This window comes from Falco rusticolus, chromosome 8, assembly GCF_015220075.1.
Source record: "Falco rusticolus isolate bFalRus1 chromosome 8, bFalRus1.pri, whole genome shotgun sequence".
NCBI classification, from domain to species: domain Eukaryota; kingdom Metazoa; phylum Chordata; class Aves; order Falconiformes; family Falconidae; genus Falco; species Falco rusticolus.
Genome location: NC_051194.1, coordinates 45,089,955 through 45,234,133, shown reverse-complemented (window position 1 = coordinate 45,234,133; position 144,179 = coordinate 45,089,955). Strand labels below are relative to the sequence as shown.

At 39.5% G+C, this 144,179-nt stretch overlaps 3 protein-coding genes and 1 long non-coding RNA gene across 14 annotated transcripts; 2 read left to right on the top strand and 2 right to left on the bottom strand.

The window, feature by feature from the left end:
- The first annotated feature begins 31,528 nt into the window (after nucleotides 1-31,528).
- Nucleotides 31,529-74,746, top strand: LOC119152137 (neurabin-1-like). Of its 7 annotated transcripts, none has more exons than XM_037396947.1 (19): nucleotides 31,529-31,610; nucleotides 32,520-34,375; nucleotides 46,251-46,383; nucleotides 46,867-46,987; nucleotides 47,479-47,583; nucleotides 47,762-47,882; nucleotides 48,364-48,507; nucleotides 50,355-50,408; nucleotides 52,216-52,445; nucleotides 53,961-54,057; nucleotides 54,139-54,328; nucleotides 55,081-55,232; nucleotides 56,043-56,370; nucleotides 59,038-59,125; nucleotides 60,223-60,294; nucleotides 60,832-61,027; nucleotides 66,513-66,629; nucleotides 71,694-71,882; nucleotides 73,225-73,840. In XM_037396947.1, exons 2-19 carry the CDS (start codon nucleotides 32,774-32,776, stop codon nucleotides 73,390-73,392), a joined length of 4,107 nt encoding a protein of 1,368 aa, XP_037252844.1. In that variant the 5' UTR covers nucleotides 31,529-31,610; nucleotides 32,520-32,773; the 3' UTR covers nucleotides 73,393-73,840. The 7 variants fall into 7 exon arrangements, with proteins under 7 accessions (XP_037252844.1, XP_037252843.1, XP_037252842.1 ...); XM_037396946.1 differs by lacking the exon at nucleotides 31,529-31,610 and adding an exon at nucleotides 31,690-31,793; XM_037396945.1 differs by lacking the exon at nucleotides 31,529-31,610 and adding an exon at nucleotides 31,909-32,012 and having other exon boundaries at nucleotides 73,225-74,746.
- Nucleotides 74,747-77,151: 2,405 nt separating this feature from the next.
- Nucleotides 77,152-90,322, bottom strand: PDK1 (pyruvate dehydrogenase kinase 1). Its single transcript, XM_037396953.1, has 11 exons — nucleotides 90,080-90,322; nucleotides 86,692-86,833; nucleotides 85,151-85,222; nucleotides 84,342-84,526; nucleotides 83,972-84,061; nucleotides 83,601-83,678; nucleotides 81,510-81,586; nucleotides 80,713-80,811; nucleotides 79,687-79,797; nucleotides 78,434-78,547; nucleotides 77,152-78,314 (listed from the first exon to the last, which is right to left on the bottom strand). Exons 1-11 carry the CDS (start codon nucleotides 90,195-90,197, stop codon nucleotides 78,174-78,176), a joined length of 1,227 nt encoding a protein of 408 aa, XP_037252850.1. The 5' UTR covers nucleotides 90,198-90,322; the 3' UTR covers nucleotides 77,152-78,173.
- A 5,701-nt stretch (nucleotides 90,323-96,023) lies between these two features.
- ITGA6 (integrin subunit alpha 6) lies at nucleotides 96,024-143,432 on the bottom strand. Of its 3 annotated transcripts, XM_037397081.1 has the most exons (26): nucleotides 141,478-141,710; nucleotides 121,422-121,549; nucleotides 120,949-121,028; nucleotides 118,881-119,136; nucleotides 117,226-117,357; nucleotides 114,674-114,884; nucleotides 114,019-114,212; nucleotides 113,793-113,881; nucleotides 112,940-113,067; nucleotides 111,102-111,197; nucleotides 110,525-110,586; nucleotides 109,078-109,235; nucleotides 107,867-108,022; nucleotides 107,028-107,143; nucleotides 105,925-106,114; nucleotides 105,757-105,840; nucleotides 105,480-105,559; nucleotides 105,253-105,330; nucleotides 105,045-105,147; nucleotides 103,765-103,938; nucleotides 102,447-102,545; nucleotides 101,984-102,094; nucleotides 101,802-101,900; nucleotides 101,339-101,464; nucleotides 99,743-99,872; nucleotides 96,024-98,102 (listed from the first exon to the last, which is right to left on the bottom strand). In XM_037397081.1, exons 1-25 carry the CDS (start codon nucleotides 141,636-141,638, stop codon nucleotides 99,765-99,767), a joined length of 3,219 nt encoding a protein of 1,072 aa, XP_037252978.1. In that variant the 5' UTR covers nucleotides 141,639-141,710; the 3' UTR covers nucleotides 96,024-98,102; nucleotides 99,743-99,764. The 3 variants fall into 3 exon arrangements, with proteins under 3 accessions (XP_037252978.1, XP_037252979.1, XP_037252977.1); XM_037397082.1 differs by lacking the exons at nucleotides 99,743-99,872; nucleotides 141,478-141,710 and adding an exon at nucleotides 143,415-143,432; XM_037397080.1 differs by lacking the exon at nucleotides 99,743-99,872.
- On the top strand, nucleotides 96,766-112,931 carry LOC119152185. Of its 3 annotated transcripts, XR_005105711.1 has the most exons (6): nucleotides 96,766-96,839; nucleotides 97,998-98,207; nucleotides 101,586-101,658; nucleotides 102,472-102,593; nucleotides 109,408-109,877; nucleotides 112,081-112,931. It is a non-coding gene; the product is annotated as an uncharacterized LOC119152185 (long non-coding RNA). The 3 variants fall into 3 exon arrangements; XR_005105712.1 differs by lacking the exons at nucleotides 101,586-101,658; nucleotides 102,472-102,593; nucleotides 112,081-112,931 and having other exon boundaries at nucleotides 109,408-110,090; XR_005105710.1 differs by lacking the exons at nucleotides 101,586-101,658; nucleotides 102,472-102,593; nucleotides 109,408-109,877; nucleotides 112,081-112,931 and adding an exon at nucleotides 104,419-105,030.
- Nucleotides 143,433-144,179: the final 747 nt, after the last annotated feature.

Genomic DNA, 144,179 nt, shown 5'->3' with positions numbered 1-144,179 from the left:
GGATCACCAGAAACACTGATAGCTGGAGCCTTTGATTACCAGTTCATTAATCACAGTAGCCATTGAAAATTTATCTGGTCTAGCTGCAATTTCCTATTTTATTATTTGAGCAGTAGGCTGAAGATCCTTGTCCTAAAATGTATGTATCTTCCATATTTTTTAATAGATTGTCAACAAGCACCTCATCTTTTAAGAGCTAAATAGAGTGAACTTCATTAAAGCTTCTGCTGCTATTTTTCAGCCCTTATATTATTCTTTTACTTCTTGTCTGTACCACTTCCAGTATAACAGCTTTCTAGGCCTTTTCATTCCCCTACTGCAAAGTGACTGGAGAAGGGGCATTTGAAATGCCCTGAGCATTTTCAACAGCCTGATATGACCAAGAGCTGGCATATTGCTGCTGCCAGTGCTCAGAGCAGGAGCGAGGAGAGACAAGAGGGAAAGCCTTACTATCCTTTAATCTTCCTTCCCCTTCCAGTACCCCTACATGCTGCTAACAATGACATGTTAAAAATCATCATTGGGACTGTTGTAGTCCATTTGATGTTTGTCTTGCTGGGTTTTGGGTTGTGGGGGTTTTTTTTTATTTATTTATTCTATTTTGCTAATCGAGATGCCACCAGTCAAAAATTCTTATATATTTTTTTGTTTATAATATTGATATTATGACAGAAGTTCATAGCCTTATCCAAAAACACGAAGGTAGTTTGATAAAACCTGACGGGGGGAGGATTGTTTGTTTGTTTAAATAGACATCTGTTTTCTGCAATGAAGCTCACATTGAGTGTTAATTTTCTTTGCACAGGTCACTCTTCACACCCAGTCTGTTCTACCTTTCCATTTGAATTCACTAACATAAAGAGTATGCATGGATGTAAATAAGGTGGCAATCATTCTGCGATACCAAGTCTCCATTTATGTGCTTAGCTTTTAAAAGGTGCTGTTTACCCCATCACAGCAGATGACAGTAGCTCTTCATATTATTACTTGCTGTTTCTCTGAACTACTGAACATTGGCTCAACAGTATCTTTCGCAGATTACAACATCAAAAAAAGGAAATGTCTAAAGTTTGATAACAATTCTGTGGTTCCAAATTTACAGGTTATCACACAGGACCACAGAATAAGGAAGCTGAGAGGAAACCCTAGACTGACACCTGCAGTGTTCTAGCCAAGCCCTCTAGATTACGGTTTTGCCAGAGACAGCAATCCCAGCTGAGTGCTTCAATGGATAGCAGAGCTTCAGGGTGAGGGAAACCTACTTGCCAAACTGAAGGTACTTTTGCATTTGTATGGCTTTCTGTAATATCAGGTGTTAACGTTTGAGTTAGACACATAATGATAGTAATTATTTTTCACTCTGAAGATATATATCAGCTAGAACTGGAATATTCTGTTAATTTTGAGAAACTCTGCTTAAGGAACTCTGTTGAACTTAACATATGCAAAAACATATTTTAAATTCTGTCAGAATTTATTTCATCACCTAGCCCTGTATAGCATACACAGAAACAAGAACTGGTTAAAGATTTCAGAAGAAACAAACAAGGAAAAGCAAAATACTTCATCCATACAGATTTTATATATAAAATTTATATATATAAAACACAAATTGAAAACTGCATTGACTGCAGTTCCTGTAGTATACAGCTTCCAGATAATGGGCTGAATATTTTCCCTCCTTGTTTATTTAATGAGAATACTTCTCTCTTTCTTTTTTTTTCTTTCCCCTTGGTGACGCAAGTGTTGGGTTAATATTTCAACTCCTGCAGCGGACACGAGAGTAGAATACTAATGGAATTACAGTGAGGTGGCTGGGCATCATTCACCTTCTGCTATATCACATTCTTCAATTTTTGCAATGCAGTGATAGAACACCCATCAAAGTTAGAGATATAGTTGCAGACAAAGGTCTAAGGTAGATCATTTACAATCCAGCACTGTATTTTTTCCTTCTAGTATGAGGGGAAAAAAAACCCTCATGGTTATCCTACCTTCTTTAATGAAAACCACTCAATGACATGGAACAACAACCAACAGACCTCAGCATATATGCAGAGCCTATGGCTATCTCATTCTTTCATTCTCTCAGTCCTATCAGATCTCTGTGTTTGTGTGGAAATTAAAGCTTTGTGACGTGATACAAAGCCAGCTGAAACTACTTATTCCTATTGATTTCAATTAGTTTGGAATCAGGACTTACCTCAGAATAATTCTAAATCGTTAGAATAACATTGGCTACTACTTGTTTTTATTATGTTGCATTAAAAAATGAGGTTGTATGTATTTAAAACAAGATGAAATGAGGGATAGGCCTTGTATTAAAGAGGAAAACCTAGGGAAGCATGCATCTTCTGTATAAAATATATTCCAGTGGCAATTAGAGCCCAAAGTGAGTGTAGTCTTAGCAATATTTAAGATAAGAGTTCATCAAGACAGAAAATACTAATAGACAATGACCAGACTGAAAAAAGATTTTTATTTATATAAAACATGCTATACAAGTGCATAAGGCAGAACACATACATTTCACAATTCATTTAAGCCCATCATTGTAATCTTTAAATATTCATACATAAATACAAACCATTCTAGGGCTACACTGGTGCATGCTCCAGGCCACTCTCCTGAGCAAGCCTCAATGACCCCTTCTAGTGTCATCTGGAGTCATAAACAAGCCTCACGCAGAGCAGAACAGATTGAAGACCTGCCATTCCACCTCAGGACCACATCTGAAGTGCTTACATTTGGTTTCATTCTGAGTGGGGCAAACTCAAAACCTTTCACACTTTGTCATTACAGGCAATCATTTCCACGCATTTGTTCAAACCAAAGCCAGAGGTTTATGATTCAGAAAGGGGCAGAGGGAGTGGAGGAATGATTCTATAATTCCGTAACTATTTTAGCATTTTACTAGTCTTTGAACTTTCACAAATAAGTTGGGCTACAGGAATAATTCTAGGAAACAGCAATGTATTATATGCTAAATACCTTCTCAGGTGTTTGTATATAGAGAGGGCATTTGAATAATACTATTTTTATTTTATTAACTCTAGTTAGTGTCTTCAGCTAAGTCTGCGCAGAATTAACTAGTTGAAAACAAATGCAAATAAGCAGAGTTAAAGCATGTCCAATGTGAGCAATGGGGTGTTTATGATGTCCTCACACATACTAAACAAGCAAGTCTACCCACTTTTTTATTTGCTGTTTACCCTTATACAGCATGTACTCTACAACTGTCTTAACATGTATTGGCACGTCTGACCCCTGTGTGAAAGACAAAGAGGATTCTTTGCTTCACTCCACGTGTACCAGGCATTAGACCCATGCAAAGGAAAGCAATAAATTATTTTTCTGATTTGGTCATGCTACCCCCAGCCCCCAACTTGATAGTGCTTCTGCTTCTTTTCTGCTTGTTTTACAAAGAAGAGATAACCAGAGAAGGCAACAACAAACAAGGATCTGTATGTACATAACTTCCCAGTTTTATTTAGCTTGAAACAAAAGACTTTTTTTTATCTTTAAGAATTAAGGTATGAAGCACAGAGCAAAGGACTACACAAATCAGAATGAAAGAACAGTACCCAGTTTTCACCTGGCCTGACTCTCTAGAGCTGACAGTACTTTTCTTCTGCAAATTCCTGGTCATGTTGAATGGAAATTTTAGTTACAGTTATTTTGTTTCATAGTGGCCAGTCAGAAACATCTGCCACCATCTGACAGAAACATTCAAAACTGGAATGCAATTAAATTTGTTCAAGGAGATACAGTGCTACAATGCTTCATCACTTGAAGGAACGGGAGCCAGATCAAAAAATCTTTACATAGTCACTCAAAAGTAGCACTTGAATAATTCAGCTTTACAACCCAGATATACTTTTATAATAACGGCTTCTAAAATGTTTTCTCTTTGAACTGATTTGTTTGACCTTTCTCCAAGGCTTGCTGACTTGGAACAGTGGGGTGACTCCAAGTGAGTACACCTGCATGGCCAATTAACCACACATGTCTGAGCCAGGCTGGCACATGGACGTGCACCTGGGATGGAAACAGGCAATTACAAGAATTCCGCCATTACTAAAAGGAGGTGAAAACAGAGGTAGAGCTGAAACAAGTTTTCAAAAAATTGTTTAAGTGGATGAAAGGGCAAACATTAAAAAAAGCAAGATTTTTGTAGACTTTCAGGTTGGAGAAAGCCACATGAAAGGGTTAAAACCTGAAATTGTAGTTGCTTAGTTTTACAAGTAAAACTGTATTAACCTGATTAAGTTGTGAAGAAGCTAAGTAAAGGTTATATACGTATGTAAAAAAGGTAAGTGGAAAATGTTTACCATTTGAGTCAGTCAGATTTTGCTATTGGACAGAGAAAGTTATGAACTTATACTATCTTCATAAAAGATGCTGTTCATTTATGAAACAAATTTCATTTGTTGTTCATTTACTAAAGATTTTATACAAACAAATACAAAATAACTGTCCTGGGTTTTGTAAACAAAACTACACTTCTACCACCTCTTTTGGTGGCAGAGAGGACTACGGAGACAGTGGTCCAGGCAAATCACTTGGCAGGACTGTGTGGGCAATGAGAATGGTCAAGCACTGATGTTGGTGATGTAGGAGATAGTACTGGGACAGAAGGGTACTATTTCTTTTACAAAATTTAAATTGAACCAAAATTAGATCATACTGCTGGTATCTGGAAAGGAATACCTGTTATAGTAATATTAGAAAGTAGAAGGAGTAAAACAACAACTTCAAAACCAAGGTTTTTCACACTGGCAGGAGATGCTCTTTCAGTCTTAACAAATCCCCGTGGATGGCATGGCAAGAGGTTTGACTGGTAGTTCCTTATCCCGAAGTAACTTGTCATAGCAAGAAATTTTGTATGTATCTAAGACTAGATTCTGACCCATAAGGAAAGATGCAATGTCACCTTAAACTAAGTTTTCATTATGTCTAATCCAGGCTCTTTTTGCACCATTTATTCACAGATTTAGTCCATATATGGTTGATGATTGTGTTTACAATCTTTTTTCATGCCTTGATCCACCCTAAGTAAATTAAATTAAGGGAAAAGTGTATGATTCTGCAATTATAGATTAAATTATGATCAAGGTAATATTAAAGTAGAAGACATTAATACTGCATAGGCAACTCTAATTCTGACTGTTTGTAGTTTTTAAGTGCTTGATTTTACAATCAGTTTTACTTCATTTTAACATGCACGTGAAGTATAGCATTTACATCAAACTTCCTGCATTTACAAAAAGAAAATCTGCTGGGTAAAAACAGATTTTAACCTTATGGAAGTATGGTTATGGTTTACATGCTTGCAAGGGGTCATCAGCAATACCAGACCTTTAGATCTACTTTCTTAAGCCTTTGCTAGTTGAGTTCAAAGAGCAACAGAAAGCTAGAGAAGGCCATTTTTTCCAGCTTGGACCACCTGCTTTGCCATCAGGTTTCACAGCTGTTTGCAGAGTATCTGTAGACCCCAGCACTCATCTGCTGGGTCCTGCAGTATAGTTTGGGGAGTGACGCTTCTTTAATGGCTACATTCTGCTGCTGGTTCCTGCAATATTATTCCTTTGTTTGTTCATTGTAAGGTGCCCCTGCCTATAGCCTGTCCCATCAAGCCCCTCCCACTCCCTCTGCCGCTGACTCTGCTTTGTTTCTCATTCCTTTGTGGTCAGGTCACATTGCCTTACGTTTCTCATTTACACTGCCTGGGCATCATGTAAGTTGGAAGACAAAGTACAGGTTAAGGTCCTCAGCTTCTTGCTCAGAGTCAGGGAATCTTCAGACAGCTGCTCTGCCAAGCTCCAGCTGAGCACCTGCAAAGAAGCAGATCCGTAGAAGAATAGCAGCAGTTATTCCTCTGAGTCTGTAATGACAGAGCCCCTTACCCTCTCTACTGAACCTTGCTTCAAAACTTAGAAGGCAGCATTTCAACATGACTGTAAAAATTTAGTAAGACAAGATGAAATATTTTCCACTAACTGGATCTTGGAAATTACTTACCTCTTATTGAGCATCTCTTCTCTCTGCAGCTTTCATGTCTACTGTGTGCAGAAGGAACTCTTTTATGAAGGGTATTTTCTTTTGTCACTGAGGTAGATTGATGAGCTGGAGCCTGTTGCACTTGATGTTTTTCATGACCCCATAGCACATTCTGCATCTGTCACCAGAAAGTTACCTTCAAGAGAATTAAGACCCACTCTGGGTTTGTTCCAGTTATTTTCCTTCCTATTATAGGAAAGACTCTAAAAAATGTGTATGACAAACTGCCTTGGTATGATCTTGTACCTTAGAAATAGCCAGCTCTTTTCTGTTAGGAAGTTTTCTTTCCCACTGTCTATGAAGTCAGCCTTTTGGCATTCTTGTAGCATTTTCTGTACTTGCTTCACCTAAAGTTAAGCCAGAGATCATTTTCTTCGCTCACAGAGCTTGTAAAATTTTGCCATTAAGGTTTTTTGTCTTTCATGCCACAAAATTCCTGAGCAGGTGATACTAATAAAGCTGTGTGAAGTGTATTTGACTATTTTATTCAATGTTATATACAAATAATTTCATTTAATCTCATAGAGCCCATATCAATTATTTGCCATTGGTACGGCCCCTTCCATTAACTCCTTGTAATTGACTCTGAAATGATGGACTTGAAATCCAAGTGCAAAAATGGGCCACTTGGGAATTGTCAGAACTTACTAAATCATGGCTACCCTGCAGTGACAATATAGTGATTCCAAATGTAATATTAATGTGCAGCTACTCACATATGTAAGCAGTGCTCCACTGATACAACAAGGTATACTTTTCTGTCTAGTTTAGAGTTGTATTAGCTTTGGGCCAAGAGCAGTTAGGAACTCCATGAAGTTTCATTGGCTCCTTTGTGTTCTTTTTGCTGCATTAATGGCAGTTTTATTCTTGAAAACATAATCTGACATGGCAGTATATATATCTTGCAAGAATGGGACATCTTAGGTGTTACAGAATATATTTAACTTTTCTAACTGCTTATATACACAGCTAACTCACACTCATTATTTTTGAGGAGAAGGTCCATTCTACAGAACCTTAGCCTATCCAGAAATGTTACCCACATGTTTGTGTATATCTGTGAGATCTTCATATATATGGTGTCTTTGCTTCCTTTTTTACCTTCTAACTAAAATTATTTTCTCAATTTCTTTTAGTATTGGACTGATTCATAGATTTGTGCTTTTCTGTAGAATCTTCAGTTTTGCTTCCAAAGTCAGGACTTATATTTGAGTTGCATTTACTTCAGACTCCCCTTCAATGAGTCTTTTGTTTCTTTCAGCTTAACACTAAAGTTCTCTTTCACCTCTCCAGAAGCCATACTAGTTCATATCAACAGATTGTGTTAGCCTGTTATCCTGTCACTAGCAGCAAATGCGTGTGGAAGAATAAAACAAGGCAGGACCTCAGTGATGTTTTCCCAGACTACCCTCTCATCAGGCAAGAGTATTTTAAACATAAAATAATTTCAAATTCACCTACAATTTACTTGATAATTTTGATACATGCAACTGGAAATATATGTTCTACTGAAGTTATTTTCAGGAGCAAAATTTTATTTAGTTCCTTTTCTTCTATTCTAGATGTCCTACTTGCATGAGGAAGGTGCCACAAAGAGACATAGCCACAATTAAATTCAAACCAAGATAGCATAAGGGTAAAAGTGTTTAAAGACTAATGATTTTATCTTGTCAAACTGTGCACTGAGATTAATCTTTAACATCTTACGATTCTATGATGCATGTTGAATTACGACTCAATAATGACATTTGAATTATCCATACAGTGCAAGCTTGAAGTCCACTGTAAAAGAAAAGTTAAATATAATGAAAGTAGAAACAAGCAACAACAACAAAAACCCTTAAGTGTGTCTAAGATGTTCCCTTTTCATATTGTAATGTGTAGTAATGACTCAAGAAAACTAATAAAGAGAATGACTTGGCAAGACCGGTGGGTATTTTGGTTAGTTCCTGGTACAACTAAGGAAACCACAAAACCACATCAATCCCTAGTTTGCTCAACCAGTTAGAACAGAAAACATTTCTGGTTTTGTTTCTAGAACTGCAAACCACAAGAATAAAGAAGGTTTAGCTTATTCTCAGGAATTAGCCTAGATTGCTTTCAGAACTTTATTGACATTTAAAACTAACATTTCATTGCAGTGCTTGGGTGTGACATGAAGCAAGTCATACAAGCACTGGTACCATGTATACCTCATGAACTGTAAAATCTTAATTTGGGCTATTTTCCACTTCTTCCAGATGGTATAAAATTACTTCCAATTTCTGCAAAAATTAGCATATCCTAGGGAAAAGAGGGTATCAGTGTATTTAAATGATCAGGTTTTATTCTCGTGTATCAACTACCTCAGAAAATAAACAGTGAGTAATAGAAGTTGAGGGAAAAAAAGATAGTTCTCTGTTCTGGGCAGTTCTTAAGTGATTCTGTATCGTGGGACTGATGACTACTGCTCTAGCAACATTGTTCTCTGCTTAAAAGGGTATGCCATGACCTTATGCCTGTGCTTTTTATCTAGCTGTACCTGTATGTTGCAGGTAATAATCAATCCTGCATCTGTCCCACTGGTTTGGAATGCTTCTGCTGAGATCAGTAGCCAGTATTTCAGCCAAGCACCTGAGAGATCTGAAATTTGGTGGTTTGTCCAGACGTGCTCCTGGATGACAGTGCTGACCCAGAAGGGTTCCTGAGAGATTTCTTAGCACTGTCCACAAAGCCTTCTGAAAGCAGCTATGCACGATGTTACAGGATAATTTAGTATCCCTAGAGCAGAATGGATATGCTTCGTATCTCAGAATCAGTGAAGTGTGGAGTAAAAGCAAGGCTGACCCATTTAGAAAGTTAGCCCTACACCAGCACTGATGGCACAGACAATCCCTCCACGTTCAGCTGTATTAGTGTCTGGGTATGTAACAGCAGAGCCATGTAAACAGCTGCGGCACAGCCAAGAATCCAGGATCATAGGTGGAAGTGTTCTCTGCTTCCGAAAAAGTCTGAACCTTGCAAGTATAATTAAACCTTTCTGTAAATGGAAAGCTGAAGAATGGTATTTTTATTTGACACAGATAATAGTCAAACAGCTCCAAGTTGTAAGTATAGCAGCACTTTTAAATCAATTTAAATCAATCAAACTTTAAGCTTGAAATAGCCTCAAAGCACCTCCATGTTTGACATCTGTAACAAAATGAATGCCTGATTAGCATTCTTCCTACTTCAGATCCCGTCAGCTCTTTTTTCCATCTGCCTATAAAATTAAAGGATATCTAGAAATAAGCTCATAGGTTATTGTATACAAACAGTAATCTATTGACCAAATACATGTCAGGAACAGGAATTTTTTTCTCCATTTATGAATCTTTTAATAACATAATAAGCAGTGTAAATATATATTGATGTTCCAGATAACTGTATGTGAGGACCAGTGGTTTTTTGTGTATTCATGATTCAGCAGAGAAACATAAGGGAAACCAACATTATTTAGGATAGCCAAATCCAGAAAGACACCAAAGAATACCAGAAAGATTTAATAATGGTAGGTGACTAGTACTGAAATATCTAGGTCCTTAACTTTTCCTAAGGATCAGTAAGCATATGATACAGCACAATAATTCAGTTATGAGATTTGTTTGTTTATTTGGCAAGGTATTGTTTGAAATTATGGAAATCTGCAGAATGTCTATGACCTGCTTCAAAATGTACTCAAAGACAGTCCTCCTTTTGCGTGTAACTCCTAGGAAAAAGATAGACCTCATATGGCAGTCCAGCTACCCTATCACACTTACCTTTTAAACTGTTTCTTCTTGATGACAGGTTGGCAAGAAATATTTTTTATTTAAGTCTTCTGTTAATCATCACTAGAATAGATAATATCTTAATATATTAATTGTTCAAGAAAGCAAACATTTAAATCATTATATCAGAGTTTTTCAGGGTACAAATGACCAAAATGTGTTAATCCTTCTTATTCCTTACAGAAGCATTCAAATAGTCTTCTAGTGACAAAAAAATACAACCAACAAACATCTTACAAAGAGGAAAGACTATTTTGGAAGACTAAAGAATAGCTTTCCTAGTCTAAGTGTCTAACTATAAATTATAATTAAGTACTATATAATAAATCAAAAAGGAAAAGAAAATTGCTCTTCTATTTTCTGGACAATTTTTAATAACGAAATAGTTCTTAGGGAGCTCTCTTTATAGGATGTTCTAATTGAGTATTAAAATCTGCCATATAGATCATAATCTGTGGTACCATATAGATCGTAATCTGTGGAATTGTTTTGGCTAAGTACCCTTAAACTACTAACATTAATGGTTGAGTCTGTTAACTGTTAAACTTTTAATATTGTTGTCGGTATGTTATTTGAAATTAGATCTAAAAAACATGAAGGAAAAACATTAATACTATTAGATGTCCCAAATATACTAAAAAACATAGTTCTTGAGATATTGACCTTCACAAAATCTATATTAGGCTTACTTCCAAGGACTTTATTTTTGAATTTTGAAGAGCTTATGCAGTATTTTTATGAACTAAAAATAAACCCATTTGATGTTATGAATGTAGTTATTTGAAGGGGTTTTGGTTTGCCTTTTGGTTTTTTAAATCAAGCAGAATTGATGATTTAGTAAGCATGTGAGCCTATTTCTGAGCTTCCTTGTTAGAAATAGTTCTGGAACCCTGTGACGAGGGATGCTATTCAAGAAACATGTGATAGGCATTTAGCTTTCTAAAATGTGCAGCATGTGAGATGAACCAAGGCACAGTAATTGCAATGCTTCCCAGGCCTTTTCATTTGAAGACTTCCAATGCCTGTTGTGACAAATCTCAGCTTGGCAGTTTTCCACTTCTACTGGAATAACTGCCTCATCTCTTTTCATTGGACATGCTTCCGTCCCTTTATTTCTACTTAAGCCTAGCCCTGAAGCTCCCCAGATTTACTTTCTTTACCCTGTTGCTTATGCTACTTATATGTCCATGCTATTTTCATTCATAGGTCACTGCTGTATATTTCTTAAAAGGGGAAAAATACACCTGTGGAAACAAAGACTTTTACTTTACATGTCTTTGCTTTAGACTGCATGATGCTAGACTTCTAGATGGCTTTCCTGTGATGGGAAGACATTCTTTACTGGTGCACCTGTCTCCGCGATGGTGAAGCACCTGCTGGCAGAGGCACCCTGTGCTGTTGCACCTGGGTCTCAGCGAGGCAGAACTCTGTGTGCTCCCCGTGGTCTCAGAGGACTCTAGTGTCTTATGCTTCCCACAGCTCTGACTGCTACTTCTTTGTAGGAGAACCGCAGAGCGTTGCTGACCTATGGCCACAGGATATACATGCTCTCCCTTCCTCAGGGTATCAGCAAGCATAGATTTCCCAGACTTCTGTCTCTTTACAGGCTCTTCTTTTCCCTCCTCAGGGACATGATAGCAGCAAAATTTGTGCAGATGCCAGAAAATGTAGGTGGTACAGCAAGTCTGCAGACCTCAGCAAAATAACTGAAAACATATTGTAAATTTCTGCATTCCCATTTTGTCGCCTCTCTTGAGCATCTTTTTTAGTTTGAGTTCCCCCTTCCTGCATCAGCCTTTTTTTCCTAATTAAGGTCTTTTTTGACATCTACAATTATTGCTGTTCTTCTGTCTTATATAAATTACATATGCCCCACCATTTACCTAAAATGGTGGTTGACACTTCTTTCCATAATCTCTAATTGTTTTTGAAAGCTGACTCTCATCATCTTTACCAGGTGATCCTTTGTCGTCTTAGTCTACTTGGTAGAATCACTTTCCCTGGCACAGCCATTTACTTAGCATATCCATTTTAGTGCTCAGATAAATCTATTTGCATGTTAACAAGCCTGACTCCTCCTACCACCCAACTTAGACATGCACAGTGTATTTTTCAGTGCCAATGCTTGTCTCAAAAGAAATTAACCCTTTGACTTAAGATAATACAAAATGGAATTACTAACTTAGTTACTTTTCACATTCTATAAAAAGAATGCAGAAATCTTTCTTTCATGCTCAGTATCTTTGCATCCCATCAGCATTATTCAGCATCCCAGAGTTGTTTGGAAAAGAGATTGTGCCTGTTGCCTCCTACTTAGATGTAAAGATATTTAATTGAATTAAATCTCCCTCATCAAATATCAGCTGTACTAAAGATTTTTGTATGGCTATGCATTGCGTAATGCTTAGCAAGCTTCTCGTACAGCTCAACAGAGTATCATGTGGCCATCATGGAATGAGTTGGAATTACATTTCTCATCTCCTGGGCCAATTTATTGCACTACGTGGGAGAGTTTCTAATCTCAGTAATACTAAACTCAGTTATAACAGTCTGGATATTTGCCAGCACAAGATCAGGTTCTGACTCATTCTTCAGTGGTTTGTGCTTTTTTCCTCCTCATTTTGTTTTCATTATGAAACTTTTTGACATAGTCAGAAATTGGTTATAAAATGATACATTTTTGCTCATGTGTTTTATAGTTGGAAACTTGTATTCAAAGCAAAGCTGGTTCTTATATAATTGGACATGCATACTTTTGGTTAATGTGCTTTGAATACCTACACTGTTGGCCACAAAAGCCTGCCTAAATCTATGTTAAACTGTAGACATCTTAAATTCCTTTTAATTATTAACACAAATAATTGATCCTAAAACCCACTGTGACATAAGCAGCATGCTATAACAAGTTGCTGTGGTTTGGGTTGTGTGGATTTTACCTTGGCTTTACTGTAGATTATGTATGACTTAACACAAATGATTGCTTTTCCAACAACTCCTAAAAACCATTTTTTTTAATATAAGCACATCTATCATGTAACACTGCTTGTTTAGTAACATACATTTTACTTTCTCCCAAAAAGTGGGATAACTTGACTCGGGTCGCTAAGGGTGTAAATCACTGTGAGAAATATTTTCAATGTTTTGGTCAAGGAATCCAGCTTCCAATCATTCTGATGCTCCTGGAAACCTTTCCTTTCCAAGGCATTCACCAGGCCTTTCCATCAATTAAGTCCACTCACCTCTTACTTTGAAATCTTGTTTGTCCTTTAATAAGTGAATAGACTTTTAAATAAGATTTCTGAACAGGGTTCATTTTCCCTTGTCAGTTAGCAATAAAAATAGAATTAGAATGGAATTAGCTCAGTTGTAAGATTTACACCTTGTTCTCTAACCTAGCCTTTCCACAGAGGAAGCTTTTAATGGCAGTCTGATTAATGGAATACATGGAATACTTCCCCTCCACCCCCCAGTTTCCAAGAATTGTTTGGGTTTTGTTTTCCAAAATAAAAAGTGGCTGCAGTAATTCACACTCTTGTTTGTTTCCACACATCGTGAAGCCCGAAAACAAGCTAAACCCAACCTTCCTAAATTGGACCAAATATTACTCTCATTTACACCCTAAAAATCAACATGAATGAAGCAGGAAGCAGAAAATCAGCTACCAACTGTAATCAAATCATGCTAAGTGACTAATCTGTTTGCTTTAGTCTACTATATCCACCCATTTTCCTTATTTTTCATTTGCTTCCCCTTTGTATCCAATTTATGAGATGAACACATACAAGTCTACATATTACATCCAGGCTTCACAGTGTTGGCTAAAGGCCTCAGTACTTTCCATGCAAAATGGCATAAATCAGCTGGAAGAGACTGTTACATTCAGCCTGCAATTCACTCTGAACCCGTGATGTGTCTGGCTAGGTCAGTGAGCAGTTGTAAAATTATATTTTTCCATAGGAGGGGGTACTTTTCAAAGATAGCAGGGGAGAGAGATGAGTAATATTCTTCAAGAGATAAGCATAGGTCTCCCAAACCTTCCAAGAATGATGTTATCCTAGATGAAATAATCTTACAGTGCTCTGTTTAGTGAAATACCTCTTTCTGGAGTCTCTTGTGGAACATATTATTTTACTGCTACAATACTTGGATTAGGGAGCAAAATCACAATTCTTCTTTCTCAGAAATGAAAAACTGAATAGCAGCCATTTCAATGAAACGCTGCAATGTTCAATCTACTCGAAAAGCCCCAGGGGCTCAGCGCCTTGGGGAGTGGTACAGCCGGCCTCCCAGGCACGAGTGGGAATCTGTGGTTCTTGTCTATGCCAGTTGACAAAGTGGAAAGAAGTAGCAATATATGTTGAAAATGGAAATAGTTTCCCTTGAAAAGCAGGTTCCTCGTTAGGCTGGTCAAATATTTGCTATCAAAGCTGTTCTTCAGTGGCAGACTACTCTCATAAGTATTTTTTTTCCCCTAAAATGTATCTCTTATCTTTGGAATACTGAGTTTTCATTATTTAAAAAAAAAATCTCTTACGAACATAGGAGGTTTCAAGTGAAAACTGAAAACTGTCCAAAATTTTCACTGTGAAAATAAAGGCCTTTTCTGTTCATGTCTAGTCCTCGCCTCTATTACCCCTCCACAGCCAGTCTTAGAATTATAAACAAATGGAAACCTTTGTTAGAAATCAGTTCTGGTTGAAAATATGTCACAAGAACCTTCCTACAGGCAGAGTCTATCTAATAAATATTTTCCTTCTCATTTTTTATTATTTTATTCTTTTATCAATGTGCAGTGAAGTTCTCATTTATTGAGCAAATAGTTGAAAAATTGAGCAAACATTGAATAAATAGCTTTTATTACTTGACAACAGATCATGAGCTTTACATCTTTATCTACATGAACATCAGTTCCCCACAAAAAATTAAATCACGCACTATCTTTTTTTATTATTCCACTGTTTTTATTTCTTGTATGTTCCATTACAGCGCCTCAAAGGCCCAGCGTGACAAGTAAACAGAGAATAAAGAGATAAACCCTGACTCGGGTTTTGTGATCTTCACAGGACATTGCAGGCTGAAGCAAGCAAGCTCCTCCACACTCTGCACCTTTGAGACCCAAGCCAGCTCCCAGCTGGAAGGGAGCAGCATCGTTAATTCAAGGCAGTAGATCCTGCTGACAGGCAGCATATGCTCCTGCAGCAACAACCCTGACCCAGCACACCTACCTGTAGCCTTCTCACTACGCCTTTCATGTGGACTCATAGCTCTGCATGAGAGACAATATAGGCATACCCTGAGTATAAGATATGAGCCAGTAGACAACTACATAAAGACAGTTAATAAACAAGGAAGGAAGAGAAAATGAGTCAGCCTTGACAGCCGAGCTACTATCCGGTTTCTGTAGGCACTGCACCTAACAGGTGAGTTCACAGAAGCCATTTCGGAAAACATGATGATGTTCTTGCGGGTGCCTACAGGAAGGTCTCACACAGCACGTGGAGAAGCATAAAGTGTAGAAATGTGCTTCCCTGAAATTTAATCAATTATGTGATGGAGACCAGAATCCAGTCAATCACAGTCTTCAATGAAAGACTATAATTTTAGGCCAGTCTAAGGCCCTAGGCATGAGAACAGATAGCATGTGTCTGAAATCATGCAGAACCAGAGAGGGGCCATGATGGAAGCAACAGATTGGGAGAATGACCCTTGCAGCATCTTTCTGTATGTACAGAGCAGGGAAAACTGTATTTGTTGAAGATGGAGAAAAGGATTTGGCAGTGATTGGAATGTGAGATAATGAGACTTGATTAGTGAGTTTTAGCAATGAGTTTAGGTATCTCAGACTTGTTTAGAAGAAAAAGGTGTGTACTACAGCAGCACTGGCTTTGGCTCACCTGCCTGGTTAAATCAGACTGGTTTGCATTACACGAATGCTACAAAACAGCCAAAGCAGACCTATTTTTCTCCAATACACTCCAGCTTGGTTGTATATATTACAGAAAGGAAATATTTATTTAACATTTGAGAAAAAAAGCAGAGCAGGACTTTGAAGAGAGATTAAGTACCCAGTTGTGGGGGGAGGTTGCATGTTTGGGTTGTTCCCCGTATCACACAAACCAAATATCTAAAGAGGTTATTTTGGGGGGTGGGGGGGTGGGAGAGAGTGTTGGATGTTGGGTTTTTTTTCCCTTAGGCAAATCTCCTGTGGATGTGGTTGAGATTTTTTGGGTACAAAGATGTCAAGATTTAGCCCATGTTACATTGTAATAAAGATGCAAATGGTTCTGTCACGCTATGCATAGCGATCAGTATGTTTCGAGTAGCATAATTTGGGAAAGAAGGAATACAAAAAAGTCATCTATACATATATTTGCAAATATGAAACAAATTTAATTTGTATAGAAATATTTATCTTCTTTATTTGATAGAAAGCAAGGGTATTTCTAGATACTGCATCTATATGAATTTAAGAAAAAATGCTCTAATAACTGCTGCCCTTAATAAATTTGCATTTAATGCTTTTAAATATTGCCATTGATACAGTTAACTTAAAATGAAATACATGTTTGTGTAAAGGTATGCATATATGCATACATGCAATATATAAATTGGTTGGAAACATTTGTTTCAGGGCTTAAAGTAAAATATTTTAAGGCACTACTGTATGAATTAGGACTTACTTTTAGATGTAGAAGTTTCAGTGTAACGTCATTAAACCAGTCCCTGTCGCAGTCTCCCCATCTCCTCTGTCCCTTCCAATTACGAAGCTACAGCAGAAATTTCCAAATCTAGTTTTTAGTTTTCCTAACTTCTTTGTCTTGCATCAGTGAAGAAGTGGAAGACAGGACCTGATCTGCAATGTGTGGTGGACATGACACTGACACCAATGAAAGGACTGGACATTGAAACCAGTCTTTTTACTACTAAGCCTTTTGAACAAGGGATCAGAAGACTTCAAGACAGAGGCAAGATTTTCTTTGCTACTAAAAAAACCTAGATGCATACATTCTGCCATTATTTAGCGAAGAAAACGGGGCCAAGACGTGGAAGGTGGTAAATGGCACAGAAATAAAGCAGAGCATAAGATTTGTTCTGCAGATATGTGAATAACACCTAGCAATTTTGGTATAATGTACTTTTAGAATGGTAGTACTACTAAAATGTCAATATAATGCCCATTACTACTTATAATGTAGCTGCAACTGTATGCCAAGTTTACAGGTAACAGTTTGCAGTATGAATTTAGTAGGAAACTATCAGGACTACTGAAAGGGTTCATAGAAATTAAGAATGGATAGACCCAGAAAAGTCATGTATTACATGCCCAGTCCCAAATAGGATCAGTTCTGCTTAAAACACTCTGGAGAGGCATCTATTACAAGTTCTTAAAAACCCTCCAACAGTAAAGATGTCACAATTTCCCTAGACAACCTATTCTGTGCTCCACAATCTGTATCTGTTGGGAAGCTTTCCACAGCATGTAATCTCAGTCTCCCTTGCTGTTTTAATCATATTACCAACATCCACTAAGAAAAGGGCAAGAAATGAAGTGTATTGCTTTCCTCAAACTAGCAAACTACCATATACTTGAAAATAGTTACTGTCTCCCTTCAGTCTATTTTCACCAGATTTCACAACCCATTTCAGTCTTTTCCTTTTGCTGGCAATCACTATATGCTTTTAATGTCAGGTATCAAAATGTATTCTGTCTTGGAAAACACTTATAGAGAATAAGGAATATTAGCAGTGAGAAATGAAGTACCAGACTAAAATATAACAGTAAAAAAATTCTTACTGTGTGTGAAATAAGGAGCTATGCTAATACATGCTAACATAAAATGAGTTTACCCAAACCTTCCTTTAAGCAGTTTGAAAATACTTACCACTATAGGGAAATATGTGTAATTTCCATATGCAAATTCTTTTATTAGAAAGGCTCGATTCTCCATTCTGTAATTGGCTTTGGCCGCCAAGCAACATGCTAACAATGAATTTCGTCTCCTTTTATAGCACATCTGCTGGTAGTGGATGACAGTCAATTGGCAGAACTGATATCCCAAGCATTGGCACAAAATCAGCTGTTTTCTCCCCCTTGATTTCATTCATTCCCTGCCAGCTGAAAATCACAGCCTCCCAAAAATGGTATCAGTTCATACTGGCCCTCAGAACAGAGTGGCATTACTGTAGTTTAAGAAGATGAAGGTGTTTTGAAGTGAACTAACAGGATTTGTTAGAAAAGGAATGAACAGATTACTAAGTACGATCTGGGAATTTTCTGCTTTTTAAATAAGGATATAGCTAGTGATGTACAACTCTACACAATTCAAATGCAAAACTTGCATAAAGAAAAAAATGTTTCAGGGACAGGGTGGAGACGTCAATGTGTATTCTCACCCTTGAGAAAACACATGAAAGGCACATGGAAAATAAGGAGGTGATTGGTGGCCGCCAGCATGGCTTCACTAAGGGCAAACCATGCCTAACAAATTTGGTGGCTTTCTATTACAGGGTTACGGCATTGGTGAATAAGGGAAGAGTGACTGACATCACCTACCTAGACTTGTGCAAAGCATTTGACACTGTCCCACACAACATCCTTGTCACTAAATTGGAGAGACATGGATTTGACAGGTGGATCACTTGGTGGAATAAGGAATTGGCTGGATGGTTGCATTCAGTTGCACTCAATGGCTTGATGTCCAAGTGGAGACCAGTGATGAGTGGTGTTCCTCAGGGGTCAGTATTGGAACCAGCGCTGTTTGGCATCTTCATTGGCAATATGGACAGTGGGATCGAGTGCACCTTCAGCAAGTCTGCCAGCAACACCAAACTGTGTGGTGCAGTCAACACGCTGGAAGGAAGCGATGCCATCCAGAGGGACCTTAACAGGCTTGAGAGGTGAGCCTCTGTGAGCCTCATGAAGTTCAACAAGGTCAAGTACAAGTTTCTGCACCTGAGTCAGGGCAATCTCAAGCACAAATACAGGCTGGACAGAGAATGGATTGAGAGCAGCTCTGAGAACAAGGGCTTGCAGGTGTTGGTAGATGAGAAGCTCAACATGACCCATCAACGTGCATTTGCAGCTCAGAAAGCCAACTGTATCCTGGGCTGCATCGAAAGAAGCATGGCCAGCAGGTTGAGGGAGGTGATTGTCCCGCTCTGTTCCACTGTGGTGAGACCCCACCTGGAGTACTGGACTCAGCTCTGGGGGCCCTAACATAAGAAGGGTGTGGACCTGTTGGAGCGAGTCCAGCGGAGGGCCACAAAGATGACCAGAGGGCCAGAACACCTCTGCTATGAAGACAGGCTGAGAGAGTTGGGTTTGTTCAGCCTGAAGAAGAGGGGGTCCAGGGAGACCTTACTGCTGCCTTCCAGTACCTCAAGGGGACCTACAAGAAGACTGGAGAAGGACTTTTTACAAGGGCTTGTAGTGATAGGACAAGGGGTAATGGCTTTAAAGTGAAAGAGGGTGGATTTAGATTAGATACATGGAAGAAATTCTTCATTAGGAGAGAGACAGTGGAACAGGCTGCCCAGAGAAGTTGCAGATGCCCCATCCCTGGAAGTGTTCAAGGCCAGGCCAGATGGGGCTTTGAGCAACCTGGTCTAGTGGAAGGTGTCCCTGCCCACAGCAGTCATTGAAACTAGATGACCTTTAAGGTCCCTTCCAAACCAAACCATTCTATGATTCTGTGAGAATAATCTGGTCCTGCAACATTTTGGCTGAAATGGCAACTTTCTCTTTATACCAGCTGTTTTAAGAGGCACAGTAATCATTTCCAAGTTGGATAGGATGGAGGGCAGGGTAAATAACAAAGATACTGAGCTGCCCAAATAATATGCCTACTTACACCCTTGTGGAGCAACATGGCTTTTCTTACTAAGGAGACCCAAGCTTCAGCCACTGTTAGTCTCCAGTCCCTGGGGCACTGAAGCAAACCATTTTTGTACTGCCCTGACACAGGTGTTTCAGGCACAGATGATGTGCCAAGTTGCCTGTACTGGCACTAGCACTTCATCCCTGCCAAGACAAGGAATTGCCAGGTAGCTCCATTATCATTAAGGCCATATTGCTGTGGTCATTTTTATCTCCTCCAACTCCTAAGAGAGTACTGTGTTTTGCAACAAGTGTGAAACAGTTGCTCAATTGAGCTTGTCCTCTAAAAAGCCACATGTGAATTGTACTAAGTACATTTGACACTCTCTGAGAATCTTTTTTTCTTTAACAGAAGTTGCCTGACAAGACGGAGTTCCACAACTGTCAACAAAATTGTAATATTTAAGAAAATACAGATTAAAAAAGACCTGAGGACCTAAATTACATCTGTACAAACATCTAGCAATATTTCAGTTTTCTTTCCAAAATGCATTTTCCTTTCTGCAGATAAACTTGGAGGCTGTTTATTCAACATTCAGGTAAAAACTTATGTAATTTTCTTTTTTTATTATTTACAAGAATATGGTTTATATGAGGGATGTCAAACTAAATACAGCTGTATAGCAAAAATATGGAAGTAATTAAAGCCTACGTTTTCATAAATACAAGCAGATCATACAACTAGAAGCAATGATTGCAAAATATTCACTTAAAAACCCCTAACTTCCTAAGAAATCAATACATACTGTATCTAGTGCTATTCATTATTTCTCCATGCAGTACTTATATATTTTTAAAAATTAGATTTTTTTTAATACAATGAACAATGAAGAAAAAACCAAGCTATTTCTTTTTGATTTAAAAATTTTCCAGCATTTCATTACTGATGTTCTTTTAGTAAGAGTAATATTCACAGATATCAATTATTCTGTTGTTCTTGAATTAGAGTATTCTACATTGACAGAACAGTTAAGAAATAATATTTTACTTCAAATGTTGTTTTTATTCCTCTGTAGAATAAGGTCTTAATCACCTTGTTGGACTCCAAGGAGTGATAAAGAAGCCCTCACTCTGTATATATGTAAACAATTGCTACTGGCATGGCAATGCGGTTCATTGGAAGGTAAGTCACAATAGAAGTCTGCTATCAATATTGTCTTGCTTCTGTTACTGTCAAACTAAACAAGTTTGCAAGTTTTGTCTTGGATGAATCTGTATTTCAATGTATCCATTGAAACCCCGGAGTCACAGACAGAGGGGCCACACCGGTATCTTCACAACACACCACTATGTGATGCCTTCCCATCGTCTGACTGAGATCATAGGCTGGTGCATGCAAGGTCTTACTCAACGTCAATCAGAATATCAAAATATAGCTTTTTCTTCTGACATCTGTCCTCACATTACAGGCTTTCTTTCCACATTTGTACCAGTACTATAAATTAAATAATTCCATGCCATTCAAATATGCTAATTTTTATGTGAATTCAGATATTCAGATCAAAATATTCCAATATGAGCTTGAAATGGCCTCTAATAAATACTTCTATAATAAACCTATGATGAAATACTAGCTGTATAACCTGTAATAGTAAATCCATTACCTGTACTATGCTTGGGAAGTATGACTTGGCCTGGCTTACCCTCATGTTTGAGGATGTTCTAACAACATTTGAGCTGAACTGAGTTGCAGACACACTAACCCAAGCAAGGTTAACAGATGGTGTGATGATGACCTCACATTGTGGTCTAGACAGGCTAATGAAATGATTGCATAACAGAAAGAAGCCTCCAGAATAGGATAAAATACAGATTTTGGTAAACAATAAAGCTATGGGGTATATAATAAATTTACACAATAAATTTAAGTATGTTCTCTGGAATGGTAGTTTTCACTGAGATGTAATGAGGCCACTTGGATGGCTGCATCTGCTGGAGGGCTGAGTAGGTTTTCAGACTTACTATCTACACAAACCATAAATCTTCTCCATAGTCCATAAACCCAGCAAAGACAAGCCAGATACACCTATTGACTTTAAATCTAGTCTGTGTCTAAGTGACTTCCTTTGCAGGGGTATTTTCTAAGACTGTTTTTCCCCTAAGTAGCAAAATCATGGATAGAAATAACTGCCATGGGAAGATGATAATTTTGGTTCTTTTGATGATTAAAGTTCTTCTTAACAGTTAATCATCAAAAAATTCAGCTCATTCTGAACTGAAATGTTCTTATTTTCTGTCTCTAATTCAATTAATTTTGAAGTAAGAAGAAAAATATTTTCTGATTGCTTTTGTCCTGTTGCCTAGCTCACGGCTTGAAGCATGAGAAGCATGAGAGAGGTGAGGTTAGTGGGCAGCTTACAAGGTGCAGAAAACATAGCAAAGGCTATGGTTGTGATTGATCACAAATTTTTTCCACATGAACATCATCATGAAGAATGGGTGACTAAGTATTTTTGCCCTGATTTGAAGGAGCTTTGAGTCACAGTATCCTATTTTAAAGAGGAGATGACACAAAGACTTCCTCTTTTTTTATATAGGCAGGCTGCATAAGTCTGCATTAAAGTACAAAAGAAACTTTGTGATGCAGCACAATACCAACTTTTTATGACTATAAGCTTTTATTACCTAGGAATAAGCTAAGGAGAACAATGAAGAAGCTATGTAGCTCTCACTGAGTGACATCTAATAAAGGCTTTATATCTCACTATGATAGCAATCAGGCAGGTTTAAAGAGAACACTTTACTCTCGCACTCACATCCTGTACTTTTTCTATACTTCCCTATACCACAGAAAGGAAGGGTCACATTTCTCCCTGATAGCTATGAGTGTGGTTCCAGTCTCTTGGCAGAGCCATGCTCATTCCCATCACCTGAGATGGGTGTGAAGGAAACTACCTACACCAAGGGCAACCAGCACAAAACTTCTGCCTCAGTTTGTGGAATGTGAGCTAAGCTTTTGTGGCAAATAGAAGAGTACTACTGCATGGTGAGGCCAAATCTGCGGAGCAATTCTAGTAGAGTTAACTTGCTCATATTATGAACATCTGCGAAATCTGAATGTTAAGCAAATCAACTTAGTTTATTAGTAGAGCATGGCATATTTCCATTTATTTCAATTCAACTTATTTTCCATATCACATGCCTTTTGTTTATTTCATACATGCTTGAAAGATACTATTTTTAAAATAGTTTTCAAGGGGCTTGCTATGTTTAAGGGACTGATCCCTCTCTTTTTCCTGAAAATGTGGCTAGTTAGACCTTCGTGTGCAAAACTTTCACAACAAAGAAAAAAGATCAAATCAATGAGAGTAAAACAATCCAGAAATTACCCTGCATGCATTTTATTAATTTAAAATTCTAACTTTAGCCTGTACTGGAGAGCTTTTTGGGTCAGAAAATAAATGCTGAAAAATAACAGTAAGAAAAAACTCCTGTTTCTCAAACAATTAAAGCAGAAGTAGACACATTACTGAGCTTTTATTACTGCAGAGCTGAACACTGCCTAGTCTGCATCTCAGAAGTAATTTCAGGAAGAAACTTAGGAGCTAGGAAGCAAGAAATATTTTCTGACTATTACTGATACTAAGAAATGGGCATCTGCTTAAAAACGCTCAGTGGTTTGGAATGTCAGCACGAGCACTGCAGAATGACTTGGTGGAAATGTTCACAGCCAAAATCATCCAGTGCACATCCATGCTTCCAAACCAGGCCTTCCAAAGGCATGCTAGGTTGTTGTGTGACCTGGAAATGAGACACATTAGCAGCATACTAGGACTTGGTTTTTGGTTGTAGGTCCAAGTGTGTAGACAGATACTTCCAAAATCTCATTAGGATACCAGTCTTTGGAAAGATGTAATTATAAACACGGCGTAGTTTACCTTGCTGGCACACTTTACTACGAGGCTGTGATCTCCAGCTCTCTGGTGTTTGGTATATGAATATACACCTAGAGCTATAGGTACAATAAATATATCAGAGATAGATTGTCCCTCAAGGCAAATATTCTGTTGATACTACTGACCTTCCTGCTACGCCTCGTGATGTTTTGCCATACCAATAAACTCACCCCATAAGACATCCATGTGAGCAGCTCTGTGGTTTTATTTTCATTTTTAAACCAAGTTGCCATAATCAGCTTTTCTGTAACTTAAACTGCAGTTGTTATGACCATATTAAAGTACAACTTTGCAGGCTAAATCTGTAACTCTGCTATGAGAGGTTTAAACCTCAGTATAGAGAAAGTTTATAATGAAAGTGTAGTTCTCTTTCACTTCCTATGATTCAGTATAGCTGTACTTCAGAATCACCTGATTTTGCTTCCCATGCTGTGACACTTGAGACCTGTCCTCTGAGCGCTGGTGGAAGGCTGCAGACTCTCCAGCTCAGCATTACAGATGATATCGCAGTGATGGTAATCCACGGCCTCAGTGCTGGCTTGGAGGCAAAGATACATCAAATGGGTGTGTGGGGCACTTTAATTTCAGAGGGAAGGTGGTTTTCCAATTATTTCAGTGTACTTTAGATTAATCCCCAAGACATTCTTCTTGTTTAAAATGTTAATTAAAATATTAAGGATCATGGTATAAGGAGGTACTAAATGCAGGAACAGAATCTTTTGAAGGCAGTAACTTGCTTTATGGCCACTAGTAGTACTACATTACTATTTAAATAAAGATACAGGAACAAATGTTTTATCCCTTATATGAGTACATCCCCACTGAATTTTGCTGTAAGAATAACACTAAGCATGATATAGGAGTGATCTTTTTAACAGTTTGTTTCTAAAGCACATTTAGTGGAGGTTCGCTCAGTTTAGTAGTTACCTCTCAAGGGTTTCCTACATTAAAAAGTCACTGTGAAGAGCCTCTCACCCTTCTGCTCCAAAAATAAGAAGTGCAAAACAAGCTGGCAGCTTTGCAGTCAGAAAGCTTAGGAAGCAAGTTGTGAAACAGCTCCAGTCATGATGCCTAGGAAATCAGCCAGTCTGGTTTCAACTCCTGTGAAATTAGAAACTTCATTCTACCAATAAAAGGAATGGACACTTTGTTTATCTTCCCAGAGAGTACTGATACTCATCTTAAATATGTCTAATTGAATCAGTATACTGTCAAAGTGAATCCCTTAGTAGTAGTTTTGCTGAAACAGTGACAATCCACCAGTTGCTAATGATGTTCTTGAAGTTATTCTAAAAGTAACACTTGAAGGCAAAGGTCTGATGGCAGTTTTCAAATTAGATCAGATTTAACAGGCAATTGGCAGGTCTTTCTCCTATGCAGACGGAGTTAATGCCTTCTGTTCACCAGGCACTATTTTTTCAGTCCTCTTAGAGTAGCATGAAACTTGGTGATTGTTTCTGATAGATCGCTTCTTTTCTTGTATTTGGGGAATTTAGGTTTCTTTTTTCCACCTGCTTTAGGGTTTATGGTAGGAAAGACTCCAGTCATAAGTTTGCTATTTCTTGGTACATCTGGACAACATATTATTGGATTCAAAAGCTAAATTAAAAATGAGGGGGGAAAAAGGTTCTGTTCAAGTGAAATGCAGTTTTTTCTATTTTTCTAAAAAAGAAAATAAAAATCAGTCTCTGTTAATGCAAAATATTTTCTTTAGCCTAAATGTTTCACTTTATAGTTACTTTGTCCTCTAAAGTATTTTTAAATGAGAACTTTATTTTCAAAGTACACACTGAATGTTTTGATTACAATTCAGATCAGGGATTGCACTTTTATTCTATCGAAACCCTTTGGGTTTTGTATAAAACTGCTTGGTCGTACAGAAGCTAGTACATCAGAATAAGAAATTGTGCTGTGAACTACATAGTTAAAGAAGCCAGTTACCCTCCCAATATGTGTTTCTTGGTTGACTGACTGTTTTTAAAAAGATGCGACTTCAAAATAAGGCTTTCCTTGTGACTAATACAGCCATCAGGTTTCAGTCTTGTGTGGCTTATACAGGATTCTCTAGTGGCTAATAGAGGGTGATCTCTTACTGTAACCTTTCCCTCGACTGATCTTGCAAGGTCTTTCTTTCTCCTCTCTCTCTCCGGCTGCCTGTTTTTACAAAATTGGTAGGAACATAATTATTGTTGAAAACTCTTATCCTGTGTCAAATCTGGTCAAACCAGTTGGCCAGTTTTCAAAAGTCCTTGCAGAGCAAGAGACAGAGCACACAGAGACAGTACAACAGCATAAGCCTTCTTGCATTGGAAATCAGTAAAATCAACAATAGCCACAAACTTTATTTCCTAAAATCCTGTAAATTTTATAAAGCTGTGTCAAGCATACTCCAGTTATCAGGCTGGAAAATGCAGTGACGGACGGACCTTTAGTACCGACAGCTTTCGGTGGGGTGCTCTTATTAAGACCTCCTGCCTCTTTGTCACGCCAACAATTGCTTATTGTGCAGGGTCTTGAACCAGTTTCACAGAATTCTACAATGTGGTCATTTCTTTCCTGCCCTGTTCTTTTTCTTCCATGAATTTGCCCATGTGCCAAATGACTGATGGTTTGGACACTTCAGGAGTGGGGCTTGTAAGGTGAGGAAAGTCTCAAGTGTCTTCTGTTCAGCCTTCCTGGCAATAAAGATTTATTTCTTTTAATGCAGCTCTGAAATTCAACTGCCAATATTTTACCTTGAGGTTCAGGAGATTCTGGAGACTCAAGACTCAAGAGAGTCTTCTAATTTTATCTCTACATATCTTAGACCTGTAATGTAAGGAACCCTCCTTAGTTCACAAGGACCATTGGTAATGTGCTGGCAGGCCAGCTGCGCTCAGTGCAGGTTTCGGTGATGTTCCACCAATCTTCATTTAATGTTTGTGGTTCTGTGGCCAGAATATGTGGTCATGGTATTAATTCACAGCATTTCTGGGGAACAGCATCCTGGGTGGGCTGTAGAAGTAAGTAATGGAACTAGTCGTTAATTAAATTCACCCTTCTACAGACAGCCCTATCCTTGAAGGACCTGACTCTTAGTGAACAAGCAGCAAAGAAAATACTGATTTATGAAAGTTAATTCAGCAAGATAGACACTGGTGTGTTATACACCAGAATGGCCCCTCCCTGGAGCTTTGCATGACAGACATGTTTAGGAACAAGAGAGGGCAACCCTCCTTTGCTGGAGCTGCTTCTGTTTCTAAAATTCTACTTAATAACCCATGTTTAATGTCTGCTGTGGTGTAAATATTACTGCAATGAGAGAGAACCAGGCAAGCTGAGGGTGTGAGTCCTGAGTATTGATGCCTTGTTAACAGCACTGCTTAGTATGATAGTTTCCTAACTAAAGTTTGCTTGCAACAGTGCAGGTTTTTTTACTTACTTGCGCTAAAATTAAATCTTGTTAAGGTTTGTACTAACAGTAAATTTTTTTCTTGATCAAAGTGCTAGTTATAGGATATGTATTTCATATTAGGCCTGTAAAATACGTCATCCTCCACAAAGCACCGCTCTATTCAATAGGCCTTTTCTTTATAACTTGGCTCAGCTGACCATGGAAGGGGAGAATGGGGGAGGCTGAGAGGTGGCAATAGCAGGATAAACCAAAAATAAAGCTGCAGGATTACAGCATTGCTATTAGCCATTGCAACTTGAACTACTGTATTTTACCAATGGCTTCTTGAATGTTCTGGGGACCAGTTTGAGGAAAGGCTAACAAAACCTGGCACAAGCACTAACTTACCCAAAAAACTGTGGCTCTAATTTTAGAAATTAAAATAAATATTGAACATATACATCCTCATATACAATGGCAAAGATAAACACAATGATGTCTCAGGCTTTCTCTGTGGCACTGCTGGCATGCAGTAGAGTAATTGCCACATTATTCGGCACAATTTGAATGGAACTGAGTCAAATTTAATTAGCTCCTGTCTTTAAAACATTTTTTCATTCACAGCGTTTGCAGTCTTTAGGGTCCTGCTGTGCAACTGTAGTGTTCTACACAAAACACAAGCTGTTAGGGGAATCCCATTCTGAAATCTGCCCTAGTTTACCATTACATACTGTAAATCCTGCTCTAGTGGTGGTCCTTTTCAGATACCTTTCTTCTAAGGTATCTGAACATCTTTATTTCACACAGTGCTGTATGGCAGCCTGGCTGGGCCTGCCCTTAAGCCTTGGAAAAGTCCTTCATAGATTTTACCATATTTAGACCCTGAGCGTTCTTCTTGCAGATTTTTGTTCCATATTTGTCCAGTTACTGCCACACTGCCTTGACCAAATGACTTGTACCTTCATCTGCTCTGAAACTTTTTGCTTTTCCTTCATTGATTAAGCGCTATTGACTATTAAATACCAATTTGGATTTTAGTTCTGCTTTATTTTTGTGAAGAAGTGCTAGAAAGTAATGAGTTTAAAATGCTACTTTATTATTTCAGTTTTGTATTGAACATAAGTACAGTCTTCTAAAATTACAGATTGCTTTCTTAATTCTAATGATAGACATTGCAAAATTGCCCACCAAGCTTATAGAAGGTGCTCTATTTCAAATTCAAAATTACTGTTCAAATTATACTGCATACGACTGAAATACTTCCAGAACATTTTAATTACTCCTAAATGATAGAAAAATATCTTCTTAAAATACAACTTTAAAAAATCTACAGAAATAATTGTGGAACTCTAATGCTTAATTATTCTGTCTATTCCTGGCTTTCTGCAAAAGTGTAAAAAAACCCACTGACTTGTTCTACTTAAAACTGCTGACATAACTCATGTTAAACAGATTAAACACAAATTTGGTGAGACTGCATTTCAAAATTCATGATAAAACTAAAATGTGGGTAAAGCAGATAACTTTTAAAGAGTAGAAGTCCAGAGAATTAAGTTTTGCAATGAATGGTAGAGATGTGGTTTTGTCTCACAGAGGTTTCCTCGGCTCAGCTGATCACCAGCTTTAACAACATTCAGCTGTTTCACAGGCTGTTGAGCTCTCCTCGCCTTGGGAGGCACTTACTCCTCCTCAGCTGCGTTCTGACCAGGTAGTTGTAGGGATCAGTAAAGCAGCAATGGAGAGAGAAGGAGCTTGACCATCCAGCCCCCAGCCAAAGCTTTGCTTGCTCAGGTGTTTTGCTTTCTAAAGACTTGACCAACATTTTCATGAGTTGATTAAAGTATGTTAATGGGGTGATGATACCAGTTTCAAAGTTGTTTGGCATAGAACATGTGCTTAATGGTTTCTTATGCTTATCTTCAATAAACAGCAGCAATTGAATCCACCAGTATCAATAAATAGTAACCCAGACCACTGAATACATGCCCCATTTTAGCTATATTAGTCATTCAACTGAAGTCTAAAAGAATGCCTGTCCTTAGAAGCTGAAAGAATATAAACCATTTAAGGAATGGGTTTATCTGAGCTTGTATATTTACGTATTTATTAGATCTTTCTTAGAGGGTAATCTCACACCAATAACAGAATATCACTCTCATCCAGACCTCCTGAGAGTCTCTTTCCTTGCTTAGTTCTGCTTTAGACACTCTTCTGATCTTCTCACAGGGAACGTCTGTTGTTCCTCTGTCAACATCTCCCCCCAAATCATAAGCACAGGCATGTGTGTGCAATAGGGGAGGGATTTTGAAACGGTTGAGACAAGTAGTCACAGGAATACTATTCCATTCAGAATATGCTTGATCGCTTTCTGATGACCATCAGAATGGATCCCTTTTGTGCATATACGCCTCATAATTCAGAGCACGTACTAAGATAAAAACACTGTACCTCAGTAGCTGATTGAACAACTGAGTTTGCAGAAGTGTCCTCAATTTTATTTTTTTTCTTCTTCTTCTACTTACTTTTCTCTTTGTCTGTCTTCACTAGATTCATGCGTTCATATACTGCTACACTTTTTTCCTTTTTCCCCAAAAAGGTTTTGAGTTGCTAAGGTCCCACATGAAGCTGCTGTTTTTGAAATAAGCTTAAAGGACAACATGCTTTGCTCAATGCAAACCATCTGCTTACTCACTGTTGTTTCACCACCTTTCAAGGAAAACACCACGGCCTGAATGCGTAAGAGACACTTCCCAGGTTTTATTGCAGTTATTTGCTATGAGAAATCATAAACTATGTCACCTTCCTAGACTTTTTGCTCAAGTTCCAGAGGTCCTTACCTTGAATTCTTCTGATCTTTTAAATCATTGTTTCTGTAAACAATTCTATTATTTCTTTCCTATCAGTTCACCTAGAATGCAATTCAGAGTCTTTCCTCACTGGAAACTAATCAACCCTGATAAATATTGTCCTTCCTAAGCAGCATGGCTAGCCAAAATAACCTATATGTTTTCCTAGCTAGGATAGGAAATTGTAAGGAAATGAGTACTTTGATGAAATTAAACCGTTTTCAGGATCTGTAATTACAATTCCTGCTTCCTCAAGCATGGGACAATTCAAAACACAAGAATATCTTCCTGCGCCATCTTCTTTTGGCCAGTAAAAAGGGCTCTGACTTTCCTGGATGTGTTTAGAGATGCTTTGGGCTTTGTTATTACGTTGTTCCTGAGCTCTGACTAGGTTTTTTTGGAACCCTCTTCTAGGCACTGCCAGGCTCCCTGAGCGGTATGCAGAACATTCTCTGCCCGCAGTGTCCAAACTGCTGAGCAACCTTGTATTTTGGTCTGTGAAAGAAACTTTTGCTTACTATTTCTTGCAGCCCTGTTCATTGAAAAGTGGTGGTAAAGTCCTGCAATTTCAACCCAAATTACAAACACTATACGAAGGACTATCTCAGGAGCACGTGGGAGAGAGATCACCACTGCTTGTTCCAGGTAAGTCCTATGTGTTATTAAAATAAGAAGCATTTGTTGCTCTTACAGTGAAACAATCTGTATTAAGATTTCATTCAAAATGGTGTTTCCAACTGTATCCAAGACTAGCGGCAGGTCTCAGTGAAATGCTGTTGTCCCTGAGATGTTTGAAAACCCACAAGAAAGTCCCAACAAGTTTGTCCCTGCTTTGTATTAGAAAAACAAAGCATTAGAAAAATGTATCTATAACAAGATTTTATTTTTATTGCAAAATCATAATTAAGACTAATTTGAAACTGTATCATAGATTTTGAATCAAGCTGTGAAATATTCCAGGTATTGCGATTCCCAGTTAAGCCAAAGTCAATTGGGATGTCTCAGAGAATGCGTAAATATCACCATTGATTTGAGTAATAAACCAGTGAAACAATTATTTTCAAAGAGTTAAGTATTTAGACTTCTGAATAATTGTTACACAACCTGGTAATAACAGTTGCCTAATAACTGGTAACTACCAGTGCTCTTTAGCGCTCTCCTAATTATTTTGTGTGGTTTTCACATACGCTCTGTGGGAATAGCTACACTGGAAGCCAGACGGTCACGCCAACCCTGCCTTGAACCGATCGATAGGCTGAAGCCAGCTCGTTATTTGGAGCGGCGAAGCAGACGCGCGCAGCCCTGCTTGTGGAGCCGCAGCTCCTGCTGCCCGAGGCTACCGACCGCGGGTGCGCGGTCAGCCGGCAGCGGCCCGGGCCGCGTGCCCGTGCTTGGGGTCGATGCCGGCCGGCGCCGGGGGCGTAGGAACGACGTGATTTTTCAAAGGAAGAGGAGGCGAAAGGCGCGCTCGGCGCTGCTGTGGCTCCCGCCTGTCAGAGCCTCGGCCGCGGCAGCCGCCGCTTTCCCTCCACGCGGGAGCCACGGCTGAGCCGGGGCTTTGAAAATGGCGCGCAGCTCCCCAACGCCGGCAGCTCGGTGCCCGCCGCCACCCCTCGGCGCCCAACATCCCCCGGCGGCGGGGCCGCTGAGCGGCGCCGCCCCGCCCCGCGCTGACGGCCGCCAGGGGGGCCCGGGCAGCCGCGGGCGGCCCCGCGCCCGCTCGCCTCCCCGACATGGTATCACCCGAAACCCGCATCCCGCCGCGGCGTGGTACGTCCCGGCGCGGGAGGCGCTTCCCCGGGGGCCGGGCGCGCCCGCCGCCCCCCCCCGGCCCCGCGCTTCCCTCACGCGGCGAGGGACAAGGGCGCGCCCGCCGCTCCCTCCCTTTGTGTGCGAGCGAGGGAGCGCGCGCGGGCGGGCCCGGCACACAGCGCGCGGAGGGCGCCGAGCAGTGTGAGAGCCCCGGGCGGGCGGCGGCGGGAGCGCCGGGGGCGGGGGGGGTGGAGGTGGAGTGAGGAGCGCGGGGCGGCGGCGGCGGGGCGGGAGTGGGAGGGAGAGGGAGGGAAGGAAGGAGGGCGGCTGGCGGCGGCGGGTAACGATGGCGTGGTGTGCGCGGCCGCTGGGCGGCCGGGAGCGCTGAGGGGAAGGAGCCGGCGGGACCCCCGCCCCCAGGTAGGCTGGCTCGGAAAGTTTGGGGCGAGGTGCCGGGGCGGCTCCGCTGCGCGCCCCTCGGGGCCCGCCGCGCAGGGGCGCCGCCGCGGGGAAGCCCCAACTTGCGGCCGAAACTTGCGGCTCCCCCCTTCCGGGCAGCGGGGCCGCGCCCGGGCGCCTCCGTCCCGCCGAGCCGCGGCGCGGTCCGGCCCGGGCCCAGCCTCCCGCGGGCGGCAGGAAGGGCCGGGCGCTGCCCCCTCCCCCGCCGCCCGGCCCGGCCCGGGACGGCCGTTGGCGGGAGGGAGGGAGGGAGGGAGGGAGGGAGCGGCGCGGGGGGGCTGTCCGCCGCCGCCGCCGCATCCCCGCTGCAGCCGCCAGGTCGGTGCCGGGCGGGAGCAGCCGGGTCCCGGCGGACACAATGGGCTGTATCCCGCGGGGCGGCGGCGGGCGGCGTCTCCCTCCCCGAGTTTCGGATTCGTGTCACAGCCGGCTAGGCCCCGAGTGAACGCGGGCTGTGTCTCTCCGCAGATGGCTTCCCGCACGCCGCGGGCCGCGCTGGGATAACGCCCGATGCGGCCGCTGTCGCGCCGTGATTCCCCCCGCTCCCCGCGCACTGCCCTGCGCTCCGTTCCGGCGCCAGCGCGGCGGCTGGCCGAGTGAGAGCCTGCGCCTGGGATCCTCGGCGGGATCTGCTCTGCCTGCTGCTGGAGGGTGGAGGCTTTGTGCCTCGCCGTCGTCCTTCCCATTCTTCTTCAGGAGTCGAGGGGGCTTTCTCTCCGACGATGATGAAAACCGAAGGCAAAGGGGAAAGGACTTTAAGAAGTGCTTCTCCACACCGAAATGCCTACAAATCCGATTTCCATGCCATCAAATGCTCTTTCGATGGCGTAAACAATCCTGAATACACTTCCAACAAAACGGGCTTGCATCAGAAGCTGAGCACCTCTTCCAATGGAGGGGGAAACGACCCCCACAGTCGAGGCAGAGCTGCCACTTATGGCAATAGAGTACACAAGATCAAAAATATGTTTCTGCAAATGGGAGGCTCTTCTTCCACAGCATCTTGTGAAAGCAGCCCACCTGCTGAGACCAAATTAATCAGCCGGACCACAGCAGCAGAGTACGGACCTTCTCCAGGTAGCCCATCTTTCCTCATTGTCCAGAAAAACAATCTTCTCAATACCAGCACCAGCCCCTGCAGCAGTCCTGCAGATTCATTGTCAGTGCCTTCTGCTGCCGACAAGGTCATCCGTAGCAGTGATGAGGCAGACTTGGACAAAGTTGCCCTGGCGGAAAAGTTTTCGGAGACCAGGAAGCTATTTGAGCGAAATATAAAACAACGCAGCTCAGTAGACAGATACTCCCCCAGCAAATGTGAAAGAAGTGACGATAAGAGGAGACGCAGTTCAGCTTCTGATTGCAGCAGTGTGGTGGACCACTGCAGTTTTAATACAGAAGCGAGTCTTCCAATTGCGCTGGAGAAGGTTGAAAATCAAGGTGAGGAGTTAAAGCAGCAACATCCCAACAGTGGTTCCAAATCCTCCTTCCTGAATGCAGGGCCCATTTCTAGAAGGCTGGAAAGCTTTCTGGGTGACAGTGATACTGAAGAATCCAAAGAAATGTCCAAAAATTATAGTCCTCTGAATCAGGACCCTTTGAGAGGCCACCACAGTTTGGGTTCATCTGCTGTTGCTGAAGGATGTCCAGAGAAGGCTGCATCCACCAAAGTGCCTATGATTCTCAGAGACGAGATGAGCAAGGTGCTTGGGAAAGACAGAAGCGAGCAACTGGTACTTGAGAGAAGCCTGTGGGGTATGGGCACAGCAGAGGCTCAGCAGAGATCAGACAGTGTTCTCTCCCAGGTTTCCCCCACAGAGAGGAGCTGTGCAGAGCTGGTTGCACAAGATGAAACCTCAGGGCATGAAAAAGGTTTGGAGAAAATTCGTGTTGGTCAAAAGGATCAGCCACTCAGATGTCAAGTACAGGAAGAGAAGAGGAGCGACTACTCTTTGGAAGTGGTAGAAGAGTTTACGGAAGGCGGTGAGACCAGTTGGGAGGAAGAAGGAGATGGGATGTCTGTGGAAGATGGTCCAGTTACACGAGCTTATGATGTAGAGCAAGAAGGGGATACTGAAGAGGAGCAAGTGGTGGAAAAGCGAAGCGGGAACTTCAGTGCTTTTGGAATAGAGAATGTAGCTTTTGATGATGGCAAGGATACAGAGCCAGAAAACCAAGGGCCTGAAGGCAAAGAAATTTTGGAGGGAGAGGAGGATGAGGATGATGAATATATGTATGACAGTGAATATGAGGAGTTTCCTGGACTTTCTGAAGAGGAAGATCCTGAGCCAGACCGAAAAGTTAAGTTCTCAACAGCCCCTATCAAGGTAAGTACATTTGAATTTTCTTTATTTTGTTGTTTTGCTGTGAAAAATACCCAGGAAATATATTCCTGTGGTGTTTTTTTTCAAAGCTTTAAAAACCATTAAAGTGTATGTTTATGGCTTATTTTCAAAACTGAGTAGAGATAAAATTTCTCTCTTGTTCAGAACATTTATAAATTACAAGTGATTTCTGAACCACAGCAGCTTCATAAGATAGCATAGTGAAACACGTGAGATTTTATTTTACTTACTGGACATTTTCAGGAGCAATAAGCTTTTAGTAATAGATATAAACGCATGACCTTTAATACTTGCCTTCATTTCTTTAAAATTGAGGCATTGCATTAGGAAGGATTTTTTCAGTTTTACTTTTTGTACAAAAGTTTTAAAAAAACCCAAATGAAACAAAACTGCCAATAACAAACCTTCAAATTCAACTCCAGATTTGTTTTCAGAATTGATTGAGAGAAAATACTAAATGACTGGTTGCTGTTGTTTGAGATTTTTTTTAATTCTGTCTAATGAATAACCATATACATGTTGTCAGGAGGGTTTTTATCTACTGGCTTGGTGAATGAGCTGTAGGAGCATTAACATGAGCGTTTTGGAGTTATGAAGTTGCAAAAGTAGAAGTTACAGGGCAGACTGGATAATGAGGAGTACTGTCAGTTACAGCACTAACAAACTAAAAAGGTTTAGGTGTCTGAATTTCCCTTGCCAAAGATACAAAGTCAGTCATTCCACAACTCGGACTGTGTTTCCTGTAGTCTCATTGCAGACTTAAGTGATTCTAGTCGCTCTTAAAGTTTGGGAGGAGAACTGGGAGATGCAGACCAGGACGGAATGGGAAACTGTCCAGGATTTCTCAAGCATACTTCTGTTCTTTTACTATTACATGAATGAAAAACATAATCTTCAATAAAGAGTTTTTATACTTTGATCATACAGAGTCAGGACTCACTTTTACAGATCAGAGGGATGTAAAAAAAATATGTTGACTCCTGTGCTTCCTGCAGCAGAGAGCTGCAAATTCCCAGTTTGCTAAATGCACACCAGTGCTGTACCCCAAAAATATTTTGGGTGTGGCAAAATACACGTTTTGTTGCATATGGGGGTTTTGTAGTCTCTCCTGACTTTATATGGCTTTCTTGTAGTTGATGCTGCTTTAGTGGTGTCCTGGAGCACTGAAAGCAAGAGTGCCACTGTTGGAAATTGCGTAATGAGCCTTGTGAGGCTGAGAGAGGGCCCGAGGGGCATCTGTCCATTTCCCCTTTCATTTGTGCACTGGGTATCTGAGGAAAGTGCCCTGTAGTGTCTCCTGTAAATGTGTGTTTGATTGAGTGATTGCTGGTTTCCTGCTGTAGGTAGGGTTTTACTGATCATTGCTGAAATCCTACTGAAGCAGTGGCCATAACAGACTTTTCCTGCCTTGTCTGTTACATCTATGCCAGACTTAGTTGAAATAATGAGTAGAAATCTGTGCCACCTGTGATGGAAGCTCTTGCTAGACGAAACTCACGTTTTGGTAACTAGCACTGTTTAGTTACAGCTGCTTCTCTGAAAGCCATGGAAACCAACCTGTACCAGATTATCAATTACACAATCAAGAGATGGACCATTAGTAGCAACTGTTAGTGGTTTTCCATTAGAAATAACATAGCTCTTGCCATAATGCTTCACTTGGATTGGCAGAATAAACTGTACTTCACAGTAGTATGGTCAGTGAACTTTCTTTTTAAGCCCCTAAAATTAAAGCTTGTGATACTTCCCTTTCTTTATCCCTTTTCAGTGAAACTTAGGACTTATCTTTCCTATAATGGGTATAGGATCTCTTTCTGTATGTCATTTTCAATAGCTTTTCCCCCTCTGTTCCTCGTGCATAAGCAATGATTTCTTTCTGCTTGTTTGCCTTTTTGTTTCATATTTTCTATGGTACTTAGTGGGAATTAGTCCTGGTAGATGGGTTTCAGCTTTTGTGCTCTGTACAATAAAGAATTCAAACATTTTTTGCACTTCCCCAATATCTTTTTTTAGTAATGTACCTTTAATATCTCATTAACTTTTTAGAAAGTCTCACTTTCACCTCACAGGAGGAAATACCCCTTTTGATTTCATGTGTAGATTTTAGTACATCTTAAATTGGAAAAGAAAAATCCTTAGTGGCAGCAAAAGAATATTCTTGGTCCTTACCGCATTTTAGAGCGGTGCCATAGTAGTGAGAAATGTATCCTAGTAGCTTGTTTTTTCAGCTTTATTTAGACTAGTAAGTTGGGCTGAAATGTGAGTGCCATTCCAGGCATCCACAGCCACTAGAGGAGATCTGTGTTTCTCCTCCTCTTAGATGCTCCAGAGAGAGGCCAGGCTGACCTTGGCATTCTTGCTGTTTTCCTGCTGCACCTCTCTAGGGATTATGAAGAAACCATCTCTGTCTTTTGCAGCTGCTGTTTAGCGGGTGTCTGGTAAGACTGGAAGAACTCAAAACATTTGGAAGGTGTTCTCAGGGTTCTGCAGTGATGGAACTCTGACCATTGTACTTGATATACCCAAAAGGGAAGTTGGATATATGAGTAGGTGATGGATATAACGTACACATGGGCACCCTAAAAAGTGTATTTGCGCTGTAGCTGCAAGGAGAACTTCAAAGTTTCTAGTCAGCTGTAAAATTGCCAAGGCTTTTGAGTAAAAGGAGGCTGTGGAGCTTCCAGGGATGTATAAGGTAGCTGACACTGTTAGTACCCCATCTGACCTGTGCTAGAGATCTGTAATTAATGGCTGACATCTGTAGCAGGGTTTAGGAACATAATTTCATCTGATAATCTCAAGAAAGATGGAACATAATTATGCAGATACTCCATTATTTTTTGTTGCCCTGTGCCTGTGAAAATAAGCTTTGATGAGACTTTTTAAAATAAATATTTCAATTCTGTAGAATCTGGTGATAAATGATGTGTGGGAAGATTTCTTACTTGCTGTGGGTGACCTGACTCTGTAAGTCCTGCTGCTGCTAGATCTCTGCAGACCTTAAGGAACATTGTGTTTCAGTTGCTTGTTTTCCCTACAGTAGTGAAGAGTGGTACTGTAGAGTTATTAGCAGAACTTCGTAGACTGGGTTTGTGTTATGTTACATGAGCTATTTTTAGTCTCTTGTTGCCATATATGAAGCCTGTAAGGAATGTAAAGCACACTCAGCTGTCCAAGGTATTTGCAAGGGAACTGAATTAGTCTGTCTTGAAGTTTTCTCAATAAACTGTGTAAACAATCAATATTACAGACAGTACAGATAACATCAGGTAACTGTGCTGTCATCCCTTTATATTTCACTTTGCTTTTGTAACCTAAAGATTGAACTCGCTTTCAATTATGTGATTACCTTGAAAGGCTTTAATTAACATAAATGTAATGACTGAGTACTGTTTGACATCTGTGATTTTGAAACTTTCCATTGGGAAAACAAATGCCTGTTTCCAAATTGACTTCTTGAGATGCTTTTACCTCAGACTGTGTCAAACTTTGTCTTCAAAACCTTTAATAGCATTGTGACTAACTTCTGCAATGATTTATGATCCTTAGAAATTCTGCAGCTCAGGTAAACTGAAAAGATAGTGCAGCTATTTGCTCCTCTAAGTCTGTTTAATTAGTAGTTACCAAGTTTATGTTGCGTGGGAGTGTCTGTTCCCAGCTTTTTGTGAATAATACTTCTTTTAAGATGATTAAGTCAAGAACACAGGTAAAAAAAAAAACAAAAAACAAAACAAACCCAAACCCAAACCTTCATAAAGGCTTTACTTTTATATTTGTCACAGTCAAGCAGAAGTTTTAACTTATTCTTAAATAAGGAAACTGAAAGCAGTTTCACGGCTTGTGTGTTGTCCTAACCAGCCAAGTATCAGCTGCTTCTGTCTTGCACAGCAGAATAGAGCTCTTTTATGTATAGCTGGGGCACTGTTCAGGCTGGCATACTCTTCAATCTTTTTAGTACAGAACTGCTTACTGTGGAAGTTAATGAAGCAGTAAATGAAGATATACTTGAATTGATCTCCTGTATAACAGCGTATCTGTAAATGCTGACCACTTCTAGGAGATGCACAATTTTTCTAGGTCAATGTGTAGTCTCCTGAACACTGTTTTAACAAAATGTTGCAGAGTAGTGCTTCAGCTTCATACATCTTCTCATTTTTGAACTGTAACTTGTAGACTTAGAATGTCAGACATGGAAAGAGATAGAAGATACACTAACTGATGGAAGATACCCAAACCCTGGAGTTTCTTCAGTAATTAAGGGAATTGATGACTGCATAAACGGACAATTGTTTTTCAGCCATTGGTCAAGCACTTCAGTAAAATACTGTTGTAGCATTAAGAAAGAAGTACGTGACACGGATGCAGGTTGATCTGGGAAAACAAGAGATCTATGTGAGAGTAGATTTAAGCAGAATTGACTTGTATGTGAGAAGTCATCTGCCTTTGTTTTTCTTGACCCAAATAATGTAAGTGTATTTCCATCCTGCTTTGTTTGGTATCTTTTGCGATGGCAATTTATTTGTTTATAACGCATAGATTTTAATTGTTTTGAAGCTCTGTTTATCACTTGCATCAACATTAAAACATTCTTATCTCAAATTTTCCACGGTACTTTTACTGAGTTTTCACAAAAAGTAACCCTGTTGTGTTCTGTCCGCATCTGAGAGTATGGCATTTCCAGCTGGTTAATTTCACAGTATGAGATGTTACATTAACTGAAGGAAGAAGGTACATATTTTCACACATGCTTTGTTATTTGTGGTTGGTTGGGGTTTTTTTGAGGAAATGCAATCTTTAAACTCTTACTAAAATTTCTTTCAGTATTCAGAATATTCAGAATATGAATATTTTCAGTAATTGATATTATTCAGACAATTCTCAAAACAATATTCAGACATGCCTTTCTGGTTTTTGTTATATTTTGATTCCGTGACCTTTGTTCCGTCCAGAAAGAAGCACTTTCAGCTCTAGATTTTTTGGCTTTTTTTTATCGTACATCTTCTGTTGTGATTCTTAGGAAATATTTGGTATGTGAGTTTTACAATGGTAGATTGTTTTGGTGCTTCAGGAGTCTTTGGATGAGAGTCCAGTGCCAGGATATGGGGCTTTAGAGCAGAAAGCTAAACCAGATCAGAAAAAGCAAATAATTTCTTTTTATATCCTGGCTCACTGCTGGAGCAGCTTGACTCTTTACATTAAGATATTAACGTATTTCTTACGGAATTATTCCCTGGATGCAGTTATGTAACACAGTGGTTGCCCTGTTTGATGTACTTGATGATGCTGTCAAACTATAGATAAATAAGAGAACACGGAGGTTATGGATGTCAGGTGAGGTGACAGTGAGGATGACAGGCTATCACCTATCCATCCTCACTCCTTTTTCAGCCCCTCCAATTTCTAACTTCCTATCAGTTTCACCCAGATTTGACAGGAAGGGAGATAGATACTTTTCTAAAGGTATTTTCAGAATACTATTGGGCTTGGAAAAAAAATAGCACTTCTATCAGAGTTGCAGATTCATGCCCTTGTTAGTGGCAGGGCTGCAGCTTTAACTTAAGTTACTTCTTCTTTTTGACTTAATGTTAGCTGGTCTCTATGCATGTCCAAACTGTGCTGTATTGCTCTGAGAATAGCTATGGGGAACAGGAGGGAGGAAAGGGGCTGAATAGGAGGCACTTGAGGGTTTCATGGGAGATGTAGTCAGAACGAACACTGAGGAAGTGGCAAGGGTCAGCAAAGATAAGCAAGTTTGTAGGAGAGTTCATTAACTCAACAGTTAAACTGCTGAAAGATTCAGCATCTTTGTGATGATGATTCCTGTTATGAGCACTTGGGAATACTTAACCTAGGTTGATAAAGAATGAACAGGCAGTAGCTGAAACTTGTTTGTAGTTTACTTTTTGAGAAATGGAATAAATAAATTTTCCCTTTTCATATAATTCTAACATAGAAGGTGAACACTCAGAAGGACATCAGTAAAAAGGAGTGTGCATCTGTTCTACTTAGTTTGCAGTCTTGAGATCATGAAGGTGCAGTGTAGCAGAGGTTTTTTACAGGGTTCTTAGATCTTTATTGAGTAGTAAAGTATTATTCCAAAAGGCAACATGCAAATCCTTTAGGTTTATTTCTCAATCCCTTTTGCTCCATCACCCTCTGATGTGTCTTGATATAGTGAGATGATCCTCCTTTTCAGACCTGGGGTATTGATCATTGCTAGTGGCAGTATTACTGCAGGTTAGTTAATTGAGTTAGTCTGGTATGGCAAGGTTATTTTCTTGTTTCTTCTTACGGCCTTTAGAAAACAGCCAGGTGGGCTATTTTTGTGTTCGTTGTTACTCTTTTGAAGTTACTCATACCAGTTTGCTTGCTATTTAGATATGGTCAGGTCAAGATTTTTGTTTTGGTGAATACTAAAGAACTACGCCTATCTAATTCTTCTGGGTTGCCAGGCTTAAATTGGTGGTACCAAGACACTGTGAAGCTTATGTATGTTCATAATTGAATTTCTTTATATACAGTGTCTTTCAGGAGCCAAGATTTTTGCAGGTCCCCCTCTTAAGTGGTTTTGTGAGTAGTTTTTGCCTCTTCTATTTGGGATCCCTTTGTCAGTCAGAGAGCAGTGCCACTTCAGCTGAGAATGGTGGTGGAGTACAACCAGGTCACAGTGGAGCTCCAGTTCCATGGAGTGGATCAGCTGTCAACTTCTGCTCTGAAAGTTTGATATTTAATAAGATCAGTGTACCGAATCTGAATAGGTGCTTTTCTCTGTCTTCAGTATTTCTTTCACTGGTATTTAAAAGTAAAATACCTGATAGTGAAAGAGTGTTTCGTCTTCTGGAGCAGGTAGCTTAACCTGACTGAATCAGGTACCATGTTGTCTTGGCTTTCTAGCTAGCTCCAGTGCCTTTGCTGCTGCAGTGAAATACAGAACCAGAGAAAAAAATTATTGGTTTTATTGAGAATGAAGTAGAGAGTAGTGAGACTGGTAAAAGACCTGGTTGATGTGTGATGGAATTACCTGTATAAAGTTTTCTGTACTGTAGATACGAAGCAAGGTTGCACTGCCTTTGTGAACTGACTTGGTTGGGCGTTTTGATAAGCCATGCAAAGCTACAGGATGAAGTCCGTAAGTGTGCACAGCCTGCCTGTCCACCTGTTTGCTAACCAAAACGGCTCTATTGAGTGTAATGGCTTGTAATATTAACCTGTTTAACAGTTACTAACATTCTGTTATGGAATGTTAGTTATAAAGGATACTTTTCGAAGAAGACTGAAAGTGTAAGTGTTTAAAAAAAAAAAAAAAACCACCAAAACAACAACAAACCCCCCCTAAAACAACAACAACCAATGACGACGACAACAAAAAACCACACCAAAAAGCAAGGTATTTCTGTTCGCTGATTAGAGGATTTTATAACATGAATTGACTTAAATCAGGTATAGTCACTTTTCACTTAAAATATAATAAGTAGTGGTAATAAAATAGTAACCATGTAGATCTCGGAAACAGAGGGAAGAGTGAGTAATGGTAACAAGATACCTACTTTAACTGGAGAGTACTATGAAGTGTACATTATACTTCAGTCCTACTGTGTGAAATGATTATTCATGTTTGCTTAGGCATTTCACAATTTGCCAGGCATTGCAAAGGCGATCAATTTGAAAAGCAGAAACTTTTCACTACTAGATAATTTCCCCTGAGCTGTAACCTGTGTTCTGAATATTTGGCGTGTTCAAAGTAAGAATTGTTTCAGAAGAAACATGAACCAGCTGGTATAGTCCTTGCTGGGTGTCAGTAACACTGCAGTCCCTCTCTCAAGCTGCAAGGTGTTACTTCAGCTGCCTGTGCGAAGGGTTGTGAGGCTTTCCAGCCAAAACTGTGGTATTACATGAGAATTTTAAAGGGATGTTGATATTGCTTCCGTTCCAATTAGTTGGGAGCCTTTCTGGGCAGTTATTGATTCCTTAATCTTACTGTTTAATGACTTCTGTAATGTTCTGCTCTCGATCAGAGACAAACAAATCTGTCTACTAGAAATGAGTATGGGAGTGGAGGTCTTTGTGTCTTATGACTGTAGCAGTTTTATGTAAACACGTGGTAAATTAGTTGTTACCCTCTAACAAAATTAACATTCTGCTAAAACTAGCATAGTTCTTAAGTAGACCTTTTTATGTACTGCTAAGAGTTTGGATTAAGCAAGGTCATTGGTTTTCTGTGATAATGCTGTTTTCTGTGATAGCACTAAGTTGATACAATGGAGATATTTAATTCTGTATGGTAACAGGAACTAAGCGGTGGGATCTTTTAGACAGTAGGCTTTGTTGGTTTTTTTGGAGTGCTGATTCTGATAATGTTGATATTAGCATCTTCATAGAAGGAGGCAAACTGACTTTTGCATTCAAAAAGTGATTAATTTTCATGGTGCAGAGAGTGCTGTGTTTTTCTGTCTCCAAATAAATACATTTGCTGTCCAAGGACTGAGAATATATTTGAAAATTAACAGTTTAATGAAAATAATCCTTAAAAATTCAGCACTCTCTTATAACTTTTTTTGGATTCAAGTTATTTTTATTCATTCTGAAGAAAAGAGATCTTGAGCATAAAAATAAATTAGTTTTTCATAGCTTGACAGGGTCCAGAAGTTATTAATGCTAGATTAACCACCTAGATACATAGCAAGCTGTGGTAAAAAGCTTGTAAAACTCACATGGTTTCCACAGCAGAATTAATCTTGTTTCTCCTATGTTGAGACAATTAATTTGTGTTTGCTAAAGCATATCTTTCAAAAATATCACTTGCACACTAATAATTTTATGACCTCTGGCTAGCAGTGGCCTCGAAATAGTAAGATTAGAATTTCTTTTGTCCCTAGTGTGATTCAATGACTAAACCCCAGCAGACACAGCACAGGGATGAACTGTTTAGCTTTCTCATCAATCTTCTAAACTGTGTAACTTGTAACTTACATTATTTATTATCCACATTTTAACTGTGTTTAATGTTACTTTTGCTACTTGGCAAGAACAACTTGCTGAGCAGTTCTGTGTTTTCTGTATTAGTAGCAACAATTTTACTGTTTCAGTCTCAAAAAATGAATAGCACGTTAGTATTCCTGTACACATTGTGTACATGTACACAATGAAAATTTCTGTCTTTTGCCCTTGACTCTTTGGCCGTATTTTTTTTAGTGTGCTCTTGCTTTTCTTTTTGTTATAGCAGTGTTTGGCTTCTGGTTATATATCAGTTTTGCTTTTCCTCTTTTCTTTGTAAATATGTGTTTTTCCTCAAAATTAGGGTTTTTTTGGGGGGGGGGGGGGCGGAGGAGTGGTCTTACTATTTCAAAGTGGATCTGTCTTGTCTTAATTGTGAGGTTATGGTTTTTAGAATATTATCTGAATGTTCTCACACACTTGCCATCTGTCACTTTAAGAGAAAAGTATGTATTTATTCCCTTAGTGGATTAGTCAGAATTGATTTCAGGTAGGTTTTTCTTAAAAAGTTAGTGTGCACAAATATTAGCAGTCTTCATTTGCATAGATATGTTTATGCTGTTGTTTTATGAATAACAATTATAAACATCACTGGAATCTAAGCCACCACTAGTTTTAAATTCTGTGATCCACTCCCAGCAGATGATCAATTCCTGTGATCAGTTTTGTGTCAAAATGGGCAAATTCCACGAGACTCTCAAGTACAATGCTATTACTTCCAAGCTGGAAAACTATTGAATAATTTTTAGACATTCCAGAAGTATTATATTGCTGGCAGCCTAAGATTTGAAGTATATGTAACGATGGTATGATGGTGCAACTTTGCTTCCCCAAAATTTCCAGCACTTTATAAACGGTTGTATAAGGAACTGGTCATCCCTTTGCTGATGTAATTCTTCAGTAGATAGTGACTATTTGCATAATCTTCTGCTTGGTGAGTTAGACCACTGAGTTAAGAATCAGGAAAATACAGTTGTTGGTGTCTCCAAAATGAACTGCTACCATCTTCCACATTTTGTTCATTCAGCTGTTAGATAGTTAGTGATCTTTAACATTTTAGTTGTATTATTAACACTAGATCATATGCACACTTATAAATAAGCAAACTTCTTTTTTTTCATGCCAGTATTTTATTTGTTCTCCAGAACTCAAATAGTCTCATTAACAAGTTATCATTTGTCCGTTCGTGAACTTCCTTTTTATTATTACTATTAAATTATACTTATTATAACTTGACTATATTTTTAGAGAGATTGATTTTTTTGTTGGGATGGAAAGGAACCGAACTAGACTGGTCTTGTTCCAAAGGGAGAATAGTGCTTCATTAAATGCTTCGGCTTCATATCCTATTTACTGTTTTGGCAGGGTAGGGACGGAGATTAATTTGAAGAACTTGGCCACCTTTTTTCTGATATTGATAAAGTAAGGGTACTTGAGACCATTTGGTTAGCTTTTTTTGTCTATATTTTTCTGTAAAGTTTATGGAAGGCAGATACTGTAAGTGCAGCCCTTGTTGTCTTTGTGTCCATTTGTTGCCTACTGGTATCTGCATGATAGTCCAAAGGAGTTTATTTACCTTTATGCAAGACATAGGAAGAGAAAATTTTCAGAAAGGTTCTTTTATTGGGAGAAATATAAGACTTCTGAGAGTGGGTTTCTTCCTTCCCTTTCAGCCCAGTGGATCTAATCTTCTTTACTTACTAGACTGCTGTATGGCCATGCCATGTTTCTGGAGTAGTTGTTTTGCAAGATTTGGCAAAGAGTTTGTGAAACTGTTCTTCAGCTATAGCCTGGAGGTGAAGCAGTAAGCTCCCCATGGGAAATACTGAGTTATATTAATTGCTTTTTGGTAATCTGTGTCAATAACCATTTTCCTGTGTCTGAGGCTACTGCCATGCAGAGCTAACACCATATACTAGTGGATGTAAATTCACTGGGAAATTTTTTATTACATCTGGTTACAGTTCTGTCTTACTTAAATGATTGCAGTTACCTGTCTAGGATGTCTTAGTGGGAAAATGCAAAAGTTGCAAAAATTTAGTAGGCCAGTGTAAGTTAACTTTGTGTTCTTGATAAGGGAGACGGCTGCTGCAGCTGCAGTCCATAACTGTTTTCTCTCTTACAGCGATGTTGAGTAAAACACTCAGTGCCTGCAAAAACTAAAGCAGATAAACCTTGTTTTTCAGATAAATGGGGATGTGTGTGTATATTATTCTTTCTTTTTTTTTCTAACTTATGAATTTAAGTACCATTAATGAACATGATGATAAGGGAAATTACTGTTATATGTAGCACATTTTTTCTTTCTAGATTTCTGTCTTAATTCATGTTGTTTGTTTATCTTTTTATTTTTAACAATTCAGAAAATCAGCTGGAGTGATTACTAAAAATAGTAATGTATGTAACAAGGCATTTCCTTTTCCTGGGAAACTGTCTGATTCCCTTGCAAAATCAGAAAACTACATCTGTTTGAAGCACTGGGATTGGCAGATGGTGTGGGGGGAGGGAAGAAGAGAGGAGGAAGGATTTGGGGGAATGTAGTCCTTAAAAAAAAAAAAAAAAAAAAAAAAAAAGTCACTATATCAAAGAGATGATGAGTGATTTCCTTGACTGATTTTTTTAACTATTTGGTGCATTTACAACACAAAAAATCTTGAAGGAATTGTTTTGAAGCTTTTATAACAGTACTTCTGTGCAAGTTGGAAACTGTCTTACAGCAGCAGTATTTATTAAATTGATGGTTGTTCATAAACAGGATCTCTAAAAATACCACTTCAATTTCCGTACTGATTTTCTTTCAATTATATCGTGTTTGGAAGGGGGTGGGAAAGCACTAAAAAAAGTCTTCTGTTACCTTTCTTAGGTCTTCAGTACTTACTCAAATGAAGACTATGATAGACGTAATGAAGAAGTTGACCCTGTGGCAGCCTCAGCTGAGTATGAACTTGAGAAAAGGGTGGAAAAAATGGAAGTGTTTCCTGTGGAAATTGAAAAAGGTGCAAATCAAACCTTGAACATTTGCAAGAGATACTATGCAGAGAAAAGATAAAACAATTTTAAACTGTGATTTCCCTGAACTTAGGTCTTAAATTTTTGAATGTGTGTTCAGGCTTCCATTTGTGGCTAGTTCTGTTGAATTCAGTGAACGTTAACTGGATAGGACTCTACCAAGTGCAAATTGTCATACTTAATTGAAGTTAGGAAGACTGCAATACTGAGTGACAGTCTCCACGAAAATATATGCAATGCATGCATCATACTGACTCCTCCAGATAGCATGAAGCTTTGAATCTAATGGGCAGTCATAACTACAGAACAAAAAGGCTTTAAGTAGTATCTAGAGAACATGTTGTCATCTTCTTTTTTTAAAGTGAATTTTCCCATCTTTTGTGTGGAAGGACTTGGAATGCTTTGAAACTGCTCACTAAAGTGTTACGTCTTGTGTTATACAGCTAATGTTAGATTTTTGAATCCCTTAGGTGACAGTGGTCTGGGCATCAGTATTATTGGAATGGGAGTTGGTGCTGATCAGGGACTGGAAAAACTAGGTATTTTTGTAAAAACAATAACAGATGGTGGAGCTGCTCAGAGAGATGGACGGTGAGTTTTTCATTGAATTGAATTTGCTTTTCACAAATTTCTAACTGAGCTAAATTGTTTTCATTGAATATGCTAAATAAAAAGTACAAAAGCTGAATGCAGTGAATAAATATTACATTACTGCTTTATGTTAATTTTTCATTAAACAGGATTTTATTTAATATAGGACATTTTTTCAAAATAAGCATACAGCATATATGAGAAAAGCTTAGAATGTGCCCATGTGTAAAAGTGCCACAAAATCATGTTGACACCCCAGGACGCGAATCACTGCAAATAGTATGCAAAATACTAAGGCAAATACTGTGTAAATTTTATTTGGTGATCTGTGTAGTAATAGAGCAAGAGATTGTTTCTAAGCAATTATTTCTTGGGACTCAGAATTTCTCTTTATAAATTGTAGTGAGTTTTAAGTGATACTTCCTGTGTCAAAAATCTGTCAAGCCAAAGTGTCTGTTGACCAGATAGTTAAGCATTTATTTGTTTTGCAGAATTCAAGTAAATGATCAGATTGTTGAGGTTGATGGCATAAGTCTAGTGGGAGTTACTCAGTTCTTTGCAGCCACTGTATTAAAAAACACCAAAGGAACAGTGAGGTATGTATGTCCTCTACAAAATAATACTTTATTTTTGTCTTTTTTCATTAATGGAGAATACAAAACCATAATATGGAAGTTTCACAAAGATGTTGTTAAAGGCAACAGGATGGTAAACTTAATTTCTTAAGAATATCTTGAGCTTTTTGCTGCAGGGTAATTTCTTTTTCTTCTGTAGGTTTCTAATTGGGAGAGAGAAGCCAGGGACTCAGAGTGAAGTAGCCCGCCTCATTAGTGAGACTTTAGAGCAAGAGAGATGTCTGTATGAGCAGCACTATGGTCATGATGATACAGAGCAGGTAAAACGTCATACATACTTAAATATTTTTAAAATAATGTGATTACCATTACATGTAATAACTTCTGCAAATGGAATAAATGTGTTTTGAATCAAATGGAAGCAAAAAAAGGGTAAAAAGGGCAGCTTGCTAAAAAGAGAAAATGAAAACTTCATACACTACTGTACTCTTATCAAGGCATATGATTATCACTACTACTATACTTCCAATTTATCAATAATCCAAAAGACGTTTTAAAGTATCGGCTGTGCATGATTGTTTTGTATATGGCTTACTTGGCTCTCTTTTGTGTAACTTTGATGACAGTGTTTGCAAGTCATCTTTGAAACTTAGTGTAGGTATGAGAAACTAAAAAGGAGTAGTAAGTGGTGGACAAGTTTTGCAACAGTTTGGATTCCTTGATTATGTGCTTTTGTTATTACTGCTACCATAATGCAAAGTATGTGTGTTACAGAAAGTCATTATTTTCCCATCTTGTCAGGATGATGACTATGATGATGATGATGATACATATGAGTCGCATTTACATGGAAAATCTGTAGAAGTTTTTGATCTTCCTGAAAATGAAGATATTGGTTTACCATTGGATATGGATTCAGCACAATCTCTTCTTAAATTTAAAGAGGTATGATAGCAGTTTCTTAAATATTTTTTGTGGTGCACTAGGGAGCATCTGAACCTTATAAGATTGAAATATAATCTCCTTCATGTCCCCCTCACTGTGGTTTTGGGTTTGTTTTCCCAGCATCGCCAATAAATATATCTGGTAAATGTCCCTTGAATTGTAGGTCGTCTTTAATTTTCTGATCCCAGCCTCCCTGTGCATATTTATAATATCTGGCCCTTTGATTTAAATTAAATTAAAAAAAAAGCCCTTGACATTAGAACCCAACACCACCTCCCTCCTTGTGATGTCTGAACATTGCGTTAAATAGATGTGATGCTTCTCTTCATTGTCTTTGGCCCATTGGACTTTGCATTTATTTGTTGCATAGTAGAATGGCTTTAGCTGGGAGGGGGAGCATGGGAGAACAGGTATGCCCATTCTGAATGGTCTTGAGTGTTGTGGTTAGATCTTCTTCAGGAAGACAAGAAAAACACATCTAATCTTCTACTCTGTTTCTTGCCCTGAGGTCTTCTGGAAAATGTCTGTGTATATAAAAGCACTTGATCTGTAGATAGGCAAGTTTTTGGCTTGGAGGTTTTTTTTCAGGTGGTCCCTTCTGGAGTTTGTTATGGTGTACTTCTTGGAAGTAATGAATTCGTAAACCCAATAGGCCGTTCCAGACTGTGAATCCCAAATTAATATAATTGGAAAATCTGGTTCCCTTTCCCCAAGGTTTTTTATGAAGTAATAGTTTGCGTTATACAGGTCTGTGGAATTTAGTCAGGGATTTAAGTGGTGCAGTCTTTGGCCTTTAGGGGTCTGGGCAGCTTTGGTAGATTTAAGTCCCTGTTAGTTTCACTCTGGAGGAGAGAAATACACTGCAAAGAAACTGTTTCATCAGATGCCATTTGTGCATACATCAGCTTATTTTTGTAAAGGATCAGTATTCTGTGGACCTCCTTAAGTTTGCTCTCTTGATAACACTGATGATGTCCTTGAGAAAGTTGAAATTTCAGGCTGTTGATCACTAGAGAACATTTATGGTTTCTCTAGGTTAGGAAGCATAGCAGCAGGCTACAGCATCTCATCAGTGCTGTGTTTACTTGGGATACAATTAAATTCTCAGCTAGAATCATTACTATACTGTTACTAACATAATCTAAACAAAGGATAGTAATGAATTCATTTGTTTTAATGTGTTTGGTGCACTATGCCTTGCCAAAAAAAAAAAAAAAATAATCCCCCTAGGGTTGCAGATGGAAAGTGAGATACAAGAAATAACTATAGTTGTCAAAAATTGTGCTTTTGCACTCATGTTCTGTTTTCTTAATATATGTTAACGATTATCTTTGCATTTGACTAGGATATAGCTTTTATGCATTTCTAATAATCTTCTGAAAATATACGGTGTAAACTACAAGGCTTAATTTTAAAACAAAGCCAGTACATTTATTTGTAAGTTCCAATAAGTAAAAATATTTAGCACTGTTAAATTTTTACTTGATTCTGTGTACCAGTTGTCATCGTAAGTGCATTGCTGTCTTTTCATGTTCGTGACATGTTGAAACATTTGTTTTAACCTACTCACTTTTCTGAATGCATAGACAACAATGGGGGATTTTTAACTATAGGTGGTTGTGTACTGATTTTTGTAACAAATAGAATACTGTGGAACTTCTGGGGGGTTTAATTTGAATTCAGCTTTTTTTTTAAAAAAAAGCTCATGATCAGTTCTTCTGTAATTGACAAATAAGTTGACTATGCTACTGTAAAAATGGTTTGAGGAAGAAGGGAATCGTGGAAAATAATTAAAACTACTGTTTCAAGTGACATTTTGTGTATGCTCATACAATTTTTTGTTGCAGCTGCAATTAAAGCATGCAGTAACAATAGCTGAAGTGAATCAACTGAAGGAGAAAGTAAGTTTTCAAAGAATCTTATAATTTGGTGGTGTGGGGTTTGTTTGGGGTTTTTCGTTATTTTTTTTATTTCTAACTATGAATTTTACCAAGAATAGGCAGAATGCAGAAGGCATCAATCTGATTTAGGCCTCAGGCTCTATGTACTCTGTGCTATGCTAGACAGGCATCTCTGAACTGAAGAGCTGTGCTCAAATTAAACAAACAAACAAAAAACCCCACCACAGAACAAATAAAGCCCCAACCCCAAAATCCCCCCTGTGCCATTATAAAATGAATGCTTCAATATTACTGCTTAGAGTAGAAGTGAATATAGCAGAGTATTGTATGAAACAAGCTCCTGAACAAATAAGAGAACATTTTCAGCAGATAGAACTTGTCTTACTTGAATGTAGATTTAGCCCTTACAGACAATGGTTAGTGGTTGACTTTCTGTTAGCAGAAAGTTATTTCTGTTACCTTGTTTCCCCTCTTTCTCTCCTCAAATTTCTGACCTGCTTTGGGGAGAGCATGATTTCCAGTTGGGGGTTTTGTTTTTTTGTCTTGGTTTTTTTTTGTTGGTTTTTTTTTTTAATTGTTCAACACTTCTATTTTCTCTGAGAAAGGATTTCTTGTTCTTTTTGCTGCTTTTTTCCACTGATGGAGATCTGTGCATGGCCTTTTTCTGGAAATATTTGTTGTAGGTGAGCAGCTTCTTCTATTCCATTGCCCTTCTGTGTTGCCTTGCTGAGAAATGCGTACCCTAGGCCATGTTGCAGCGGATTGCTGGAGGCAGGTAGCAAGTGGTGAGGAGATAGTGCTTCAGACTGCAATAATCTTGAATAACAGTATCTGTTGGGGTTTATTCTTGCACTCTGCAAATGTTCAGAGCCTCAGGTGTAGAGAGGCAAGGCAGCCAACATGATCTTATGATAGCTTTGCTTTTGGTCTCTGACAGTGCCCCTCCTCCTTGCAGTATTCTTGAAATTTGGCCCAACTGGATTGCTAAAAAAAATGATGTTCAAAATGTTGGTGTCCCATCTTGGTGCCCCATTTACAATTCAAGAAATTCTTGGTCCTTTCAACGTCTCTGTTCCATCAGCAGATGATGTTAACTGGCTTCAAAAGCAGTGATTTCCTCAGTGTAAATGGTGTCCCCAAAGAAGGAGACGTGGACAAACTAAGTGGTATTCTGCCTTCTTGCTCCTCCAAGGCCTGGAGAACTTCATATGTTAACATTCCCTTTTATAATGTGGCTGCTGTCAAACTGAAGGGGCCCCATCCCTTTCTTCTGTTGAGGGAATGTTTGGCATTTTTATACATTAGCCCCAGAAGAGCAAACCATAGGTACGTCATAATTTATTGGAAAGACCAGTGCCTTATAAAGTAGCAGGGGAAGATCAACTCATTAGCTTTATTCAAAAAGCTATTGGTAACATAGTGGTAGGACAGTGAGCTTGTCTTATACAGGTTAAGATTCTGTATCTCTGGTTGCTTTTGAAGGTAAACAAAATAGGTCCCTCCAGAGGTATTAAGATCTTGAACAAGTCAACATAAGCTAACAATAAAGGTCTTATTCATTTTATCTCTTTAAAAAGAAGTAGTACAAATGAGGAAGTAGTAAAAGACTCTTAGGTTTGAGTTCTAAACCTGCTTGGACTAGCAAGGGTTCAAAGAGTTGATAAGATTTCTTTAAAAGTTTGGTGTCTTGTTTTAATATTACTGATAAGTATTTAATTGTTATGAGCTATTCTTTACTTAAACATGTATAAACAGCTGGGGTTTATTTCATCTTTTATTTTAATTGCTTAAGTATTAATCTTTTCAGTTAAAAATCGTTGAAGCAGAAAAAAATGAATGGAAACTGAGTCGAGCCCAACTTCAGCAAAACTTAGATGAAAGCAAAGAGAAAATTAAAAAGTTAGAGATGTACTGGTTAGAGGCACAGAGTTTATGCAAAACAGTAAACGAGCGTCTTAAAGAAACTCAAGAACAATGTGATGCCCTTGAAAAGAAATACAACAAGGCCAAGAAATTGCTTAAAGATTACCAACAAAAGTAAGTACCCCAAAGTACCAGGTCTGTATTTCTTGCTTGTATGTTTTGTACATTATGGGGAAAACTGACAACGGTACCTAGGGTTAGGATTTGCTTAACACCCTTTTTTCGTTTGTCAGAGCTTAGGGAAGCAGTGGGCTATACATGCTGAATTCTTCCATACCATAAGTGACCAGCTTCTGGAAAGGTTCTTCAAAAATTTTGCTGCTGCTTTTGTTTCTAAGCTTAGGAAAAATATCTAATATTTCAATAACAAATTTTAAAAATAACTCAGTTAAGAAACTGTAATGCATCTATACTTTCAGAATGTCTGCTTGCAGTTTGGCAATGTTGCTGTTTGTGAAAAACCCACTTAACAGACTTAAATGTTCCAGATAGGGTAGGCATCAAAGGATATATAATGAGCCAGATACACTGAGTTAGGAGTTATATCTTTTAGGGGGAGTAAAAGGAATTCTGAGAAAAATTGGAGTTTGGGATATGTATCTAGCCCATCAAAATGTCAGCACAAAACCAGTATCTTCAATCTGTTAACAGGTTTGGGTTTTTGGTAGGGGTAATGCTGCTTATTAGATATACTTGTGTAAGCCTTGCACACTGGTGTCATGCGATTGTGTCTGTTTGTCCTGCCTTCTTTCTTCTTGGCTAAACAAGAGCTAATTGCTAAATACTTGTATAAGTGTCTTGATATTGCGAACCCAACGGTTACTTTTGATAGTTACTGTAAGTGTATACATTTCTTGTCCCCTATTTCTATTTATGCTACTTACTGTTAGACAGTTAGCATGATTTTTTGCTTTGTAGTCCACATCCAGAAATATTACTATTCACAAGGCAATTTTGTGCTGTTTGGTGAGCTTTGTAAAGGTCTTGTTTTCCCTCTCCTCCCAAGCTTATCTGCATGGAAGTCCACTGCATGGAAGATGACTGCTAACACTAGTTTCCATTTCCTCACTGTTTAGCAAGTTCTCATTACTCCTTTGACTGTCCCTGAAGATTTTGCGTTTTGTGTAGATGTACACATTTCTGGTCCCGTATCTGACTTGCAGGAAAAGCAGCTTCTGTTTTTGTTTCCTCCTTGTAAGTGTTTCTTGTAAAACCCAACCGTTGCAGTTTCTGTGGGATGAACCAAGCAGAAACTTGAAATGCAATTTACTTTCCTACAAAGTGTTTTACCGTAGCTTTTGGAAGGAGAATACTGTTCGTGCACGTATCTTTGTGGAAGAGAGTAAGATGTAATGACTGGTGTTGTGTGTATGTCTCATGCTTTTCAGCTCAGAGTAAAATATAGTATCATATGTATTTCTTTTTGAGGACCATAGAAGCATAAAAAATACATAGGTTGTTTTGTGATGTTACAAGATTAATGAATCAATTATACCTTACAGACTGATATTTTTTGATGTTTACTAACAGAATGCTTTTTAGTAAATGTAACTGTGCATATTTCTATTCTATGTGATTTTCTACATTTCTATATATTACTGTTTCATATATACAAATATATTTCACCAGAGAAATAGAATTCATGAAAAAAGAGGAGAATCATTCGAGGCTGCTTGAAGAGAGAGACCAGGAATATGCAGGACAGCTGAAAATACATCAGGAAAAAGTAAAGTAGTGTTATATTTTTGAAATAAACTCCTGCATTCTTGGAGAGTTGTATCTCAATTCTGAATTTTAATTCTTGCAGATTTCAGAGCTTGAAAGTAAATTAAAAGTATATGAGAGAATGCCATATATGTTTGGAGGTGGCAGTTTATTGGAAGATGGTTATCAAAGTCCAGGCCAATATAATGAACAGTCAAAGATAAGAGAAGAAAATGAGAAAGAAACTGAATCAACAGAAGAAAGACTAAATTCTTCAGATATGTTGATTTCTGGTAAGTAGGTTGTAGGATTTTTGATTTGCATTTAACAAAAATTAGGAGTAGTTATGTGTAGTGGCTTTTTCACTGTTAGAAGTAGTTAAGTGTTTGCTGTTTCCTGCTGACTGGGTAAATGTTTGACCTGAGCCAGTGTGGATTTTGTTGTTCAGGTCCCTGCATGTTTTCAGTATTGTAATAGTGTATTTCTGAAGTGCTGTAGGGAAGAAGTAGTAAATGGAGAGACATCCATCTTCACTGTTCCTCAGATTATTTAATAATGAAAACGATAATGTTAGTGGGACCAAAACACTGAGATACGTCAGACTTACACCAGAGCTTGCTATGATTTTTTTTATTTGTCTTGTGATTTTATGCCCAGATACAAAATATCAGATGGTGTTTCAGTTAAGAAGCATACTCTAAAAAGTTTTGGTAGATGTTTATGTACTTCGTAAAAAGTTTCTATCTTAAAGAACAAATATAGGAACAAATATAGGGCACAAATTCTTATCTATTTGAGAATAAAACTCAGTTTTCAAGCCATAATACAATTATTTCCTGATGGATTTTTTTTTTTTTAATTGAATAAATCGGGTAGAAATTAGAAATTGCTGTCACAGTATGTTAAAATATTGTTGTATTATATAAACCTGTATTTTTCATATAGTAATGATTAACAGGTAGAATAATTCTGATTTAACTTCTGAATATTCTTCTAGACCTTGCATATCAAGCTTTTTTTGTTTAAAAGTACATACTTGTTGCAGATTTTGATGCTTTTGTTGGGGATACTCCCAGATTAGACACCAGTGCCCACAAAGCAAAAGCTCAGCTTGCTTTGAAAGTAAAACGCCAGCCACCTTCTCGATCGAAGCTGAAAGAATCTCTTGGAGCTGGACAACAGACTGCAAATCTACAGGTACTGATATTGGTAGATAATTACACATTCAGGAGCCTGAATGTATGTTCGGTTTTATCTGTGTTTGCAATTGCAATTGTTGTCCATGCTTCGTTCAGACTGTGCCAAAGCATCATATTTTTATGCTGTATCAAGTGAAAAAAAAGTGTTCGGGTTCATACCACATATGTGACCTCTGACATGTTCTTTGTGGCACAGTTTATCTGAAGTTAGCAAAATAGTATGCAAGCTTGTTGTATTCTACTTGCTGAAAGATTTTGATATGGTGACAGTGGTATGTTGTAAAATGTGCTTACCTATCTTAGAATTCCTTAATCTGAAACAAGTTACCATATTTCTTCAAAGACTAAACGCTTCTGAAATGCTTCATTATTCCATAAATAATCATTTAAGTCCACGAAAAGTATACCAGTATAATGTTCTAGCATATTTCTGGAAAACAGTTGAAGAATTGAGGTGTATGTAGTTTGGTATGCGGGAGAACCTGTCATAGAGGGAGAAGATTGAACTACTTCAGTCAGACTGAATTGCATTGAATTGGAATGGCTAAGATGTACCAGAAGGTTTCTGACTTGGCTAGAGAAAGATGATTTGGGATGTGCAGAAAGATCTGTATAGGGGTGGGTAAAGGAAAGCCTGTAAAATCAGCTTCATGTGATTTAGGTGGTGTCTACACATGGTTAAGTTAAAATTTTCTAAACTGAGGAAGTTTGTGTGTAGCATAGCATATTCTTGTATCCTGGTAAAAGATCAGATAGTAAATTATTTTATGTCATGTTTATCATAAAATAACTTTTGACTTTGTTGAAGGATGAGGATTCAGAAGATACTGTTCTCAACAGAGAACTTTCCACTGTGTACCTAACCAAGGCCTTAGAAACAAGTGAAAAATTAACTTTCCCACGCCTGGATGACATAGATCGAAAGAGTGAAAAGCCTGAACAAACAGAAAACACGGAAAGTCCTCTAGAGTCAAGTCCTTCTGCTTCCACACACTCTTCTCCAGTACACAAACCAAACAACGAAAATAGCACAACCACTACTCGTTCACCTCCTCCCGAAGAGATGGCTCCAAATTCTCCTCAAGGGTATCCCAAGAATGTTAAGCAAAGAGAAACAAAAGGGAAAGGGGCCAAGGGTAAGACTTAAGGGTGTATTACTATTTTAATCCTTCAGGGTTAAAGTATTAAGAGATTTTAGATATAAATGAATATTGAACAATAAACTTAGAGGGAAAATTAATTGACTACAAACTAGTTTCCTGTTCTAAAACCACTTGTTAACTCTTAAAAAAAGTATGCAAGTTCATTGTATTCTATTTTTACTTACTGAAAGATTTTGGTACAACAGTAGTATGTTCTAGAAATACTTACCTATCTTTTAATTCCTTCCTTTGCAACAAGCTAGTTCTCAAATTTCTACAAAATCTCAACATTTCTAAATTAATTTATAGTGCCAAGAATCTAAAAGGTGCCTGCAGAATAAATGCTGTTTCAATTAAGCAGTTGTGGGAAGGAATCGGTCCAAGTCAGTTTGGTAAAAGCTCAGACCTGTAAATCAGTCTGAATGGTTGCCTTGACACAAGCTAGAGGGGAGCTGAGTCATTGACTGTGGATAATCAGCAAAGGTCCTAACACATTTCTGTAAAACACTAGCCTCATATGTAGCAATGTATCGGAGAGTAAGTTTCACTGATTTCCTGATTCGCAGAATAATTCATTGTTGGCTTTGAGCTGCCAGAACTTATCCAGGTGTTCAAACAAGATACAGATTCTGAATGTTATGGGAATTACTGCATTATTTATTAGGCTTAGGGTATTTCTCACTAAGAAAAGGTTAAAGGTTTTATAATCAGCCTAGTCACTACTAATCATTATTTGCTAAAATATTTGGCTTTTTTTCTTACGAATAACAGAAAAGGGATCATATAAAATATTTCAAATGCTTTGTAATTCCTTTAGTCACCTAGCACAATATATAAAGGCAGATTATACTTGCTGTCTTTTCTGTACAGCCTGGACAAAACCTTTCTTTCAATACCCTGAAAACAGAAGCCGTTATATACTGTTCTGATTCTATTTGTTTGTTTTAAAAAATCTTATCAAAACAAGTACCTAATATACAAGTGATAATGCTTTCTTTTCTACAATTTTTTTGTGGTGGTTGAAGCATTGCGAACATTTTCTTAGAACTGGCAATCACTGAAAGAGCTAATTAATGCAGTACATCAAAAATGAGGATTAGTATTGAAAGCTTGCGCTTTGTATGCAGAATGACACTAAGTGCTACTTTCTGCTAGATTGTTGCTTTCTAACTGTATCGAAATGTCTACCTGTTATTCCACTGAAATAATCCTTTCTATTACCTTCCCATCCACTCGTATCAGTCTGTGATTTAACCTATTGTACTGTGTTTTAGGAATTACCTCTTTTCTTAAAATATTACCTCTGGAGAGAAAGGTGGAAACAAATGTCAATATTAATTCTTCTGGGTTTATGCTTAAGCTGACAGGAAAAATAACCTGTTTGGCTGGTAGTTATAATTTATTGGATGTTACATGTTTAGAAAGAGTGGTTAACTAATTAGATAACAGAGATAACCATTATATGTTTCAGGAAGGATTATTAGCTGATGTGGGTGGTGGGGAGTTGTCCTGAGTTTTGCATAGTAAACGTGATTTCTGGGTTTTACCATCCTTGAAGGCATCTGTGTACATAAGTTCATGTCAGGAGTTGTCTTGAAGGCAGAGCTTAAAACCTGCTTTGTCTCACAAAAATCAGGCTGCGTCTCTTTCATAGGCAGCTTAGCTGTGAAACACCCGATTTGCAATACGAAAAGTATTTCAATTATTAAAAAAAAAATCTAGTAGCCTGAGAATTTAAAAGGAATTACATTCAGGAGTTGCAGTAATCTGTCACAATCCATTAGGAAGAGGTAGTGTGATGCTTAAGTCTGTCACTTAATTTCACTTAACTGAGCAGTTTGCATTGAACATACTTCCTCCGGTGAAAAGTAGGATCCTAGCACATTGTAATCCTATTTTGAAAATACAACAGTCTTGGAGGAGCTTCAGAGTCGCAATTATTTCTTTAGAATAGTCACAGTTGATACACTGTTCCCAAGAAACTCAGCTTGTTAGGATCTGTCTGCTCTCCAGGTACTGGCTATCATGTTGGTTAGGTGCACTCTCTGGAGCTAGCAGCTTGCGTACGTAGCTTGTGTTCCACGTAGGTAGCCTGGACTAGCTACTGAACCAGAAAAAACGCAAAAGGAGCATCTTTCTTCAAGCATAATAAAGAACGATTAAATGCTGTATTTAACTGTTGCTTTAAAACTGAGTTTCATTCATGCATCTTATACTAGTTATCTAGTTAATGTATTTTGAAGTTGACATTTTGCAAAAGAAAGGTAGAAAGAGGTACTTTTTTCTAAAGCTGTCTTAAACTATCCTTTGGTTGTATTTCCCTAAAGCAAAATACTGTGGTAAGCTTTAGCTTTCTGTAGACAGTATAGAATTCCTGGTTATCAAAAGCAGTATATTTGAGCAGTCATAAGCAACTGTTGCTTATGTGTTGCCATTTCTCAATGGCACGGCACAGCCAGAATGATGGGAAGATGCCATAGAGAGTAACTTAAGCTGATACTACTGTAGTATTTTCAGCTGGTATCTGCATGTGTGAATGTGAATTTTAACACTGTTACTGAGGGTTTAGTATCTTATTTACTTACAAACGTCATCATAAGTACTTGAAACTTGCAAGTATTTTTAGAATAACATTTTTATTTTTCATCCCTCTGTGAAAAGCAGAAGAAAAGAAAAATGAAGACAGGACTGTAGAAACAAATGAAGGAACATCATCAGGGAAGTCCAAAAGGAGATTTCCAGATTTTGGGTAAGCGTTTACTCGTGTTTATTTGGAAAGAAATAATTTTCAGTGTTACTTTTGGAGAATATAATGTTCTCTATAAACAAAAAAATGTTGAGGAAATCAGTAATGCTACTTCATAGCAACACTATGGGGCAGAGTCTTTTTCATCTTGCATTTGTAATGTTTTATTCATGTTTCTACCACATCTCGATTTTATTTTTCTGGGCTTTTCTTCCCCTCAAAGAATTTCTTGGGGTTCTTCAGTTTTTATCTGAACACACATTTTCTCTATGAATTACATTGCAAATCTGTAAGTAGTTTTATGCCAAAATATTGTTGGAGCCTAGGCTCTAATGTTATGTCCTGCTGTTGTTATAGTCTAAAATAGATACCTGTCTTGCCTTAATTTCTTCTACAGTAGAGGTGTCGTTACAGAAGGTTTGGCTATAGTAGCTGCTTACTGAACTGTTCCTTGTAGGCAGGCAGCAGTGACTAATGGATTTCTGAATTTCATTTAAAAGACGAGATTGCAAGCAGGGGTAAAAAAAAAAGTGCAAGCTGCATATTGTCTGGAAATGAAGTGTGGCACCTGAACTCTGGAGATTTCAGAGAAGAGTTGCTACATTTTGCAATAAGCCTTGCTCCTTTGGAGCTACGTGTAAAACTTGTTGAAGCAAGCCAACATCAAAGACTCAGATTGGTACTGCAACAAATAAATCATAATACGTAATGTAAAAATGATAACTTATTTCACACACAAAGAATGTAGGTAGTGACTTAGTTCAAGTCACTCTGCATTGCATATGGACAGCTATATAGTAGTAAAACTCTGTTCTTCCTCTTGGTTGTACACTATATGCTAAGTTTCTTTGGGCATTTTCTGTTTATTTTGATTACATGTGGTCTTTGAAAGCTACTTTCATAATTCTGTCATGGTTCTTTAATAAAATATGAATGACAGTACTTCTTTAATTGCATGCATAATCTGCAAAATCTTGCTCTAACAACATAAATGTGGCTTTTTGTAACTGTTAAAATCAATGTAAACACTAGCATGCTGAATAAAAAAAAAGTTGCACTGTGTAAACAAATGCTTTATGAAAACTGTGTTTTCATTTCAGTGGATTACGGAAATCTGGAGGCAAGGGCAAGAAACAAGAAAAAGAAAATCTAAGAGGTTCTCTGGATAGCAGGTAGTTGTTTTGTTTGTTTAATATGTACATGCTGCATTCCTAAAATTTTTAACAGGTTCTTTAAAACTATCATTACTATTTGACCTTAAAGTACATTCAAGTATAACAGTGGCAAAATTCTGTGATGTTTAATATAATGATGTGGAGATGAGCTTCTAATCTCATGAAATAAGAATAGAATAGTATAGAGGAAACAGTAAAGCAGGATTACGTTTTAAAGTGGCTCATAAAATTAACACATTGTACCCTATCTTAAATATAAAACCTGTATTTTGCTTAGGAATGTTGAGTAAATTAGCAAATTATTTGAAATTATTAAATTGTTCGGCGAAATACTGCAAAAGCTCTTAAATTTGAGTTATTCAATAACTCAGATTATTTTGCATGGATACTTAAAGGCAAGTATCAGTTTACATTTTAAATATTTTGCTGTGAAATGGGTAAAAATGAGTGGTGTGTGTTTTGAGTTTGTTGGTTTGCGGGGTGAGGTGGGTGGTTTTGCTGTTGTTTAAAAACAATTTAACCTACTTATTTCAGAGGTTCCCGAGAACTGTTGGATGACTCTGGCAACAATCTATCTGCATCAGATTCAGATTCCCCTGTTCCTACTTGTATGCCTTTCTCTTGGTTTGGAGACAGCCACAAAGAGCCTCAGATTTCTAGCAGCAGCCTGCATATTACTCAGAGCGGGCAGGACAGTGGTGAACATGGTCAAGAGAAGAACAGAAGCAAGGTAAAGATGATTAATTTGTGCTCTGAATATTCAAGCATTGCATCTTGATAAAGTAAAAACATCAGTACTTAGTATATGGAAGCTTGATCACTTAGTCCTTGACCACATTGCCTCTTACAAATGTTGCTGCAGAAGTTTGACGCTTCACAGCCCTCACAAGTAGAAACTGTGTGAGTGTTCCCGTTCCCTCCTGTTCAGTTGAAGTATCAGTGGAGGCTATGCAGGCTAGAGTAGAATCTAAGGAACAATCACAGGGTATGTTTTTTCACGGGTTTATAATGCTGAAAGTAACGCCAGCCTTAGGACAGTAAAAAAAGTAAAAAGTAAAAACAGTAAAAGGCAGATCTGTTTCCCTGTCTAATACAGTCTCACACTTGGAGGAAGGAGTACATAAATAGAGGTCAGCTCCCCAGGCAGCTGGCCAACTAGTTCTTACCATACTGGTATGTAGGGGTTCAGTACCAGAGAGGTGGATGAAGATAGCATCCTGGTTTTCATTAATGAATTTAATATTGAAAGCCAAGAGACACATCTGTAGAACACACTCTCTTCTAGGAAACTGCTTCCGAGTAACTGATAATATTCTAATAATTTAAAGCCTTTTAACTAGATCTTAAGAGTAAGGCTACACAGTTCGGTCTATAACAATAAAATTACTATCTTTACAGTTCAAACTATTTGAAAGAAATGGCTATAAAAAGTACGAAGCTTAATGTGAGTGCTGTCTAAATATTTTGTTAAAATCTATTTCAATGTAAGACTGTTATTAACAATCTTATTAACTTACCTTAATTTTTTTATTTCCTTTGGATTTTGTCAGATTCAAAGTTGTAGCTATTTGAGTAACCTCTTAAGTTTGATTGTTCTTGAGTTTCATACTTCTTTTCACTTTAGTTGTCTAAAATACCCTTTCACTTTTACCTTTTCCTCTATGTTATTAGAAATGAGTTACGAATCAAGGAGAGAAACTCGCTGGGTAGTAGTCCATGAAGTCACTGTCATCTTGCATAGATTACAGAAAACAAGTTGGCTTTCCATGTTTCTAGATGCTGATTGCACTAAAATGCTGTTATAATATTTTTTTTTTTTTTACAACTACCTTCTGTTTTCTTAGTGTCCCTGTGACAGGAATAAGCTGTTTGCATACATAGGTCATAAAAAATACAGAAAGTGGTTTTAGAACCATAAAATACCCTACTATTAACACAGGAATTTGAGTAGGAACTTTTTAATCTCTGAAGTAGAGCAACACTTCACAGAGTAATGTCCAGTATGTGTTAGTCTCATGTATTTACAGCTTCTGCACTGTTTACTTCTGTTGAAGCATGCAGTGCCCAAAAGATGTTTCTGTAAATAACCTGAGGATGTTGGAACTGCAAGATCCATGTTGAAGGGGATATGCATACACTTTGATACATTTTTTTTATTAAATAGGAGTGCATAGGCTGTAGCAAAACTATCTAGACGTGTTTTCTGTATAGATAAACATTCAGTGGTTTAGCTTTCAAAAGTCATTGGTTCAGAAGAACCCATTCATTCCTCCTTTCTGTCTCAAATAATTTTTCTGAGTGTAGTAGAAGTCCCACTGCTGCATTACTACTATAAGGACCCATAATATGCTGAAGCACCCCTTAATGTGCTTACATAGACACTTCTTTTGGCAATCAAAAAGGTATAGATCTTAGCAGATCAGGTGTTCTCTTCCTTTCCACATTGCCCTGAAATAATAGCTTTTTCTTCTCATTGTTGTATACTTTATTGAAGTTGATTATCACTTTAACCTTCCTGCTGGTTTCCTGCCTACTGTTTTTGTTTCCTTCTCATGCTCCAGTATGTAATTGCTGCTTGCTGTTCTTTTCCTTAGTGCCAGTTGCAAACCAGCAGCTGGAAGAATATACAAGTCTTCAGCTATATTTCTGCTTTGTGAAATGGTAGAAAGCTGACCCTGTTAAAGAACAGATTCTTATATATTAATTGATCCCAAAATCATGCTCAGCCTCTCTGAAGTCAGGCTGGTTTTACTTTGCAACTTTGGGGTCAGGGTCTTCTATAAAGATGTAACATGACAGTTTTTTGGTTTTATGTTAGTCGTATCCCATATGATCAGGTGAAAGCCCTTCTTGAAGAGCAAGTAAAAGTAGGAACCTTAAAAATCTTTGTCACATAAGAGTCTCTGTTGTACTGAGTCTTTCACATTGTGTATAATTTCTGTAGTTGTGTTTTTAGTATGGATGGTGTAAGGATTGTAATTATATTTTAACTGTTTTCTGTTTATGCAGAATTTGCCTCTTAAAATTACTGACCTGGAAGGATTTTGTTTTCTTAAAACTGAAGTTAGTCTTAAACTTACAATTTGGCAAAGTAACGAATCAACTTGTTGTTGCTTGTGAAAACTAGAAACACAAGAAATCAAATCCTGTGATCCAAGTGTTTGCAGACTGTTTAGCCTTACGAGATTACCAAATTGCAGTTCTTAAATTAGTCCCTTTACATAATCTGCCCCTTAATTTAGTCCCATTCTCTGATACAATAGAAACACATACATGCTGTTCATAGTCATTATTTTTCCAGAGTGTTATTTAGCTTCTGTAAGTTTGTATGCACTGTTTTATTTTCATTGCAAGGAACAACACTGGTGTAAACTCTTTATATCCTAGTACCTTAAGCTGTAGGAAGCATACCTATAAAACCATTTCTATCTAAATTCTGTGCTCTTTAAGAATCAAAAATCTTTGCAACTGGCTCTAAACCCTTAAAAGAAAATTACCTCTTTAAAACAAATGGGAGCAGGGGGAGGAGAAAACATTACAACTGGTGCTGAGATGCTTTACTTCTGGCTATGTGTTCTTCGTATTTTTTTTTAAAGTCTCATTAAATATTTTGCTGCAGTATCATCCTGTCTTTGTTTTTGGGTTTTTGGGGTTTTTGGCATTTTGTTTTGGTTTTTGACAGTTTTGTTTCTGAATTGTTCTCAATTGCTCTGCAAAGGTAGGAAGAGTGAACCCAGGGGTGGCTAAAATAAGAGCTCCTAAATAAATTTTCAGTTTGAGTTGAAATGAATTTGAGAATAGGTTGATGGACAAAGTGTTCTGTTGTTTCTGGTAATACTTTTACATCTAAAAGACTGAAGAAGTCTGTAAAATATAATGTAATTAATAAAATAATCTACATGCTAAATAGAACGCCATTTCCTGTCATATACAGTACCACACTCCATGGAAAGGTAGCAGGAAAACTCAAGTTGTGGTTTGGGGTTTTTTTGTTTGTTGGATTGTGGTGGTATTTGGTAGTTGGTTTTGTTCTTTTTCTTGGTGTGTTTTTCTTTTTTCTTATTTGTTTTTTTTAATACTGGAAATGTGTATCAGTAATTTAGGGTCAAAGGGGGAGTGCAAAGGTCAAGTATCTGCCCCCAAAACAAAACCAGAATAATCTAGAAAATTTAGAGTTCAGGTTAAACTGAAATCAGAACACAAATACAGAAGTGCTCAATGAAGACAACTGCAAAAACATAGTTCTCTTGTAGGAGCATAAGTTACTGAAGAAAAATGTCTTTTAACATCAGCTAATTTAGGATCTTGGGTTATTCATGCATATAGGGGTATGGTATGGCATCCTTACAATGTATAGTTAGTTGATTAGACACTTAGAGAGAAACAGAGAAAATAAAGCTAAATAATTGCTTGCTCTTCTGTGGGCAGCAGAGTAATGCTGAGAAATTGTAGAAAGGCAAGATTAGAAGGCTTGGTTTTGGCAGAATTATTTTTTACTTGCTAAAGAAAAATAATGTAAAAGTCTGGATCAGAGTTGGAAATTCAGGTGATGAAACTAGAAAATATTCTGGGAAATGCATACATTAGTATTCTTTAGAAGGATTATCTTACAAACCTGCTGTGAAGTTTTCAGGTGTAGCATCTGGGGTTTTTTCATAGTCTTCAGCTTGAATCAGAGACTGCTCAGGTAACCTGCCTGAGTTGTACAAGTACTGGCTGCTGGATAAGTTTGAACCTAGATCCTGCTGCTTTTAGATGCTAAGGCAGGCATACAGATCCAAAAGCTTCCTTTAAACACAGACTATAATAACTGAATGTAAACAGTAAATACTATGAAGATTTTACTTTTTTTCAATATGATAGTTCTTACAGTAGTCATATATCTAACCTGAAATTTACTGTTACTTTGTCATAGTAATTTATTAAAAGAATCAATTTGCCAAAGTCTTTTAGAAGAATTTTCTGTTTTGAAAATAACATTCAGGCTGTCATACTGCATAATTACTGTATTTACAGTGTTAAACCATTTTTTCTGTAAAGACATCTGAGTAATTGTTTAACTTCTAAAATGGTCAGCTTTGTTACAGTGTTTTTATGCTATGGTACTTTAAAGAAGATTTTTGCATAGCTTGATACAATCCATTTATTATAAAAATTCTTTTAAAGATCTAAAATCTTAAAGATTTAAATCTAGGTGGTACTCATCATATCAAAGTAATTTTTAGATTACATGATTCTGTGCCTCAAATGCAGCCATCTCAAAATTGAGTCATAGAATAGTTTGGGTTGGAAGGGACCTTTTAAAGGCCATCTAGTCCAACCCCCCTGCAATGAGCAGGGACATCCTCAGCTAGATCAGGTTGCTCAGAGCCCCATCCAGCCTGACCTTGGATGTTTCCAGGGTTGGCGAATATACCACCCCTTTGGGCAACCTGTGCCAGTGTTTCACCACCTTCATCAAAGCTGTTAAAATGAACAGCAATATAATACAGTACCTTAAATCAGAATTTAGAGTTTTGGGAAAGTTTGTCCTTAAGCAAGCTCTGTATTCTCTGTTCATTAACTAATTTAAACTCTGATCTGCAAGCTGCCAAAAGCTCCTCACTGTTCCAGTTTTCAATGTATGTCAAGGAAGAGCCTATTTGTTTCACTGTCAACTACAGTGGTTCAATAGTGGGCAACTAAGAAGTCTAAACCTATTTCTCGTTTTCAGAAACTTTGTAAATTATGGGGTGCTTCTGTGCCATGGGAATCCTAATGACTATAAACAATTAGAATTGATTTTTATGTTGCTAGCAGAACAACACCTTCTCGAGCACATTGATAGGTTTGTGTAGGTTTCAGTTGAATACAAAGTCCATATGAATAATTCCACCAAATTAATCTTAAATTGCCTCTCCCCGAGTTTGGTATGCTTGCTGAAAAAGTAACTGCCTGTATTTCCTTGTGTACTTTAACACAGTTTCAGGTTATGGACCGATAGTCCACACAAGGTGCTTTCATTGGGGATATTGCTTTAAATTTGTTACTGTGTTGTTGAATTCAGAAGTTTAACAAAAACAAGTCAGATGCTTGATGTAGTGAGTATATGTGATCTAAAGATAACTGATAGTATATTTTTTTTTTTACCAAAAATCAAAATTACTAGAATGTCACCTTATGATCTGCTTTTCCAAGGAGTGAGTTAATAAAACGTTATTTCCACTTGTTTGCAGAGTAGAATTGTCATAGATGATACATACCATAGCAAGCCAAGTTGTGAACTTTCAGGTTTAGTGACAGAACCAAATCTGTCAGGTCGTTCACACACTTTAACCTTCTCTTCAAATGAGGTGAGTTTCAAAGTGTGTATATGTGTCTTGTTGATGTTGTTGTTCACACTACAGCATGTTTAATAGAAACAGATTTGTGTAATGTGAAACTAGATGGCTGTTTCCATATTTGAATGCTGAAGAACACTGTAAAGAATTGTAAGCTGTTACTGAACTAAGGACACAGACCAGTGTATCAGCCTTTGTGTTCTGATCCTAGTTATATTATTAAAATTGGAATTAACTCTGTCTGATCAAATTGCAGGTTTTAATTTTAAATGTGACACCTTTCTGTTCCACTAATTTTAAAGCAACTTCCTGGGTGAATGAAAACTGCAGCATTTCTGACCTTGCCTTCACATCTGTGCAGGTTTGGTTTACCGTAAAATTCCATCTAAATAAAAACAAACAAAAGAGGAAAAAAAAAAAGGCAGAATACGGTGGTTCTGATATATGGGTAGAAACTAGTTACCTGGAAGTCAGTGTTCATTCCCCTGGAGAACTAACTCCTTTGGCTACAGCTGAAACCTGAAGCCTACACTTCAGTAACATTCTGACATACAGTCTCATTTGATGTTTGACTGATGTGAGTCTTTGTAAATTATATATCCTGTATAGACTGGGAGTCGTCATTAAAAGCTGAACACAGTCATCTTCCAGATATGAGTTAGAGGACTTGCCAAACTGGTGGTTATAATGACTGAAGAAAAAAACTAAATGGTGTTTCATGAATGTGGGGGGGTTTGTTGTCAGCTATGTTAGACCAGGCTTCAGTGAAGTTTTTGTAGAAAGTCAGAACAGTCTTAAAAACAATGTTATAAATATGAAATCACTTAACATAAAAATCAGGGGCTACAAAAATCATATAACTAGTTCATAGGTTTTCACTAGTGGATTAATTTCTTGCAGATTTTTATCAGAGATGACAGTCATAGATTAATGAAAACCAGAGGAACTTCAGTTCATATCTATCATTGCATGTGCTCCCTGCTTTTTTTTGAATGGAGTGGTTCATGAATGGAGTATGTGTTCCTAAAACTTTCAAGCACTATCAATTGTAAGATTAACAAAGCTAAAGAGCTTCTTGAATATTGTTCTTTGATCAGTGTTACAACTTTCAGTAAACTTCTGGTTCTAAAACTCAAACAGTTGTGCATGTATAAAGTGATGATTTAAGCCTCTTTTTGTTATAGATTATTCTGATTCTAGTGGTCTCTAGTTCATATGTTGCTTATGTGTATGACCAATTGTCATGGTTTAATCCCAGCCAGCAACTAAGTACCACGCAGCTGCTCGCTCACTCCCCCCAGCCCCCAGTGGGGCGGGGAGGAAAATCAGGGAAAAAGGTAAAACTTATGGGTTGACATAAGAACAATTTAATAATTGAAATAAAATAAAATACAGTAGTAGTAATAATAATTTTAATGAAAAGGAGAGCAGGGTAAAACCCAAAGGGGGTGGGGTAAAGGGGTGTGTGTGTGGGGGGGAACAACCACACCAAAAACAAGCGATGCATAATAGAGCTGCTCACCACCTGCTGACCGAAGCCCAGCCAGTCCGAGAGCAGTGATCAGCCGGCCCTGGCCAACCCTTCCCAGTTTACTTGCTGAGCATGATGCTCCACGGTGCGGAATATCCCTTTGGCTAGTTCAGGTGAGCTGCCCTGGCTCTGCTCCCTCCCAGCTCCCTGTGCACCTGCTCGCTGGCAGAGCACGGGGAAATGAAAGTCCTTGACTTAGAGCAAGCACTACTTAGCAGCAACTAAAACATCAGTGTGTTACCAACATCATTCTCATACTAAATCCAAAACACAGCACTGCTCCAGCTACTAGGAAGAAGATTAACTATTCCAGCTGAAACCAGTTAAAAGGTGTTTTGTACCTTTTCAGTAATTATATTGATTACCAGGGTTTGTTCTGAGAATGATAAATAAGTTCTGAGTTGGTTTCTCTTTTGGAAAGCAGTATGTGTGAAGAAAAATAGGTAGTTCTGTTCTTGGGGGGCTTTAATTAGTAGTACAATACATCATGGTTTAGGAAAAAATCAGTAACCGATCTTTTAGAACAATTTTGGATATTTCGAATCCTTAACTTAAGCCCTTCACAAGTAGAATTTATGCCTGGTGATTGTTGTTCAGATGGTTTCATAAATATCCAGTAGGAATCATGCTAGCCAGTATAACAACCCCTGCTTTCAGAGGAATGGGCTACTGCATGCTGCCCAACGAATCCTGGAATTGTTAGTAGACAGGAGATGGAAATACTTTGAAATCTACATGACAGCAGCACTGCAGAATCTGCCTCTGCTGTGCAGGTACTCACAGGCAGTTTGGAGAAGTGACTGCATGGTGAGAGTCAGGTTGTTTAGCACCCAGCTAGTTACAGCAAGCTAGCTGATAATTCCTCCTACCCTTCTAATGTTTTTAATCTCTTAAATGCTATAATGGCACTTGGGTTTGTATTTTTTATCTTTAGAGCTTTCAGTATTTCTGTACTTGCCTTCTGAATCATCTGCATTTTTGCGCAGCAGCACATGGTTTTCTTGTGCTTCCATACCTTATAGTTTTAGTTCTGCTTTCTGAATTTACAGCTGATCTAGTGTGTGTGTGGCGGCTGCTTTGGGGACTATAACTGTGATGTAAAAGTCTGGGACAGACCTTCTGCTTCTGGAAGGACAGTAAACAACTGGGGGGAAAAATGATGTAGAGGTGTTACTTAATGATTCATAAGCATTGCTCAAAAATCAGTGTTCTTCATCTTATTCCTCTCTACTTTTCACTTTCCTATTCATTTTCTGAAAAAATAGTCACAGATGTGCTTTTCTCTTTTGCAGTAGTGAAAAAATCAAATTATACAGGATTAAATATCTTCCTGTTTACTTTCACTTCTGTGAGATGATGTCTTAAGTGTTCTAACACAGATTCAGGTTTTGGTACAACTTGTTCTGTTTTAGGGTTGTGTCTTTACTGAATGAAGTAGGAGGAGTTTGTTAGCAACTGATGATGCTGAAAACCTAGATTGGAATTAGTAGCTCAGTCTGGAAGACTCCTCCATGGGACAGTCTGTTAGCTGCTCTAATCTGTGCTGCTTGGAGGAACTTGTGGAGAGAGCCCCTGAGATTCGGTTGGGGGACTGCATTCCCCTGGAGAAATGAATGAATCTGGGCTTCAGTTTGACAGGAGTACACTTTCTTCAAGTACTTACACTCTGAAATTACAGAAGCAAAGGTTTTTCATGGCTGGCACAGATTAAATAAAACTAGTGAGTGTGTTCCAACTGGAATAAAACATTTTACATGTTTCTCAGTGTGAAGGAGATACAGGTAGATAGAAATACACACACACCCTTAAAGGATAAAAGCAGATAATCTATTAAAAGTGGCAATATCTATGTTAGTATTTAGACTGAGATACAGGTCAAATTTGAAACGTATAGTGTTTCCCCTTTTTTGTGTATTTTTCATAAACACTTGCTAATATGAGACAAAATAAAAAGTTATCTATATTTTTTGTATTACAGTTTTAGGTTGAGGAGTACTGTTGTCTAAAATGATTTCAAATAAACATTTTGAATTTCCTTTAATAATTTATGCAGTGAATCTTCTTTCCTTAACAAAGCATCTCAAGCTTGATAGCTTGGATAGAAAACTCATTGTGCCCCAGTTGTCTTGATACAGATGCTGTATAGAACACTCCAAGCAAAACCACTTCTAGAGCCCTGTGCTGCTGTTTTATGAAAATTGCTGTTCTTTTGCATGTCAGGAAAGTGGATGTGTTCACACTTGATACATCTATATTAGCATTTTAATTTGGATTAGTAGTTTATTGTTGAAGTAAATCTCCCGATTGTCCCCACTTGCCTTACTTTATCTTGGAAATGAAATCAGATCTGCTCCAACAGTGTTCCTGGTGCATTCCAGCTGCTAGTGGCTGTTGAGTCTGTGTGACCAGACTAGAGCTATTTGGAAATGAAAATCCTTTGAAATGCTTCTAGTACCTCAGCACAAACTGTTCTGCTCTACAAACTTGTTCCTATGTATCTGCACTACCTCCTAATGTAACTACTGCCCTTTGTTTCACAGACCAGGTAAAGCAAAACTGTCTCTAATGACATGTAGTCCTCTGATATATTGGAAATTTAAAATTGTATTTGTTTCACCTTAGACATGTTCCATGTTGTGCTTTCAGATCCAGTTTACTGTATGGTCGGATCGTGTGGCAGGGCTTACTATCACTTGCAATTGCCAGAATTGTTTTGTTACATTCAAACAACTCTCCCAAATTTTCCATCAAGGGAGCTGGATTTTGTGAGATCACTGCAGTTGGGAGTTGTAGTTGTACACCTGGAACTTAACAGGGTCATGTCTCAAATCAATCACTAGAAGGATGCTTATTTCCACATTTTCCGTTTACAAATGGCATGTGTAAGGCTCCCTGGAAAATGTGGGTGTACTGTCTGCATAGTGGAAGCTGCCTAGTGGAGCAGTCTGCAAGTCTAATGCAGCCCGTACTCGATGATGAGCTAGTGAGAGATCATTTTGGGTAGTTAATAAAACTTCAGGTAGCTCTGACATTCCTGATTCAAGTATTGCACTAGAGTTTCTTCTGTACAGACAGTGAGCTCTGTTTTATGTAGCTTTTCTTTTGTGATGAAGTAATAGAGTGCTTCAGGACAAACAGCAGTACCTTTTTCCCCTCAGAAGCCAAGTGAAATTGGAGCAGGGAACTTAAAAAGCTCTGTGAGCTGGCAAAGTGTATTTTCACTCAGTGAAAGGCTGCAAGCTTTTATGCTTCCTTAACCAACTAACTGAGGAATTCATTGTTAGGATACATCAAATTTAAGCCAGTGCTTTGCTATAGAATTTCTTAGAGAAAACCATTTATGTTCTCCGTTTCTGACTTTGTTTTGAATGTTGTAGTGTCTTTTTGTTTATAGGAAACTCCTAGGCAAAGTAACTATAAACGGTGATTTCAAGAACTTAAGTTCTTTTGGGGCTAGAGTATGTTTAAAAATGCATTTTGTTAATCAAACTCATTTGGCAACTGGAATTCAACATTACTTACAGTGACTTTTCTCAATTGGTTAGGCATTAGATGATGAACTTACAACAACAGGAAAGCAAAATCAATGGCACAGCAGACCTATTTCTGAATGGACCACCCAGCAAGTGTGCCACTGGTTAATGGGAATGAACATGGAGCAGTATATCGCAGAGTTCACAGCTATGAACATAGATGGACAGCAGTTAATGCAGCTCGACAGTGAGAAGTTAAAGGTATGTGAATAGCCCAGGGTAATTTGTAACTGTATAAATGTCACTGCTTATTCAGACATATTTTTAATGTACAAAGTCTATTTTCCTGTTTTCGTGGCTTTTTAAGGTATGGAGTTTTGCTTCTGAAACACTTGGAGACTGTACAGTTAAATGAGAATTTAGTAACTGATTGCACAATTAAAGACCAGTCATTTTTAATCAGAAAAATACCAAGTATTTCTTCCTTGTTTGCATCTTGAGGAAATGAAAGTAAACATAATTCCTCAAAGGATCTTGATATGTCTATCATCAATCTCAGCCTAAGGTCATATCAAAATAAGGTCCAGCCAATTCAGATGCATGGAACTGCAGGATCATGTTATAGAATCGGTTTCTTCCACATCCCCTCTTCGAATGGGAAGGCTAAAATCCTGTTTGACCTTCTAAATGTTTTGGGTTTTACTTCTGAGCCTTTTCTTGCCATTTGACCTCTGGAACCTCTATGGTATGGATCCTTTAGAGTTCTTGTAAACTTCTGAGTCTTTCTTTCTCAGATTATCAGACTGCATTTTGGACAGGCAAGGTGTGTGACCAAAGTGAGGCTCACTAGGCTATTCGGGCATAAGGCAAATTATTCTTAATGATCCATAGTAGGACCTGTGTGTTTTAGGGAGGGGAAAAAAAAGGTGTCTAACTTCAGTCTCAAAAATATACCTGCATTTTAGAACAGGCATGCAACACTGCATGTCCTGTATTTTTTTTAAAAATAAGTATTTCCTTGGACACAGAGGAAGTACCTGTTACTGGTCTGTTAAATGACTGCCTCTATTTGGAGAACTTTGGATGTTGATGCTGGAAGTTTCATTAATGCCTAAAGCCATTCGGAGTTCCATAGTGTACGCCTGTAACTTGGAATCGGGTACTGCCACCTGCTGATCAAAATCAAACTGTACTGTTTGCTTACTGAATACACTTTTTAATAATGCATTTAATAATTTAAAATCCTTCATGTTAAGAATTTAAGAGTAGTTACTGAACATAAAGTCCTCTTGTATAAAAAGAGCTAGAATAATATTTTGAGACTATTATTTATGCTGGTTTTTGGAAATTCTCAGGCGACTACGTGTTTGTAAAATGCAACAAGAAGCTGTTACAATCAAACAAGAGTAGTTCCTTGTTTCCTTACTTACCTTATTATCCAGATTATCATTTACAGTGCTCTTGAGGACTTGGGTCCTTATTTTTCAGATAAACAGGCTATTTTGCAGCAAAATTAATAACACGTTCTTAAGCTGTTCTGAACTGACAGTGCTGTTGATAAAATTAATGAATTGGTTTTCTCTCCCTGCCCCCCCCTCCCCAGGCTTTGGGAGTTTCCAGTCAAAATGACCGATCAACAATAAAGAAAAAAATCAAGGATATTAGAAAAACACAAGAAAAACTGGAAAAGCAGAAGGAAAAGGTTCAAAAGAAGGAGAGAGAAGTTCGCAAGACTGGCAGAGTGGTAGCCACTCTTGAATCAAGCTGCTAAAATGACCCTGTTTTATGTTAGTGCTTCATCTTGAGGAAGTTCATCAGACTTGTATATAACTGTACAATTGAGGGAGGAGGGAAAGTGCAACAGTTTAACATGGTAGGTGGTTTTTTTACTTTTTAATTATGGGCCCTCCCCATTACAACTCAATACAATGAAATTGTTTTCAGTATTTTAATTCCTAGTTGACTCTGCCTGTATTAAAATAGACAATAACTTAACTTCCTGTCTTAAGTAATATTTGTGCTTCTAAAACCTCATATGCCCTTTTCATTGAAATTGATGTTTGTGAAAAGTAGAATACGGTATTTAAAATTCATTCCAATATTAGTCAACTAGCATTTGGTAAGAGTTGCATCTGATAGAGGGACAATAGAAAAATCCTGCCAACAAATTCAGTCTGTGACAGTCTTTATCTGTTGCCACTAAAGATGTATAGTAAAAATTAAGTTTAAGAAAATGGTAATGTCAAATTAATTTAAAAAGAAAGCATGTATTTCAAATTTATGGATTATTTTGTTTAAATTCTTGTATTTCTGGGATTTTCATTCAAAGTTCACTGTTTTTGAACTCTGTGTTAATTGTTTTTGAATTCTATGTGTTGCAATTTACTGAGAAAGTAACAAGAAATATTAAGTAGTTTTCACAAACTACATATACTAGGCATAACAAGTTTTCTGTACACTACCCGTATGGTGTTGGGACAAGGTTTAAACCTATAAATAAGATCTTTTTTAACCTATTTTTCCTAAATAATACATAGTTTTATAGATTTATGCTATGAGTAAGATCAATTTGCAATACATGTATTTCTCTTTTCTACCTGCTACAAGATTTTTGCGGACCAAATTTATATATTTGCTAATTTTAAACTATACTGTTTTTCAAACTTAAAATTATGAGGGAAGAATTGCAGGAAAAATTAATCACTGAAGCACTGGGTTTCTGCATTGTATTTAAATGTTCAATTGTAATTGTAGACTACAGATTATTTCTCTTTAAAGGAGGATTTGATTCTCAGAATAGTTTAGAACATGAATTGGTGTTTTGTATATTTACATACTATTTTCTAGAGATACTACAACAGCACTTCCTTTAATTAGATTATTCCAGAAACATAGACTAGTTTAAATATCAATTCCACCATAGAATGGACTAGAACAAAACTTACATAATTGCTTTGTGGACCAAGTTCTCCTTTAAATCTATGGGCTGTTTTTCATTTTAATTAAATGAATGAACTTCACTGTTGGTGTTTCACAGTTATTACCTTTTTGTATAAATGTCTTATGAATTTCAGCAAAAGAACCGTGTGGAAATGCTTCTGCACATTGTGCATTTCCAAAATAAAGTTTGAAAATCTTGGTAATAATTACTTCTAAAGAGAGGTTCAATTTTCAGGTTTGTGCATTAAGAAACAGTTCTTTGGTCACGATTTAACTTATTTACTTTGTTTCCAGTAGCTTTGAGTTTGTACTCCAAACTTACAGACTTTAGGGCAGCATTCCTCTCTGACTTAGAGAGGGTAATCAGAAGTACGGAATAATCAGATGCTTAGGATCACAAAACAAAAACGACCCTTGGATTAATTCAGTCACGTAAGTTTATTTCTTAGTAAGTGCTTTCAGCTAGAACAGAGAGCATTGAGATAATCATGCATTACCTCTTTCCTTTAAACCTACTGAACTGAATGCTGCACTCTGTGATGGAGGAGTTTGTTTCTCAGGAAGGAGACTAGTGGAAATAATGGCTTTGCAGGTTTGCCTGTGTGCAGAGCTGTTGTAGTTAAACAGGGACCACAACAGGGATGATAAACTCACCTGGCACCTGAGCATAAGAACATTGATTATCACAGACAACAGCATTTAATATCTGTGAGATGCTAAATAAGAAGGCTGGGCCCGCAGAACTAGCTTAGTACTAAGCCACAAAAACACCCCACTGGAAGTTTTAATTTTTAAAACAGTTTTAATGAATAAATGTAGTGATTCTTTCAAAAAATTAAGTTAACACAAACCAAGATCAATTTTACAGTGCAAGACTGAGCTCATTTGTATACAAGACTATTAATCTCAGCGTTTGGATAGCTGAGTTAACATACTGATTTTCTACATTGATTCATTTCAACTTAAACCAGTGTGCTAGCAGTGACTTCAGTACAGTAATGAAAATATTAAACACAAAAATTATCTTCTGAGCTTCTATTTAAATCAAAAGTAATCAAAGATCAAACTTGTAAGTAGGGTTAAACATTGTAAACCAAAATATCATTTTGCACAAAAAACATTTGTGTTTTCACCACAAGCATTTGGAGTGGTGGGTGAGGAGATAGATACAAATACAGTTACACAGCAAGCTGTTCTGATAATCCGAATTCGGTCAGTAGCTAGCTGAGAATATGAAGGAGGTTTTATTTCAATAATACCATATGAAAGACTGCAATAGACTTTTCTAGAAAAGTTAGCTTTTTTCTTCAGAATAATCTCTTGTAGCTCTCAGATTTACTAAAATCGGTTCAATTAAGTTGTTAAAACATTTAAACTTTGTGTAAAAGCTAGGATGTTCAGCTTCAGAGCTGAGTTTTTAAAATCCCTTGCTGTAACTTTCAGCTTTAGTTTAGCAAAAGCACTAGCTGCAAGCATTCCCTCTAACTGTTGTACAGGCGCCGTTTTACAGGATGTGGAATTTCTCACATCCTCTTGGAGGGCTGAAGAAGAGAACAGCTGCAGCTTCTCCTCATGTGTAGCCATGCCCATTGAAACATACGCCAGTCACCACCTCGCATCCTTATAAAGAACTAAAATGGTGGCCGCTCAAAGTGCCCACAGGCTTGAGTGGAGCAGGTAACGGTACTGTTCTGGTGGTGACAGAAGTAGAATAATCCTCCCTCAGAGGGTCAGTTTAACTGTGTATATAGTCAATTCTGTAAATCACTCCTGTTAAAGTGACTGATGTTAGCTTGTACCAGGGTATAAAACCATTTTATTGTTTTGCAGACCTAGGCTAGGGAGGTAGCAGGTGGTAATCTTTCACCTGGCTCAGTTACAACTAGAATAGCATGACTTCAATTTCTAACCTACCACCTGTTCCCTTCACTTGTATCTCACCTTCTGCTCTGAGCAGAACTCGTAAACTAGCAAAATTAAGGCTTATTCTTTCTGAGAGGGATTATGTGTGTCTGCTGCAAAATAAAGATCACAGGATTACATGCAATGAATTGACTAAGAGAAAAGGATTAGTTCTCAGTGTCTTTAACTGCATCACTTCTAAAATGTTCAGGAGTGACAGGGATCAAGGTGCAATGTAGATGTGTATTATTTGAACAAAGATGGCACAATAGGTATTAAAGGAAGTTGAATCTTTTATTTAAAGGACTTTGTACCTGAAATGCAATACTCATTCCCCTCTCTATCTTCCCCAGTGTGTTCTGACAGTTTGCCTTTGATAAACACATTCTGCTTGCCTTATTTATGCTATAGTGCAGGGGTCCTCAAACTTCTTAACCAGGGGGCCTGCGCGCGGATGCAGTGGCAGGCAGTCATCTGCGGCTGCTTGGTTTTCCCCCCAACCCCCGGCGGGGGGGGTGGGGGGTTCTGTAAATACCGGGGGCCGGACTGAGGACCCTGGGGGGCTGTATCCAGCCCGCAGGCCATAGTTTGAGGACCCCTGCTATACTGTGACTTGCAGTTACTACATAAACGAGGCACATCGCAAATACAAAGGTATTTTCAAAACCTGCTAATTCCACTTTTTTTAAAATACTCCTGAGAAGATAACTATTGTTTAAGTAATAGAAATGCCCCATTAAAGGCAAGCATTAAAAATCTGTTTATTAAAATAGTTTCCATTTACAGCTGCAATCTGACATACCCGAGTCTGAGATCTTACTAGGGCTAGACACTGATACTGCATTTTGGCATGGCATTACCTACAGAATTATAAGCAAATGCAAGACAGCGTATCTTTACTGTACATAAGCCAACACTATCTGCTAATTCACAATGATCACGGTAAGGTAAGTTTTTCACATGTATTAAATATTCACATTACAACCAAAGAAATATGACTGATACCACATACCTGAGATACATTATACCAGTGGTAGCAGCTAGAATTGGTTTTTTTAATCCCTACAGACTGAAGTGTGATTTCTACAGCTGCAAAAAACCTTGATGTAGACAAGATGTATAGGCAACCTCTGTAACTTTGCAACATTAGACTTCAGCATGCTTAAGATAAAAGAAAGTGTCATACAGGTGCAAAGGTATAGCAGTGAGGTCCTCAGTATTTCTTACGTGAGTTTTTTTGTTAATCTGTAATATTGTATAATGGAAATAATGCTCTGGTGAGCTTTTTCAATAGTTGTTTCATTAAAACAATTTTGTAATTATATGAATTAATACATTTCTCACTAGATGTGATACAGATTGCATTAATCCCTATAAAACCTGAAGTTACTGCTCCTTTGACTTACCTACTGAAAGTAGTCATAAATAGAAAGTGGAACAAATTGTGACCTTCTCACTTAAAATCTAAAAGTATGTACAGGTTTGGGGGTTTTCTTGGGTTTGGGTTTGTTTGAGGTTTTTTGTTTGTTTGGGGAGGTGGGGGTGGTGGTGGGTTTTTTTAATTCCAGAAAAGAGTAACTACATTACAAACCTTCTGTTACTCCACTTAAAATTACTTTCACATATCAAATGTAGCCCAGCATCTTGGTGTAAACCAGGTCTTTTAAATTCCTTTTACAGACACCTACTTGTGAACTGTTGAGGGAAAAACTATGTACTGCGAAAAGTGGTCATGTCCTTTGGCTCACTGCTTGGCACGCACCAATCATCTGCTTCATGGTTTGCTTTATAATGTTTCCAGGCTGCTTTGTTATATACAGGGAGTCTTTCAATTGATTCCGTTGATAAGGCCTGTTAGGTAGAGAAGACTGTAGCTGATGATTCTCTTTAATCAAAGTTAAAGAGAACAATGAGTTCCATTAGCAGATCAGAGCTGCTGCTAACTTTAAAATGGTAGTGTTACATCATACCTTTATGTAAATAACTGCATCTGTACCATAGCCTTCTAAGGAATACAGTTTCAGGTCTCCTTGGAAGTACTGTGCATACAGACGTGATATGGGTAAGCCATAACCAAATCCAGCCTAATCCAAGAGAAAAAGTGTATTTTCATTAATTGCATCAATCAGTGGTATTTTCTGTTTTAACCCAACAGGTAAATAGACAAACTAAGCATGATGTTTGACAGTAAGAGGAGTTCAAATATTAACTATTATGCCTCCCCCCCTCCCCGAACTAATATACACCCCAAAACCAGAAGAATGCATGGATAATTGTGATTATGAGAAAACTTTCATTCCTTTGTCAGACAGGGCTGCTAGATAACGCTTCTTGTATTATGGTAGCTTTTTTCAAGAAGAGATGACACCATTAGAGAAAACTGTACTGAATCTGTCGCCTCATGGAGCTGCTCATCTTAAGAACACGGAGTACTTAAGTCAGATACATTTCATCATCGATATATACAAAAAAGGTCCAAGCAGCAATGCCGGTGAATTCATAGCTTATACTAAAATTCTGTCAAGCCCTGTCTGTAGTAGCAGGACATAGCCCTGAAGCGTAAGTATAAATTTTTTATCTACTGAATTTCAGACAATCTTGAACATACAGAATACATCTCTGTAATGATCTAGTGTTGTTGCACAGTCATCTAGATGCACTTTAAAAACACATCTTAAATGATGCAGTGTGAGACAATAAATTCAAGAAAGCTGTTCAGAGCTTCTTACTGAGACCTAAAGCTTTTAATTATTTTGCATCTGTTAAGTTCACACAAGACCAAAGTAGATTCTTCATATGCCCTGTCACATCTAAGTACCTTCGTCCTTGCTGGGGGATGATACCACTGACTATACAGTATAAATGAAACTACGGACTTGATCCAAAATCATTGCTATAATTATTTTTCCCTTCATTCAGTGGCCACACAATTCACTCCTGTCCTTACTGCAGTAAATGCAGCATAGCTAAGTTTTCTGCTTGAGGTAACTGATCTTTGTATTTGGTAGAGAAAACCAGAATCCTGAGTAAGTTTAAATAATTTTCAGTATTTTAGGATTTTATGCAATTTTGCGGTTATTTTCAGAAAAATAATTAAGCTGTAACATTCAAATAGTGATACTCATTGCATCTATAAAATCAGTACTTCATAGCTTTAGCTAGATGGTTTCTTTTGTGACAATGTAATGTATTCAAGATGACAAGGTATAGAAGATTTGCATACCAAAGGTGTAGCTCGTGACGTCTCAACACGTGGACGTGGTGCTGTTGAATACATGTAGTTGAACAATCTGTCAATTTTTCTCATAGGAACACCTCCACCACGATCACTCATCTGGAACAAGAAGGAGCATGTAGCATTATGTCCCTGAATGCATTTTTATAAAACACAGCTTCTCTCAAACAATGATCCAGAGAAAGTTCAGGTAAAACATAATATAAAGTTTTCCCTGTTAAATTATGGGTTTTCTTAAGTTTTCATCTCAGCTACAGCAGTGACCAGAGAGAGGATGAATCCTTCCCTTTCATCCCTTATCCAAACCATTTAAATAAAATACTACCATAAGCAGCATTCATAATCTCATGGAAGCAAGAAAATTCTACTCAAATTATGCATTGTTCTTATCTTGTTCATAACTCAATTTTGTCTGATGTCAGTATATATACCTTTTAGCAAATGTCAGGTTCTGTCTGGTTTTATCTTTATTCCTGAAGAATACTGCCAGTTAAATACTACTTATTAAAATCTATTACTGAAGGAGTAACTCAGAAGAGTTCTTTTACTGCAGTTTAGGTATAGCTATGAAAAAGCCAGTGCTTTTCTGGTCTTTGAAAAGAAGAAATTACTCTGCCAACTGTACTTCAGGGAGGTTTGAATTGCATGGAATATACAGTGTTTATTTTGCTTTTTCCGGCTGTTTCACACTTGTATAGCTCTATCATTGTCACTTAGAAAATGCTGGTATCACAATGATGTAAAGATGCTACTTCATGTTTAGTTATGGCTGCTTATAAACTAGACATAGAATTCTACTGCAGAGCCTGCAGCGTGACTGCGCAAACCTGTTCGTGAATTTCCTGGTGACACAGTATGAGAAATTCCATAATGGTCCTGTTACTTACATACTACAGCATAACAGACAATCTATTGTTGGAATGAGACCACCAACTGAAGTTAGTAATATGCTACCTATAACAGAGGGAAAAAAACCTAATCAAAATAATTCAAAACGATAAAAAAAGTGGGTACCTTCACAGTTAAATCCTCATTTCCCAATGTGACGTGTACATGAATTGGAGGATAAATGCATCGATCAGCATTATGTTCCATGGTGGCTCTCATTGCATTCTGCAATTTTCAAGTACAACTTAAACCCTGTTCTTACCACTTTGTATATTACCTTAAAACATTCAACTTAGGAAAGTTGTTTTTAGCACATATTTCAGAATCAGGACATATATAGTTTTAGAACAGTTTTCTAAAACATTTCTGCTTTATTCAGTATAAGTATATTGTTTATTAGAGTACACAGACTTCAAACATTTAATTTTTTTAGAACAAATATCTGAATATTTTAATGTACAGTTTTATTTGTAGAATTCTTTATAATGCATAGTACATGCAACATGACACAAAGGTCAAGAGAAGTCTAGGACCGAACTGCTTGAGGAGAGTTCTATAGGACCTGTTACACAGTATACCAGATTTGAAGAAGTCCTAACGTATGTCTTATTCTCACTTGCTTTATTAATTAATGTCTTTACACTTTTTTTAAGACTTTCTAGCAGTCTACTCCAAAGGTGTTGGATGTATTCAGTGTCTAGGTAAAGGAGATACATCTTCTGAAGCTGTTCATTTTCTATGCAGTTAACTGTTTGTCTAAACAGTACAATTTAGGTACCTTCCTGCAATCAAATAGCAAGGGCTTTGCACTTGCAAATACACACTGCTATCTAGAATTGGTTCAAGAAGTCAAGCAAATACAAACAATTACAAACACTAAACAAAGATGTATAAAAGAATTGTGTAATGGTAAGTGCACAGACCTTGAAAAGTTCAAAAACCATGTGATAGAGGTGTGATGGCACATACACCACTTGCATGGGCTGTCCTGGTGATTTAGCTGGAGGAAAGACAGTCTAAATAAATAAAAGAGCAAACTCGGTATCTTTTATTCATTCCTGCAGTAGTTTAAAATGTTTATTTGCATTGTTGAGATGATTTACAAGAGAAGGAAAATTTGAACAGAAGTATTTTGAAAAGTTGTATGTTAGAAGTGATTCTCAAAATTTTCAAATGTGCTTGCTGCTTTAGAACTTAAAGCCCCCTGTGGCACCACTGATTAAGACATATAATAGTTGCTTTCTAATACCTATGAGGAAGTTATAATGAAGACAGTCAGGCTCTTCAGATGGTAAGAGAACAAGAAATAGTGAGTGTAAGATGAAATAACAGATTCAGACTGGATATAGAGAAAAACTTTCTCACCATGTCAGTTAAACATTGAAACAGGTTACCCAGAGATGTTACATAGTCACCATCCTTACAGGATTTGTAAGACCAAACTGGATAAAACTCTGAGCAACCTGATCTGACCTCGCAGCTGTCCCTGCTTTGAGCCAGTCAGGCTAGAAACCTCCTGAGGTTTGTCCCAACCTGAATTTCTTTTATCTATAATGCACAAAATAGTAACTACAGCACAGCCTATTCTTGGATCCACTTAGAAATCAGCTGCTTTCTAACAAGAAACTAACAAAAACTATATAGACAATTCTGTCTATAAAACTGGTACAGTTTTCAAACTTCTTTAAAGAACAAATTCTAGAAAATGTATCACAGGAACATGTTCATTATATCAAAAAATAAGGAAAGGTCACTTAGAAAATTCTGCTAGTTCTTAATATGGTTTAATAATTTCTCACCAAAATGTTAGTGACCAGTGCTTTATGAACATAAGTGTTGAAGACTGATGATGCCAAAAGATCTAGAACAAATTATGTACCCAGCAAAAATAAAAAGGAGGTGGGGGGTGGAAACTGCACTTTCAAAATATGTCAGGTTCCTGTCCTCAAGTTAACAGTCTCCCTCCACACCTCTACTCCATAATTCCATGCCTGAGGTTTAAATAATGGTCTCCATTCTCAGCTGCAGGCAAGGAATGTGTATTTGGCCTGGGTCAGGTTTAATTCACCTTCGCAATTCACTGAGCAAAAGGTCACTCCTCCTGTAAAAACTGCGCTATTTGTTCTGGCTTCTGGAACACATACACTATTAAGCGACCCTTCAGTACAGAGAATCAGTTAGCATGACCAACAGTTTCCTAACAAATGTTTTTAGTATCAGGCTCTAAAGATGGAGAGAGGTAAACCCTTTAACCTAGATACAGAATGACAGGTTTCATAGAATAGGGAGAAAAGATCTGGAATGTGTAGTCAAGTCAGACTTTCTTTGCTTTCAGCTACATAGGCCAAGTTACCATGGTTGTACTTTGGCTTTCGCAACTACCTGTAGAAACAATTTTGAGCACTTGTTTTTGTAGGTCTGTCCGAATTTGATGTTTAGTGTCTGGAAAAGTGCTCTAGTGAGCAGTGTCAGAAAGGCTTTTCAGCATTCAGCAGGACTATGAGGACAGTCACTGAGTTCACAGTAACACAGGTGTAAACTGTCGAATTTTCAAGCCAATGGGTTCAAATAATTTGTACCATGACTTGAGCATACTCTATCTAATTACAACTACAAGAACATGATAGCTGAATAAGCAAGAGAAATTGGAATGGAATGTTTAGTATAAATCTTGGTGACACAAGAAGGGCAGAGAGGGTGACATGCAACAGACTGTAGGGTGAAGACGTTCAAGAAGCCTTAGGGAGGAAAGGTGGCTGCTAAAATCTGTTACATCAAGAGCTGTAGTGTCAATAACTTTTCTACTGATTTCAGTTTTGTAATTAAAGGGAGGAACAGGGAAAGTCTTCTGCCAGATTTTAAAAAAACCCAATCACCACCCCGACACTATTTATGACAGTAGATATAGATAACATATAAACGACACAAAAGGTAAAAGGAGAACATTTCACCACCAGCTACTTTAGAAGAAGCCCTCACTACATTCAAGAGTGCCTCATCCCATATTCACTTACCGTTCATCTCTTGAAGGATTAGTTCTGGAGAGCTCACATAATATAAATCACAGAGTCTCTTGGCACTTTCATAGCCATCTATAATAACAACACAGAAAGTTACATTTCCAACTCTACCTTTTTCTTTTTGTCAAAATGTAAAGGAGAAATAAAAAAAATGGAAAACATGCTGCACTGTCAGGGACTTTGTATTTTCTTAGAAAAACCAGGTTAATACGGAAAAGTGACAAAACTGTGTTACACTTTAAATGAAACTTCTGCTCCAGACAGGAAAGAACTAAACAGTGTATGAATATCAAAGTGTGTATCGGCTCTCAGTATAGACATCCATGTAAGTTTTCAGGATTCTTGTTCCTAGCTGCTGAATTTACCTCTAATAACTTCAACAACGCTGCAGCTAGGATCGATGCTTCCAATGTGTTTTGGATGAGCTGGATTAATTTTCCCACCAAAGAGTAAAGCTGCCAAAAAATAAAGTATTATTTAATACCCAATATATTTTTAGTTTGTCTTCAGTTTTCCTAAATAGAAATTTATAGGCAATCTATTAATTCCAATCTTCACTGGAAAGCCTACTATTAATAAATACTTTAATTATGTATTAATGAGTTTATAAAATAGCAAGACAAATAGTGTACTCCTGAGAAGCATATAAGTACATATTAAGCCCTTAAAAATGAAAGGAAAATATATTGACATAGTACAGGTATCATTTCCCCTCCTTTCAACAATGGCACTTACAGTGTTGATTAAGGAGCATTCTAATTGAAATGCGACTCATGTAGAAACGGTCTAAAAAATACTGCACATTCTGTGAGGTCACTGGATCGATGCCAAAGCTTTCCTTGTACTCTATTACTCCTTGAGCCATCGTAGGAATCACATCATTGTGTCGATTACGGATTTTTATCACAGTATCTGTAAAACTGAAATTAATACATTGTTTAATGTTTCACTTTTAAGTGAATTTAATACTCTGGCAAACAGTATTCACCTACAAAAATTAAGACCATTACATATAGCAATATAACAGGTCTGCCTACAGCATTAAGAAGACAGGTCAGTCTTTACAGTGTATTTCAAGTGACTAGCATTGAAACAGTATTCAACCATTACTGGTTATTTATAAAATTATTAATTTATGTATTATCTTGGTTACTGCCAAGGAAAAGAGAAAACTGTCAACCATTTTCATGGAGATCATCCCATGCCTGTCAAACGGCAGCAATGGTCAGCCAACAATGACTAAACTTACTCTACAGGTGAAAAGTTACATACATCAGTTCCAGCATTTTAAGTAAGGCATTTGTAAACATTTGATCAAGTCTAACGTATTCATAGCTTCTTCAGCGTAACAAAAAAAGCCCTGATCAGTATGATATGGCATAGAAGTACTTTGTTTCATGTTTTAATGTACCCTCCTTTTACAGACAGGGGGTAACATTACTGCAGTTCTTATGTAAAGATTGAAAATAGCTGAAATTTTTCTTAAGTTACCACTTTCTTGCCAGTCCTACATAATATTAACATATGTGACAGAAAATCCTTACCTATGAATAGCCCCTGAATCTTCCGAGCTTTTGTCTTTAAAGTCAAGGATCTCCTGAAGACTTTGGACATACCTTTAAATGAAAGAAACATGACATAGACCAATTCCAGTATGCCTACCTAGATCCCCTTTGCTTAGCAATTTATGCTTTTCCAAGATGGCTTGTTTCCAAATCATTGTATATGATATATACCATTGACCTATTCTCTGTGAATTTTGTTAGATCCTTTTGAATCTATTCATGATTTTTCTTCCAATATTTCCAGAGCACTGAATTCTACAATTTAATTAGAATGCATAAAAGATCTTCATTGTGTTTTAAACCCAGTAGGTGATCACTTATTTGCAGCCCCAGCAAGTTCCTGTTATTAGAAAATCTTCCCAGCTTGTTCATGATTTGAGTATTTCTGCCACTTCTTTCCTGAGATGTGTAGTTTCCAAGCTGAAGAATTCTATTTGGTTTCTCCTCACGTAGAAATTGTTCCAACCCTCTGATTATCCCTCTTGGTCTTTTCTGTTCAGGATGGAGTGACTAAAACTGCATGCATTTTAGAGGAATAATGGGCAAACACAGTGCCACAATTATTTTCCTCCCCACTTGTTACTTAGCTTGTAATGCTATTTGCCTTCTTGCCCATCAACTGACATATTCAGAAAAATATCCCCAGTAGCGTCAATTTTTTTTCCATTGTAAGCAAACAAGCATACAGGGAGAGGAGGTCCCTCTCTGTGCTCTACTTTCCATTTGTCCAAGTGGAATTCATTTCCCATTTGATCAATGTCATTTAGTACCATGAGAATTTAAGCGTTCTCATTTCATCAAGAGCCTTCATCTTCATTGATAGCTCCTTTTATATTCAGTCATCTAATCAATCCCACTTCTTCACTGGCAGATTTTCTGTTCTCTTAACTTTAAAAGCCTTTCTAAATAGCCATGTGCCTTTACCAGTTGCCAGGCAATCTCTGGTTTGCTTTTATTTTACAAAAGTTTATGCTTATGTGTTAAGTTCCTTATTTGAAAACAAATTTTACTTTTCAAAGGATGCCTTCTTTTAATTCTAATAGCCTCCTATTATTTCTGTTTACATATTTTGGCTTTGGGAGCTTCCTATTGCTCTTTCTTCATATTTTCTATACCTTTACTCTCAGTCTGCAATAACCTGTCTTTTAGATGGCTTCTACTACCTTTTGTAAACATTTTGTGCATTAGCTTGCCTCTGTTGGTTTCTTCAGCTAGCTTCTTCATTTTAGTAAGTCCCCCATTCAGCATTGTTCTGGTGGATTTTTGTTTGGTGGATTATCTGCAATACTTAATGATTTGTAATTCCCTTGTGGGTTCTCTACTTGCTTTTATAGGGTTTCTTCCAACTCTGTAAATTTAGTTTCTGATTTATGTCACATTGAAGTATTTACTTAGTCTAAATAAGTGATGTTCGTGTTACAAACACATGAAATTTTCTTTCTCTACAAAAGGATTTGTTCCTCCAACCTGTGTGTATGCAGAAGGCCACTCTTAAAGGCATGAAATGACACTGTTCTCACCAGCTCTGCACCAGCTGAACTGAAGGTGTTCTTAGGAGGTTGTCTGGAAGCAGACTTATTTCCTTCATTATGTTTGCCAATCTGACAGGCAACTCTTGTCGCAGAAACATAAATGAAGTCTTCTCACAAGCGTTTTCAGATCCTAAGACCAAAATAAATTTATGACACCATCAGAATAAAGTCAGTACTTATGGTAGAGAACTACAAGAACTCTTACGTTGTTGCATAAGAGGTCTGCAGTTTGGTTTTTCAAGTTGACTAGGCCAGTCTGGTAAGCATGTTTCCTTCACGGTAGCAGCCCATTTATATTTCAAAATGTAAACACCTATTGAAACCTGCCAGCCCTATTGGAATAACAAGAATCTTCAATATATAAACTACTTACAGACCCATACTATTCAACTTTAAATATTGTTTCTATCCATGTAAATTATTAATTTTATTTGCAGCAAACACTGACTCTAACTAGCACTGATCAAACAGTATGTCATTCTAAGCATGTCAGAGATGCAAATGAAACCAATACAGGAAACTATTTATGGGAGGGATGCTTGAGAAAGTATCATGGTCCCATATACCTTGCTTTATCACTGATGTTCCTGAACTACCATATTGGTGTGAACTACCATATTGAACATAACTCATATTGGAATACATTCAGAAAATAAATTCTGTAATATTTATCTCACTTTCAGGTGCATCTGTTGTAGTTTAAATTCACTGTCTTACAAGAAAAGAAGACAGACGAATGAATTCACATGAACACTGAAAGATAAAATAGGACAACTACTCTGCTTAGTCATTATGGCAGTAGTTCTCCCATACATTTACCTTTTTAATTTTTTACATTTTTAAAAGCTAGAAGCTAAGTTACTGCACCTGTTGATAACTGACCTGTCCTGTCATGTGTGGGTGGCAATTAAATGTGGTTATTAAGATCAAGACCTAAATTTTGTCCCACAACGCTTGTTTTACTAGGCAAGAAGGGAGAGTGCAGAGTGGGGAAGAGGCTAAGAAATCCTCTACCTAATTCTCAGCCAGACTTCTTTCTAGACTTCAAGAGTGTCATGCAAACAGCATCTGAACTTACTATCCTGCTCATCTGCTGCAGTGAAGTACATACCTCAGGCTAACTCCTAAAAATTAACTCTGGTGTTTCTGCTCAGTTCACTCCTTCCATTTGGCAGGAGGAGTTGTGGAAGATGGAAGAATGGGACATGAGAAAAGACGAAGCCGGGAGTATCTTAAACTAAAAACCTTGACCAAATTGAAATCGAGTAGCTTAGTTTAATGCATCCAGACTGAGATACATCATAAACTACACTGATGAGAGAATGTCAGTTAACTTAATAAAAAAGTTAATAGCTTAGAAGAAATTCCTCCCCAGTGACACTTATACGCATTGTCTACATATGACCTCTGCCCAGAAACCTTGCATTCTTCTCCCTAGTGAGACTGCATTTCAGGCATGACTGTTACTGGCCTTGCCCTTTTCTCAAGTAAAATTCCATGAACAAGTCTGGTTGAAGGCATTAGAATGTAAAGACAATCTTCAAATGCCTCATATACTCCATGAATGACATTCTACAAATTAGTTTTCTATCTGGAGGCCGTATCTTTGCAATCTTGGGTCAAATATGGAAGACAGCTTAGGGTAAGCAAGCCTTCAGTGAAATGGGCAAATGACTTTGTTTCCCTGTGCAACTGTGAACGGGTAAGATTCCTGCAGAAAATACTGTGCACTTTTAATCCAAGGTATGAGTGATGTATATGACCCAGACCTAAATTTGCTTATGGAATATTTTATTTGCCAAGTAGAAACCTGGATGAACTAGAAGTAGACTACTTTTTTTTTTTTTTAAAGTCAGCATTACCAGATTTTATGATTTCCTATTCCGCTGCTCTCACTCTAGCAAAAGGAGCCAAAAAAATCCCCAATGAAAACACCATCAGATTATAAGCAGCTACAGAATGTCCTACAAATACTGTCTTCGTCTTGCACTCTGCTCTTTTCTTGCCTTTGTCATTAGTTTTTACTGTTATTAAATCCTTCAGCAAAAGAGAGAAGAAAGTATTTTAAGCAAAAGTTTACAAGATTTTCTTTACCTTATGTTCAGGTACTAACAGCAAAAAAGTGGCCTAACTTTTGACATGAGGAAATACCGTGCCTTGAAAATAAACACTGATTTGAAGGTAAGCATTATTTTATATGTATTTTAGTGATAAAATACAGGTCAAAGTGAACTCTGAATTGCACGATTGTTTGCTTTAAAGTATGGGAGCAACAAAATATATGGTGGGGTTGCTGTACAAATCTGGAGTTTTAAATAGTGAATGTGTTTCATTGCAGTGTATGAAACATTGAAGAGATGGATGAAGTAACAGCGGAGAGTTAAGAGAAACTTGTCAGTGTAAGTCCTCCTACTTACACAAAGTCCAGGGTTCTAGAATTAGCCCTCAGATATGTTTTACTTAGAAAACCATAAAAAGCAATGCAACTAGTTAAATGTTTATCTACAACATTTACGTAAACATTTATGCACGTGAGAGTGCCTTGGGTACTGAAACAGAATGTGTTACACCATGGCTCCATCCCCAAGCTTTGAGAAGGTTTCTCGATGTGACTTACAAGACCGTTCTCTGCATAGTCTTTGCTTTGAAGCAGAACAATTCCTGTGATCCCTTTTGTTTCCGAGCAGCCAGCCAAACCTCGGAGCCTTACGGAGTGGTTTTAGTGCAGACTGTAAGACTGGGATACTATTACCGATTTACTCATTTTCGAGGCTGGATTCCCAGAGCTCCGGGGTGGCTCTTGGTGTCTGCGTCCCGCTCCTTCTCTCACACGTCTAAACCCGCAACGTTTGGGTATGGTGTTTGTGTAGGGCACAGACACCTGGCAGAGGAGGGGCAGCGACTGTGTCCCAGCGGCTGGGCACCAGCCGAGGTTGATCGTTCCTGGGGTTCGGTACAGCTTCAAGGGCTGCCTGCTACCAGCTTGCAAAAGGCGTTAACAAGTGTCACCTGTCTGAGTCACTCCTCTAACATTACCAATCGTCAGAACTGGCCCCACCTTTTCCCCGACACTGCAGGTTTTGCAAAATCCAAACTACTTTTGCCATCCCAGAAAACGGGAGTTTTCAGCTGAATTTCAACCTTGCCACAGTTCCAGCTCTCCGGGGAAGGAGCTAACTGGGCTCCTTACTCCCGGAAGGAAGCAGAGCCTTGTTCTGCCAAGGAGGACAGCGCCAAGAAGCGGTAAGCAACAGCAGGGGACCGCGGCGGTAACGGGGGGGGGGGGGGGGGGGGCGGGGGCGCTGTGACCGCGGCGGAGCCGCCCCTGCTCCGCTCCTGCGGGCACCGGCGGGGGCACTGCCCGGCGGGGACTCACCGAAGTCCAGGAACTGCTTCATGGAGAGCGGCGAGGGAGAGAAGCGCGAGTAGAAGTCCACCTGCTGCGGGATGCTGCCCGGGGAGGCGCCGCGCAGCAGGGCGCGCAGCAGCCTCATGGCGCGGCTCTCGTCCCCGCTCGCCTCACCTCAGCGCGGCGCGGCCCGGCCCGGCCGCCATTTCCCGCCACGCCAGCGGTCGCGGCCCCAGCGCAGCCCGCGGCCTCCTCCGCCGCGCGGCCGGGGGGCGGGGCCCGACGGGGCGGGTGTCTCCTGCCGGCCCGGCCCCACGCAGCGGCGGGGCGGGGGAGAGGGCGGCGACGGCGGGCAGGGTCGCAGCGCTGCGGGCGGCCGCTCCGCTGTCCCGGGGCCTGGGCGCTGCCCTGGAAGAAGGCGGCGGAGGGGCCTAGCCTCGGACAGGTACGGTGGTGCTGCTGGCGGGGCCGGGGCGGGAAACCGTGAGGCGGGCGGAAACCGTGAGGGGGCCGGAGGTGGCGGCCGGTGGGTGTGAGGAGGTGGCGGCTGGGGCCGCGAGCGCCCTTGCGGCGGGTGCGATCCCGCAGCAAGGCCGACAGGTGCCCACGCGTGGGTGCCGGCGCTCCGCCGCGGGAGGGGTGCCCGGGAGGTTGCTCGTTCGGTGGGCAGCGCTCGGCAAGGGAGGGCGGGCGGCGCCCTGCTCAGCCGTGCCGCCGCTTCCCCTCGCCGGGGGCCGGGGCGGGGGCCGGGCCAGGCGGGCGAGGGGCGCTTTCATGGCTGCGGACACTCGGCTCCCGGCCTCGGTAGCCGGCGGGGCCAGAACCCCGTGAAAGCCGCCGGCGGCCGGCGTGAGGGCAGGCCCGGCTGAGGGCGGTAAGCCGTTACCGCACAGCCGTGCGCCTCGGGTCCGCTCGGGGCCGGGGGCGCTGTGCCGCCCTGCGCCGGGCTGCAGCGCGCCAGCGAGCGACACCGGGCCGGGGCCGGGGTGCAAGGTTTGTTTCAGTTGTCGGAAAAAAGAGAAAAAATACAGAGGAACAAATAGGGCTTCTCTCTTTGGAGATATACTCCCGACCATGAGTGGAATGCGTGGATTTGTTGGTTAAAAAGTACTTGGACTGTATGTCACACTAAATGACTTTACTAGTTGTTAGGATGCTAATGCAACATGTGAGGTACCAAACAGTGGTATTTAATAGTTTCTTGGCCTGCTCTGGTAGAACTATCCAGAACACTAACAAAAAAGGTAGTTAAGAGGGATTATAAGCATTTCTGGAAAAACTTACTGCAGTGTAGGTATTGGATCCTGTAATTCAAAATTGATACAATACAGTACAATAGTGGATCTGGCGCTATAGGATTTGTGTCTTTTATTGTGGATACCTGTATTTGCCACATACATTTATCTTCTGACACCAACTCTTAAATATTGCTTGGTTTCCTTTAAATGTGCCATGTACCCATGACTTGTCCGTGACCTGATAGCGGGGATGGATATCCAGTGGCCTCTGCTAGAGCAGGAATCGTTTTGCTGTTTGTCATACTAATCTGTTCAGTGCTTTGTTGGATTGCTTGGAGCCTCCTATTAGAGAGATGAAGATACTATAATGGTTTTGTTGTTGTTGTTTTATTGAAATACAGAAAACATTGATTCATTCTACCTCTAGAGGCAGTTTTCTGAGCAGTGACATAATATAAGGACCAATAATAGGTAAGAATGAAACTGTGTTTCAGGATTAGACTGCGTCATCTGGTTTGTAATCAGGCTGTACCTGCATCTTGTGTCAAAAAATTGTCCTGTTTTTTGGCTTGTTCTGTTCTGATCAGGGAATGGTGGCCAATGGGGTGAACTAACAGCTTATCTGGCTCTGCAAGTCTACAAATACAGTTTACAGACAATTTTTGCTTTATTGCTGCTTGTATGCCACTCCCAGAAGCACCAAGTAGTAGCTTACGCTGCTCAAGTTTGTAATAGTTTGGGACTCCTACTTAAGAACTGCTGTGCATAAAACCAGTTGTGAACCAGCACTAGTTTAAAGCACTGCCTACAAGCAGTAAGTTGGGTGTTTGTAAGTTGTTGCAATTTCTTACAATGGCTCGGGATTGGCTTCATATTTTATGCTTGTACATTACTGTCTCATTGCCTGATGTTTCAACTTACAGGCATGCCTTGAAAACTGGCCTACTGCCTAGTTATTTTTGGACAGCAGTCCTCAGCCAGATGTAGCAAAGGCTTTCAGAGGCTAGATAAGTCACAGCACTTTGTAAGCTAGAGCCCATTCTCAATAATGTAAATGGCGAGCACTTTTAGGGAAAGTCATGCAGGATGAGCAGTCACAGAAGCAACTGTGGATAAAGAATTGTGGGTAATTATTTAAATGTTGTGTTCTGAGCAGAACAAACCCTCTTTGTTTACCTAAAGGCATTTTCGTGGTCTTGTTTAAACTACTGATCAGATACTGATCTACGTTAAAATATTGGAGAGTGTTTTGAATTCTCTTTCTCTCTTCCCTTCTCCCCTTCCTTTTTAAAACCTGTTTCTGTCATTGATGATCTTCTGGGGGCTTACTCTGATCTGATCCAGTGTGATGGTAGCTGGAATTCTGATGTGCCAATTTGTGTAAATTCTTACGCAAAGCAAAAAGGAGAACTGTATTATTTTTGTCACTTGGCATTTTTCTACTCATATTCCTGCTTATTGGTGTTCCTGAAATTATAACACACTGGATCCACAATTTAAACGGGACAAATCAGACTTTGAGATAATTGAAAACATAGCATTTAACCTAAGTTTTAACCTAAGCAATTACTACTTTTTTTTTCTTTTCCCCCCAATTTAAGATTTAACAAGATAATTGGAAGCATAGCATTCTTGCAGGGTGTTCCATAGAAAGACTTCTTGGTTTGTTAAGGTGATACATAATAACCCCTTACTGGAAGTCACCATTCTTGCTTGCTGCGGGTACTCATGCTTTTTTTCTTTTCCTCCCTTTCCTCCAAAATAGGTGCATCATAGATTAGGAAGAAAACCTAGGTTGCCAGGTACTGATATCTGTAGACTGTCTCTTCTTTTTTTTTAGTGGCTTATATGCTTTGCTATGATGCCTCCACAGTCATCTGGTCCATCTATCTGTGTCTCTTTTCAGCTTGTATACTTACTCAGCACAAAGGCTTTTCATTGTTCTTGGGTTTTTGTCAGCAAGTTCAGCTGCTTTTACTATGCTGGAAAATTCTCAGGGCTACATTGGTTTGATGTGGCTTTGGTCTCTTTTGCAGGAGTAGAAATAAAAAGGGCAACAAAGCTGGTAAAAAATATGGAGGGGGTTCTGTAAGAGTTAATGAAATTGTAGTTATTTCAACATACAGATGGGTAATTAAACTTTGGAGTTTGTGTATTTTTGCCATGTACAACTTTGTGACTCAAGATCAGAAGGCAGTGGAAGACATTTAATGATTACCATGGATGGTTTTTTCTTCCATAGGAAAAATACACTTAGCTACTGAAGTTGAGCACCAACTTTTTGTGGGAACAGGAACAGCAGAGGATCACCAACATGCCACTTAACTGTTGGCCATTGTCGGAGGTGGGATGCTGATTCAGGTGGATCTGTGGTCTGGTCCAGGATGGCTGGTTTTAAGTTGTTCTTCCTCGCTAAGCTAGAATCAGTCACAGGCTGTCCTGTAAGCTGGTTGGCAATGATATGCTTCTTGGCTCTGTAATGTTAATTGTTGGTCCCCTCTGCTTCAAGAAAACAAGTAATATCCCACAAACATTTATTTTAATCAATTTAGCAGTTGTATTATTTCACATGCTTCTGGCAACATTATTTGACTCTTTTTGTCCTTTCCTTCCCTATCCTCTGAAGACACTGAGATAGGTAAGAGGAAATGAAGGGCTGGCACTGTACATCAATGGCGAGCAGCAGGGGTATATATGTTGTTCTGCCATAGTTAGGTAAGCAGCAGCACAGACACCTCAGCTTGTTAAAAACTCAGTTCTCTGGTTTCTAGGCTCTTTGAGGCAGGTATGGCCCTGAAAAGGTGCTGCTTGCAAACAACCATTCTGCGGAGCTAAAAATTGAAGGACAAAAGGTGACTGTCTTCAAGTATGGAAAACACAAACTGCCAGTCCCCCACCCCCACCACAGTATCACACAGGCTGGGGATTAAGGCCAATTTCTGTGGTGGTATCTCAGAGTGAGGAGTTGCAGTGTTTTTCTCACAAGGATCACGGTTAAGACTCCAGCAAAGTTTACAAGGTTATAAAGGTGTATGGTATTACTTATGAATCCAGGGCCTGGGAAGACAAATGGAGATTTAAAGATGCCAGAGTGCTGGGATAAAAACCGAACCAACTGCTTACACAGCCAACACAGGGAAATACGCTGCCTGCATTCTTCTCGTCACACAGCGACATGCTGCCAGGCAGGCCACCCAAAGCATGTGCATGAGCCTCTGCTGGCTCAGAGCACTGGGTCCAGCTGCCTCCTGACACTCACCTACTCTGTGCTGGGAGAAGTCACTTCAGTTGTTTGTACCTAGGCAGCTTTCTGGTTCTGTGTGTGTTTATTTTGGTTAAGGCATGCTGCTGCAGTGACTGTGTTAGCATTGTAATGTGGCCGCTCTGAATGCGGACTGGCGTTTCAGTGCCACTATCATCTTCCGTGTTGATTCCTGACATATACATCAAGGCAACCTGCGCGGTCTCTTCTTCCTTCCACATATCACTTCTGCACAGGTTAGTGAAGCTATGCCGTGATGGTCCCTTATATTGAAAGTTTCTCTCCTAAGATCTCTCTCCGGTGCTGTGACAGTTAAACGTATATGCAGGTATTGCAGTTTACTAGCATTCCATTTATGTACGTTAGGTTATATAGTTTGTCTGTGTAGATTATATATATACACGCACTGCATATAGCAAATACGGTATGTTAATATGTATATGTACATATATAAAACATATACTGTTATGTATAGTACTGTACTACTGTGTATATAGTATATACAACATCTCATACTAACTAGGTGTGTATAGTAATATGAGCATATATAAAACCTAACATACTATATTGTACTATGCTTCTTCTGATCAGCTATTTTTCTCCCAGTCCCTACTTTGTCTTGTGGTGGGCAAATGTTTGTGGGTGTAGCTATGCAAGTTAGTGTAACTGTTTAATAAATGCAGGTTGAGTCCACATCTTTGACGTGCTCTGCAAGATCTAGCAGCATCTTCTGGTTCTAGCCCTACAAGCTGCTCAGCTGCAACAGCAAACACTGGTCTAAGCATGTGTCCAGTCAACCCTTACCTTCAGGCTTCGTTGTAGCAAAAGGTCTTCCCTTTCAGCAAAGGCAAGCAAAGCATCCTGTGAAGGTCAACATCTTAAAAATGGAGATAAGCCACAAGTTTTCACTGTTGGGTCGTCCCGCCCCCTGGAAATCTTTTTGCCTTTTGGTTTGGGTTTTTTTAATGGACTTGAAGCTGGACCCTGCAATAATGTAATTGACTGTCAGTATCAAACTTGCACCGCTAACTATAGATAGATATGTGAAGCCCTTGACTAATTATGGGGGCTGCATCCATCTTCCCTAGTTCCAGGCACACCTGTCTGGCAGGGGGGGCCTTTTAGAAGACTGCTTGCATTGAAGGGAGCCTGCAGTGTGAGTGAAGTGTGGAGGGAGAGGGTAGCTCTGCCCCACGGCAGGAGCTGACACTTGGTTTGCCAGAGCCTGCTCTGCCATACTCCGTGCCTGACTTACCAACACTGGAAACTGCAACAAGCAGCCAAGAGCCTGCTCAGTGAGGTGGCACATCAGCTCCTGCAGCTGCCTTACCTACCTTTGCATGGCAGAGGACACCAAGAGTTATGGCAGCATTGAGAATGAGACAATTTGTTAAAGCTTGCAACTTTCAGCTTACTCTTCTAGTGAACTTAGCTCAGTTAATTATGATAAATCACTATTACCAAACCAATGTTTAATTAAAAAAAGAATTTATTTCACACTTCTATACAAATATCCACAGGTAATTTCTAATCATGGAATGATGTAGCATTGCTAGCTGATATAAAAAAAAAGATAAAAGTATACCAGTGACATGACTTACTTTTCAAGAACTTTCAGTTTAAAACTGTTAAGATGTTCATCTTCTTAGGCGAAGGCCAAAACCTGCTTTTAAATCCAAGGCTATTTGTCAAACTAGTCTTAGCCCCTGATTAGCCTGGCTTCTGAAGCTGCTGAACCTTTCAGCAAGTAAGACAGAATTCTAAAATCTCAAAAACTGAGTAACAGCTAAATACGTGTGTAAGTGTTCATAAAATCAGGGTCACAGCATACTAAGATTATTTAGCAGACAGATGAGTCATTAAATTAATGCACTTTCTATAATGATAACATTTTAGGTGACCACGCCTTCCAAGAAGGTATGTTCAAAGTTAGTAGTAAAAACAGTTGCCAACTGCCCTCGTAGCAGGTTTTTACCCTATGGGGGGGGAAAAAGTACCAAGAGGTTTTTGCATAGTTCAAATTACTAGCAATTAATGTGCATACTTTTTGAGCAGAATTTTGTTTTACATGGAATAAACAATTGTGAACTAAGTCTTTGTTCTTAAATAGTACCAACACTTTAGAACATGGGTGAAAAAGTAAACTCTTTAAATAGTTTTATCAGATGTGTTTATCAGTAATGTAACTATTGTAACATAACATTATGGTTCTACTTTTATCAACATTCAGGTATTCAAGAGGATTCAGTAGTCTCAACATGGATCAACTCCGCTCCCCATCATTAAGGTAAGTTAGGCATTTAGAGCCTCCTTCAAGTGCTATGTAACAGTTGCAGTAGTCAATGCCTTTTGCCAAACAGTAAGTCCTTATGAACCTGGAGAGCTGTTTCCAGAGAACCTCTCACTTTCTTGCAGTGAGGTTAAAACTGTATAAAAATCCTACTTCTGTATGGTGTCCAAATCGTTAAATAGTCTGAAGTAATATACAAATTGTGTTACAAGACCTGATAATTTCTATTATATAAAGTTACAAGTACGAGGAATAAAAAGCCCACATACACATCACTGGAATAAATATTTACATTTTTAGAACGCATTGGCACCTTCAGTGACTTATTAAAATGCAGTGAAAGCCTCAGGTCTTATACTCTTAAGTTCAAAAACACAGTGGATTTGAAAGTTCAGTTAAGTCTTTGGCCTAACAGCTAGTCAAAGACAGTGATTTATAACAAAAATAAATACAAAAATGACTAAAATGTATATATACAAAAAGTACATCTAATATTCAAGCCTCTCTTAAAAAAAACACCTGTGTATATTTGCTGTGAACAAGAATCACACAGTCTGATCCTGGAAAAAAAAGTAATATTGAGCAACATGACCTATTGCACATGTAATTTAAGATGATGCTTCTCGTTAAGCCCTAACTACTGCAGCAGGCAAAGTTCATGACTAAAGTAGATTTGCAGGTCTTCAGATTTACTTGAACAAAGTGTTAAGTTAAGGCCACTGTGTGTTTATAATGGATTGAGGGAAGGATGGAGAACCTGTCTTGACCTTAGTCATGCATTCCTTGCATACCTGTGAAGAGGGTTAGGATCACTGAAAAGGTCTGCTGTAGTGGTTTTGCAGAAAAGACCCCATATCAACAGAGTATCTTATGAAGCGTGAGCTAGATTTGAAGGTGGAAAGAGGCAGTCTGGCAATTAAATAATGCAAATAAAGTCTGTTGAAGCAATTTTAACTGTGCAAACAAAAGCCGCAATATAAGTAGTAATATCTACAATCAAATGCTCAATGTCCATAGTGTTCATAGGTTTAACTCCATCGGTATTCCAGTAATGAAAACCTGGACGTTTATCTGAACTGTGTGGATGAAAAGAATTTTTCCCTAAGAATAACTTTCGTTTTCATTCCATTTTGTGAACCATTGTTTTGTCTCGAGGTCTTTGCATTTCCCATCTTTGAGCTGTCGCTCTTCTTTTCGAATTCTTACAGCATGATACCGGGGGACACTGTCTTCGTACCTAGAACGCTGGAAGAACCCGCACTGGGGCAAAGAAGAAAAAGAACAGTTTAGGTTCAGTTTGCTGCCAAAGTGCTGCTACAATTATGGGAGGCAGTAAATTCTTCCTTTGCACAGACAGATGTACAAGTAAGCAAACCGAAGACAAAAATAACATAGGCCAAAAACGTAGCCTGTGTAGCTGTAAAAATGTGAGTCAGCAGGTCTACATTAGTTGTTCCAGCAGCCAATAAAGACAAATGGCACAGTCTGACAATCTGGTGGTAATCTAATACCTTAAAAATATTCCCTCCACCAACTTTTCTAAATTTGTTTTACAAGTCTTTTAAGTCTTCTTACAAAGCTATTAATTCACATAATAAGAGAATTTAATGCTACACAGACAAGTAGGTACAGTTCAGAAAAGCTTGCTTCTCCTCAATCAGTCTTCCTGTATGGCAACGTGATTTAGCTAAGATTTCCAGGACCTTCAAGAAAAGTTACAGTAGGGCTTTGTTTTTCAAAGCACCAACTCCACTACTGTCACCTGAACTAACTACACATGCAGCGTTAGAACATGAGTCTTCCTTAGTTTGCTGTAGGATAAAAACCAGACCTAATTTGAAAGTTGTGTAATGTCCCATGACACAAGTCTCCCTACGTGAAATCTAGTACAGCTTATCTGTGCCCTGCAATTTTTTTATCGAAAGCTACTGTAAAAACTGATTTTAAATATTGAGGAATGGACTGACATTAATTTTAAAACAAAAATGGAGTTATGGCCACAGCGTTACAAAGAGGATGACTGGTAGACACTCCAGTTTAGATGCTTATTATTGTGCCATCCAGCTGTCATTAGATACTGCTAGAAAAAAAAAAAAAAGAGGCTGAAATGGCAAGGTTTTGTTCATAGTATTTGGGGTGGTGGGATTTTTGTGTTTGGTTGGTCAGGGTTGGTTTTTTTAAATATAATTTTTAAAAAATTACATCAAGGCATAGACCAAATCTTTAGCCATCTCTTAGTTAAGATTTCATTAAACACTGTTTTGACATGTTTTAGTTAAGAATTCTTCCCCACTCCCTCGTCCCAAGCATCACTTATTAATAGAATGTACATGCATGTAGTAACTTGAATAAAGGTTGCTAGGAACATAAATCATCATGCATCTAGTAGCTTCAGCAGAGGAAAGTCTGTTCCTAGAAAAGTAATACCTTAGAATTGAAGGAAAACAGATGTTTCCACAGCAATTAAATTCTCATTATGAAAACCCCTTTCATTAGAAGCAACATGTACCTTTTAGCATGCACCGAAGGTTAGTAAAGCAAGTTTACCGTCCATGTAGTCTTAGCTTTAAATCTTAACTCTGCAGTGTTGATTACCATCTCTCAAGCTTAAAACCTTACTTGTACTATTAAAACATAAATCAAAAAAAAGACCAAAAACCATTGCAACAGATCAACATGTCTTCTAAAGAAATAGACAAGAAGCTTTTTAGACCAAGGTAAATGCGTCTGTGTTTGTTCTCGTGCACCAAAAGCTAAAAATCTATCGACAGAATGAGCAAGCAAGTATGATAGTTTGGAATCCAAATGTTAATAGAACATATGCAGTAAAAGCTGCTTCATTAGCCACCGCAACCATAGCATGTGCCACAGCTAAAAATTAAAAAAAAATCATCAATTACCAATTACAGCAGTAGATCAATACTATGCATCAGAAGTAAGCCTCTCTTTATCAGATGGCTGAGCATGGATCTCAGCCTTGTGATATGTGGCATCGTAATGATCTTTCTTATTTCTCTTGAAGAAACCACACTACAAGGAAGCAAGGTATTTAGTCAATTTTTCTGGACTGGAAGAAGTCAAACCTATTAAAACTGACTTAAGTCTGTGAACTGTCTTCCCATTATCCCTTCACAGGGAAAAAAAAAAAAATCACAAGAACTCAGCTGTTTCTAGATCTGAGAACTTCTTGGACTAACTCAATCTGTAAAATAATAGAGTAACCTGAGGTAAATGATACTATTTTAGAGGCGTTTTGATAAAATTTTAATAAATCTTTTAAAGAAAAGTTACTATAAAGTATGTACACAGGAATTAAAGCTGGCTGTGAAGAGCAAAAAGAAGTCTAAAAGGAATCCTGTTTGTGGAGTGGTGCACAGGATAGACAAAAACATAGGGTAGAACCAAAATTAGTACTGCTTTGACATGTACAACACACGCATTTGTCTTAAACCGATCATTTAACTGATGTTGAAGTACTGTATTTGTCCTTTGTAAGATGGCACAGTGTTTGTCATCAAAAGAAGCATTTTACACACATTTTACATGTGCGAAAAATGTATTTTCATGTGCAGTAAAACAGCAGCAGTTATATAACCTACGAGCCCACCTGAAGTATTAATTAATCAAGGAAGATCTGCAGCAGGGGCTGGGCATTTATTAGAAAATAAGTCTGAACTATCCTGTGAAAAGTCACCTGCAGCAAATAGTAGCTCCTCAGCAAAGCTAACTGCTGTCCTTTCGCCAGAAGAAAGTGCTAGATAGGATATTCTTCTTCACCTCTTCCTTCTTACTAACGTTCTGCTATCCCATAACAGCAAATACTAACTGCCTATGCCTGTAAAAACTAAGACTAAAAGGACTGCCCTGTTATACTTGGAACCATAATTAGTTGTAAAAATGCCAACAAAAGTAGTTAGAAAAATAGGTACTTGATTATTTTTTTTTTTCCCTTTTGGAAATTGCTAACCTTTTGTTATACACACATACTCCTTTAGGGTTTCTAAGATAGAAAGCCGACGCTACAGAAATTGACCAAGACACCTGGCTACATATTATTTCTGCACCTTCTGGTTATTTTACTTAATCTACTGTCAGCTTAATGGTATTCCTATTGTTACGAGAACAAAGCCCTGCTAACATTTGTAGATATTTCACGTGAAGTTTTACACCTAACTGCAGAAGCCCGTTAGCTGTACTCATCTGTATCAAATTAACTATGGTCTCCAAACACTTGTCCTGAGTTTTGCTCGGAGCTCAAGTACTTCCTTTTTAGGATGTGAAAACAGAAAAATTTCGTAACAAGTCTTCCCATATAACCATTTTCATTCCAAATGTTGCAAAACTGAGAAACAGATAAAGGTAACGTATGGCTTGGGCAAATTTGCTCTATTTTTAGTCCCAAATACAAACCAAAATAAATAATTGGCTTAATTAGTCTGCTGTCTTGTCAGTTGTAGACAAGGAAATAAAAAATAGCCAGACAAATAAAAGCTCACCTTCCATAGTAAGAACACCAACAGTGCAAGCATCAGTATTCCAGCAAAAATAGCCACTGAGATGATCCACCAAGGTACTCCTGTATAAAGTGCTACTGGTTTTGCAGGAAAGACAGTAACACGCACCTAAAGGAGAGAAGATACATGAGGATGGGAGGAGCACTTCAGAGGCATCCGTGTTTAATAGGAAGGACAATTTATACAATCTTAATCTCTTATCTAACAACATGTCTTCTCTCATCTACAGTATGTTTTTGAAGAAAAAGTTCCTACTGGTATCATTTCAATATGGCAGTGAATTTTCCCAACCCAATTGAAAGGTAAAAATAATAATTCAAAACTCAGCTAAACATTTAGCTACTGTTGTTTTAAAATGTTTTGGGTTCCCTTCCCCCCACCACCCTTTGAGATAAGCTGGAAACATCACACCCACAACATGGTTAGCATTAAACATTCAACTTACCTGAGCAGCTTCATTTGTGAGTTTAACATTCTTAGCTGCAGCAGGAACACTAATCGAAGCCCTAACAACAACGTCCAGGTAGTTCATTTTGGAGTATTCCTGTTCCAAAATAAGATACGGACATTAGACACAGAACAGGAAAGAACTCCAACCTTCCAAAAATGGCGGGTAAGAGGACTTACTTCTAAGAAAGTACTGTTCCACAGCCTGGAACGCAGCACGATAGATGCCTTGCTGTCTAAACCCTTCAGGGGACATTTTATGTCCACACAGCGTGCATTCACATTGCAGTCCTGCAATTACAACTTTCTACATGTAAATAAAAGCACATCCTCACAAACCGTTTTTTAAAACACTGAGATTAAAAACTGGGTTATATGCGTCACATTTATGTGCAAGAACCAACATCTGTTCCTGCTGACAGCAATAGGAAAATTTTATGTAGGTAACGATACATAAATTCTTTCCTATTTCTCTCTTACCAGTAGATACTCTAAGCGGTCAAATTTTAGAAGTGTCGATACTTGAATTTAAGATGAAAACAAAGCAGAGAGATACCTTCTTGCACCCTGTCAAACTGAGAAAAGCCCTCTTACAAGTGCAGTGGGAGGTATCTGACGAGACTACTCAGTGTAATACGCTTACCAAGGTTTTGTATTTCCTTTCTGAGAATAAAGAAAATGTCTTGCCATCTGTAATCTGCCTCTCTGCAACCTCACGCTTCCTTCTTGAATTATGGGATTCCTAAAAAGAAGAAAAAAGTAAGAGTAAGAAGAGTTTTAGTAGTTTATCGTAAGTATCTCTTCATTCTTACCCCTTGCAAGCACAGATATCAGCAGTGTTTTCTTGTTCCGCGATCAGCACATGAGTGCCATCATTCTATATCCATACTTGTCTACATTCACTTCTAATGGTATATTCAGGACAATTACTAGAATTTGAGATTACCTAAAGAAAGGTCAACTGACTACGTTCTTTAATAGGTCAAGAAGGTTTTAGATTTATAAAGCTTTCAATGTTATTTCCACTGTTGTTCTATATAAAGGTTATTAATGTTACTGTGCTATAAGTAAGATTGTGCTGAGATATGTGCATGTTTTTTTAACATTTAATTACACTTGCTGAAAATTTTTCTAACTAATGCAGTGATCTAACAAGAATGGGTTTGTGTGCCTGCAGTTTTAATGGTGAAAATCATAATCTTAACATTATATGAAGGAAAAAAAAAAAGACAAGAAAGGCTTAGGGCAGGGGTCCTCAAACCTTTTAACCAGGGGGCCGGCACGCGGACGCAGTGGCAGGCAGTCACCTGCGGCTGCTTGGTTTCCCCCCCAACCCCCGGCGGGGGGGGGTGGGGGGTTCTGTCAATACCGGGGGCCGGACTGAGGACCCTGGGGGGCCGTATCGGGCCCGTGGGCCGTACTTTGAGGACCCCTGGCTTAGGGTTTAGGAAAAAAAATTTGCTAGATAGGCACAATGAAGGGCTATGAAACTTGCTTCAGAAATTCCTTTTCTTGTATTTGTTATAAATAAGTAAATTTAAGTGCAAGCCCCTTCTCTTCAAAAAAGTACATGGAATTCACCCAGGCTGGGGAGATGTTTACTGTTGTTCATTGTCTTCTGTGTAAGAATTCGATCAGATTTCAATAATGCTGATGAAATTTGTTAAAGCAATCAGCAGCGTCATCCTGTAAGAGCATATGACAGCAGTGCCCACTGCAGAAAGAGTCACCATGATACAGCACCTCCATTTCAGCATATTACCTTCATTAACTGTTACTAAGTCTCCTGATAAGTTTAACACTTGACACATTGCTCATGTATTGAGCTTATGAGCTGCTTAAGACAAAAAATCAAAAAAAAACCCAAAACCCAACTGGAGGCAAGCTCTTCCACCCTGCTATCCCATGCTGCAGTGCCTTCATGTTGTACTAATTCATAAACAGAAGAGAGGGTAACGTACCGCAACACGCAAACTATTGATTTCCTTCTCGGGTTGACAGGAGACTTTTTCCAAGCCTTTGGAATCTATTTTCATCAAATAGAGCAGCCATTTGCCATTACTAATTTCTTTTGGCCACTGGATGTCCAGGGAAGCAGTACCAAATGTTTTCAGTGGTCTGCCCAAGTTAGTTACCTGTTAAAACAAACATTCTTTAAACTCTGAAATACTTTTTAAAGATAATCTCTTCTTGATTGAAACGGTTACTGACTTGGGCAAGTTTTAAGCCCACACTGGTAACAGGCAGATGAAAGACAGCTGACGGAGTATAAAGCAAAGCATATACTGGAACTAGCACACTTGGGTAGCAAGTAAGTAGAGTTTAAACATGCAAGTATTAAAATTGTCTAACGTGAACTTTCTAAGCTGTTGATTTTTAGAAATGTATCTTAATGTGAAACAACAACTCCAATTTAGAGTTAACAAATAATTCTGTTACAGAGGCAAATTGCAAGTTTATGAGGAACTCTGCACAGAAAGATAACCAGCTCTTGCTCTTCTAAAGCGCGGGAGTTATTTCCCAACCTATTTTTTTGCTTTCTTAGCATTACCATTTATGACAGCAAGTTCTAAAACAGATGTTCTATCTGCGTCTACTTTAATACACGCATGCAGGTAACAGAAGGAAGTGAAGGACTGAAAGAGATGGACATGAATCCTGACAAACTACAATGTACAAAGACAGCAGGGCTTGCGTGAGTGATGCAGAAAAAGCAACTCTCTTGCTGATAAACAGTTTTTGCAGAACCAAAACCGTCTCTCTCAGCCTTCTTGATTTATTTGTGAGGCGGAAGACCAAAAGAGTGCAACAGACCTACACATTCACAGTGGCTCCTGCAGTGTCATCTTGTACCTGCTCAGTCCTGCATGCAGTAAGCACGTACACTCCCTGCCTGTGTGCATCAGCTCACACCAGGACATGCCACAGACAGGCTTCTGGGTTGAAGTTTTGTTCCCTGCCTGCACGGGGGTTTGTGCTGCATGGCTGAGTGCACGAACTGCTCTGGAAAAATGCGTACAGCCAGCCTCAGGACACTTCCTCAACACAGGACTGGAAAACATCAAGGCCTAAAGAAGCTTTGTTCTGCAGTTAGACTACATATTCTGATCAGGAAGTCAGGATTTGGGGACAAGAAAAGCCAATTTCAAATCCAGCAACTTTTCCAAGTATTTGTATGCCTAAAGAGAGAAGCTGTTCATTTGATTAAAAGCAGCTGTTGACATTAATCTAGACTACTCACTCTGAATTCATACTCTATGAGGTTTCCAATATTATCTTCAGATTTCATAGCACTCTCACCAACGATGTCACCTCCAAAATATACCTGAGAAGGCTTAGCCACTCTTTTCCGTTGGGGGTGGGGAAGGAGAAAAATCAGATTTTAATGAAATCTGCAGTAAAACTGTCATCCCCAGCCCCCCCCCGTTTGTTACGCTATCAACACTTACCCAGCAAGTGATAAAAGCAATTCAAGAACCACTTTAGCACTAGCTGTAATTGGAGTTGAATTAACTTGAGTGCTTGTTCTACAAGGAAAAGGAAACGATGCTGTTTATTTTACAAATTCAGCAGTTTCCACTTTACCATGAAATTGCTTTTGCGAACCAAACATGGTAATTCAAAATGTGTACAACTGTATATAAAAACGTAGCGTGCACACACAAAGAAAACTTACGTTTCCAACTTCAAATTAATGTCCAAGTCTGTTGTATCAACATTAACTTTACTGGTACTTAAGATCAGATAAAAGGTTACCTAGACAAGAAAGAATATCCATGAAATATGTAAAAATTTTATAAAATATATTAATACATGCAATACTGTAAGAAATACACCATCAAGCTCTAGAGTTAAAAGGACATATCCAAATCAAATTTCCAGGTATGACACACAGAAACTTTGGACACATGCAATCAGGATTGTATAGCTTGAGTAAAACAGGTGCAACTTACATTGGAATTTCTTTTGAAAGGATTTCCAAGTTCACACTCTGCTTGAGAACCATTCTGGTTAGCACCACATGTTAGCTGTTTCTCCTGATTAAACAGAATACATTTAGAAGTAAAAATATGCTGAAAATATTTTAAAAATTGAACCTCTTTTCTCTTAAAAATACTTACAGGATAACCTCTCATCTCCCTGAATGCAGAATATGTCAGACTGTCTGGAAAAGTTGCAATTAGTTTAGCTTCATACGCATCTTCACCATCTTTTTGTGGATTCTTTGCATCAGATGGACTGTTTGTCACCGTTATTTCCAGGGCGATATCCTTCTGATCTTTCAGCACGAGCACTGGCATGCCGTTTTCACTGCAGAAATGGAGTATACAAGGTTGCGTGCATTAGGAAAACAAACACGTATGAAAGTTTGCTTCTCACTATGGTTTATCCAAATACAATTCCCTCTATGAGGGAAGAGCTACTGTAAGACCACAAACACATGAATGGTCATAGGGTTTTTTTCCCAGACCAGTATTTTGTCTCTGAAAGTGACCCGAAGTTGACAGGATGGAACAAACTGGTACACTCCTCGAGTAATCAAGAGTTCATAGTGTTTCTGAAAGGCCACTTGCATCTGACTTATGTTTAATAGCATGAATTTTCTCTGAATAAATCTACTGATCTACTTTTTCTTGTAAGGTATACGTGGTTTTGGCTTCCGAGTCAGGTTGTGGCACTCACTGCTAAAGGTGACCGTCAACAGTCAGTCACCTCACTTCCTTTTGTTTGTTTTACACCTCTTTTCTCATTTCACTAGCCATCCGGGGGGAGGGATGCAGCAGGGTGTTAGGTGTGCATTATGATGAATAGATTTCTCTGTTCCCTTCTCTGTAACTGCTTGTCTCAGGCTACCAGACTATAAGTATATCATGTTGTCATACAATCGAATTTCATCTCGAAAATAGTTAACAGTATTGCAGACAGACTACTTGCAAGGCTGGTTTAGAATCTTATTTTTCCAGCGGTTAGAAACCTTTTTTCTAACTTTTAGCCCACAGCTGCACAGTTGTGCCAACTTTGTATCCCTTTGACTCTTAGCCACCAAGCTCATCCCCATTCCCCCACCCTCCTCACCCTGACAGACCAGCACTACTACTACACAGGGCTGTGTTTGCCAGACTAACGGAACAAAGCTGCTCTACCTCCCAAAATCCTCTCCTAAAAGTTCTTTTAGGCACTTGTTCATAACTGGAATTTTAGCAATGCATTAATCAAGGCTTACATCGGTAAATAAGTAAACCTGTCTTCGTTTCCTTCTCTAGCGCAAAACCGGTACTGAAGTTTCAGATTGCTGTGACATTCATTGTCTTCTCCACATCCTTCTTTTAAGAACTCCACCTAAATAAAACCAAAGGACTTTTACTGCATGCCACATGATACTAGCTTAGAACAAGATTTCTGATGTGCACTGCATAAAGCATCTACAGGGAACCGGGAGATGCTTTCCTGGGTAGAGTAAGATTTTAACCTGACTCTACTTCTTGACTGTCAATAGAGTTTTCCTTTGTAAGACACAGCCCTTGAAGCTGGTAATTTAGAACTTTAAATGTGACTCAAGGGCAAAGTTAGATAATTCTAAGTGAGAGGTACACTTCTAATGAGGAAAAACATCCTTAAGGCTGATTCTTCAATGAGCATTGAGGAAATGAGATCTTTTACCTGAGATATTCCTTCTCTTTTACTTCACTGCTGCAGAGCTCTAACACTGTTACGCAGCATCCTAAGCATGGAAGAATTAGACTGTGCATTATTTTGTCATGTGGGGCAAGTGTTCACAGCAGGAGATGATGGCCAAAGTCCATTCCCTCCTAAACTTGTTGGGCAGAGGAAAAAAAAACTAGCAGCTATACCATCTTCACTTTTGTTGCAAAAGAAACAGGATCTAGTTCCTAAAATTTTGTAACAAGTTCCTAAACAAAATACAAAATCTAAGCCAGTAGTTACAAGTCCAGCGCCACCCCAGGTATTTCCTTCGGTCATAATTTAGCTTTCTACAGTCTTTAAAATTCAGTGATGTAACAACGTGCAGATTTATGGGAAAATGTGATATCAAAGGCTTACTTTTGTGGTCTTTGTTTCAGATTCATTTGAATTTAGAATTGGTATAAGATCCGGAAGGGCTCTCTCTTTTCGTGTGGAAGGTGAGCTAGACTCCAGGCCAGCAACTTTAACACTGACTGATACTGGAATAGGGCGTAGCTTATCTTTAATTTTTTCCTGTTAAAATATTTTAAATGACACAGTTAGTGTACAGTCCAGAGAAGAAAAACAGCACAAAGACTAGCTTTTGATACAGATTTTAGAACAAGCAATAAAGCAAAAAGTCTTTTTTGCTACATTTTGCAGTATTAAAACCATTCACTATATAGAAATGCAGCATTTTCTAGAAACATGCAAGAACACAAGGAGCCCAGCCCTACTGGTGTTTTGGGGTTTTTTTAAATGGCTTCCCAACCTCATGATTTCCGTCACCCTCAAGAATTCCTAGGAGCAACAGATAGTAACTCGGGCAAGTGAAATTCACACTACAACAATAAAATCACACACTGCAACAGGCTGCCCAGAGAAGTTGTGGATGCCCCATCCCTGAAAGTGTTCAAGGCCAGGCTGGATGGGGCTTTGAGCAACCTATCTCATGAAAGGTGTCCCTGCCCACAGCAGCGGCTGGAATGAGACGATCTTTAAGATCCCTTCCAACCCAAACAATTCTATGATCCTATTGCATAATTTCAAGCTCTTTAATTGGCTGTGGTCAAAAGCAAGCGTGGAGGCTGGCTCGCTCATTAGTGCAGAGCCACAGATAGAGAATTTGTTCAGCAGCTGCTGGAATGCCACTCTGAAGGGCCAGTGCAGCACATAGCAAGCTTTCTTGCCCTGCCCATTTATCCCCTCTGAAACCCATGGATTAAAATTCTTTTCCTAGCCAGTCACACTGTTAAATTCTATAAGTTACTTCTGTTGGAAACGGCTCTCCATTTTTGGCATTTATTCCATCTCTGTTGTTCTAAATTAGTTCAGCTCTATTGACCTCCAGAGCATGCTGCAGTGGCTACAGCTTTTATTCACACTTTGTGAGAAAGGCAACAGGAAGCAGCATGTGTGCAGGGAGTAGTAAGGTGCTACTTAACTACAGCTGTTTTCTAGTTTTGAAGCTTTTATTTCATGTGACTTTTGAGTTACATACAAAGGTACCATGAGGCTGAAAAAAAAAAAGAGCATGGTTTTGGTTTAAGTATATCTAAATGGAATAAAAATAAAATACGCTGCCTTACCTGCAGTACAAGCTTGGTTGTCACACACTCTTTTGAGTTCTGCCCCCTTAGGGTTGTACTTGCAGTAAACTGATCGGAGAGGTGGTCCTTAAACCGTACCCTGGACGGCAGGCCTAACTGCCTCCTCTCGTTTTCTGCTTCAAATGTATAGTTGATCTCTATATGAAGAAATAAAGTAGGTCAGTATACAAAACAACCCTCACCTTATCAAAAAGAACTTTTAATCCCCCCCCCAGGTATTATCTTACAACGTTATTCTAGGACTGTTTCAGCCAGTGCTGGGCTTCACAAGCTGTTTTCATTATTTACAAAACCTTCTCCACCTGTCAGTTTTGTCCCTCTCCAGGTGAGGGTACCCCGTGCGTGTGTCTGAAGGGAACTTTGAGCCAAATGCTTTCACCCCAGGAGAACCCACCCCTGGAGCTGGAATGGCTGCTGCGGAGCCAGCAGAGGGCAGAGACACGGACCTCGGTACCCATGCCTGGTTTGTCCCAAAGGGCACCTACGCAGCCAGCAGGGTTTTGAGGTCAAGGTGCGCTGTTAATTTTAATACTGAAAGCAGAAGTGTGACTAGAGCTTTCTAGTTGTATGCCGAGGCATGTTTTGATAGATCTGAGCTCTGTGCCTCTTCTCATCATCTCTGTATTCAGTGCAATGTTGCAAGGATGGGAACAGCACCAAGCGTGCCAGGGCTCAGGAGCACGCAGACAGGCACAGGTGAGCTGCCTGCCAAGAGCTGGAAGCACTGGACCTGTTGAAGGACCAGGACCTTATTCAGGCACATCCTATGGATTTTAAAAGTAAGTGAGAACATCAAGACCGGAGGAGAAGGAGGTTTGGGCTTAAAATTCTTCTCATTTCATCTCAAAATCTTACAGTTTTCTAATGTGTAGTAACAGCAACATTGTAACTAGAAAAACAGGAGACATGAGAAACGAACACTTTACATTTGTAACTATATTTATGGCACAGTCTTCCAGGCTTCTGTTAATAAAAAGATTTTTTTTATTTCAGTTACTGATTTCTACAAAACCATTTTCATGAATACAGAATGCTGTTTTCTAGGGTAAGACTCTAGTAAGAAATAATGTTTACTAATGATACTTAAAATGGGCTTTTAGAACTGTTTTCTTCAGCAGCAGTAACCTAGAGAGGCAAAATGGTTTTGGTCTGTGTGGCAGCTGTTCGCTGGCAGTTGTATTACCTGTAAAACTTCAGCCTGTCCCCCACAGAACTTCCTAACACACCAGAATGACTCTAAATATACATTACTCTAAATACAGATAGCGTGATAGCTGACTGACCTTAGTAGTGAGTCACAGTTTAAACTTGACAGCCACAGTCCCAGACAAGCCACTATAATTTCAGTTCTATTCTTCCATGAGGAAGAAAACAAAAAACAAACCATGTGATAAACAGATGAAAAATATTTCTCTTCAAAACTTACTTATTCTTGGATTCAAATCACTGGGGTTTGCAGTATATTGAAAACATGCTTTCACATCCATCCTGTAAAAATCGTCAAGAAATTAGTATCCACTTCAATACAGCATGGTCTGACAGACTGAAAAGTTTTAATAGTCCACCGTCTGATACTGTCAGTCTTACGACTGTGGTTTTCATGCTAGAACAGTAATTTGCTGCTTACTAAACTGAATTACAAAGCAAGAAAAAATGGTTGATAAGCTATAAGAAAAAAGTATTTTCTGACATTTGCTCTTGCATCTACTCATGAGAAAGCTGTTCAAGTTAAGATACTTTTAAGTGTTAAAAGTACTAAAGTTTGTCACTTAAGTGGCAAAGTGACATTCATTTTCAAAAATGGACATTATGAACAGAATATATTCCACACCTTGTCTTTCGCACAGTAGTCATAGCAAATTGAGGAAGTCAGTATGATCACATGCAGATACATTTGCTTAACCTGCAAGACTGTCATATCCCTGTCACTTTAACATCATCACTAACTGAAATACACCGAGGATTCTGATATTGTTTTGTTGGTTTGGTTTTTTTTAATTTACCATATTTCACTAGGGTCCTCAGGGTTCTTTTTCTTTAGATCAATTCTGTCAGGCTGTACTGTAATGCTTCTTCTAATGCTTATCACAGGCCGAGATCTTCATTTGAGGAAAAAACGGGGAATGAAAAGAAGGGGTGAAAGAAGAAGGAAAAGTTTCTGTTAAGGTTAATGAAATAATTCATGTGAATCCCAGATGCCCTCCATGCCTGCGCTGATTTGCAGCAAAGACACCCCAGGAAACATAGTTTAGCTTTTATAATGGTTAGAAACAAAATTAAACTACTTATAGCTAAGCAAAGAAAGTCACGAAACACAATTGTATTAAATGCCTGACAGGGAAGCAGGGTATGTTAATGTCATGTTGCGGCTGTCATTTTATACACATTAAAAAAACAGAAAATTCAAAGTCATGGTTCCCACCACAATGGTAATTCGGCCCCTGTGAACAACTGTAGTACTAAAGTTCATTCAGATTAATGTTTGCAACAACTTTAATGTGGAGCCTGGGTTGCTGTGGGCAATGTTTTCATTTCCTGACTCCTCTGTAAGTAGGGCTGTATCCACAATGCAGCCCCACAGCTTCTCCCTTCTCTTCCCTCTTGGAAAGGACAAGAAACCACAGTTCACACCAACAAATGAATGAGCTGATCCCACCCTCATCAAAGCATCTAAGGCTTGTTTAAAGCGGCCAGTTAAGCCACCTCCTCCTTTTCTAGCAAATTTCTTTTAACTGGGCCCACCCACCCTTTTCACTGTTTGGCACCGTCACGCCACCATAAAGGTTTTTGTTCTCACCTCTGTAGAAGTTTTTGTACTGCCCTTATCAAGAAATTATTAAAGCTCCTTTTGAGTAAGCAGAACACTTAAACTAACCGACTTTCCTTCCACCTACTCTGTTCTCTTCCACAAGCAATGTGAGTTGTTTTTGTTGTTGGGTGTTGTCTCAGAGTTATCTAAGAACGGTTCAGTTATGTACACAGATAGAATACACCCTTGGAGATGGGATCATCAAAGAAATTGGAGGAAAGGTCGTTCTGCTTGAAAGGCAGTTGTTTGCATCCCCAGAGTTGAGATAAGCAGTTTGGAGTTTCTGCCTCTCCTCCTTTGGGACTGACAGCAACCACCGAAGACCTGAACTTGATGCAGCACTCACAGCTCTGAGGAGGAGACAGTCCTCTTCCTGCTCGTTACTAGTGATTCAGCTTAACAGTACATTAAACTGGAAACAAAGCAGAGGTCTGCAAAAGGCTGTGACCTCATCTCCAATTAAGGCATGTGCTACAGAAATCCAAAAGGACCCTATCTGCAGGGCTTCCTCAGAACTGTTTCTTGGACCCCACTGCAACCTCAGCAAGACTGTATGCCTCACTGCTTTTGGATCCTCAGCTACAAAAAGAGGGGTTTGGTTTGGTTTTATTCTATTTTCAGTAGAGCAGAATTAGATTTATGTAACAGCAGGGGACAAAAAGCTCTAACAAATGTATCAGTTAACTTCTTCCTTAAGGCAAAAGAATTACTTATCACCCTTAATCCCATCCAAAGACATGGGCATCCAAGTACCCGACCACAGGACAAAGCTGGGGTACAGATGCACTGCACACATCAGCGCTCCACAGTGACTGTCCACATTCACCCCCTCACCCTGCACTGCCTGTAAGGCAGCTTCTCAATAAGAGGAGGGGGATAAAGTAACAAAGTAATTTATGGAACCTCCAACTTCTAGAAGGAAAAATACACCCAGGCCAAGCACCTTTTTGCTCCTTCTAAGCAGTTTGGTTTTAAAAACTAAAACTAAAACCAAAACTTTGGTGTAATTAGTTATAGTTCTGTATATAATACCTGAACACAGATACAGAATCTGAAAGGGAACCAACAGCAATATCAGGGTAGGAATTTTTATCCAGGTCCATGTTTCCAGCAATAGAGTAACCAAAGAATCTGGTGCCTGTTTTTTCACCATCGAGAATCTAAAGAGCAAACAGATTGAGGGAATTCAGACATTTAAAAGCTATAAAAATGAAGTAAGTGAACATCGTTGTCTTATTGCCAGAAAAAAAACCAAAAGAGAGACCTCTGTGTTCAGGTAAATGACACCGAAGTGCCAAGATGATTTGCTTTTCTTCCAAGAAGTTACTTTGCGATAGCAACGAGTACCAGAAACGACTGTTTTGCATAGAAATGTTGCCTAGCTTATCTTTACTCATAGTATTTGTGCAGTATAGGCACCTGAAACTGAAAAAGCATTCTAGAAAGTATTCTAGGAAGTGTAATCAAGTTCCATTCTCACCTTGCCAACTGAACACAGTGGTCCTCAAGAAAAAAAGAAAAAGGCATAAACATTTCTTATTAAAAAAGAAAGTGAAGTAGTAGTTGTGAAAAGAGAAAATAAAGAAGCTAATTATTTTCCAGTCCTCAAATGTCTTTCAAAAAAACAAACCTTACTTATCTACATGCCTTTTTCCTTCTCTACATATTACTGGTGCCAAAGGACTGCCCCAGAAAGAAAAATGTGTATTAAAATGAAGAATTCCTAATTTTTCTGGTCAACAGTGCAATCTTGGAAGGGTCCTGTGCCTTTTCTGCATACCCACCACCCCACTTCATAGTAATGGCAAGGGAGAAGATGGATAGCTCAGTCATTCCTTTAATTTTGTGAAAGACTGATGATATGTAGTAAAGGTTATTTTGTTACCTGTGCTGGTTTTGTATTTATTCCATTCTTGGATCCGTGATAAATGTACACTTTGCCAAAACCATCATACGGAGCACCCACTGCAATATCTGTTGAAAATAAGTTGCAATATTTCAAATCATTCTTAATCTCTCTGCAGCTTGCAATGAAAATAAGGGTAGGGTGTTCCAAGTCTGGCATTAGCAAAAAGTCACACACATTTTTATTGTAATAATTTTTCACTCACCGGGATATCCATCCTGATTAATGTCCCCAACATTTTCAACTGCAAGACCAAACATGGAGTCAGTGGTTCCATTTAAGCGGATAGGTTTCACTCCTTCCCATCTGCCTTGCTGGTTAATGTACACGTACACAGCGCCGCCAATATCTCCGCTTCTGTCAAAATACTGCGGAGCTCCGACAACAATGTCCTGCCATCTTAAAAGGGAAAAAACCCACAGTGCTTTTACAGAAGAATGGTGGAAAATAACTGCTCAGATTGTGGTCTCGAGGTCAGATAGCCAAGAAGCTGCTGGACAAAGACTAAAAAGTACATTAAACTGGTTAGGCAACAACAGCTCTGCTGATAGCACAAGGCGATTATCAGAGGTTGCCCTTTGAAACATGCAAGGATCTTCTAGGGCCGCCTTTGCGTATGAGATTTGTTTCCTCTTTCTTTGTTTACACTATTTGTTTAAATTTAAATAAAACTCTTTTCTATAATTAGAAACACAGACTATGTCCTGACTGGTTCTCTGCAATGCTCGTCATTCCCTCCAGCAAAACAAGGAAGATGGGATTTGGCATTCCTTGTATTGCTACTGTGGGAAACCAAAGCAGAAATAAACCAGATCGCCATCCTTCATTATAAAGGCAGCACGAGTTAACCAAGGCCATACCCATCATTGTTGAGATCCACAACAGCAACATCATAGCCAAAAGAAGAGGCCAGCCCTTCTCCTTCAAACATGTGCTCAAGGGAAAGTGCTCTCTGATTCTTCTCTTTTTTCAGTAAAACAACTGCTCCGCTGTGGTTGGCTCTTGGGGCACCAGACACAAAAGTCATCTCATCTTGGGAGACAATTCCTTTACCAGAGTCCAAAGAGAAACCTTTAACAGAGAAAGAAAGAAAAAAAAAATAAAAAAACCCAAACTAACAGCTTGTATTGTTAATAGGAAAAATAAATTCCCCTAACTATATTAAAGTGGTATATCGAATGGAAGCTTTGTCTAAAACTGACTGTGATATACTGGGAATTCTCCATTTCTGTTTGGACCGGTGGATGCACTTTTACAAGCTGACCCTCCTCCATACATTACATTTAAGTATTTCCCCCACAAAATCTGTTATTTCATTACTCACTCAGGTCTACTTTTCACAAAGACTACATACAAGACCATTTTTAAACACAGCAGTTTAGAAATGACTACATCTTACCACTTGAATATAGCTCGAGTATTTCACCTCTGACAAAATTATTGTAAAACTTCCTCAGTACAAGTTGGTATCACTCTATTGCAAACATGCAAAATGCACCGCGCACGCACAGTATTTTACATGGTGATGTAGACAGTATTTGAGAATCACCTTACACAGTAATGGTGAAATTGGCATTTTGATTTAATGCAGCCCTAAAGGACACGTTCAAATCAATTTAGTCTTATGCATTCTTTATGAAACCAACACATCTTAAAATAGATGAAAAACTGAGTTGAAAGAATATATTGCATATACCAACATATCCAATAAAGGTCAAAGTAGAAACTTACACACATTGCACAGAAGACAGACACTAGCCAGCAGACAGAAATCTCCCTTCTGAAACACTTCACCACTACTATGAAAATTCTCAATTACAGCAATTCACCATGAGGCGGTTTCAGAAAAATTCAGGGAGTCCCATCCGGGGGATGGATGAGAGGGTTTGCAGTAATGCATGGCAAATCAGCCGTGTTATTTTTCAAGCTCCTCTTCATCCAAACCCCTGTTTTTACATGCTTTTACTTGTGGTGTATTTGAGATGAGGGGGGATGGAGGGGAGAGGATCATGTCAAAGGTCTGGAGATTATGTCTGACCAGATGCTGCCACCTCCGGTGGTCACAAACCTAAGTAGCTATTCATCATTACATCCACCGGTCTGTCCACCTGTATGCCGGGAGGCAATGTTTTGTATACAAACTGATCTGGATGAGTATCAGATACAGCTGTCAAAAATAGAAGACCTGTAAACACGAGTGAAAGATTGAAGAGAAAAAAACAGCAGTTAAGCAGAGCAGCTATAACCATGTTTATTTACTGTCTAAACAGAGGGAACAGCGATGCCAGGGAACAGCAGGCATGCCTGGAAGTGGTTTTGATTGTGACAAATCAAGGGCAGCACTTACGTTCAGGAGATAAATGCATTTGTCATGAAACTGCAAAAAGTCAGTATTGCTGTGTTCGCAGGAAAAGACACCTCCGCAGCACTCCTCACCTTGCCAATTCTTACTTCACCAGAAGAGGCTATCAGCTTGTCTTTCTAACATAAGCTCTTAGGGGTTTTTTTGGGTTTGGTTTCTTGTGATGCTTTGGTTTTTGTTTTGGGTTTTTTACACCCAGTAAATACTATTTCCTCTAACAGATAGCTCTAAAGTTGGCTCTTTTCTTGACTTGCTTTTACCTTTTATATTAGCAATACCCTTCCCATCTGTTCAGCTTTCCACCACCCACACAGAAATACCAGTTTCAAGTTACCAGAACTGTATTTGTGCACGTGCCAAAAGCAGTGGATCAGTACACCACAGAAATCTGCACAGAACAGAAAGGTTCTTTACACTTTAGACTTGAGGCCTTTCCAAAAGTGCAGTGTAGCCTTTTCTCTGCACCAACGTGTCTCACTGTTGTACAGTAACATCCACCGGCCTAAGGACATGGCTTTGCTTTGGTATGCACACAAAGTGCAGGAGAGTCGCCTCCTGCAACACACACACACACTTAAAATAAAAGCACTACTCATACTATGCTGTTTTAAAAGCCTGTAAAAAGGCCAGGAAGTTTTTAAAAAAACTAGTAGAATAAACAAACTGCACTCACCTACCAGGAGAGAGAAACTGCAGTCTTAGCAGTTACATCCAGAAACTCAAATTTTGATAAAACTTTCCAATACCACATGGTAGTACTTAACCATCAGAGCGATTAAAATCACCCCCTGAGAATCTCTAGGTCCTCATCACAGCTCTTAAACCTCTCATTACATTAGCAGCTCTTCTAGCTACCTCAGCAGACTATCATCCTACACTTAAAACTGGCCCATAAACACAGAGGGAGATGTGAATTAACCAAAATGTTTAACACGTTACAGAGTCCACAAATGAAGGATTTTCTCCTCCCATTTCATACCATTGCACCAGGGCTGGGATCACAAACGTTTAGGAAGCCTAAAGAAATTTACTATATGTACTTAATCCTACCTAAGTAACTGTTAGCTGGAACAGGAACTAGATTCTTATCTTGGCGGCTCTCATCACCAACTTCGTAAGGCCCATCATCAAAGATACCCAGATCATAAAATGTCTGGTTCTTTTGCTCTGCACGAACCACCCCTGAAGAAATGAAATGATAAAATAAAAGCAAATGAATGGTAAGGGAGAAAAATAACAGATAAATGGTTCCAAACTAACATTTAACTACAATGAATGAGATAGTGACTGCTGTTTAAATGGGACAAACACAGAACAGTGCACTGGGTGAAAGGGTTTTCCAAAGGCGATGAATTTCTGTGTGCCAGAATCTCACACTGCTCTACAGAGAGGTCATGCAGTGATCTGAAAAACACAGGATACTAAGAAAATTCTCAACAAAAACATGGGACTGGCTTAGTCAGGAACCGCCCTCATCCCACAGTTGGTAAGTTCATAAAGCCTCTCTTAAAAGGAAGGTAAGTACACAGGAATACACACACACACACAAATTACTGTTCAGCTATGACAAACACCAGTGATATATTTCAAAAACATTATTTAAGGGGAAAAGAGTTCTTGTTCAATAAAACGTGTGCTTCCCTTTTATCAACAGGTGTACTTAACATGTTGGCGAGCACAAACGTGTTTTCCCATGATACAAAAGAGTACTCTTATGATTGATACACTGTCATAGCACTTCTCTGCAATTGAAGTAAAGCAGCATCTGAACTCAATATGCTGTTTCAACCTGGTTAGATTTTGTTGACAGATACGTGCAAGATTAAGTTTCCAGTAAAGTACACCTTGTGCCAGAGCTTAAAGATTTTGCATGGTTCATATAGCAGGCACAGGTGTACAAGGGGGAAAAAAACCCATAATAATTTGAGATCAGATGTTCTAAAGGGGGAAGTACTTGCAGCTGTTGGTGTAACGAAGTGCAACAGGAAAAAAACACTTTAAGAAAAAGAGACAGAGCTGGCTGTTCAGATGCTTCTCAATATAAACTAACAGAGAAAATCTATGGGGGTTTTTCCCCTTAAATTTCAGAGTATCTCCTAGATGATATAGAGCGCTTAGCTCTTAGGCAGAGAGATGATCCATGAAATTTTACATGGATATCCATGGATTTAGATACAAATACATGTTGTATTGCTCTGTTACCTTCCTGCAATCCTCCAGTATTTAATTTGGGAAGAACTACTTTCCATAGACTTCAAAAGTGGAGAATACTGCAGGATAAACAAAGATCTCAGTGTAGCTATCTAGTATTTGCTCAAATGCAGGAAAAAAGATGGGAGAAATAACTTCAAATTTATTTAGTATTTTGTTCCAGTATGGAAGGCTCAAAACAAGCACTCAATCCCACCGTAAGATTAAGACTAGTAAGGGAAAATTTTGCTGTACATATGTGCAATGTTCCATTATCCATTCATAAGTACTTCCTCAAAAATAGTTAAAGGAACTTCAGTAAATACTTTTGGTATAGCAGCATAGCATTTTGTGAAAACAAGGTAAAAATCATTATATCCTATCATCCCCCCGCCTCAAAAAAAAAAAAAAAACCCAAACCAAACAACACCCAAAAAAAACCCCATAGGATGCAACCCTTGTGAGCAACCTCAGAGGAAATGGGAAGGGTAGGCAGGAAGGAAGCCAGGTCGTACCTTTCCAATTGTAAGTGCCTGGGGCACCAAACACGATATAATGATAGTCTCTAGTAAAAGTAGCAGCAACACCTTGCTGACAGGAACCAAACTTCTCATGGCCTCTCAAACGGCCATCACAAAAACTCCACACTCCGTTATCCATATCATCCTTAATAGTAAGATCCTGGCTCAGCACATAGCACCTTCCAATGATATCCCGGGTTTCCTGCACTGTGTTTACATACTGCCTTTTCTCATAGCGATGTGCGCATGTCTGCAAGATAGAAGAAATAGTAAGTGATGCTTTCTGTATGTTTGTATGCGAGTCATCGAGGAAGGCTGGTCCATTAGCAATACTTCATGCTAGCAGCGCTGTAAGTCGCCTTGTAGACACACCTGTGTTGCAACGCAGAATGTCCACCGTTCCCTATGGGCAACATATGGGAAAAACTGGGCATCTATGGATACAAATCAGAGCAACTAGCTTCATGGTCACGGAAGGCTGCACGGTTAAATCCCTTCTTCTCTGTAGGAATTAGGCTTTTTAGCCCTAAAGCCTTCCCTGATACCTAATCCCTCTCTTTCAGGAAGTAAGGAGAGAACCACCCTATGTCTTGTAAAGGAAGAAGTGGCTGCATTTCCCCATGACTGTCAAGAGTTAAGTGACTTACACGCCTGTGCAGGACATGAGAAGCTGGTTCACCTACCATCTACCTGAGACTATTCAGAACTCACCCCTTCCAGAAGACTGCCACGAAGCAGAGGCTGAATGCTCTTCCAGTGAAGGGGAGGGAAGTTGTTCCTACTTCCTATGCTGAATGTTCCACTTAGGGGATAACTGTCGCTGGGACAGAGCAGCAGCGCCGAGAACAACCTGCTCCTTAACCTAGCAGCTGTTCAGCCTCTGTGTTAAATATTTGATTAGAATTCTGTTCCCTGGTGAAGAGTCTAAAAGGTTAAGTGGTGTAACCCCCAAAACACCAAACCATTGTAAAAAGAAATGGAGCAATCAAACCCCTTTGCCAGCAGTAGTTTTTGCAGAACCAGTTGTACTAGGAGTGTGAAGAGCACAAGCGAGCCAGGTTTCTCAGCTGGCATACTTTTCCTATGCTTCCTATCAAGGCTTAAATATTAAGCAAACATCCAGCTGCTCCACACTTCGAGCACTGCAGTACTGCCCGGCCGCACAGTGACCTTCAGGCTGCCCACACCTCATCTGCATAAGAACATTTACTACTTACCGCTTACAAATAAAAGTTTCTTCTCAGAAAAGACAAGACAGCATTAGTTGATGATTCAATGACCAGGCCTTTTTCTGCCTGCTCTTTCCCCCTTTGGGTTCTGAGGCAGACTGAAACAAGTTATTACTGCCTCTATATCCTTAAAAAATTCCAGAATCACACCCTGAAGTCACCTGCCTCCAGTTTTGGAAGTGAAAAGTAACCTGCAAGAATACAGTTAAATGGGGAAGCTTCACTGCACACCCATTTTATGATGCAGCTGGTATCCTGCAGCACCATGGGAGGTTTATTTAACTAAAAAAGAGCTTAAAAAGTAACATTCTCTGGTAACTGCTGAGAACTTTTTCTCTCTGTACTGTACAAAATAAAGAATACCTCGTAGCCTTACTGCAGTGCAATGGCCACATTAATTCATAGGAGCAACCTGGCCAAAGTCTCTTCTGAAAGCTGAAGTGATGCTGACCATCTTGAAAACCGGCTGATGATAACCTGCTACTTTTACAGCCTCATCATACTATTTTTCCCTATTTCTGTAGTCAGTTGTATTTAAAAGAAACAATGTGTGTTATCACCAAAAAAGTAAGCGGACAACCTGAAAATGAACTGTCCATCCTAGACTGTTACAAAGGCTATTAAAAAGGCTAATGCGTAGTTAGAAAAATAAGGTAATTTAAAGCTTTTACAATCTCAGGTGCCTTAATTTGCTAGGGAGACATTTAAGTCCTTACAATAAATCACAGGAGTAAACATCGGAAAGTTACCATTCAGAAAGCTGCATAGAAACACAAACCATTTACTGTAGACCCAAAATGTTGGGTTTTTTTAAGTTAGTCCTTTACACTTACCACCACATTTCCTCCTGGCCCCTGACTTTGGACAGTTACACCCATCCATTGGTCTTCTTTACTCTCCATCTTCGGGTCAGCTGCAGAGTATCATAATACAGCTTCAAATATTAACATCTAACTACGTTTTCTTTTTCTTTTTTTTTAAAGGCACTTCATACAGTACATGAGACAGTCTGCAGGTGGCAGCGTCTGTACAGTTTATCACTGACAACATCCATTTTATTAAACACTTCCAGCATGTTACTTCACGTCACATCAATTTATTAAAGAATAAGAACATCCAAATCCACCAAGATCTAACCATCTTACATTATCTTAGCAGTTAAGCTACAACTTACTCTGATGCAAAAATAATTACGTATAAATTCACAGAAGCAACTGCCTGATACACTGCCTCTGGAAAGGACTGTATCAAGTAAGAAAAATCAGACAACCACTTCAATCCCAAACAAAAGCACTGAAGAACTTACTCTCCTCATCAAATATGACACGTGTGCAGTGTGCATTCAGAGATGTGATGTCACAGCTGTACAACCCTCCTGTTCTGTTGGCTTGTTGGGATGGAAAGGCCTTTTCCCGAGGAGCTCCAACCAGCAATCTGCAGGGAAAGAGAAATAATTTCAAGGGATCTGTAGACAGAATATTAGAAAAGAAGAAGCCAAAAGAATCAGGAAGTGTTTTCACCATGTTGCTAGAGGTGTGACATGCAAACATTTGAAGATGGATGAAAAGCTACATCACAGCACTGTTCTTAAAAAAAAAAAGGGGGGGGGGGGGAAGGGCTGTAAAGCAGTAATAGGTTCTGCAATTATTGGCCCTGCAAACCAGTAAATGTATTGTTACTGGCTATTATTGTTGCAATGTTTCCTGAGAGACGTTGATAAAAATCAGAAGTGTCTGGCAGTTTTGCAAAAAACGTCTTCTATCAGGAAGTCATGTAGGGTATTTGTTACCTTACTAGAAATTTTTGGTAAGGGTGGGAGAAGTATTTTTACTAAAATGACCACAAACCCACTAACAGTGAACACAAGTGCTTTCAGGCTGTCTTCTGGTTTTATGCCAGTCCTGTGCCACTGTTCAGCTGAATTTATATGGGCACCTTAGTATCTCCAACCCACGAAGCAAAGCAAGATCCCTCCTGGACCAAGGAAGTGTGCACTGAACTATTCCCAGTTCTGTGCAAACGTGCAATACTTCACTCCTCTGGCCAGATACCTCACTTTGAAGCTGCAAATGTTTTTCTCCAACAAATCTCTGACCAACAACAGGCCTCTCCCACAAAGGACTTATTTCTCCTATAAAAAGGCCACTGTAACAATCCCTCCTTAGATATTGTTCTGGTAACCAAATGTGATGGTTCTTCTTTTAAAAACTGAATAAAAGCAAATTTTCTTCCTGTATCAACTGTCCCCCACCATGAGTATCATCAGAAAATAACCAGTAGACATATTTACTTGCAAAATAAGGGGTTTCAGCCAAAAAAACGTATCTTACGTTGTCTATGTTTCTTTGAAGTGTCACAGACACACACCAAGGCACAGCTGCCTCTCAAGCAGCTAACTGAAACTAGTTACAACCAGTATGTAAGTTCGTGGAAGAAACAAGAAACATGACACTCAGCTGATAAACGAGAGAACAGCGTGCGGATAGGTGCGACACAGAGGTGTGATGGGCGGATGCCGAACCAGACTCCATGTGTTTCCTGACCCTGGTACAAAAGAGCTGAGAGAAGAGATCCCTGAAGTTACAGTGTCAAGGAGGCAAAGCTGGGACTGTAGTTGGATCCACAAGGCTCAGAGGAACTCAGACCCTCCTTTAAGGCTTCCGCTGCAGAGTTTTGCTTGAGAAAAAAGCTCTTCTGCCTGCTTTGTTGTGACAGTTGGACAAAGCACACTGCAGTCCCTCAGAATGCTTTTCTTACTAAGAACGAGCCTCACCTTTACTCATGCCTAACAGTTAAGACTGTATCAGTTAAGATCAATACCTAATTTCTGTTATTAAGAAAATGCTTATTCACCACCACTAACGAGACACAAAACGAAACTGATATGAGAAAACACACTTTGTCCAGAACAGAGAATTACATCTGCATTGTGTAACAGCCACATTTTCACTACTTCTTCAGAAATAAATTCCCCCACAATACATAATTTGCCCTCACAAAGGTAACCTCCTCAACAGTAAAACCTTCAAGTAAAGATGAGGACACACAGTGTGGGTGGGTTTTGGTTTAAAGTGTTTCCTTCTTTTCTCCCAACATACATCTGGCATCTTTTTTCAAGGATTTGTTCAGAAACACGGTAGTCATCACAAGAGTTTGTAATCTAAACAACCACGCTTTTAGAAAGGCCGTTAATAACTTCATTTTCTAATTTTGGCAACAATGCATTTAACTGTAACAAAAAAAGTAATTCTTTTGCAAATTATCTGTTTCTGAGCTATACCTAACGTTTGCACAGATACAATTTCTTCTCAGTTCTGTTAGCCCCCCAAGGAAAGACAGATGAGATTATTAACATTAATAAATCAAGAATTTAAGAAAGTAGAGGCACTGATTTCCTAACAGAGAAAATTATATTATTTCTACTTTTTCATTCAAAGCGTGAGGAGTAAAACTGACGTACCGCATTTCACCTACAGAAATTTGATCAGAAACCTTTTGTTTCAACATTGTGAACACAACTGAAAGCTTCTGGAATTGAAATACTTAACTTGGTTTAATTCATCCATCTGCATACTACTTACAGCAGTGGTGCTAGACCAAGAAAATTATGACCCTGTTCTTTTCAATGGGACTATATCCTCTCTCCAGGTAAATGATACATTTTCCAACATACCACGATGTGACCATGATTTGATGACAATTTAGGCAGAGGGAGGACCTACTGAAGCATCAGAGAATAAACGGCGTAGCCAACAGAAGATCAAGTCAAAAGATGTGCCATCTGACATCAGATGCCCCAAACATTCAATGGCATCTCAGACAGTCCTGTTGAGATCAGCAGATGAAAAATGCAATTGTTCAGCCTTCTTAATAAAGAAGCATCAATTCAACATGACCTCAAAAAGAAACAGTCAAGCTTAGATTTTTCCCAGTGCTCATTTCCCCTGTCCAAATATTGCCCAAGTTATTTTCCACTGTAAACAAAAGTATTTCAAAGCAGACTTAAACCCTCCAGACTTCAAAGAACTTTTGTCAGGAATCCTGTCACTAGTCTTCAAGGCTCATCAAAGACAAAAATCTTGAATTCTGTTAGGTACATCACTGCAAATCCTCATTCACAACACAATTCAACAGTAGCACACATTATGAGCAGGTGCTTGCAAAGGATTAGATCAGTTCAGGCAGATGCTACAGTAAATCCTGAAATGTATTTTGAAGTAGCAGGCAAAGACCCATTAAAAAGTGTCAAAACTCCTTTGTACTTCTCTATTTATCTGCTCCAAAGACCACAGCACAGAAGACTAACCTATGCTTCCAGGTTCTGCAAGACCGGTTACTAAAGATGATAAGGATTATAAATGTTACGGGGATTATCAACATTATCAGGAAGGTAAGAAAAAGTCATATGCATCTAATCTTTGGCTGAATAAACCAAGCAAAACATAAAAATCCCTGTCAAGCACATTGTGACGTGGATCAACAGAGCTGCTGTTTGACCTTGCCTACTGTTCAAGAGGCATGCTTGAAAAATCAGAATTCTATTATAAAAGACAAATTACTTTATTTAAAAATAAAAAATGTGCAGACGACTAGGGAAGTGTGCCATGGACCATGCACCAGTGTGAATTTCAGCATGACTGCAGCAGTCCAAATGAATCGGCTTGTACACTGAACTGTGCTACGTGCGCAACAGACTCCTTCCAGACTGAGGACACATTCCAGTCATTACTGTATGGCTACTTACTTGGCTGGGTTTTAATAGAAGAATTTTAATCAAGTTTGAGCTCATTACGCCAAGAACGAGTTAGGTTTCTCTGCAGCTACACATGTTCCATTTTAGCTTTCTCAGTGGCAAGCAAAACCTTTCCAAAAGGAAAGAGGTAAGGGGGGAGGGGGGGAGGGGCGTGTGTGAGGAGATGCTTTCTTAGCTACTGCTGTCTCCTTATATTGGCAGGTGAAACACGCAGATTAAAACCAAAGAACTTCCTTATTTTGTTCATTAGAACTTCTCCCTGAAGGTGTACACAGGCTACAGTCACTATCAGTTCAGGTCTGAATGCCCAAAGTCAGGCTCCAGAATCCGTATTTAGATACCGAAGCAATTCCCCCATGTCAAAACTGCAGTCAGAGATGAAAACCCCAGAGTCCCCAACATGCAGGCATTCACTGATTTTCCATCCCATGGCAGGTTTGCCTTATTACTATGCAGAAAACAAAAGCTCAGCCATACAGTATACTGAGCATAAACATGTCTGAGCATTAGTTCCTGTTGGAGCCTTAGCTTTTTGTGATTTGAGTTATGATAACTTAGTAGCTAACGTTTACCATATGAGCTAAAAGTCAGGCAAAAGAAAATACTACTACTATTCCTCATGTAAATTACAGAATCAGATGCTTCATACTACTCGAATCCTGATTTTCTGCATTCACCTTGCTTAAATATATACTATAAAAACCTAAGGTTTTCCCTGAGCCAATCAGACACCACAGGTGTTAAATTCACTTCTTTTAATAGCTCATTACATTACATTTCTGTAGATAAAAAGAAGTGTCTATCAAGTGACAATGTCGGGGAAAAAATCAGAATTCTCTCATACCCTGGCACAAAATAACAATGCTCTTCAGCTCCAGTTACACCCCATAATTGAAACATGCACCTTCCAATTTAAACCAAAATTCTAATTTCAAACCAAATACATCAGTTTTGTTGCTCTGTTGGTTAGAATTAGATTAATTATTGCTTTCTCTTGATTACCTCTTGGAGAAATGCAATGACTGAAGCTCCATTGCCAATTATCAGCATCTGCAGGGACAGATTTACTCCCTTACAACCTCAGGTTCATGGCCAAACTTGAGATAATCCTACAGGATTAGAGCTCCGTATTGGCACACAATGCCAGTTTAACTAACTGGCCTCACCGAATCGCAGTCCTGGCCCAGGTGGATGGTGCCTGCATTGCACAGGTGCCGGTGACCCCACTGTACCTCCATGTGCAAGGTGCAGCCGCCACGTGTAACAGGGACAGGCACAAGCCCTCCCTCTCAAGAGAGGGACCAGCGCAACACCCATCCCTCCGTGCAAGTCTCGAGCACCTACATCGACCCTACCTCACTGCAATACTATGGTACACCTGAACGCAATGGCTGAGGCAAGAAAAACTCCATCTCATCAGTTACGCTGAGCACTACTCAAGCCTCAAAAAGGCATCAAGAGATCTTACTGACTTGATCCAGGTCTGGACCAGCCCTTTCAATAACTGTATGTAGAAAATATGGCTTATAAACCCACACATTCCCAAAAAGCGAAAGGAGGTGGGAACTCACTGCCCGCAGGCAGGCAGGCACCAGGACTCCCTTTGTCGGCTGCTACTGACTGGTGTTCAGCAACAACAGCTGGGTAAACGTCAAGTAGAATGGCTGTAACTTAATTTAATCAAAAGTAGCCCAAAGAGTTATTAAGATCCAAAGCAAAATACATCAGAAAAAGCTTTCTGTTTTAACAGAATATTAAGCAGTAAGGTGCAGATTTTAAAACCCTCCCTACTTTCGCTTGTAATTCTTGAGAAGTTTGGTAGGTGGCTGTGGCTCCTTCTCGGCTAATGGCAACAACAGTGAGAACTGGGAGTAGCTCCTGCTCACAGCTATCTGAACGCCCTCCAATATGGCTCATGAAACTACCCGGGTCGCTTCCAAAAGGGAAGCTGCAGTTAAAATGAGAAAACCTTATCATAAGAAATTCAGAAAACCTCCAAGCTCCTGGATGCATTCCCTCACTCCACACTGAAATTCTTTTCCTTCCTTATAGACTGGAACTGTTAAGGGCAACATACAATTTTCACAACATATTTTTTCTTCTCTGAAGTATCAGCAATTCATTACAGTTCTGTTTTGGAATAAACACTCACTCAAAAGAAATCAAGTCAAAGGATGGAGAGTATCTTCAACTCTTTTTGAAAGCGAATCCTGTTCATCAAAGAGGGTTCCATTGAGTAAATTACATTTTTATTTAAACAAATACAAAAAATACCACAGCCTGCACTGAGCTCTGATACCCCGCTACCTCCCAAAGCTTTCTTCATTCCTCAAATTCTTTACTTTTCCACATATCTTCTACCCCAAACAAGGCACCATGTCTTTGCCATCCTTTCTTTAAAAGTAACAGCATCACATCACTAATGCCAGCTCTGAGCTTTAACAGATTGGCACAGAAATCACTGAAAGTGTTTCTGGGTAACAAACCACTAGCCGTTTCCACATACAGGCAGAATAAAATAGTGGTGTAAATAAATTCCAACTTTGCAAACTTCATTGAGCACAAATTTTCAATTCAGGGTTCCTGTTCTCAGGTAACAATGCTGCCACTGCAGATTGTACGCTTCACTCTGTTTTCAGAAAGACCCCATACACACATGGGGAGCAAATCTGGAAAGTGATAAAGCTAAATGCTATGAAACTTCTTCTACCCCTGACCTGACAGATAGATAGACCCCTGTATCCTTTTCTCCTCACACTCCCAGTACTTGCTTGCAAAGATTTTCAATGGATTAACAAAATGAAGAAATGAGAGTAACTACCACTAACTCATATTTAGATCAAATTTTACTACCAAATCACCCGTCACTAATTGTCTATTAAATGTTTTAAACCTTCAGGCACAGACCCCTGATCTCAACGTGGACATCTAGAGCCCTCCGTTTGAGCTGTATTTTCAGTCCTCTGCACTGGTTTGGTCTCAACAGTTTTTAAACTTGACCAATGGGGAGGACAGGAACACCTTAATCCCCACAATATCTAAACATAACTGAAGGTGGTCAATGGGACAGACGCTCTGTTTGAATACTGCTGGCACCACCTCTGCTTCATGCCTGGATTTAGCTTCTCAAAAGAGAAGCAAGTCACAGGACAAGGAACACCACGGACTAATTAGCACAGAGAGATTGTTCCGTACACTTGGGCTGCTAATGGAAACAGGAGCTAAACCATGGGACTGGAATTCTCAAAAAAAAAAAACAACAAAAAAAAACTCCCAGAAAAATACAGGCAGTAACTGTGTCAGCAGGGGACTTGTCTGTGACACTTTTTACAGAGATACCCATCACTGCCAGCCTGTTAACAGCTATTTTAAGGTGATTCTCCTTATCTGCTACTCCATAGTTACATTTTCCAACTACCAGTCCAAAGCCATGGCCAAGTACACCACTAATCTCTGTTGCCTGGAGGCTTGGCACTTGAAGGATTATGATTTTCATTTTATTTGTTCTGCCTTATTTAGGAAAGGGATTATGACAGAGGCTGGGAAAAGAAGTCAAAAGCAGCATAAGGATGAGGGGCAAGGTACTACAAAGCAAAACTGGAACTACAAAGATACCTGTTGTTCTGGAAAGGCCACTTATAACTGACTTTCTGAAAGTCACATGGAAAAATAAACCCTTTCCCCTAACAGTCCAGAGCCCAGCCTCCAAGGATTTCAAATAGGTTTTGCAGATCTCATCTTCATTAGCAGAAAGCACTTTTCTTACAAGAAGTGGTACAGTCTGCTCCAAAGTCATGTTTCAAAAATACAGTTTCCATTTCAGATGCCACTCTCTGGCTATAACCAGGAGATAACTCACATTTTTCATACTGTCAAATAGCAAGTGAAACCTGTATAATACAGTTTTAATTTCTCCCTTACACACTATACATTCCTTCAGATTTAAAAGAAGGAACCACATCCGTGCCAGAAACAGACTTCAGCATGAAGTGATACTGTAAAACATGTATTAGGCAGTTTTATAATTAATCTACAATAAACTTATGGAAGAAATAATGTCAAAGGGATTTCCACTCAGCTCTTCTAACACGGCAGTGCCTGTTACTACATGAAATCCTCTTATAACAACATGGGGTTTAACTAAAGGAACGACAAGCGCACCATTTCACGGAACAAACTGGAGAGCAGAGGCCCCAGCCCCTCTGGCCCACAGCTGCCATGCCTGCCTCGGGCTCGCTGCCACTGCGCGGGTCCCACCACACCAGCTGGGCACAGCCCTGCCACCGCCCAGCGGGCAGCAGCGGCGGTCGGGTGCCAGCCCAGGCAGGCAGGACAAGCGAGCAAGGGCAGCTGCAACAAAGCAGAGGTGACCCTGCAGTCCCTGGCTACCTGCAAAGAAAGAATAACTGCCCGTCCCTGCTGCCCCCATACCGCAATCTTGCTCTCACGCCACAGCCCGCACACACCATGGCCCTGGCCCACCACCGCTGCCCCAGCTCTGGCCACAGAACAGGCTGTGACGAAGTGGATGCTGGCACTGACCATACAGGTGAGTTAGCGCTGTGGTTCTGTGGACACGCTCACTCTGCAGGCTCAAGTAAGCAAGCACATGACAGAAATCAGGAATTCCTGCCTCCTGCACCTGGGCTGCTGGCCATTCATGCCACAGAAAACCTCTGAATTCAAATTTGAACTTCTTCACATTTGCAGGTCTCTGTACCCCCACTACACATGCCATCTCCATTGAAAGTTCATGGAAAACAAAAGGAGTATCACATCATCTACCAGCTGCATGTTACATGTTTTAGAAAACAAACATGGAAGTCATCAAAATATGGAAACAGTTGCTCAGACTTTTTTCCTTCTCCAAAAAAGCCATCTGAAAGCGCAGTGCTCCCAGTCAGTATTTGAAGGTACTACTTGTTAGAGGTAACAACCGTAACAGGCATATACTGTTCACCAACATACCAAACGCCATTTAAAAAACCCTACAGTTTTAATACAGTGCAAAACAAATATTTGGGTTGAAATGTCATTCCCGTTTCCTTCACTGAAAGAAGTGCATCTATTTCATTTATGACCATAATTAAACCATTAAAAGGCATGAAAGAAGTACAGTAAGAGGGACAGACATTCCACAGTGGAATCTATGAGCAATACAACATGCTACAGCAACTAATCCCACAGTCCCACAGTGCATCCCATTTATGAGACTCCTCCTGCTCCTTCTCTTCCAGATGCTTAACCGCCTTCTCCCTCTGAACTCAGGGGGAAAACAAGACAGGTACAAATCTCCTGCACTAGATACACAACCACAGAAATGGTAATACGTGACTTTGGCAGATTCACCATCTGAGCAAAAGTAGTTCATCGCATTCAACTAAAACTTGCCAGCCAGAGCCCCAGTGAAAAGCGCGCTCCCACCACGCTCTGAGCTAAGCTGTGCCCTCACAGCTGCCAACACAAGCCCATGGCACCACAGAGACACAGCCTGCAGGAACAAGCTAAAGAACTCCACACGTGTAGGAAAGGCACGTAGCTTCCTGAAACGTAATCCCTAATAAACGTTTCCGAGAATGAGTACACAAATAGCCAGCAAACACACACTTCAACAGTCGACCAAGTCATTTGCATGCTAAAGCACTGTTCAAATTATTCTTTCAGTCTTAAAGCCATCACAGCCCTGGGTTAAATGCCTATAACAGGATCCACAGTTTGAGTAAGGCTTTTCTTCAAGCCATGAACTTAATGACAAAGGCAGATGTGTCACTGGGTACATGTACTGACACACAGTCCCACCGCTGCTTCAAATTAACTGAAAACACAGGCATTCAAACCACTTGGGAGAACATCACTCCGATAAGGTACTGTCTTAGGAGAATCAAGTCATACAAATGCCCATGCAATTGGGACACTTATGGAGTCTTTTTACATTCCATGAAGACATCAAAATAGTGATCAAATACATGAACAGAAATATATCATATATTCACAAGAAACTTTTCCACATTTGTGGAAGAAGTAGCAATTATATTTTACCATGAGCAGGAATGTACAAACTGAGAATTTCAACCAGCCTGCAAAACCTAAGAACAAGATTCTTCTGTTTGCAAAATAGCTTGAATTTGAGACTATGCCAAAAACCCCACTGCATTCTCTTCCACTATATACCACTCCCCCTCCACATGCACACATGCTTAATTTTTACATGCCTCCCCTCACACGTACTTTTTTTTTTTTTTTCCATTTTTCACCACTGCCTACATTCTCACTTGAGCAGAAACTGGAATTAATTGTTTTCAAGTAATTTTAACACCCTGTGTTCCTGTAGGCTGAGAGTTGTGCCAACGGTATTGCAGCTATTACTAGGACTGCATCTGATCTGAAAACAACAAAAGTATTCTTCCACTATAGGCAGGAACATAGCTTGGCTAGGAAGAGGGAAGAAACCTACTTCTTCAGCAATATTCTGGGGCCATACCACATAATTATCAAACATTCCTCTAGCAGAAAAATAAGTTGAATAGATGAAAAGTTTACAGGGGCTTGCATAATTATGCCGTATTTGTAAGTAGCAGCTACAGGAGTTGGCTATATAAGAAAAAATACCAAATTTATTTCAGCATATTTGGCCAAGAAAATACTGTGGGTTTCACTTAAGGTTTTTTTCACACTAAACAAACATAGATAATTAGACATGAGCTGTGATCTCTTTTCACACACTCCGCTAGACATTGCTAAGGTCTAAGACCCAGCAGGTTTAACCACTGTGCAGCTTCAGTAGCACCAATGACAAAGTGCAAGGGTAAGCAATCTTTGTAACTCTCTTGTAAGAGTGACGTGAAAAGAGCTATGAGAAAAGAGGACACAGAAAATTCAGCTACCCACAATGATAATGTGCCTGCTGCTATCAGCAACAGCTGGCTGCCACTTCTGAGCACTTCCAGGATAAACATGAATTTCCCTCAGACCTTTGACCCAGGCATGTGCTGCTGAGCAAACAACCTCAGGCATTACAGGGGTGAGTTGTTCCCAGCATATATGCAATCCTGTTTTGCTTTGTTTTTTAAAGATATATTTAATAGACCTGCTTTTGAGGACAGTAACAATGCCCACTGAAAACTGCAGATGCTAAGCACATTTAGCTCCATTTGGAAAACTGTCATCTTCACTAAATAGGAAACGACACTCAAGTCTCTGTAAGAAAGTCTGTTGTTCTGTGAACACTATCAACAGACAACAACAATGCTGATCATTCGTATTTGCTAATCCTTATTTCTTAAAAGATCTCCAAAGTCCTTGAAAGTAGAAAACAAATGCGAAGAATACAGTGGTAAAGTAACCTAGAAGCAACCTAGCTGCCAGTGAAATCCAGTGCAGGATCTGTACGTGTTACCCTGGAGGGCCTCCAGTACACTTTTATGCTGTAGACAGCATCTGGACAGGGAGCATCCCACGAACGCCTCTTGCTTTTATTCTTGATACTGCAGAACTTCTCCCTTCCAAACACAGCCAAAACACCTTCCCGCACATTAGTACAACTGCTTAAAGGAAATCAGTATTAGGAAATTACATATTTTTGGATACAAGGATGTAAGAGGAAATGAGAAAAACAGCCAATGCTCCAACAGGAGCCAAAAACAGTCAGTCCATACTAGCAAATACTCCAAAAATCACAATGCAAGAACGAGTACTTTTTGCTGCCGTTTTCATACAAAAGTCTAATCTCAGGTACTTCACGGCAGAACACATTTGGCCCGCTCTTTAAACTAAACCAACAAAACTGCAATTCTCTTTTCCAAAGCAACAGTTGTGGAATTCTCAAAATAGTCTTAGAAAATGCGATATTCGCGATACCTTAAAAGCAAAGGAAGTGCATTTTCCCAAGAATAAAATATATCTTATGCTAAGATTGCAAAATGAGCTTTATTAACCTATGGTTTGGTTCATTTACTTTTAATACACCAAATAATTCCCTTAAAAATGGAAGTGAGACTTTTTTTCCACATTCACATAGCTTTTCTAGGCTATATTCTTCTGCTATTACTTTCAAAGCAGCAACTTGCTTACATATATCACAATCAACAATATCCAATGCTAATAAATGAATTATTCAATTTTCCAGACCATCCTGTATAGTTCTCTCTTCAAATATTCTTATGCCTCTTATTGTACCTACCCTTGTTAAATACCACTGAGGTGTTAATTTTCCAGCTCAAGTTTCACAGTACAGACCACCATCTGCTCATTCAATAATATGGATTTTTGCGTACTTGTTTTTAAATAGCCATTTGCCCAACACCCTACCTCATTCTTGACCTTTCTGCAGAGTGTGTCCCCAAAACATGCCATTTTTACAGTTTGGCTAGAATGATTCATCCAGCCCCAGGCTACTTCTGAAACACTGAACAACAGCTGATTTTGAACAGCAGTTCTTCTGAAAATGGATGAGGTCTCTCCTATGAAAACTTACCAGATTGCATTCCTTACAAAACTGAGTTACTCTGGCACACGGAAAAGGTTTTGAGTAGTTTTAGCAGAGGAGAAAAGAATGGCCCCTGCCCATGCCCTGCCAGGCAACCCAATTGTGGAGAACCCAGACAGCAACAAATTAGATCAGTAAACCATTCCTCTCTGCTTGTTATCCTTTTAGACAAAAACATTGAGACATGAAGCCAACCTACCTGTCCTGCCTCTGCTTACGTTTTTCGTTGTTATTTACAAATTAACATTAGCAGCATTAGCAACATATACTACACAGAAAACTGCATTTATCTTAGCAAGCATCGTAATAGTGGTTTTGTGCTTCATTTCTATTTTACCATTAAGTAAATAAGATAATTTGGATGAAAGAGCATACACAACTGCAGAATATTTATTAAAGGGCAGTCAATATAAAGAGACTTCTCAGAAACTTAAAAAAACAAAATGTTTAATTAAACAGAAACACTTAATTTGACAGTCACACCACAAAGATTTACATTTCTCTTGCACAGTTACAGATCAGATCCATCAAATAGTCCCGATGCAGACTGATGGGGTTAGCCAGTATTTCTGAAGAAGATAAAACACACACCACTATTTCCTGCCAGAGTACAAGCCACTTTTCTACTAGATTGTAACAAAACAAGGGATTAATTCTGACTCTGCACAGGTGAATGGTATTTTCAACAGCGGACAGTGCAGTACCTGAAGCTCCACACCTGGATGAAGATGTATCCATACCTGATGGTAGCATTGCCTTACAGTTTATTCTTTAAGTATATGCCAGCTTAAAGAGTCTTATTCACCATCAAAGTAGCCACGCACAAGAGTGAAACTCATACAGAAATTGTAGCATATCTTCCCTTAATAATTCCAATGCAGCTGTGCCTCTGTGCCCAATACTACAGGCACGTATCTCTCTGCACACACCTGTCTGAAAGCTCTTCACTGCTCTCAAGACCTCAGAAAATTTGGAAAACAAAAACAGAAACCGAAGGAAAACTATGTCCTCAATAAAAACGCTAAATTTTAAGATTCTAACTCATAAATAATGTTAACGATACAGTGGTCCCTTTAGTGTCCCTGTTGCAGAAGGACTGCTAGCACATCTGTTCAAAATCCTGCTGCTTTGGAAGAGAGCAGCACACAGAAAGCAGGCCTTATGTGGTGTATGAGATACTTGAACGGTTCACTCGACACCTCTGCACCTTGATCAATATTCAGTCTCACTCACTTTCTACCCTTCTGTAGCTGATGGGGTCACATTTTAAGTCTAAAGAGCACTATAAATTTTCTTGTGCCAGTCAGTCCATAGTATCAGGACAGCAATGAGCTTCACACAGCTGTCTGCCAGCTGAAGCTTTCGGGATGCCAGCGACAGAGAGCCTCGATTCTTCGCTCAGCTTCAGCCCACACTGCTGAGAACCAGGGCAGAGCACACACACAGCAGACTCACCCCACTCAGCACCCCACCCCTCACTGCACGAAGGGAACTGCAGAAAACGCTTCTCCAGCTCCCTCCCACCTCAGGTTTTCGATGGCAAGTGTTTATGCTCTTCAAACACATTTTAGCCCATCCAACTTTGAACTACAGTTCTCAAATCCAACTACAGGTCAGACTAAGAGGGTGTAAGATGACTTCTACTTCCTCAATATTTAGAGCAAACACTGACTACAAGTCCTTTTCACAATGGAACACCTCGCAGTTTCATTGAAGGCTTTATGTCAGACATATACACGGACATGTCCACTTTGCCCATCTGCGTGTGTCTGCATCAGCTTAGTTCAAAAAGCAAGAGAATAGGTGCTGGTCTTTCCAGCTGTGAGCCCTCCACCCAACACTTTTCTGCCCAGCCTTCAGGCGTCATTAAGCAGAGTTGTCAGGACCCACAGCCCGTGCTGAAGAACGCAACTTGTAAGAAGAATGCTCTTCCTTTGTCCTTAACTCATACTTTATGTAGTTCACTAGTTTTCATTCACTTCAGTAATGAGAAAAAAGCCTTTCTCCTCCTTCCTGAGATCAAGGTCCGTCCTTGCCTGCATTGTGTTATTTTGTTCCAGTTACACTGTTTTAACCTTGCTAGTTTTAGAGAATGCAAGATTAAGTTTTTGAACTATTTCCAAGATGTGTCTAATACTTTGAGCTCACTGGGCTTGCATATGCTGTGTTCATCAGGGTTGATTTACACCCTAATATTTAAGAACTACCTGGTATAAATTCCATCCTTTTACAGGGATGAGTACAACAGACTTGGACTAGATGAATTCAAAGCAATTTTGGTTAATTGAGCCATCACTTATACTTTAATGTTCTTGGAATGGCTTGGTAGGTCCATGTTTTACACAGAGTAGCGGCTTACAGAATACCCTTCTCTTTCCAAATGCACAGCCTGAAGAGAGAAGAATTTATGCCTCCATGAATTTCCATTCATATCTATTGAGACATTTAAAAATAAGAAAGCATAAGCCAAAATGCTTCTCAACTTGTCATCACCTCTACCCTGGAAATGTAAATGCAAAGACATGGTACCTCTTACATTAGAAACTGATTTAGCGATGAGACTCGGCATAGGTAAAAACAAAAAGCTATGAAACCAAGGAGCTGTATCAAGTACAAGCATCTTCCAGTAAAAGCATAACAATTTTATGAGCTGTAATTGAAGCTGATAGCCTAGGCTGCTTCTCAAAGCTGGAGTCTGCACATAAGGCCATTTATCATCACTGCTGACAAAAGACATATGCTACACTCCTTACTCATCGAAAGCTCCCACTAGCATAGCAATTACTTTTCTTATGCTGGTGTTATTAACAAAATTAACACATCTACCACAGCATGATTTAAGATTCTTATGAACTTACAGGTGACCATAGAAAAAAAGTTATCTGAAAAGCATAAGACCTCTTGGAAAACAAGTTTCTCAAGAGGATGGAGGACTGGGACAAGAGGTTTGCGACTTACTGTGTGGGAAGGATAGCTTTACACTATGAACATCTGTCACACCAGTTGATGCTACAGTGAAGCTGAACCTGTGAACCCACACAGCCAACAGCACTGTACTGTAGCATATCTTTCCTGCCTTTTTACAGCCACCTGCACTAAACTGTCCTAGCAGATGCATGTTTTTGCTGTACAACCTGTGACTTCACTAGTGCTTTGCAGGGTGTGCTCTTTTTCTACACTGATGGAAGTGGTTACACTAGTGCAACTTCCTAGTCCATATCTGAGCTGATGATGAGCTCCATTTCATCCTTCTTGCCTTAGCAGAGTTCTGCAGGATGAAGCGCACAATTCTTTCCTGTTCCTTTGAGGAAAACAAAAAAAAAACCCCAAAACCATCCAAAGATAAAGATGTTGACTTTTTCCACCTGCAAGAATGGGAGTCAGTGACAATTAGGTGAGAGAGTTTCCAATCTTTTGTATACCTGACCTGTAAACCTGTCAGCTGTGTCTCTGCCGCAGATAACCCACAGCACAACTCAGACTTAGCATTGGGAAAAAGCTTGCCTTCTGCAGTTTGACTCCACCTATAGCAATTCCATAATCTTCCCTCTCATGCAACGTGAATTTATCTTCTCACTTCTTTCACCCATAGTATTAGTATGATGGATCTACTTTTCAAAAATCTTAAACTACTCCTCCCTCCTCATTCCCAACTTCATTTGATCCTGACCTTTGCCACAGGACATCTATCTTGAACATAGACAAACTCCTCTACTATCACAAACTGAGAAAGCAATCAAGCATGCTAAGCAGGTTATCCAAGAATAGCTTGCATAAACAAAAACAGGCACTCAAGGGGCGGGGGGGTGGAAAGCTAAGTGCAATGAGACGGTAAGGACAGTCTTAAAAAAAAAAGAAAAGTAATAATAAATCCTTAGTTAGTGCTTTTGTCAATTAGACAAAAAGACCAGCATTATTATTAAATCCCGAAGATGTACATATGCACTTTATTCATTCAGTCTACCTGAACCTTGAATTACACTACACCACCCCTGCAAGCAGAAATTGTCATTTTCCACTGCAGACCAGCATAATCCAGCTCTTTTGTTGCTGGAGCAGTGTCTAAGAGCACAAGCCCTCAGTCGACACAGAAATACTGGCTAAATGCCACTGAGGATGCACTGCAGCAGCCCAGCAATGTCAGCAGACGAGCAATGTCAGCAGCCTGGCTGACCTAAGGCAACTCTGTGGCATATTGATACAACAGCTCACAGCAGAGATATGCAGTATCAGCAAAACCTGTCACAACTAAAAATTTCAGTAGATACTGCAATTTTTAGGACTTTACTGCTGCTAATGGTCAGCACAGTCCTGACGTAAAGCGCCCATCCACAGCTTTCAACCACACAGCTTTTCAGCTGATGAGAAGACCTTGAATGTTGATTACTACACTCTCATTCTTTTTTGCCTGAAATAGTAACAAGATGCCTATGTGAATTCAGCCCCATACTTCTGCTGAAAATAATATCAGAATTACTTGCAAGTAAAGTTATACACAAAGTCAGATATTCTTGGGGTTTGTGTTCTAATTCAAGGTATTTGCTTAAATCATTGTGAATTACAAGCAAAAAGGACTGGAATGGACCTGCCGGACAACTTACATGGAGTATGTACACATATGTATCAGTTTTATATATATATTCTATATATATAAAATTACGCATATGTACAGTACTCACTATAGTGAGTAGCTAGTAATATTTATTATCATATTTATCATACCTAGTAGTTTTTATATATATATACACACATACACATAGTGTGCAAGTGTAGTCCCCATTTACAGATGCTAGATATGCTTGCATCCTCCATCATAGGATTACTTACACTTTAACCACACTCCTATAGCCGTGCTGTCCCTGAGTCTTGGGCCCCTCCAAGTTACAAACCTTCTTCCAGTCTGCAGACAAAACACACTGCTGTTGTGCCACCATTTCGTTGCAGAACTAGAAATCCGTTATTTTCATCATATTGACAGAATAAAAACAGAACAATCTTACAGAGTAACAAGCCCAGCTCTCTTAGAGCTCCGTTAGCCTCTTCTGCTACCTGATTCACTGTGCTTGACAATAAATCAGAACCGTACACAGAAATCCAGGCAGGCTGCCCTAGTACCTCCAAAGTTAATGCTCCCTCAATGCACATAAAGATTGCATTTGGCTTCTTTCACACCTGCATGCCATTAGCAGTCCACTTTCAGTCTCTGTGAATTAATAAAGGTTTTTTCTTCTCTCCAACTGACAAACATTCCAACTTTTCTCACCTGAAGACATTCACAAAGAAAAATGAAATCCTGCTACTAGTCCACAGTACCACTTACAATTGAAGTTAAAGCAGCTGAACAGTCATCTACCCATACTATTGGGAATTAAGTAATTTCCTCATTAGCAAACATGGCATTAGTAGCTAACACTAACAAATGAAAAGACTGCCATTCAAAGCCAACATGCAATCTACAGTATCCTGTGACTAAGAAAAAAGGTGATCAAAAGCAAATACCATGTTTAACCAAAGGCTTCAGCTGTACCTTTATTTGTCACACTTCCTAGACATTCTCCACCTCTGTCTTTAACACTGAATCATCCAGTGTGAGGAAGGGGGAACCATTTCACTTAAGAACCACTTAAGTGAGGCAAGAGAAAAATTACACATCATTTATTTTGTTTTACCAAGTCTTGCTCCAAGCCACAGACTAAAAGAACCCTTGAATAGAATTTGCATATTTTGCTTTCCCTCTTTTGCTTCTTTTTCCAAGGATTGACTGATCTTGCATGTCTGTTACAATCCACTTCTAATTTTGTAAAATTAGAGAGGTGAGGGAATGCTCAGGTTGGCAGGGTTTTTTTTGAATGGGGGGTCCCTGCCAGATGAGAGGTGTGCTCGGGTTGGCAGGGTTTTTTTGAATGGGGGGGGCCCTGCCAGATGAGAACCCAAGTGTCACTTTTAATTAAGTTTCAATTATGAAATCGGGTTTGTGTATTTTTGGCAACTACTTAACAGTGTTCACACTCAAACTGTAACTGAGCTTTGAAGCTGGTATCCATTTGAGAAGAGGGAGTAAATTAAATACTTTATCTGACTAAGATAGCTGCACATAAAACAACTTTTGCGGTAGAGGTATGACACAGACAAAAACGCAGTGGGGAATGCAGAGGTATTGCACCCCTGAAAACAAACTACTAAAATTCCTGCTGTTACAGATAACGGGCAGCATACAGGCATTAGACATACTCATTTCTCAGGAGACCACAGTACAACATCCATTCCCACAACTTTTCACCTTCACCAAGTATCTGCACAGCAGACACCATTTTTTCCACCTATAAAGAGTCAAGCTATTCAGAAACTGCTTCTGTGGAACAGATTACACAAATCATTCAGTATTAGTTCAATGTTGTTCATCTAATAGACACATGCAGCCTAGCATGAGAGGCTTCACTTCAAGTTTCCCCACCCCAACTCCCATCTGTTTCATGGGACAGAACTTAGAGCAAGCTGAACCCATTTCCATCCCTATGAAAGATAGTTAACAGTTCAACGCGTTTCATGTCTCATTCTCTTATAGCCACACATTCCTCTCAGACGGAAAAATTATGCTCAAAGCGACTACAACATGCTTGCGTGATGTAAAAGGTTTTTCATTCCATGAGTACTACCCAGGGCAGCACTCAAATTCTTTATGCTAAAACTCACGAATAGAGTTTAAAATGGCGAAGACATCTCGTACTCAGAAACGTATACATCACCATAAAATGCAGTCTGGTTTGGCCTCTGTTAGAGATACTTGCTGCTCATGAAAGCCTGGATTCAGAAAGCCATGTCAAGGCAGATAGCATCTGGCTCTGCTCTGTCCCCAGATTTGGATAGCCTGAGGAAGCACTTACTATACATACAATACAGAACTTTCATGCTAATAATCTCTGAAGCATTTCAGCCCAAAATTGCAGACCGGCTTGAATACTGTGACCGCTCTTGTGTTTCTACTGATTTCCCAGTAACTGGCTTTCTGTCTCTGCATATTCTGCCACACTCACCCAACCAGTGACAATACAACGGGAAGCTAACCAGCTTCAGGGGATGCTGTCTTAGCAAACTAAAACAAGACCGATGCAAGAGTAATCCTGTCAAGAATTAAGATAAAGAACTCCGAAAAGGAGCTCACAGGTTTGTATTTTGTTCTGCGGGATACCATGGGTCGTTTTGTCTACTCGATGGCAGGCGGAATGTGTGCATTTATGATTTATGCTCTTTACATGGTGCAGCTTCTATGAAATCACACAAAACGCAAGCGTGGGCAAAATGGGCCCACGGGACTTGTAAGTTTGCCAGCTAACTTTCTGAAGGATAACATTTCTTTCCAGCCTCCTTCTCCCATTAACTCTGGACGGATTATGGGCCTATCTTCCCTTGAATTAAAGCTGTTTGGGGAAGGAACGTTTATTTAATAGCAATACCTTACGTAAAACAGGCTCCATCTAGCACTGCTGGACAGGGTGGGGCGAAGCACGGCTCAGACACGGTCGCGAAGAGGCAAGGATCCTGACAGGAGCCCTGCTTTGCTTCCCAAGGGACGTTCCCAGCGTTCACCTACCTACACGCCACCAACATCGACTTGTTTTTCCCGATTTCCTCGCACCACCTCCCTCCCGCGCTGCCGGGCAGGTTCCGCCTCGAGCAGCGCAGCCCCGCGTTACCCGGGGCGGGGGGGCACGGGGAGAGCAACCCCCAGAGCCCGGGCACGCACCGGGGCTGCCCTGGGGCACCGGCGGAGCCCCCCCGCGCCCCCGGGGCACGGGCGCGGCGGCCGAGGCGGGAGGGTGCCCCACCGCGGCTGTCGCTCGCTGCCCCCCGCAGGCCACCGAGCAGGGCGCGGCAGCACCCCGCTCCCCCGCACGTCCTGCGGGCGGCCTGCGGCTCCGCAGCACCCCGCGGGCCGCGGCAGGTGCCGCCCCGTCCCTCCGAGGGCCCCCCGACCCCTCCCCGCGGGGCGGCTCGCCGCCCGGCCCCGCTCCCCGCCGCCAGGTGCGGGCCGGCGGCCCCAGCCCGCGTCCCGCGGCGGCGGAAGGGAGGAGAGTCCCCGCGGGCGGCTCGGGACGGCGCCAGGCGGGGCGCGGGAGCACTTACAGCCGTTTCTCCTGCGGCTGCAGCTGCCGGTGCATGGCCAGGGAGAAGCCGAAGAGGCTGCCCGCCTCCCCGCTCCAGCTGATCACGTTGTCCGTGTCCAGGTTGAAGGCGCCGGCCAGCCCGGGCAGGAGGGGCAGGTAGAGGAGCAGCGCGGCCGCCATCTGCTCTCGCCGGCCACGGGAACCCGCCGCCGCTCCCCGCGCTGAGGGCGCCCGTTGTGCCGCGCCGGCCCCGCGCGCCGTGACGGAGCCCGCCCCGCCCCGCCCTCCGCGGGCTGCCCGGCCCCCGAGCGGCGGCGCCCCCCCGAGGAGCCCCGGCGCCCACGCCGCGGGGGCGGCACAAAATGCCCCCGGGGCGCGGCCCCCTGTCCCCCGGGAAGGGCCGCCGAGGGCCCGCGGGGGAAAGCCCGCCTCGCGTGGCTTCGCGCTGCCCTCAGGCAAGGCCGGTAGGCGCAGCCGTGCGGGGGCGGGCCGCGGCCGCAGGTGAGGGCCGGGTCCAGCCCGCGGCACCGGGAGCGGGGGCACGGCCAGAGGAGCGGTGGGCACAGGGCAGAGGTGCTTCGCGTACGCGTTCCCAAACACCGCATCCAGGAGAAAAAGGAAAAAAAGTGCGTGCGTGTCTCTGTTTTGCAGAGTCTTCAGACAGCACACAAGGACGGAGGCTCTGGTCTACATAAGTCTTCTCCAGCGCCTCCCTCCAGCATCTCCTGTCTCTGGACAGATCGGAGAATTTCTTACCCCTACCTTTTAATTGTTTGGAAACAATGTGTGGGTTTGGATCCCAGATCATTTTATCTCACGCATCCACCCGTAACTCCAAAAGAGTATTTGCAAGCATGCCTTTACACACACCATCCACCCCAGAGAGAGGTTTTGCTGTCTGTAACAGGGTCTTGGTTTAGTGCTCTGGTTTAGGGAAGCAGATGCGAGGTTTTTAAAACCACGTGAATGCCAAGTAGCATGGCGAGACTCTGTTCTTTCCTACCAATACCCAGGATATGAAGAGAGAAGCTTTGCTTCTCACACAGATTCCAGAGTAAGTGAGAAAAGAGCAATCCAGACAGCACTCAAATATGTTGATACTCGAAATAACTGCTGCTGGAACAATACTCTGCTCCCATGGAGTTAATCCAGGCTACTTTCTCCAGAGTAATTACTCTAGGATAGCTCCGTGTATAGACAAGTCTTTGGCTCAAGTCCAAAACACCCTTGATCAAAAGCAAGGGGAAAATGCACCAGAAACGTGCATCTAATGTGGAAACAAAACATTTTGTTAAATTAAACTCCCAGATATTTATTGCTAAGAGTCCTTTCCCTGCTTGCTCTTCATGCCCAACTCGTTCAAAGTCTTAATCCAGTGTTCAATCATTTCACAGTCACTGCCACAGCAGAAAACTGTACTGGCATAAACAGTTTCACTAAAGGACCCATAAGAGGGAGCAGTCCCAGACTAATTACAAGTAGGCTTACTACAATCCACATTTCACAGTAATTAGTAAAGATTTGAAAACAAGTCTTTTAAAACAGCTTCGAGGTCTGTACCAAACTCTTAGCAGTTTGCCCTTCAGGACCATTTAAATTTGCATGCTTATAATACTCCCATAATAACTATAGTTACTTTTTAAGTCATGCTTGTACTCAACAACTTGTGTAAGGAGTCACAGAAATACTTTCATCCAGAGCCATCAGAATGATACTGGTGCATTAGGTTCATGTGATTTCTCCCTCCCTCCAGCCAGCACTGCCTGGGCATGCTGTACCTGTTTGTTGTTATCCACAGAGGCTGCTGAAGGGAGAGTTTTCTCATCTCCAGATGCAGTAACAAGCATTCCAAGACATAGTTGTATTAAAACCTGTCTCAAGTGACCACAGCAGGAACAACAAAAATAGACAGTATACAGGGTGGAGCAGAACTGCACACAAACAGCTTAGAGTTACCTTGGATGGTCTCTCATCATTTTGTACTATTTTCATTTGGTCTGGATGAGGAGAGAAAAAAAAAAAAAAAAAAGGTTTTTTTTTTAAAAAAAGTCAGTTTCCTTCCTTTGCTCTTCCTCCAAAACAAACACACTGTGGGTTATCTATAACTAACACATACTTCAGGAATTCCTCTTTTGTACCATTCCCTGTATAAAAAGGGACCAAGATTAGGTACGATGACCAATTAAGCGTGAGCACTCTGCTATGCATAATAACGAGGCTATTCCAAGAAAGGCAATGGCCAGATGAAAGCTGTCTCTCTCTGCTATTGCAGAGTTTCAAGCTGTATGCTTATTAAAGGTGGGTTGATACTCAGCCAAAGGGCTACAACGTGTTTGCCTCCTGTGTCTACATACTGAGCAAGCCTTACTACTGCCAGCAGTACTTTCCTCCTCCATACAACCATATAGTTAATTACACGGGGGGGGGGGGGGGGCGCGGGGGGCAGGAATTTCTCGAGAACAGAAAACGTGGGATGGAAAAGCTAGAGCTTGGCAAGACATTTTAGGCTTTCTTTAGAAGGAAGGCAAGGCACAATGCTTTACATTTCTGAACTTTTATCATTTATATGAACAAAACATACTACGCAAAGAAATAACATGCAACCTGTGGATACTCAGCTGTGCAGCTTTAATGCAGCACATCAAATGGTCCTGAAAAGTTGGAAGTATGTAAACCTCCTTCCCATTTCATTTAAAAAAAAAAAGGCTTGATTTTATATTT

Excerpts from the sequence above, each read along its gene's own strand:
- ITGA6 (XM_037397080.1), bottom strand. The coding sequence starts at position 141,638 with ATGGCGGCCGCGCTGCTCCTCTACCTGCCCCTCCTGCCCGGGCTGGCC. Across the intron at positions 107,144-107,866 it reads CTGAAACAAAGACCACAAAA|GTGGAGTTCTTAAAAGAAGG; the intron begins GTAAGCCTTTGA and ends GGTTTTATTTAG. Across the intron at positions 101,901-101,983 it reads GGAACAGTACTTTCTTAGAA|GAATACTCCAAAATGAACTA; the intron begins GTAAGTCCTCTT and ends ATTTTGGAACAG.
- PDK1 (XM_037396953.1), bottom strand. The coding sequence starts at position 90,197 with ATGAGGCTGCTGCGCGCCCTGCTGCGCGGCGCCTCCCCGGGCAGCATC. Across the intron at positions 79,798-80,712 it reads ATGAGGATTTAACTGTGAAG|ATGAGTGATCGTGGTGGAGG; the intron begins GTACCCACTTTT and ends TTCTTGTTCCAG. Across the intron at positions 78,548-79,686 it reads CGTCACGAGCTACACCTTTG|GCTGGATTTGGTTATGGCTT; the intron begins GTATGCAAATCT and ends CTCTTGGATTAG.
- LOC119152137 (XM_037396945.1), top strand. The coding sequence starts at position 32,774 with ATGATGAAAACCGAAGGCAAAGGGGAAAGGACTTTAAGAAGTGCTTCT. Across the intron at positions 34,376-46,250 it reads TCTCAACAGCCCCTATCAAG|GTCTTCAGTACTTACTCAAA; the intron begins GTAAGTACATTT and ends TACCTTTCTTAG. Across the intron at positions 48,508-50,354 it reads CTCTTCTTAAATTTAAAGAG|CTGCAATTAAAGCATGCAGT; the intron begins GTATGATAGCAG and ends TTTTTGTTGCAG.